Here is a 144,179-nt window from a genome sequence, read left to right as displayed (position 1 = left end):
CAAACATGTTGCTATCAAGCTTTTAGGGGGACTAGCTAATAAGGATAGCTAAACTAGCATTAGATTACAGATGAGTTATCAAGGTTAGCTACTGTAGCTATATACATGATGGGTGAACAGTAAATAGGCATTAAGAATTGGTGGCATCAACCAGTCTTCTAAAAGAAGGCATTTTGAATATTGCTGAGAACCTCCTGAATCCATGCCTCCAAATTCTTTAGTGTGATGGTTTGTCCTGTATACTCCTCCTTTGCGTAGCCCCACAGGAAAAAAAAATCACATGTCTGAGATCTTGGAAGCCATTCATAAAGCCAGGGTCATCCCAGCCAACGTCCTATAGAAACTGCAGGAAACTAGAATTTCACCCACCCTGCATAGCTGCTGGTCAATAGTCGATAAATAATATTAATACTACTGTTAATATTGTAGCGTTTTACCGCCGGAAGGATCTTGGAGAGACGAGTGAGCTTTAGTTGGTGCTCAATGCAATGGCTGGAAGTACTTTATTTTATACAGCATATAGCATAAGCAGCACATTCACACGAGACCTACGCAATTCAGCCTTAGCATGAACCGAAGCACATTCAACAGGTCACACACACTTAACACACACAAACATGGCCAAAGCCACTATCCCAAACAACCTTCCCCAACAGGGTGAACACATAAAGAACCCCCGCAAGGCATGACAGTCGCGGCCCCCCCACGCCACACTGCCCCCACCCCAGCTGTGACCATCCCCGGTCACCATGACTCTCTCAGTCTTGGAGGCGTGAAGGCGGTCGACGCTGGCGCTGTGAACGCCGGTGTCCTTTTGTGTCGGAGGGAGAGCCGGAAACCCCGGAGGACTGCACGGGGAGAATGTTCTGAGTTGAGGGTTCTACGTTGCAACCGCACACACGCTCTTCAACTCGCTCGCAGTACCGACAACGCGCTTTGCAGCACGGCCGTTGGGATAAAGCGTCGGCGTTAGCGTGTAGTTTCCCCGATCGGTCTGCTACCGGATGTATACATGGCGCGACTACCCGGGTGTGTGCTACTAACATGTCCGGCTGTGGTTTGGGTATTAACAACCTGGCTAACCCGAAGTTACCACGCAGAGTTCCCTTATCTAAATCTAGCACCAACCCCATTTCTCTAAAATGTCCAACCCCAAAATACAATCCTCCTCGATATTCCCCACAAAGAATTCATGTGAATGAATTCGCTCACCTATTTTTTACTCGTACCGTGCGACAAGCCCGTACCTTCACGTAGCTCCCAGAAATGGTGCAAATATTGAAGGCTGGATCAGGCAGTCTGCAAACGCGCTCGCTTTGTCTCAGTAGTCCACAGCGCAACAGCAAAACAGAGGAACCAGTGTCTAGTAGCGCCCGTAGTAAGATGTCATCCAGAACACAGTTCATATAAATTCTCACATGATTGCCTAAACGTCCCGACCAGAATTTGAATCCAGTAGTTGGGGGAACAAGAAGGGTTGCGGGAGGCTTCCCCTTAGCGCCCCGTGGAGCTAGTTTAACGGCTGCTGAGGTACACTGTTCCTCAGGCCTGAGAACGTTGCAACTGTAGTCCCGAGGTCCCGTGCCTCGGCGTCGCCGCGAAACCTCAGAGACTTGTTCGTTGTCTAACCGTGACGGGTAGCCCTGTCCCTGGCTAGATTCACCTACCGAGCGCCCTCGAGCTGCAGGAGGTTGCTTGGCTCTTTCGCCATGATGTTCCGCCATTATGGGTTCTGCGCGGTCCGCCTCGCGTAGTGCTTCAGAAACGGAAACTGGTGCCGCTAACCTGATGTGCTCGCTGAGCCGCGGCGGTCGGAGTTCTCGGAGAAATGCGCGACGAGCTAGCTCTTCCTGCTTATTGGGCTCAAATTCTGGATAGCCCCGGAAAACCAGCTTCTCGCACGCTGCCTCTTTACGGTCACCCGTGCCGAACCGGAAGTGGAGTGACTCTCGTAGCTTTGACCAGTCCTTCCGCTCATTGGCCCTGAGTGCTACTCTGACCGCGGTTTCCGTCTGGGACCAGCCCGCGAAGGTGACGGCAAGCTCTACCTGTGTGAAGTATGCATAGGGTTCGACAGTGCCATTTTAGGAGGGAACGCGCAGCTGCAGCTCGCCCCGCCGGCTGATGGCGCACGGGGCTGTAATTTGCTCCTGCGCTGGAACTCTCGATGAGTCCGTTCCAGGATCCGCTTCCGTCCCAAGATCCAGTGCCGGAATCTTCATCTCACTGCTCCGCTTTGCTGGCTTTGTCAGGAAGATGTTCTTTCTTCCTCCTTAGGTCCTCGATAGTGCGCTCAAACTCGTAATTCTCCATCCCACTTCTGACACCAATGTAGCGCTTTACCGCCGGAAGGATCTTGGAGAGACGATTGAGCTTTAATTGCTGCCCAATGCAATGGCTGGGAGTACTTTCTTTTATACAGCATATAGCATGAGCAGCACATTCTCACGAGACCTTCACAATTCAGCCTTAGCATGAATCGGAGCACATTCAACAGGTCACACACACTTAACACACACAAACATGGCCGAAGCCACTAGCCCAAACAACCTTCCCCAACAGGGTGAACAGAGAACCCCTGCAAGGCATGACGGTCGTCAGCCGCCGCCCCGTCCAGGCCACAATATTAATTATTTTACTCTGACACTGAATGCTTGCTTCCCCAATTTAAATGAATATTAAAAAAATATTTTCCAACACTAAAAAGGAATTGTTCTAAGAGTGCACAGGGACAGTTTGGACCTGAGATACTGTATTAGTAAAACAACATTAGAAACTTAAGAAAACACACAAGGGAAAGCTGAGCAGTCTGAACAATGAGATAAGCTAGCTATTCATTAAAACAATAAAGGAAAGCTGCAGCTATTAAAGGGAGAGAAAAAAGTAAAAGAACAGGAGATGCAAATATGAGAGAGACAGCTAGTGCAAGAAGCAACAGGTCAAATGGACAATAATCACAGAAAGATGTAATGTAGAAACAGAGTGGGTCAGAGAAGCAGATTTTTTTAGGAAAATAAGCCTTATTTCTGTTCCTTGGCTGCTTGCTTGAGGATCTCATCATAAATGAGATATAAATAAATGCAATAAACCACATGTTAGTATAACATTAATCAGAAAAGTAACATTAATCAGAAAAAGGCTTAATTTTGCTAGGGAGCGTAAAGATTGGACTTTAAAAAGATCATGTGGTCAGATGAGTTCAGAGCACTGAATAAAATTCAGTGTGTGATTTTTTTTTGCGGGGGGGCTCAGCGTAGCATCTAATCCTGTGGGTACATTGACGTGATTGCTCAAGGTAAGATCCCAATGGTAGATCACTGGAAGTGCCCTCTTAGTTACCAGGTGCTAATCCAAAATTTTTGTTGGTGCACATTTTTGAAGCAGGTTGGACATGCCCACCTCTGTCAATTCTTTAGTCTGATTCCTCCAAAGGAGGTCAAATGGTCAATTTGGACAAAGATGGAGAGACCCATCTATGAGCATAAAATTAGGATCTGGTCATGCTCTCCCACCTCCAAACATTTTCACAGCAAGCCCAGCATTCCTTGGTGGTGGACCATTGCCTTATGAAATTGTTTTTGGGGCAAATGTACATCGAAAGTGCTAGCCATCTGTAAACTTAAACTTAACTCCGTGTGGGGATATACAGCAGCCTGGCCTCTTTCTCTTTGGGGACATGCTGTAGGGATAGAACTGAATGATATCTTGTTCACAGCAGAAGACATAATTCCAAGGGCCTAAATGGGCAGCTTAACTGGAGTTGTGTTGGCTAGTTACAGCTTTTGGTTCTGCCAGAGCATTAACACACCAAGTCAACAACTATGACTGTGGAAGGTCACTTAATATGGTTTCGTGAGCCTTTACAGTATATGCATAATCTCACTGCTGCTTGACTGGAACTCAAGCACACCACAGAGACTGAGCCAAAGGGCATGACTGTCTTTTACCTACAATCCAGAGATGCCAGATGAGATTCAGGTAAAAAAGGTTTCCCTATTAATGCCATATGCCTTATACATGCAGGAAGAACACGCAGAAGCTCTTTCCTAGGACTTATGAGGTTGTCATCATATATCCCTATGTCAACTATTCTGTTTAGTATGATTTTGATGCAATCTAACTTTGGCGACCTGCTCAGGGATATCGAGCAAGATAGTGTAACAGTTGGCTTGCTGGTAGGATGTTTAAGTAGAAAGAATCGTGTCCTCATCATTTAGCCTGTCAGTCCAACTGATTGTACATATTTGAGTTGTGAGCATCCAGAGCTGCTGCACTGTCACAATATCAAATAAATCATGCTTATTCTCAAGCAAAGAAGGCAATGACAAAAAGAAAAAGCTTTTTCAGAATGTTTCAGGAATTACAAATTGTATTTTTTTCACTGTAAAAAGAGTACAGCAGGGAATCGGACAAGCTTCTTTGACCTCAGATGCAAGGGCTTTAGAGAGCACCATTCTAGAAGGAAACTCTCTAGGTGTGACAGACAGATGGGCAACTTTGTCAGCGTAATAAGGCTAGCGTATTATGTCAAACAAGTTGCAACTGGACGCTTCTCCTAAGATCCCTTCTACACATGGATTTTGTCTCTAAACATAAAATAGAAACAAGCCACCCAAAAACAAATTTTCCCCGAAGCAGTTAATCTTTCAGGTTTGACTCATACCTTCATGACACATCATCAGAATTAATGTTTTCTATTGTTCACACTACTGTAGAAAAGTTTGTTCTGTAAAAGGCAATTAGGTTTGTTTGAAATAGATGTATTGACCAGTGCATCACATTAAACAGTGTTTAGAAAGACAACATGTCTCAGAGGATATTATGAGAGTCGTACAGTTCCTTTCATTAGCCTTAAGCCCAGGGCAAATAGCGAGGGTCTTAACTCATACGGCTCAAAACGTGACCCCCAGAACTTCACAGCGATCTAAGCAGGCTGCAGGGCATGAAAACAACTGTGTGTTTTTGAGAGTAGGTTAGATGAGGGAAACGAGGTTGTTTTGTGAATTGCAGCATACAGTAAGAGAAATAGTCTGAATATTTCATCAGCCTCCTCTCTAAAAATACAGAGGAGGAGGAAAAAAAAGGGAATCCAAATTTTGACAGCGTTTAGCTTTACTTCACCTTCCATCTTCCGACCACCTCCATCCTGAAATATCATTCCATCACTCGTTCTTGTCATTTCTGTGACATTCCTTTACTCCATCAATCTTTCTCTGTCTGTCTCACTCTCTCTCTCACTTCTTGTCTGACTCACATGTCTTCAGCAGGCTTGCTTGTGATGCAGGAAAGGTCTCCCTGGAGGCAGTTGCTAAGCAACTGGCTGCTGTTGGATTATGGGTTAAGTTCGAGGCAAAGAAACGCGACCATGCTAGATGGTGTGTGTGTGTGTGTGTGTGTCTGATGGTGAAACATAAGGCATTGCTTGTATGTGCTGTGTCCGAGCAGCTGTATCGGCATGTATGTGTGTGTGTGTGTGTTTGTGTGTATGAGGCTATATAAGTAAAAAGAGTCAATACTGGTAACAGGTATTCCCATTGTCATTTGTCATGTACAGTGTTTGCTAATTTAAGGAAATTACTTGCCTGCATAAAGACTTTGTGCACTTAGCAACAGACCCCCTCCTTTCCTCTCTACCCCTTTTTGACTGTTTTGAAAATGCAGTGTGTATAGATATTATAGAATGAGAGACTTATTGCCACAAAAAAGTCATGGAGAGACACAGACCGATAAAAGGTTAAATTTACCTTTAAATCCTATCTGGTGAGTAGAAAAAGAACTATGTGCTGTGTCTGAGGGCAGGGAAGCATTTAGGCTCAGGCCAGCCTGGCATCTCAGGTTCTCCCATAGGAATGAATCGTGGCTAAAATGTATAAATCAATGAATCAAATCTGTTAATCAAAACATAATCTAAGGTAAAAATAAATTGCAGTAATACCTCTATAAAGAATATGTTGCATATTTTTGCAACATTTTTTTCAGTTATTTACAACTGCCTCTTATATTATTGCACATGAATTATTACTTCTTAATATGTGTCCATCCCGAACGTCTGTCTGTCTAGGTCTGAGTGTGTTCATGTGCGTAGTCTGATGCTTGTAATGTGAATGAATTCTGCTGTCACTCTTTAACTGCCTGCTGTTCTGGGAGCTTCCAAATGGAAAGGGAGGGAGGAAGTGAGGGAGAAGAATGGTGAGAGAAAGAGAGCAACACCGAGAAGGGAGGGAGACAGAGGAACAAGTGAGGAAGAGAGAAAGAGAAGAGCTTAAAGCTGTACTGAGATGGAAAGAAGAGACAGATCAAACAGGAAGTGAAATGAACAAAAAAAAAAGACTTTCTTAGGATCTTAAGGAAATATATGCTGGAAGTGCTCATCAGAATCTCTTTTTTTTCCAGAGGAAAGGAAATAAAGAGCAAATTGAACAACAAAAACAGGAAAGAATTTTTGCCTGGAACTGCCGTCATTCTCCTGCTTTGCTGCAACCTGTAATACTTGGATACATCTATTATTTATTTACTTGTGCTACCAAAAGTTCCAGCTCCCTAGAGGAAAATAACTGCGAAAGAAGCAGGAACTCTTTATTGATTCTGCGAACTTGACCCATTCTTAAGGTATGAAAAGTCTAGTTGTTTGTAACTGTAGCATTTTGAAGGATGTACGCAGGTTTGCTTAACAACGTCATAATCATAAAGAGAACAACAAGAAAATAAGATTTCACTTCAAGTGATTTAAAATGAAAGATTCGTGCAAATAGGCACGTTGGAAGACCATCACATGCTTACATATCACATAAAGAAGATGATATTTTAGCAAACTGACCATCCCAGAAGCTTTGGCTAAGTGCTGAAAACAATCTTACAATCCTATGGTAGTTTTAGGAACCAGTCAGAAGCCTGCTGTGTGGGAAAGCCTGTTCACTGCAAGCTTAGAACGAAAGAGACCTCAGAGGCATCGTGAAGAGGAAGAATAAGTAAAGAACCAGGAGAAAGAAACTGACAGCTAGAGCTGGCTGTGGCAGGAACAAGGGAGCAAGGGAAGAGGGTGAAGGAGAGATGGGACTTCAGGTGCTTTTGTGAAGGCTTGAAAGAATGGAAGCAGCTCCGAAATAAAAAACAGAACAGGGAGTCCCTGCAGTCCCCCTGGTACAATGTGTGGTAAGTAAAAATAAGGATACAAATTTAATTGGTATGATCGGAAAAGCGAATGTCTGTGATTGTGTGGGTGTTTGCATTTTTAAGGTACTTCTGACAGGTTCAGATTTCATGGTTTGGGAAAATATGGGGATATTTTCTGGCATAAATATATTATGGCAATATATTGGGAAATGAGTATAATCATTTCTCTTTACATGTTTTTGTTATGTTGATTAAATGTAACTGTTGAACAATGAATTAATAACAATTTAAGAAGTAGTTTTTTTTTTCCTTTACTTGTGACTTCAGACTTTAGTCAGTGTAAGGGGTCATGTAGTAGGCCCACAGGACATGGACTGACTTGGTACATAATGCACTACAGTGGGGCAAAAAAGTAATGTAAATGACCTGCAGAGAGCTGGGACCAAAGTAACAAAGGCTACCATCAGTAACACATGTGTCCCCTTGTTTACGCCAGTACATGTCCAGGCCCGTCTAAAGCTTGATAGGGAGCATTTGGATGATCCAGAAGAGGATTGGGAGAATGTCATATGGTCAGCTTAAACCAAAATAGAACTTTTTGGTAAAAACTCTACTTGTCATGTTTGGAGGAAAAAGAATGCTGGGTTGCATCCAAAGAACACCATACCTATTGTGAAGCATGGGGGTGGAAACATCATGCTTTGGGGCTGTTTTTCTGCAAAGGGACCAGGACAACTGATCCGTGTAAAGGAAATCAAATGAATGGGGACATGTATTGTGAGATTTGGGGTGAAAACCTTCTTCCGTTAGCAAGGGCATTAAATATAAAACCTTGCTGGGTCTCTCAGCGTGACAATAATCCCAAACACACCATCCGGGCAACAGAGAAGTGGCTTCATAAGAAGCATTTCTAGATCCTGGAGTGGTCTACCCACTCTCCAGTTCTTAACCCCATAAAAAATCTTTGGAGGGATGTGAAAGTCTGTGTTGCCCAGCAACAGCCCCAAAACATCACTGCTCTAGAGGAGATCCGTGTGGAGGAATGGGCCAAAATACCAGCAACAGTGTGTGAAAACCTTGTAAAGACTTATAGTACAAAAAAATGTTTTACCTCTTTCATTGCCAAAAAAGGGTATATAACAAAGAATTGAGATAAAACTTTGTTATTGACCAAATACTTATTTTCCACCATAATTTGCAAATAAATTCTTTAAAAATCATACAATGTGATTTTTTGGATTTTGTTTCTTATTTTGTCTCTCATAGTTGAGGTATACCTATGATGAAAATTACAGACCTCTCTCATCTTTTTAAGTGGGAGAACTTGCACAATTGGTGGCTGACTAAATACTTTTTTGCCCCACTGTATGTCTGGCTTCCTCCCTGACTGCATTGACAAAAAATGTCCTTATTTCCTGATTTTGTCACAGCATTACGCAAAAACTGGCTGGACAGAATTTATTAAAATTTTTCCAGTCCTTGTATTTGCCTGAAGTTAAGTCTGCGACATAAATGAAATCAAACTGTTAAGTAGAACTGAGGTTATGAGCAGTTATATGCCATATTATATCACAGGATCTATCGTTTTTTGGACAGCGCTTTTTCCCTCGAGGTGGGCAGATCAATCAATGCAATAGTTTTCTGGGTACACACAGAGTATGAGGAAATACAAGTGGTAATGCACCTAAAATCCTTTGAAAGCTGCCAAAATCCTCATGAAACATAAAGGAACGCATGACACATCTGGGCTTACTCCAAAAATAAGCAAGTAGACTATGAAAACTGAATTTTCAAAGATGCATGGACAGATCAATGTATGTTTATTTTTTTCTGCAGGAAGTTTAAAACCAGTTTGTCTCATATGTTCTAAATACCCTGGTGCTAATTAATTGCATCCACTGTAAGCTTATTTTTATTTATTTATTTATTTATTTATTTATTTATTATTTACAACCTTTTTTTCTGTCAATGATGGATACTTCCGTTACTTAGTTATAAGAGAAACTCATCCACTAAAGAATGTCTTACAGTATGTTAATGCAATAACTTATGTTTTCTTTTGAGAAGACATTGTACAATCGCATACATTTCAGGGTTCAAAGATTTTAGGCCCTGGTCTATTGATTTACCAAACCCTGATCAATGCTTGACCCACATTGATGAGCAACTTAATTTTTATTTATTGGTTGATTTGTTAAAAAAAAGTTGCTGTTTGAGGATCCCCCTACTTAATACAGTCAATGTAACTGACATGTCGATTAATATTGATGTACTATATTCTTCTGTTTCACCGACTCTCAGAAATCCTGCTGCCTCTGAGATTGAGGACCTAATCCATGATCAATATTTCTCTGTCCAACGTTATCGGATGTTTGTGTTCAAATATTAACACTAAACAAATGGTCACTTGGGAGCTAGAATTGGATCTGTTGAAGTGTTGCAGTATGTTAAAGATTGACATCAGTGTTTCAACACGTATACTGAGAATTCTTTGCAGCTTGTATGAAATCTGTTTGGATTTCTTTAGCTTTTGTTTGCTTTCCAGGGGCTAAGCAAAAAAAAAAAAAAAAAAGTTCTCTAACAGCAGAAAGGTATATGATTGGTCAAACTGTGGGGAAGAACATCGAATTAGAACAGCATTAGACAGAACTTGAAAAATGATTAATTTTCAGGAGTAAACAGTCCTGTTAGGAACAAATGTGATATGTTACTGTAATATATTACTTGTTTAATAATTAGTAATATAACACGTTACTTTTTGGCTTGATACAGTATGTGGTATTGTAGTCCTATTGTAGAATTTACCAGTTCTAATATTCATTTCTTTAAAATTTTATTATTTATATACTCTATATACTGTATGTATGTATATATATATATAAATGTTAAATCACAAAATATTATATATTTAATATTCTAAGCTACTGTTACAGATATTTCTTATATAACCCATTAAAACAATGATGATATAAGTATGCACACATACAGAGAGAGAGAGAGAGAGAGAGAGAGAGAGATAGATTTGCGAGACAGGAAATGTGTGTGCAATATGTGGCCTAGATTAGCTTCTAGTTGCACGTCAACAGCAGCTGGGACCTTCCTGCAATTTTAATAATTCCACATTCAACAAACTCACTTTGGTAACTGAAAACATCAGATTTTATGCAGAATTATAATTTTTTTTTTTAAATATTAGCTTGCAAAATTCTACAAGATAATAAAAAAACACTGAGTGAGAGAGTGGGCGAGAGAGAGAGAGAGAGAGAGAGAGCATGGAATTTTTCTATTATTATTGCTATTATTGTTATTGCTATCCCTTGTTTTTCTGTATATTTTAATAATTGCTTTAATCCCATCATCGTTATTACTGTGACTGGAAGTCATGCCAGTTCAGCTGCAGGATCCCCGGTTTGATCATGAGTTTACTGTCTGTGGGAAGCTTAGCTTGTTCTCACCATGCACACGTTTTCCTCTCACTTCCTTAAAACATGCTGGTAGGCTGATTGACTATGCTAAATTGCCCGTGTGTGAAAAGCTGTGATGTGTAATGGCCTGGAATGGACTGTTTACATTGTCCCTCTTACCTCATTCATTTACACAGTGACAATTTGGCTTAGTTGCTACAGACAGTCAATCAAGTTAAAGAAATTAATGACATCAAATGTCTTATTAAGGTATTGGGCCATGACTAGCTGCCAAAACAGCTTCAGCACACCTTGACGTTGATTTAACAATGACAGTTTCTGGCATTTAGAGTACAGTTAGAGTTCTGTCTAACATGTCAGCCTAAAATCTCCCATAGATGTGTAATTGGATTAGGATATAGTAACTGTAAAGGCCATACAATATAATTTACAGATCGATCCTGGATGAGACAACTCACATCAGGGTAGAAATTTTTCATCAGAAAAATGCTGGCCTTAAATGGTTGGCTGAAACAAAATATGCTAAAGGTTTGACCAAACCTGGTCTCAAACTTGCACATTTTGTAAAAATTTGCAAAAAAAAATCAAGGGGGGTGGTGGTGGTGTGGACAAGTATTTTTTTTTTGGTGGGGGAGGTGGAGTATGTCAAAATATGTCAATTTTTTTTATTTCTATTAACAAAATATAAGCTTCATTTAAACCTGAAGCCATCAAAACAAAACATGCATTTAAACATGCAATTGTCAAAATTATCATTCGATCCTTTCTGGAAGGATTATAAAAGTAGAATACAAATCTAAATAAACATTAATAATGAAATAAATAAATGCAATAGTATTGTAGTTTTGTATGACTACGCATTAGTCTCTCTCTCTCTTTCTCTCTCTCTCTCACACACACATGCACACACCCACACAAATCCTTTTTTTTTTTTCAACTTTTACTATTATAGCATTTAAAAATATATTGTTGATGTACCAGGCATGTACATGAAGCCACAAAATCTAATGGATAAACCAAACCTCTTCTTTAAATTAAGAATGGAATTACACAAATTGGGTAAAGAATGCATCTTTTATAAGCGTTAAAGCTGTCAGTCATTTCACAAACTCCCATGTTAAACTAAATCGTTCGTTTTCATCACATCTCTGCTGAGAGGATTTGTGTATATGTATCATATCTTCAGTTCTCTCTTTTTTTTTTTAAATATGTCAAAAGCTGTGCTTGAACTGTTCTCTTGGCCATTGAGAAAATGCGAACAGCGTAAAAAATAGCGCAGACTTTCATGAGCTAGTGAGCAGCGCTTTACAATATTTAATTCTGTTTGGCTACCATATTAGTTAAAAAATGATCATATATAGGGAGTTTTAATATTTGCTTTTCATGGCAAATGTTCATAATACACAGCACTATTAATCTGAATGGAATGGTAAGGGAGATAGTGTTTTTTGTAAAATTTTTTAAGAGGGGGGATGCCATCCCATCCACTGCTGAACTCAAACTTCTGACCACATTCTTGTTTTTGAAATGAAAGATTTATATTGGTACTGATCCAGGAACTGTTGATCATAAAGGCTTAAATGACTTTGGCTAGATGTAGTAGGTGAAACAGCTTCATCAATAGAGCAACACAGTGCAAAGACATATCCTGTAGAAGTCTGGCCAATTGTAACTAAGCCAGAGAGAGAGAACGACAGAGTACAAGCAAAAGAACAAGAATAAGAGATAAAGAGAAAGGAGGGAGAAGTGGACAGCCCTCCAAACCCATAAAAAGGTTGATAAAGAGTCTGCGCATGTCCTGGCATCATAAATCTCAACTCACTCCAGCATCACTATATGAGTCATCAGGCTCCGTGTGTGGAGGGGAAGCTGAAAAAATACATGTGTATGTTTTTGTGTAAACTAATGAATCTGTGGTATCATCTACTGTAGTTTGCTTTTTAAGGCTCAGACTGCAAAAAGCAATAATGCAATCACATGCAAGCATTTCTAATCCTGTCAATCTGAATGATATGATTATGAATTATATGAATGATAATGAATAATGAATTATCATTAGTGATAATGAAAGCAAAACACCTATTATAAAACACAGACTGTATTAAGGCTTGTTCATTTGGAGTGACACTATGAAGAGTGATACTTGCTCTTCTCACCTCCTCAGTCCCCATATCTCTTTCTCTGTCTCTGCTCAGCAGACCATATTAATGTCAGTACTTCCTTCGTTATGCGATAACCCCCAAACTCGTTATTATTTACATTAGGGGGTTTTCGCTTTGGTGCAGCGTTAGTGGCTAGCATGCTATCCTACTGTAGCCGACGGACACGATCCAGTAATTAGGTCACTGTTTAAGGTCCAATCCATCAAATCAGAATGAAACAAACAGTTCAATACTGTGCATTTTATAATTTTAAACCTTCTTTATTTTTGCAAACATTAAGCCTTAATATGCAGTACGCGTCTAAACATAAAAAAGTAATGTTATTATTATACTGAATACTTAAATAACTGAACATGTTCTACAACATATCAACATATCAAGTCTTTATCAATGTGACAAGTTGGTACACCATCTGTGACACATGTGAAGCCTGTACCGTAATCTTTTTTTGCACATCCAACCAGGTCTTGCAGTTCTGCTAATCTGTTCAGTGCATCTCTCAGGATGTGTGTGGCATTACAGGCGAGCAAACATCTCACTTTTTCTTATATGTCTACTAGCCTGGGGAAATGCTTTGGCTGGCACTGGAGATGGATTCTGGCAAACATACAAAGACAGTGTTTTTCTGTTTAAGATTTCTGAGGAGCGATAAATCACTAAAATGAAAATATTATTTACTTTCTAATCTTGCTTATAATTTCTTCAAATTTCCTGCTCTGTGAGGAAATAATTGTGGTAAAAAATAAGCAATTCTGTCATGATTTATGCCCGGTCTGCCTTGTGCTCCCTTTTTCCCACGCTGTCACTTTGTCCATGTGCTCATGTTTACCTTAGTCTGTCTGTGTCCTTTCCCACGCCCCCGTTTCCGCCCCGTCTGCACACCTGTCTCTAATCCCCGTCTGATTACTCCAGCATTTAAGCACGCGCTGCGCGCTGCTTAAATCGCTGGATTATCTTGTGTATTTTGCCTCGATTCTCTCGCGTTATTTTTTCCTGCTTTCACGTTGCCAAGTCCGCTTTGTTTCTCGTTTTTGCTTTCGGTTTCTCGTCTCGGTTTTGTTTGCCTCGCTCTTTGATCTCCCGGTTTTGACCTCGCGCTTTCCTGCTTTGACCACGGCTTTTGTTTCTCGTTTTTTGGATTGTCGCTTCGCTGATTGTATTCCCGGTTACCGACTAAACGCCTCCCCTTCTGACTACTGCTCTCGTTTTACGTTTTCACGTTGCTGCCACTCATCTGCGCCTGGATTCACCTCGTTCCGCTCTGCACCGTGACAGAATAATCCAGCCACGAAATGAATCCAGCAGATATCGACCGCCTGAAATCAGCGCTGGAGAGTCAAGGTGCACTTCTCGGAGCTCACCAGCAGGAGCTGCTCAACACCAAGCAAACCCTCACTGATGTCATGAATCAGCTCCAACGGCTCCATCTCTCTCCGGCACAAAATGGGGGGCCCCGCACGCAACGGGAGCCACGACTTCCCGCCCCTCCCACGTATGAAGGAGATCCAGGCACCTGTCGCTCCTTCCTCTCTCAGTGCACGCTGATATTTGAACTCCAGTCATCCACATTTCTCACTGAACGCTCCAAGGTCGCCTATGTGATAACTCTCCTCTCAGGACGGGCTAGGGAGTGGAGCACTGCACTCTGGGATGCTCATGACCCCTGCTGCTCCAACTACGAGCACTTTGCTAAGGAGATGAAGAGGGTGTTTGATCGCTCGTGTCACGGCAGGGAGGCAGGTCACAAGCTGTTAACACTCCACCAAGGTTCACGTTCAGCCTATGACTACGCCATAGAGTTCCAGACCCTAGCTCTCTCCAGCGGGTGGAATAGTCGGGCCCTAAGTGACGCCTTCTTCGAAGGTCTAACTGAGACGCTCCAGGATACCTTGATCTCCCAAGAACTTCCCTCGTCGCTCCAAGATCTCATGGATCTAGCCGGCCGAGTAGATTCGCACCTCCGCCTTCGAAAGCCAACTAGACTCTCGCCTCCCAAAGACCTCCCGCAACCTCGCTCCCCTCAAACTGATCCTCAGGAGAGACCCATGCGACTGGACAGGACCCGCGTCTCCCCTGAAGAACGACGACGACGCAGAGTAGATGGTGCGTGCTTCTACTGTGGGGGATCTTGTCATCAGCTCAGGAACTGTCCTGTAAAAAGGGAGCGTCTTCTAGTACAGCTGGGAGGATTGGAGGGTGTGACACCAGAAAAATTCTCAGATCAACGCCGCCTGTTTCCAGTCTTCCTCATCCACGAGCAACGGACCCATCTGGTGCAGGCACTGATTGATTCAGGTTCAGATCGCAACCTGATCAATGCGACTTCTGCCAAGACCCTAGGAATCCCCGCTCTACCCTTGGAGACCCATCTCAAAGTTCAGGCACTCGACGGTAGCCCGCTCCCACCTATCACGCACAGAACGCCTCTCATCGGGCTAAGGGTCTCAGGCAACCATTCTGAACAGACTTCATTATTTATCATGGAGGGATCACATGCTACTGTTGTCCTGGGCCTGCCCTGGCTAACCCGTCACAATCCTCAACTCGATTGGGTCAGAAACACAATCATAGCTTGGAGCCCGTCATGCGCCACTACCTGCCTGCGAGCTGCAGCCACGTCCTGCCTCAGTCCTGCATCTGTGAAGGAACCACTGGATCTCACAGCCGTCCCGTCAGAGTACCATGATCTCAAGGAGGTCTTCAGTAAATCTCGTGCTGTCTCCCTGCCCCCCCACCGACCATATGACTGCGCTATCGACCTGCTCCCAGGCACCACGCCCCCCAAGGGCCGCCTATATTCATTGTCACCCAGGGAACGTGAAGCTATGAACCATTACATCTCGGAGTCCCTCGCAGCAGGGATCATTCGCCCCTCCTCCTCCCCGGCGGGAGCCGGCTTCTTCTTCGTGGGCAAAAAAGATGGATCTCTTCGCCCATGCATCGATTATAGGGGCCTTAACCAGATCACAGTAAAGAACCGCTATCCCCTTCCATTAATGACAACCGCCTTTGAACTTCTCCAGGAAGCAAAGATCTTTTCCAAACTGGACCTTCGCAACGCATACCACCTCGTCCGAATCCGAGAGGGTGACGAATGGAAGACTGCTTTTAATACTCCAACAGGACACTATGAGTACCTGGTGGTCCCGTTTGGCCTGACCAACGCCCCGGCCGTCTTTCAGGCTCTCATCAACGATGTCCTCAGAGATTTTCTGAATTTATTTGTATTTGTGTATCTAGATGACATTTTAATCTTCTCCCGAGACCTAGGGGAGCACCAACACCATGTTCGACGGGTGCTACAAAGACTGTTAGAAAACAATCTCTTCGTCAAAGCAGAAAAGTGCGAATTTCACACAACAACCACCACCTTCCTGGGATTTGTTATTGGCCCCTCAGGCATCGAAATGGAGCCTGCCAAGCTCCATGCAGTCACAAACTGGCCCACGCCCACCACAAGACAGGAACTTCAAAGATTCTTGGGTTTTGCCAACTTTTATCGTCGGTTCATCCGAGGCTACAGCTCCATCGCTGCCCCTTTAACGGCCCTGACTTCTCCCAAGATGTGTTTCCGTTGGGACATGACCTCTGAAAAAGCCTTCTCTGAACTCAAGAAACGCTTCACGTCTGCCCCAATCCTGACTATTCCAGATCCGTCACGCCAATTTGTTGTGGAAGTCGACGCCTCCAGCACAGGGGTAGGAGGTGTCCTTTCCCAGAGAGCTGCACATGACAACAAGCTACACCCATGCTCTTTCTTCTCTCACCGCTTAACTCCTGCTGAGGTGAATTACGGCATCGGCGATCGAGAACTGCTGGCCATAAAGCTGGCCCTAGAAGAATGGAGACACTGGTTAGAGGGGACGGAGACCCCATTTTTGGTCTGGACCGACCACAAGAACCTCGAATATCTGCAGAACGCCAAGAGGCTAAACTCTCGCCAGGCTCGGTGGGCACTGTTCTTCGCCAGATTCAACTTCGTTCTCTCCTATCGTCCTGGGTCCAAGAATTCCAAGCCAGATGCACTCTCCAGGCAGTTTTCTCCTACTCACGACTCCGCTGCCAACGAAACCATTATTCCCCCGTCATGCTTGCTCGCAGCTGCTGAGCTTGATATCGAAACCAAGGTCCAGCAAGCCCTGTCTCATGAACCCGGGCCAAGTAACGTGCCTCCAAACCGCTTGTTTGTTCCACCTCCCCTACGTTCTCAGGTTCTGGAATGGGCACACAGCTCCAAGCTTTCCTGTCATCCTGGCTCAGCTCGAACTCTGTCTCTAATCCAACAACGTTTCTGGTGGTCCACGGTCAAGGAAGACACCTCCAGCTTTGTGGCAGCATGTGACACCTGTGCTAGATGCAAGCACACCAACACCGCACCGGCAGGCCTCCTCAGACCATTACCTATTCCATCTCGTCCATGGTCTAACATTGCCCTGGACTTTGTCACAGGGTTACCCTCCTCCAACGGCCACTCATGCATTATGACCGTGGTGGATCGGTTCTCTAAGGCCGCCCATTTCATTCCGCTACCCAAGCTTCCATCCGCCAAGGAAACCGCTGATCTCATGATAACGCACGTTTTCAGGCTGCACGGTCTCCCCAATGACATCGTCTCTGACCGTGGGCCCCAATTTACATCACAATTTTGGAAGGCATTCTGTAGACTCATTGGAGCCACCCCCAGTCTGTCCTCAGGCTTTCACCCCCAATCCAACGGACAGACGGAAAGAAAGAACCAGTCCCTTGAGGTAGCCTTAAGGTGCATGGCCTCCCGAGATGTCGCCTCCTGGAGCAAGTTCCTGCCTTGGGTGGAATACGCCCACAACTCCCAAGTATCGTCATCTACTGGTTTTTCTCCCTTCCAGTGCTGCCTGGGCTATCAACCACCCTTATTCCCGCATCAGGAGGAGGAGGTCAGTGTCCCATCAGCCCAAGCTTTTGTTAGGCGCTGCAGAAAGACCTGGCTGCAAGCGAGGAGAACACTGTTACGGGTCGGCAGAAGATATAAGACACAGGCTGACCGCAGACGCTCTCAGGCTCCCAAGTACAGAGTGGGGCAGAGAGTCATGCTCGCCGCCAGAGATATTCCCCTAAAGACCACCTGCCGCAAGCTTTCCCCTCGTTACCTCGGCCCCTTCACCATCACCAAGATAGTCAACCCCTGCGCTGTTAAACTCTTGCTCCCCTCAACCATGCGACGAATCAATCCTACGTTTCACGTGTCCCAGCTGCGCCGTCTCGCCTCATGTCCATTAAGTCCCCCCACCCACCCTCTACCTCCTCCCCGTATCATTGACGGCAGTGAAGCCTACACTGTCCGCCGACTCCTGAAAGCTCGCCGCCAAGGTAGGGGCATTCAGTTCCTGGTGGACTGGGAGGGCTATGGACCTGAGGAGAGAAGCTGGATCCCTGCCAAGTTTGTCCTAGACCCCAAGTTAATTTCTGACTTTTATAAACGCTACCCTGAGGCTCCGCGCTCTAACGCCCAGAGGCGTTCATAAAGGGGGGGGTACTGTCATGATTTATGCCCGGTCTGCCTTGTGCTCCCTTTTTCCCACGCTGTCACTTTGTCCATGTGCTCATGTTTACCTTAGTCTGTCTGTGTCCTTTCCCACGCCCCCGTTTCCGCCCCGTCTGCACACCTGTCTCTAATCCCCGTCTGATTACTCCAGCATTTAAGCACGCGCTGCGCGCTGCTTAAATCGCTGGATTATCTTGTGTATTTTGCCTCGATTCTCTCGCGTTATTTTTTCCTGCTTTCACGTTGCCAAGTCCGCTTTGTTTCTCGTTTTTGCTTTCGGTTTCTCGTCTCGGTTTTGTTTGCCTCGCTCTTTGATCTCCCGGTTTTGACCTCGCGCTTTCCTGCTTTGACCACGGCTTTTGTTTCTCGTTTTTTGGATTGTCGCTTCGCTGATTGTATTCCCGGTTACCGACTAAACGCCTCCCCTTCTGACTACTGCTCTCGTTTTACGTTTTCACGTTGCTGCCACTCATCTGCGCCTGGATTCACCTCGTTCCGCTCTGCACCGTGACACAATTCATCTAAAGATGTCTACTCAAGTTGTTGGATAGCTAGGTATGTGCTAAAACCAAATGCGCATATGCGTTATCCATTAATTTGTAACTGCCGAACTGCCTGCCAGAATTTGAGATGCTCCTGATGACGATAATACATCTTTAAAAAAAAGTACTTATACACTCCGTAAGAAAAGTTTTAAAATGTTTAAACAGAACATTACTCAGAAAATGAATTTGTAATTATCAGTGTAAGAGCAAACAGTGTTCACGCAAGTGCTGAAATGATGATCACAATCATTTTTTAATGCCAGAAGTGACTTTTACCTATTGTGATGCGACAGAGACTGATGTAAATGGTAATACTGTAATCAAAATTTTTACATTTTTCTTTCCGTACTTTTAATTATATATCAGTGATAGAATATCTATAACTTAGGCTCACGGTAATGCCAAATCACAGCTATGCCAATATTTAGTATAACTGCATTCATGCCTTTTCGATATTTCTTTTATACAACAAGTTTTATATCAAACTGCTATTTGTTAGCAGAAATAGACATCCAAGATGCAGCTGTCTCACAATTATTTGTATGTTCTTGTTAAAGTTGCTTTTCAAGAAATTGCATTGGATTGAAAATAATTGTTGTATAATAAATATATAATTTTAATTTAGGAATTTTTTTTGTCCTAAATTTACATTTTTTTTGTAAATATATATTAAGCATTATATTAAAGCCGGTAAGTCATTACACTTCATAGAACATGGAGATGACATAAAGTCATAAACAAATATGTAAATATAAATAATGGTTGCAATACAGGGAATAAATGAGGCTAGGATTTGCTAGTTTTTGTTTAATGACCACATAGAAAGCAATCAAATGAACAACAAAAGAGAACTATATACAAGAAAAGGAACTATGTATTGATTTCTTGCATGGACCAACATTATAATTAATGTGCCATTAATGTTAGCATAAGAGACAGAACAGAAAACAAGAACTAAAACGACAACAACAACAACAACAAAAATAACAAGACAAAACAAATCTAAACCCAACATACAAAGAAAAAAAAATGAACAGTAACAAATTAAGGGTGATACTATGATGTGATGTAATGTACAGTAAGTGTGAATGTGGCTGTGGTGCATCACCAGGCTGATCTCCAGCCATGTTTTTGGTTTATTCCTGCCAGATCCCAAGGCTGTAGTACAAGGGAACAGAGTTCTCAATGATATTTGTGGCTGTAGAGTCAGGAGAAAAAGCCAGGCAGGAGCTGAGCATGGGAACTATTCCAGAACTTGGCAACAAAGCCTAGCCAGGATTTGCCAGGGTAATCAGACAGGGGCTGGGCATGGGAGCTGAGCTGTTGCTTAGGATAAGTGCTGGGAAAAGGCTTGGAATGGGCACTAGGTGTAAGGGTCCGCCACTAGAGGTCACTGTTTTTCATTTTGTAGTTTTTTGTTGGCTGACTCAGTTTCCCAGCAGGCACCTCGGTCAGGTGATGCGAGTGCACACCTGAACCGAGGTAGCCATCAATCCATCTCTATAAATAGCTGTTTAGACTGGGAAACTGGGTCGAGCATTTTTGGTATCACCACTGTCACTTGTGTGGGCATTTTGTTTTAGTTTGTTTTTGTTCTTTGTTTAGTTTATTTTGATTTTAGTTGTGTTGACTTGGGCTCTCTTATTGGCAATGTTTCTGTGTATGTTTTGTGTGTCTGTGTTAGTGGAGCTGATTCAGTCCTGTCTTAAATGTATGTAAGTACTGTGGTTGGTGTCCTCCTGTGTTCTTGTGTGTTTAGCTAGAGTCAGGTAAGTAGTTAGGTGTGTGTTTGGCTAGGAGCGTGTTTAGCCAAAATCTATGTTGAGTTACAGTAACTAGCATGCTTCTAGCCATAGCTCCTTTGTGTCTCTAGCTGTCCTGTGTTTTCTCTCCCCCTAGTGTCCCAGTGCGCCTAGCTTTAGAGTGCTGCCCCTCCTAGCTTTGGAGTACCGACTAGCTTGTTAGTGCCGCCACGCTTAGTCTTGGAGGGCCGCCTCGCCTAGCCACTGGGTATCCTCTGTCTGGGTTTCTGTGCCCCCATTCCCTAGTGTGTGTTAAACTATTAGGTAAGTGTAGCTTAGTGCATGTTGGGGCTAAAGACATAGCTAGGTGTATGTGTAGCTAACTGCCATGCCTAGCTGATTGCCATGTCTTTAGCCCTCGTCCTGTCTCTCTCGTGGTCCCTCTAGTGTCTCCCTTCCCTCTAGTGTCTCCCTTCCCTCTAGTGTCTCCCTTCCCTCTAGTGTCCAGTTTCAGCTCCACGCATAGTTTGTGTGTCCTGTTATGTGTTTGTCCTCCTCCTGCCTGTGTCTCGCCACAGGGCGTGTTATGTGTCCCTCTGCCTGTGTCTTGCCAGAGAGCCCCTGTTAGCACAGAGTTAAATATTGTTTGAGTTTGTTTCTTTATTTATACTTTGTGTTTAACCATTAATAAAAGACTTTTTTTTTTTTTTTTTTTTTTTTACACACACAACCCCTCTGCCTCTATGCCTGCTCCTTCCGCCCACGGCGTTCAACACCTGCCACTACACCCCGTTCGTGACACTAGGCTTAAACCTGACATATAAGCCTGGTAAGGGCTTGGTATGGAAGCCAGGCATGACAACTTGACATGGGCTCATGGCTGCAGTTTGTCATGGAGGTCAGGCGGGAATATGGCATGGACTTATGACAAAAGAGGCTGAACTTTTCAGCCTCTGGCAGGTACATGAATAGAACAAGTCTACACTTTGCAACAGTAGTGGTTACTTCATGGGCCTTTGGTGTGAATCTGATTGGAGCAGTGCATGGACTTTGAAAGGGAGGGTCTAGAACAAGGCTAGCACTTCAGACAAAAGATGCCACCTTGCAAGCTTTTGGCAAGAGCCTGACCACAACGTGGCGTGGGCCTTTGGATAAATAACAATCTCAGAAGACTAGCAAGCTTTATTCATAAAGTAAGGGGGCAAAAAGATCATGATGTTCTCCAAACCATGCAGCAATGCAGGTATGGCATCAAGTCCAGGCAGCAGAGCAAGCAAGAAGTACTTGAAATGAATTGGCAGAGTAAGCATGATGACGTTCAGACAAGACAGTGGAGCAAGAATGATGTCAAAACCAGGTTGCTGAGCAATCACAATGTCCTTAAACAAGTCTTCCAAGTCAGGAAGCAGGGTTATGGATGCTGGTTGACCATGTTGAGGCTGATTGAACTTGGAGCAGAGTGCATCAAGGGCTCTGTGGTGTCAACATCCTCTAAAAGCCTAGCTTGGAGAGCTATCCTATCAGCCTTACTGTAAGGGCCATATTTCATTCTTGTAATTTGTTAAGACACGGAAGGATACAGAAAGGTGTGGAGAACACAAGCTTTAGACCGTGATATTGTGAGCTAAAGGATACAGTAAAGTTAGTTGTTGTAACCGTGATCTACCGACGCTACAGAACACAGCAAATGACTTGTCATGACTACAGTGGACTTATGCAAGAAACTGTAACAACCGTTGTACTTTGATGTTGAAAATAAAAGAGACAAAGAGATCAACGGACGTCTGGAATCGTGAGTGACTCTGTGTAACAAGAAAGACACGCGTTAGAACTTGTGAATAACATGCACGTACACTTACAGTTGTCATCCTTATATCTTTGCAATTCAGGTAACTCACTGACCGACACACTGGGTATAGCCAACCCCCAAATAAATTTATATAGGCAGCTCTTCCTGGATTATGGAAAACAATGGCTCACCAATCCTTCAAACTGTAAAATTCTCTAGGCTGTAGTGTAGAGTGGGCATAGAGGCTTTTCACCCACAGGCATACCAGATAGCGACAAATAATCCAGATTTATTCATTCTTACCTCTCTTTGTGCCTTCCATGCTGTCAATTATAAGAAATTGTCATTTATACATAGGCCGGCACGGTGGTATAGTGGTTAGCATTGTCGCCTTAAACCTCTACAGTCAGGGTTCAATTCCTGGCCAGACTCGATTCCTGTCTCTAAGTGCATGGAGTTTTCATGTTCTCCCTGTGCTTGGTGGGTTTCCTCTAGGTATTCCGGTTTCCTCCCACAGTCCAAAGATATGCAGGTTAGGCTTATTGGCATTCCCAAATTGCCCGGAGTGTGTGTGTGGCCTGCGATTGATTGGCACCCTGTCCAGGGTGTACCCTGCCTCGTGCCCTAAGCTTCCTGGGATAGGCTCCAGGTCCCCGCGGCCCAGAATACAGGATGAAGCGGTATAGAAGATGAGTGAGTGAGTGAGAATCTAGACATATTTTTTTAAAACTTATTTCCAAAATTCTTTGCTTCTATAAAGTCGCTTTGCAAAAATAACCATTGTTAATGCATTAATGTCAATGTATAAATAAAATTTTATTTTATTCAATAGAACTGAATTGCTGTGAAAAAATAAGGTACAGTTGTAGGAAGTCAGAATTTCTTTAAGGAAAAGCACCGAACACCAACAAACACAGTGTGGCATTTGCCTCCTTTCTGATAGAATGCTACATCCATTATTTCGTCATGAAATAAAGAAATCAAAGACATAACTGCAAGCATGATTTTATAAAAAATATTAAAACAATAGAATGAACAACAAACAGAACTGAACAGGAACAGGAATTATAATTTAAACTTTGTGCTATAACCAGCATTAGCATTAGTTTAACAATCTAGGGACAGAGCAAAAAATGTAACACTCTTACTCACTCAATCACTTACTTATTGTCTGTACCGATTTATACTGTATACAGGGTGCAGGGGGCCTGGAACCTATCCCAGGAGACTTAGGGCAAAAGGCGAGGTACACCCTTGACGGGGTGCCAATCCCCTGCAGGGTACACACATACACACACACTCATTCACACACTACGAGCAATTTGGGAAAGCCAATTGGCCTAATCTGCTTATCTTTGGACTGTGGAAAGAAAAACAGACAAATTGATTTACATTAACAAGCTACAGGTGATATAGTCAGTGTGACTGTACATGTGACTGTGGTGCATGTTGGTGCTAAAGTCTAGGGATCCTTCTGGTGCATACTTATCAGAGTTATGAGAGTTTCTATAAACATTTACATGTTGTTACAGTAGTCTTTTAATGTAAAATTAAATATTGTCAGACTATAGAGATAAATAAAGACTGGGATAGATGTAGTTTGCATGGAAAATTTTTGAAATCAGAAGAAATAAAGTAAAAGAGTATTTTATTTTAGATCATCAATTATTTGCTGTCTATTATCAATTATTAGTGGACCAAGAAAAAAATCTCACAATGCAGTGTTGATATTTTTTAAGTGAACAGGTCATATGATGCTAAAAAAATTTTTAGAGTTGAGATTAACGCAAAAGAGAAACATACAGTATTAAAACAGGGAAAACCTAAGATTTTCCACAACTATGGTACTGTATATATAGTAGAAGATGTTGAAATATAAAGGGTGTTTCCAGGCCATTACACATACGGGGGCACGGGATACTTTTATACCATGGTTTCAGCTGTGTCTTGTGATTTTTTTTTATTGGTCAAACTAAATTGTTTATGTCTTATAAAACTAGTACCTTGTAGGACATTGCTATCTCAGCTTCAGTGTTTCTTTATTGGGGTTGTGAACATGAAAACCCAGACATCCTTCTCCCCAAGCTAGAACACAGTGTGCTGTGTCCCTGGGCACTTTTCTACTCAGACAGCATAAACCTCTGATTCAGCAGCATTTTTCCATTCTATACAACATGACCTCGGAGAAAAAAAAAAAAAAAACTATGTCCATGTTGTGTGTAGTAGTGCAAATAAGCCCTTTATTACCATATATTTACAGAAGGGTATTCCAAAACAACTGTTCCATCAGGGGAAAAAACAACTGTTGTCAGGCTACTGTAACAATGTACATTGGAACCTCGGATTGTGAGTAACGTGGTTTGCAAGTGTTCTGCAAGATGAGCAAAGATTTTTAATAAATTTTTACTTGAAAAACGAGCAAGTCTTGGTTTACAAGTACCGAGTATCATGTATCACGCACGCGCTTATTGTTTTGACGTCCCAACTGAGCCAATGTTTTTTCTCTTTCTTGTGCTGCAGAATTGTGTGTAATTGTCTTCCCTGCTGGGTCTTAGTCTCTCACTTGTATAATTAATGCTATAACACTGTGACCACGTGTGTGTGTGTAAAACATATTTTATTTTGTGTTTGTAAACGCGTGTGTGCAGCGCATATGACCAGTTTCTTATAACAAACGTGTGCACATGTAAAGCAAAAGAAAGTCTCATTAGAGAGGTTAAAGATCCATTTTCTTTCTCCCTCTACACTAAAACACTGCTCTGTTGCGTTTCTTTTCAAAAGTAAAGTTCAGGTTTGTTTATTTGTTTTACTTTACAGCAGTGATTTCGTTAGTATGCACTTGTATGAGTGTCATTAGCAATGTACCTTGCTAATTTTTCCAACAAAACAGTCTTTCCATTAATGTGTGTGTGTGTGTGTGTGTGTGTGTTTGTTGAAATAAAAATAAGAGAGGAGAAAGTTTTGCTGTGTAAGATGAGAAGGGGGAAACGGGAGGGGCTGAAAGTAAAAGTCTCCTCTTACATTAGCTTCTCACACACACACACACACTTAAACACACACACATTGCGCCCGCACGCATAAACAGAAACACTTTTTTAAAAGATAAAGTGCATGTTAATTTGTTTTATTTTTATATGTTGTATTAATTATTTTTTATCTATTTATTTTTTGGGCTGTGGAATGAATAATTTGAGTTTCCATTACTTCTTATGGGAAAATTAGATTTATGAGTGTTTTGGAATACGAGCCCACTTCCGAAATAATTTAAAGTTCCACTGTATATTTAAACCACTTCCTTTACCATCTTCAATTAAATTTTAATTAAATTTTATTTCTATAGTGTAAGGGTCCGCCACTAGAGGTCACTGTTTTTATTTTGTAATAATGCGAGTGATGTGATGCGAGTGCACACCTGAACCGAGGTAGCCATCAATCAATCTATAAATAGCTGTTTAGACTGGGAAACTGGGTCGAGCATTTTTGGTAATACCACTGTCATTTGTGTGGGCATTTTGTTCTGTTCTGTTTTGTTTTGTTAAGTTTGTACTTTGATTTTATTTGTGTTGACTTGGGCTCTCTTATTGGCAATGTTTCTGTGTATCTTGTGTGTGTCTGTGTTAGTGGAGCTGATTCAGTCCTGTCATCCTGTGTTCTTGTGTTTAGCTAGAGCAGGTAAGTAGTTAGGTGTGTGTTTGGCTAGAAACGTGTTTAGCTAAGATCTATGTTGAGTTACAGTAACTAGCATGCTTCTAGCCATAGCCCCTCTGTGTCTCTAGCTGTCCTGTGTTTCCTTTCCCCCTAGTGTCCCAGTGCGCCTAGCTTCAGAGTGCTGCCCCTCCTAGCTTTGGAGTACCGACTAGCTTGTTAGTGCCGCCTCGCTTAGTCTTGGAGGGCTGCCTTGCCTGGCCACTGGGTATCCTCTGTCTATGTTTCTGTGCCCCCATTCCCTAGTGTGTGTTAAGCTATTAGGTAAGTGTAGCTTAGTGCATGTTGGGGCTAAAGACATGCTTAGCTAGGTGTATGTGTAGCTAACTGTCATGGTTAAGCACAGCTTAACCATGTTTAGCTAAAAGCCATGCCTAGCTGATTGCCATGTCTTTAGCCGTCGTCCCGTCCCTCTCTTGGTCTCTCGTCTCTAGTGTTTCCCTCTAGTGTCTCCCTTCTCTCTAGTGTCTCTCTCTAGTGTCCAGTCTCAGCTTCACGCATAGTCTGTGAGTCCTACAGTATTATGTTTGTCCTCCTCCTGCCTATGTCTCGCCACAGGGCGTGTTATGTGTCTCCCTCTGCCTGTGTCTCGCCACAGGGCGTGTTATGTGTCTTCCTCTGCCTGTGTCTCGCCACAGGGCGTGTTATGTGTCTCCCCCTGCCTGTGTCTCCCCCTGCCTGTGTCTCGCCACAGGGCGTGTGTTTGTCTCCCTCTGCCTGTGTCTCGCCACAGGGCGTGTGTTTGTCTCCCTCTGCCTGTGTCTTGCCAGAGAGCCCTTGTTAGCACGGAGTTAAGTATTGTTTGAGTTTGTTTGTTCCTTTGTTTGTGTCTTTATTTATACTTTGTGTTTCACCACCATTAAAAGACTCTTTTTGGTTACACCACCCCTCTGCCTCTATGCCTGCTCCTTCCGCCCACGGCGTTCAACACCTGCCACAACACCCCGTTCGTGACATATAGCACTTTTAACAATTGTCATTGTCGCGAAGGAGCTTTACACAATCATAAGATTTATGGTACAGTAGTTTGTATGGAATGTGAATGAATCAAAATGATAAGCAAGCTAAGGGCGACGGCGACAGTGGCAAGGAAAAACTACCTGAGATGGCATTAGGAAGAAACCTTGAGAGGAACCAAACTGAAAAGGGAACCTATCCTCATTTGGGTGATACTACCCATGGATAGCAGGGATTGATCTGTAGTCATACAGTACTTTGTGTTAGAAGGCCGAAAGTTCAGTATAACAGGGGATGTGTTTAATCTCCATCTTGCTCACAGTTTGTCTACTGCGCTGACTAGTTAACAGCTACTTGTTGACTCAATAATATTATTAAAACACTAAATTTATAACTATAGATTCTATAGGCAATAACATTGTTACATAACACATTTTAGCTGTATTTATTACATTTATTTAAGACATATATTGAATGAATGCTGGAAACAGAGTTCAACGTGCCCTGACTGAAGTGACATTGGAGGCAGACAGAACTGGGCTACAGACACTTTATCAGGAGAACCTGTTAGCTATTTTCAGTCTTTACAGGCTGAGAGGTCTGTCTGCTGGACTAATGGCTTTCACTGGGCCTCCGCAGAGAAATGCAATGCATGACAACCTGAAAAGGCAACATATTTATCTAATATGTATCCACTGAAAAAGATGTCCAATTATTAATACTTGACTGTTTTTAGGTTATCCTTGCTTGACCAGTGCAATCATAGGCTCCTGTGTTTTGCCCATTCTTCTCTAATTGAACACAATCACTTCAACTCATGAGCTAATTACTGAGCTTTCTATTTGCTGAGTCAGGCATATTGGAGCAGGGAAAGCCCAAAAAACCCTGAGATCATATTGACTTGCAAGATATTCCAAGAACCTATGAAGAATCGAGTTCATCTTTTATTCATTTCCAGCATGCCAAAGGCAAAGACAGAGTACTGCATCTTCACATTCATTTCCCTGACTTAATGTCTTTGCTGAGCTATTTTTGTTCTGTCAATGCAAACTGATACAATCTGCGGCTGCTGGACCTGATAATGACTCCGCATTAAGCGTGTGCAGAGCTGTAGGGATTAACTCGAGAATGAAGCTTAATCCCAGTAATTACTTTGATTGATTAATGTGCCAATTAGTGTCTCTGAGATCTCAGCACAGTTTCCTAAATCTTCTGAAGTGGACTGACTGTAATTTCACAGTAACCCTTTAGTACAGTAAATTTGACTAAGCTGGTGTTTATATTGCCTTATATATGGTGACACTTGTTGCATTCAATGAAATAATTCCATGCAAACATAGAGTTTATAAACATTTATTTAGTATTAAAGTCTATGTATGTATGGCACAAGCTATGTTACTGGGTTTAAGAAAAAAATTCCAAAAAGTCTAACGAGTTGGTTGTTAACACACTTTAGCTTATTTCTAAGAAAATACAAATTCTTCCCCTATCACAATCTCTTTCCATCACACACACACATATAAAAAGACTACAGACCAGCAGGCAGATATATGGAGGTGGTGTTGCCCTGGCTGGGAGCTTATTAACTCAGGTCAAGGTGAGTGGTGTAATAGCCAGACTCTTTATTACATCCACTGAACACTCATTGAAACGTTTGGCGCAAATCCAAAGCTACTCGACCTTCAAAGGTACTCATTTGTTTCCAAGCAATCCTACTTCTTTCTTGGAACAGACAGTGTGTGTAACTACAAGACAAGCATTCAGAATCATTGCAGACTTTAAGTTCTCATGAAATGGTTCAAGAGCCATTATTTGATTCTTTATTTTAACATATTTCATTTTGAAACAGAAAGTCAGGACAGCAAGTTGTTATTGCATGTTTGACTGATTAAATCGACAGCCATAACGCTAATCGAAATAACTCAACAGTAGTTTAGTGAACTAGCTTAACAATGCAGAATAGTAACAATTTTAATGTAAGCCTTTTATCAACTGTGAAGGACTTTGGAAGTCCACTGTAATAAGGACCAGAGCTTCTGAATTAATGTTATTAGGTCCAGTCAAAAAAAAAAAAAAGTCAAAATTTCATGTTTGTGTTAAGATTCAGGGCCCGTATTCACAAAGCTTCCTAGAATTCTTTTAGAGAGCTCCTATCTTAGCCTAAAATGTCCTAGCTGGGAGTTTTAGACTAAAAGTGATTTAGAAAACTTCTTAGGGCAACTTTGAGTAAGGAAAGTACAAAACCCTTTATCTCAGTGAGGGGGTGTGGTTGATTCCGTGGCTAGGGATGATGCAGCAATTCAAGGCCTGTGATTGGTTGATTAAAAAAATAACCGCTGACCTCTGCAAAGGTCTTGAAATACACTCTTTGTGAAAATAGAATACATGATATCATAATGTTTGTATATAGTGAAATTGTATAATCATGATTACAGGTTACTTTATGCAAATTGTTCGTTATAGACTAAATATCTTAAAGATAATTAAACAGCCAAATGTTGAAAATATGTCTTTAGAAGCAACCAATTTCCATACAGTAGTTACTATATTAAAGTTCTTACATTTATTTACCAAACTGATTTTATTATCATTTTATTATACCATTTCAGATTAATGGGAGCAAAATGGCTGACTTTTTGCCAATTTACATGATGGCAGGACAGTCTATTTAGGTTGCACTTTTGGATGGTATGTAGCGAACAATCCAAGAGAGATGTAAGGAAGTAAAACAACAAGAAAACTTGGACAGAAAAGCAGTGTTATCTTTTATCTTTATGTTCAGTTTTTGGAGAATATTTCTTTTTTCCACATTTTATTTTATTTTTCTATCTGCTATAGAAACTCTTAAGCCTATTAAAAGTCCTCCGCTCTAACAATTTTTACCTTAGGAGCTGTTTTTAGGGCTAAGATGTTTCGTGAATTATTTTTATCCTAACTAAGATTTAATCCTAAATTTAAGAGGAAATTCTAAGAAAATGTCATAATTCTAAGAATTTTCTTAGAATTCCGTCAGTAGGAGCAACTTTTAGGCTTAGGAGGGCCCTGATCTCTATAAATGCGGTCATTGTAAGTCTATAAAAAAAAAGCTATTTTAAATTTCTTTAGCATTTCAAAAATATTTATTGTAAATTTTCAATAACTGTGTAAAACGTCAATATTTCCTTGTATCTGTATGAAATATAAAAAATAATCTTTAATCAATCTTACGTGGATCATCATTTGCACCCTGCTGGGCTGTGAATGAATGTGAAAAGACTTTGGTTGCTCTGTCATACTGGGCTCACAGTTCGAGTATTTTACATGCCCTCACCTTTCATATGTTTGCTCAAACGAGCTGTGTTTTTTTTTTTCAATTAGCGCAAAACATTACAGTTTTTTTATTATTGCTGTAGTTCATAGGTCGGCAATTAGCGGCCCCCGGGCCACATGTGAGATTGTTTAAACTAGATAATGAAAATAAATAAATTATATATTTTTTTAAAAATCGGACTGACAGTCTCAAAAAAGCTCTTTGTTTGGAAACCTCATTCAGAACAGAAATATTGCAATCTATCTAAATTCTTATTTGTTATATCTGGATACGAGAGTGAATAAGCGCATCAGCGAGGTGCAGAGCGAACGCTCAACATGCAAAAACAAATGACGTCTTGTTGTGCTTTGCGAGCACCCAGGGGTCCGTTCTTCGTACGTCACTAACTCAGTTAGCTGGATTTGATTGTTGTGAATTTGTCCTGATCTTGGATTGTTTCGTTCTTCGATGCGCTTCTCGCATTTGCTGTCATAGCAACATATCCGTAAGCTTGAACCTGCTCAGAAGCAGGTTTATTTCATGTAAACAGGATTTAACCTGCGCTCCTGGTGGGTTATGATTGGTTAAAATGGCGAGGTCACATCTGATTGGTTAAAGAGCACGACTCACGCGGATTGACTCACGTGGGAAAAGAAAAGGATCTTGCATATATCCTTGCATCTTGCACATTTATTTTTCAGGGGTTTGTCATGAATATGCAAATGAATATTTTATAATGATAAATTATATAAACGAAACTAATTTTATAACAAACAAGATAAAAGTATACATGTATTTCAAAAATATTAATATTTCTATTTTTTCATATACAACATATTTATTTTCATATTGCTTATTTTATTTTATTGTCTCATGTAATTTGTAAACCATTAACCTCTAAATTTATGTTCTAATATAATATTTAATAGCGAATATATGGGGGGGCAGTCCATGGCAGGGGGCATTTCAGCTCATAACACGTGTTACAAAAAAAAAATGGAGCCGCTCTTTTTCCATTTCGTCAACCAATAGCAGGGCTTGTGATCAGTGAGTAGACAACTCAATCCAGCCATACTAATCATCAACAACAGGTGTGCTCGAAGAACCAACCTAGCCGGATCGTAATTAGCACGATGATCTCATCTTAGATGTGTTATCTCGGATCTCGGTTCTGTCATTTTACGAGCGCCTACCATTCATCCTCCCCTATTAATTCAATAAATTAGCCAATGTTTTGGTCGTGGCCCGCCATGTAATGGCTTGGAAAAAATCTGGCCCGAGGCCAAAATTTATTGCCGACCCCTGACTGTAGTTTTAGAACATATGAGACAAACTGGTTTTAAACTTCCTACAGGAATTATAAACATACAGTACATTAATCTGTCCATTTATCTTTGAAGGTACTTTCCATTTTTGTATTGTGCATTTGGTTCTATTTCTTCTACAAACTCTGTCTATACTGTACACAGTAAACTATCTAAAAAGTGAAACCAAAAAGTAAAGTGATAGATTACTATCATGGTCTGGATAGAACTGTCACTCAGTCCCCATCCAGACCATGATACACCATTTAGTGATGGCTGTCCTGACAATGAGATAGCATGAGTATGTCCTACATTTCTAAGCCTGAGGATCATTGCTAGTCAGCATTAGTGCATGTGAATAGCAAATAAAATTATATTAGATATGTTTACTACCCAGGCACTACCAGGTGGTGTAGTGGTTAGCACTGTCGCCTTGCACCTCCAGGGTCCGGGTTCGATTCCTGTCTCTGTGTGCATGGAGTTTGCATGTTCTCCGGGTACTCCGGTTTCCTCCCACATTCCAAAGACATGTAGGTAAGGTTAATTGACATTCCCAAATTGCCTGTAGTGTGTAAATAGGTGTATGTGTGCGTGCCCTGTGATGGACTGGCACCCAGTCCAGGGTGTACCCTTCCTTGTGCCCTAAGTCTCCTGGGAGAGGCTCAAGGTCCCTGTGACCATAAATACAGGATAAAGTGGTATAGAAGGTAAGTGAGTGTTTACTACCCATGCAAAAACCATGAGTGTACCATCAGAGATAGCAGAATTTAACATAGAACACCCAAAAAACAATGTTGGTAAAACATTTCTCCAAAAACGACCAACAACATACACAGTGTATACCAACAACCTTTTTTTTCCTTAACCATGCATTAGGTACAAATTGCAATAGTCTACAGAAAGATAATAATGCAACAAAAATAAGTTGCTGCTAGTAAGCTGATATTGTAGAGCAAGGCACACATCCATGAGTAGGATGTTCCAAAGATAATTTCGTATATAAGCATGAGACTAGTATGATGATTTATTATCATCATCATTGTTAAAAGTTTCTGCGCTTTTCCACCATGTCCACATGGGTGAATGCAGTGAGAAGTTGTACAACTTGTCAGGAACACAGAAACTCGTAAGGATATAGTATTGTCTACCGGTTTGTGCTATGACTACGGTATGGTAGGTCCATGCAACATTGAGGAAGACTGCATTAAGATATATTACATTCCTCTGGTGCTTACCACGACACTCAAAGAAAGAAAAGCACACTGTGCATGTTGCTGTATTTATACCAACCTGCAGGCCACAATGACAATGTAGTAAGCATGTGATAAGCACCTGGTCAGAGTGTGGTGCAATCTGATCAGACAGAGCAACAACTTGGTTTTATCTCACTGCACCCGGTGAGCGAGTAATCATGTGTGTGACAATGAATTAGTGACAACATGATAGCTGACAGGAACGAAGCTAGGAAGTTAGGAAGTGTGAATGTAATAAATGCACATTTCTCCATTTTGACCCCATTCTTGTCAGAGTGTGATGGGGCCATAACAATAAAAGCTCTTAAGTGATCATTTTAAAGTCTTTTTTAAAGGGACTAGATGGTGTAACTCATTAATACATTTTAAATGGTAAATCAATTATTTTAGCTTTTTGAGCAGTTGGAGTGATAGAAATTGTGAGGTGTGTTCCATTTATCTATATAACCGGATCATATTTTTAAACAAAGTTAACAAATCACAGACTTCACCTCCGCCACACAAGGAGTTTACATAACCTACAGTGCTATGATTCACACTCAAGCACGTCATGTCCGAATCACAAGTTTGTAAAAGATAAAAAAAGAAAGAAAAAAAAAAACGCTCAAGTCTTTACTGAACTTATAATTACTACTTGGAATTTTCTCAAAATTCTGATTGACATGCATTATATTATGACAGGCATTATAAGCAAACACAACCAAAAATCCGGCAGCAGCTTTTAACACTATATACTGTAAAGTGTGTGCGTCAGACTTATCTGTCTTTATTATTTCCTTTTTAATTTCTTAAAAACAATATGCATAGCGTAGTTTTTCTTTTCAATTTGTAGTCTTTAGCTTTCTATCATAACTCTGGAGATGCTGAAGCAAGGGGTGATGAGTTAAAGTTAAACTGATGTTAAAGGACAACAACCAACACTAATAATAAATATTAAAACGATTTAGAAGTTAAATGGTGCTCGAAGGGTCTGTTCACATGTCATGTCTAAAAATGCATGGATAACGCCCAGCCGTTATTTGAGGACAAGTTGGAAAATAAATAAATAGAATGTCTGGACAGGTGAACGGGCCCTAGGACAGTCAAAAATACACAGCAGCCGTGTCTGAGAAATGGCACTGTCTGCATTCAATTAGCACAAAAAGGTGTGGTCGCTAGACAAAGACACTGACCTTTTCTTCGCCCGCACTGTACAGTGGATGTGATGTCTCGCTTTTCCATGTCCGCAGGACAGTTTGTGAAATCCTGTTAGTCTTTAGATGACTTACTAATTTTGCATGGGAACCTGTTGATGAACCCTTAACCTCTGTGACAAGCTCAGACTCTGGCTTTCGGTGATGTTAAACACCATACGCTTGATGGCTGTGATTGTTGCCGTGACAGCGGTGTCCAAGAAAGAAACTATTACTTTTGTCCTTAATCTTGGTCCAGGATCACTAATACAGTACAATTCCCAAACAGACAACAAAAGTTATTGATAGGTATAACATATGGGTCTTTTTTTTTTCCAAAGTAGGAGACATACTTTATTACACTGAATTATTGCATTCCTAACATGAGGTGTGGGCTGGGTCTTGCCAGACTTTGAGAAGCCCTGACATAAATGCACTACTGGGTGTTTTTCATACAAGAGGCAACAAATTGCTGTCCACCTTTGGTATGAGAGATCAGAGTTTCTGCAAAGCACAGCTTTTCATACAGCAGGCAGAAAAAGAGCATGCATCTCTGTCAAAGTGAGCATACTACAGTAACATCAGTGCTTAAAATATGTTTTTTATGCTATATTTATACAAAGGAACATGAGTTTTGACATAAGTCTTTCATAAATTCTACAGACCTTTTTTTATCTCATGTGTAGATTTTTTTTTTGTATAATATTTGTAACCTTTACAACATTCTTACAATGGTACTTTGCCCAATTTTTCTTGGTCTTACTCATTGTCAGTGTTGGGTGAACTTGGATTACTTTTTTGATATAACGAGTAATCTAACGCGTTAGGTCTGCCATTTAGGTACTCAGTTATTTAGTTATATTTTTAAAAATGTAATCCGTAATCCAGACCGCAGTGATTATTAGTGAAAGTCGTTCTACAAGCCCCGCCCCACCCCCGATAACCCGCCTCCCTCTGTTATTCCTGTTGTTAGTACTTAAGAGATGGGCCAAACTTCGCTGAGTGATCATGGTAGAATCATTATAAAGTTTCGACAAAAACAACATGCATGAGAAATCACACAGGAGTTTTCATTTTCTGCAATGGAAAACAACTCTAACTAGTTACTTTTATCAAAATGTAACGCTGTAATGTAACCAATTACTTTTTAACGACAGTAATTTTGTAATGTAATTGGTTACTTTAAAAAGTAACGTCCCCACAACGTTAAAGTTATGTTCAGGAATGTTACATTACCAAGTTTTTAGGACATGTTCTGACGACCTAAAATAAAGCTAGGACTAGAACGTGCAACGGCCATTTATGCCATGTCTCTGTTAAAAGCTAAATTTAGCCCTAGTAAACATCTAGACATGTTTTTCATGCTTCTATCCCTTACGGTAATAATGTTGCAACGTGACCTCATGTAATATTGCTCATGTTGGAAGGCCATCTTTAATGCATGCTTTGGGGGCAGATTGGAATGCATCCGATTGGGCTTTCATCTAATATTAATTGTGTCCTCAGACTGCTCTACTTTGTCTGAATACATGGTTGATCTAAAAATTTTCTCATTAAACATTATTACACAAGGTGCAACAGGACTGTTGATTTCAAAATTACACTTGTGATCACTCCCAAAGCACTGATTCATTTTCAAAATTACCAGCTCCAAAAATAATAATACAAAACATGGAATTATATTAACGTACTTGTTTTAATAAGTTATCATCTCTTTTATAACATCATATGAGAGACCTGTAGAGATAAATTGTGCGAATTATACAGCATTGTCCTTTATGTTAGCATGTTGTTAGATTTGATGAATTCTCGCATAATAAAAGGAATAATACACTTAAGGGTGTGTATTTGTCAAAAAAGGGATTTCTTGGGAATTCTTCGTAGTACCGGGTATGTGCTGTCATGAAAATTACATTATTAAAGCTTTTCCCCCCATTTTTTAAAGAAACAATACTTTTTATGAAGATATTAGTAGTAGTAGTAGTTGTAGTATTCATGCTTAGAAATGGATAAGAATGCAAATCTTTCAAAGGTATAAGACAGTATATAGAAATAAATGTAACAGTGTTACATTTCCCTAAAATAATCTACTCTAAGTAGGTGTATTTTTTTGCTTGAATGATTCATAGGTCACTGTGTGGCTTAAACAAAGAACATTTCTCTGAAACTAGTCGAGTACCGGGACTGGATTGAAAATGAAAGTCAAAAAATTTCCTTAGGAAGCCTGAAGAACTATTCTTCAAGGTTTCTTTAAAATACAAAAAAGTCGTCTCGGGTTACTTTGCTGTAACCCTGTTCCCTAAAAAAGTGGGAACAAAATGCTGCATGCAAACGCTATGGGAATGTCTCTTTGTTCCCCGGTTGTGAAGCATGTGTGTCAAACACGCCAAAAACTTTGGCTTATTGTATATAACCTCGGTCAGGTAACGTCATCCAATGAGGTGCACCTGCAGGTTGTAAATAGGACTGAACCGAAACATCCTCAGATCAATTTTGTCTGAAAAGAAGTCCAGTCACGTCGCAGTGCGGCACTGGTGCGCAGCATTTCGTTCCCGCATTTTCAGGGAACGGGGTTACAGCAAAGTAACCTGAGACGTTCCCTTTCAAAAGCTACACTCGATGCTACGTGAAAACGCTATGAGAACGAGAATACGAACGCCGCCTCATTGCAAATGTCTGGACCACCAGGGTTGTGTATTGTGCGCACAGTCTCCTAAGGAGTCTGAGACATAATTCTGGGATGCTGACTCGAGGATCCGCGAGCCTGGAGTTGCATGGACATCCAACTATAAAATATGACAAATGTGTGCGGAAAGGACAACCTGCCGCATGACACACTTGCTGCAAGGGAACACCTCTTGCCAGAGCAATTGATGCGGCAAGCACCCTGGTCGAATGGGCCTTAATTACTAGAGGCGAAGTGTGCCACAAGCCTTATAGGCTAGGGCACTAACATCTCTCACCCAGTGTAGCGGCTCACGTCTAGTGGCAGCCGCCCTTCGGCTGCGGCCCCATAACATAAAACCCTGCTCTGATTTACCTCACTGGCTAGTGCGATGGATGTACTGTAAATTTGAAGAGCATGAGCTGGACACAGTAAATGAAGTCTTCCTGCTCCGGAGCTGAAATGGTGGAGGACAGAGGCTTCAAGAACAACTGTGGAAGATAGTTGGGTGAGGATGCAGAATAGCTTTGTTTAGCCAGTTAGATAGAGAGGCTGACGAAGCCTGCAAATCTCTACGAATAAGCTGGCAGCTATAGCGTTTTTTTTTTTTCACAAAAAGCCCATCAGTCAGGACATAAGCCAAAATAATGGCTATATACGTTCTGAGTGTACTAAGGCATAAGCCCGTGGTCAATTTTCTTGTAGAAACTCCAGCACTGAAACAATTTGCCAGTGGACTGGGTCTACATGTTTTACTATGCACCAATTTTCAAATACACTCCTTTTGAGGGCATAAGTTCTTCTAGTGAAGGAAATTCATAAATACGCAGCTTGTCTGGACAGCGAGTCTGCTCCCATATTCATATGCTCTGAAATGTTGATGATCCCCAGGGGGACAATTCAATTAAATTTTATTACAAAATTACAAATTTTTTACAAAAATTTATGAAATTGTTTAAAAAAGAAAAATTTTGCAAGTGTTTATGTAAGAAAAATGTGTCTGAATAATAATGAGATGAATGATGAATGAAATGTCTCTGATAAGCAAGCCAAGAGTGATGGCGACAGTGGCAAGGAAAAACTTCCTGAGATGGCAATAGGAAGAAACAGTGAGGGAAACGTCTGTCATTAGCAGCTTCCGCCTTTTCATCGCCCTTTCATCGATGACCCCTCCGGTGCTCAGGTCATTTAGCAGGTCAGCCTGATATGCCTGTAAGATAGCCATGGCGTGCAGAGCAGAACCAGCTTGACCCGCTGCCTGAAAAGCTTTCCCCACCAGCGAAGATGTCAGTCCACAGGCTTGGTGGCAAGCGTGGGCTTTTTCAGGGAGGCTGACGTCCCAGGAGAGAGCGTCTCTTTTATCTGGGGCATCATCATATAAGCCCATGCCTTTGCATCCACGACATTAGAATAAATTGATGTGGATGGCACAAAAACACGAGATGAATATAGCATCTTCAATGAACGGGTTAACTCGTCATGGAGATCACCAAAAGAGGGGAGAGATCGCCGGTGAGGCTCCTCTCTCTGACCACCTGACAGAAACCTGTCGTCTAATTTTGAGCGCTTTGGGGACTTCTGCTCCTGCGGCCATTCGAGGTGTAAGCGCTCAACCGCGTGTTACCACCTCTTATAACTCCTGATACTCCCGCTCATTGCTAGAGGAGCGCTAAGAAGCGATAGTTTCCATGTTCGCCGAAGCGAGAGAGAAAGTTTCTTCCGCCGCTTCACAAGAAGCGCCGGAGCGCGCTTGAGAAGTGGGCGGTAATGGCTCATGATCAGGCAAAAAAGCAAGAGAAAGGAAGGATTCCGTCTTCTGCACTTCCGCCAAATCAGCACGCAAACCCCAGGAATGCGCCGCGGCTCGCGGTTTTGTTTTAAAGAAGGTGAGCCGAGCGCAAAAGACTTTAATATGGAGGAGATCGCAATGCTCACATCCTCCCTCAAGCCCGAGGATAGCGTGCTCTTCCCCCAAACACTCAAAACAATAAGTATGGAGATCGCCCTCCGCAAGATTTCTCTCACACGGATGTACACATCTCCTGTTAAACTCTGCCATGTCTATGGTGAGTAATAACTTTCTATTTCGCTGAAAAATGCTTGCACACACGCACACACACAATGCGGATCTTTGAAGACAAAAAGACCTAAGGATGTTTCCGGTTCAGTCCTATTTATAACCTGCAGGTGCACCTCATCGGATGACGTCACCTGACCCAGGTTATATAAGCAAAAGTTTTTGGCGTGTTTAAAACACACATGCTTCACAACCGGGGAACAAAGAGACGTTCCCATAGCGTTTTCACGCAGCATCGAATATAGCTTTTGAAAGGGAACTTGCGTTGGAAGCAAAATGTGAAGAAATCAGTGGGGGAGCAAGACCTTTACACAGTACTGTTAATAATTATAGAAGATAACTTGGCAAGATAAATATTTAAAAGACAATAAAATTTTTAAGATGTTAAGGACATTTTTGACATTGTAAGATGTTTGAAATCTTTCACACAAAAGGATGTTAGGGTGTCGTGATGATGGTAATCATTTTCTCATGTGATGTTTATCTGCCTGACACTTGGTTGTAGGCTACAGGGTGATTCAGACCCCTTTTTCCTTATCCCAAATATCCCTTTACCTATTCTGGCTTACTCATAGAACACATCCTACTCTGCCCATTATTTTTTTCATTTGTGTGTGCAAATGTTTGTATATTCATTTTTTGCATTGATTCTCTCTACACCTCATTTGCTGTATGGTAGTGCTGTTGTAATACCCTCCAAACCGTATGAGTCATTTGGGATGTGTGTGAGCATTTTTCTGACTGGCTCCTCAAGCCCTCCCTAATTGGGTTGGAACTAATCAAGTTTTACTGCTGAATGGCTAAACCAAAGAGAGAGCAGGGACAATGACAGGAGCACCTCACTGGGTCTCATCAGTCCATATGCTACAACAACTGTTTACTTCTGCTGTGTTCCAGTGGGGTGATTGTGATGCTGTTCTGCGCACATGAGTAGTTTCCTAATAAAGAAGAAGCTTATGGAAGAGATTCAGGGCGACAGGTAAAATGTAGTGAAACAACTGATGGAGAAGCATTAAATAAATGCTTACAAAGATTTAGACAAATTCCTATTAAAATAAAAAAGCATATATAGTTTATGTTTTTTTCATAATATTAAAGCAGCAGTTTGAGAATCTATAATAATTTTCTACTTAGACTAGGTATAAAATAATAGCCAATCTGATGTCAAGCATTTGCATCTTTTTTTTTTCTATACCTAGAGCTATGACATTAATATAATCCATAACATTAAATTAGGTATTAGGTAAGATTTTGGGTGATTTAAGTTATGCATACTTTTATATTCCTGTTTCAATAGGCTCCAATTAATACCAAGTCTATTATGGTTCCTGGGATATGGCCAGTGCGGATTTTATTTAGGATGCAGAAAAAACATTGGACTCAAATTTTTAGAAAATGTATATGTAGATGCCATCATGTAATAAAGAAAAAACTCTCAGTCTCATTGTGACAATAAATTTGCCAGCAGTGTAGATTTATAGAAAAAAATGCATGTTTTTCTATTACATTATTATTATGTGTGTATGTCTATTAGTATTCAGCAACACAAATGTCTGTAGTGTTCATTAAAGTATTTTAAAAACTTTTTAGGATTGAATTTCCGTCAACAGAATTATTGATTAAAAACTGACCATTTTTGATTCATACAAATTCACATTTCATACAAACTTAAATAATTCTTTTGACTATGTAAAGCTGCTTTGCGGCAATGAAAATTGCTAAAAGCGCTATACAAATAAAATTGAATTGAATTGAATTGAATTAAACATTTGAAGATGTCATATATTTCAGCTATTGCATTCTATTGGCCATAGCACAAACCAAACCTGTGTGGCTAAATGCCTGTCTTGATACAGTATGATGGGTCACTAATGCACTATAGCTATTAATTAAAAAAAGCAAATAAAATATTTAACACACTGCCCAGACATATGTTTCCCGCACCCAATTACAGTAACTTGACATAAAGGTAGTAGCTTAGTTAACTCGAATTAGTTTATGCTAATGACCATTGCCAGGTTAATACATCAGGCAGCCACAGAATTGCAATATAAAACAACATGCCCTTGTTTCATATTGGAAAATAAAACAACAAGAATCCCTTTATGCCACCTGGGCATCCCTGGGGCATGTGGATTGGACTTGTTTGTCATGGGTGATCAATTGGCTTATGATCTGGGGAGTTTGTAGACTGAGTTGGTGGTAGCCCTGGGCTCTTTGCCTGCTAGGCCTGTGCTTAGCAGGTTGTGGTACAGTGGGTGTTCTGGTGTCTTTGTATTATGACCTAATGTATTATGACTTGAGTTGAGTTGTAAGTTGTGTTGCATTGGCTTCTTCACGGGATTGAAACTAAAAGGCTAGCATTTGGTCCTGGTGGGCTTGGGTGAGCCTTGGGTGCCCGTGATCCTGTCACCAGTTTAATGGTATATAATTAATAATAATTATTAATATGTTAGTTATGTGGTGTAGGTCAGCTATACGTTGTTTTTGAGATCCCAGAGGACTCTCAGGTAGAAACATGTTTTAAAGGGTTAACAATTTATGTACATTAGTAGGCATACTTAATATTATGTCCATACTTTGACAATGATTGCCAGACACAGACATAATAGTAAACAGTTGATGACAAAAAGCTAAAGGAAAAGCAGTGCATGAAATCTAAAATTGAATCAATACATAAATCAATACATTTCTGAAATACCAATACATGTGTGAATATTAAATATACAAGAGTAAATAAGACTAGACTATAGTGAGCTTAATCAGTAATCAGGAAGGCTTGGATAAATGGGATGCAAAGTCATTGTGGGCTGAAGATTCTGTTTCAGGAGGACGTGAACGTTGTGACAATTATTTTCTGAGAGAGGGTGCTTATTCTCATTTAGATGTTGCTGATCAGTAGTCTTTAACGATACTAAAACTTTAAGATAATTTTAACATTCTATGAGTCGCATTCAATGTCACACCAGGACTTTTTATTGTGCAGAATAACAGAACACAGTTCGGTTCGGTACAGAGTAAAAACTCCCTCTATGTCTCTATATAATCCCCAGCTACACTAATGCACTTATCCAAGCGTTTCAGTAGTCCTTTGATACCATCAAGGTAGAATGTTTTCTCACTATGTCAGAGCCATGATCGGACTGCTGCTTCATGTCTCAAATGCTGGCCTTGCAGGAACCTTAAATGGCCCAAACATGTGGAAAATGCTTGAAGCAAGGTCAGGACTGCATGAAGAATATTATCTCCCAGCAGAGTTCCTGTAATGTATAAGTGGTGTTCGTGAATGGTTCTGTATACTGTTCCCAGAGACAGATGCATCACTTCCACTAAGAGGTGACAAGTCATCCATCGATTTTCAAAGTTCCACTTTTTTTTAACAGCGGCAGTGGCTCCGGGCCACCTCAGCCAGGATCACTCACAGACATACAGCCATCTTTAAAACATTTGCACCATTTAGATATTTTACTGCAGCAAATCAGTCAACTTACAGTATCACTATTCTGTGCATGAAATCTTCTGTAATTTTTAAATAATTTTATGTCTTCATCAATGAGAAATTTGCCCACATACTGATGATTGATTTCTCATATTCCCAGAACTGCCATGTCCTGTTATGCACAATTCCCTTTTTTTCTTTTTTGTTGGGATTTTCCCTGATGTTCTCCCTAATTTAATCATTTCCAATTCCTCCCTGTCACCAGGGAGCTCCCACATTAAGGCTACTACTACCACTCAGTCGGGATGGCCGAAGACTATCACATGTTTCCTCTGAACCATGTGACGTCAGCCGACCGCATCTTTCCGAACTCCTCGCTCACACCCCATTGGGGGCAGCGTAACACACTCGGAGGACAGCGCTATCAGCTCCTTTCGCTTCCGTGAGCGCACAGACGCTCCTGATTGGCTGTGTGATTAATGTGGGAGTACCTCTCATCCCTCAACACTGAGAGGCTCGAGAGCTCGACCTCCGGCTGCAAGAGGTTACAACATCACCTGGGAATCAAGCTCACGCTCTCCAGATGATAGGTCAAGCACTTTACCACTGCGCCACTCTGAGTCCCCACAATTCACTATTTAGTAATTTTTAGACATTCAGATGTGTGTGTAAACAAAAACAAAGGGAGTGGCCCTTCATTTGTACTTTCTTGAATTGGCCCAGGCCTAAAAAAAAGCTGCCAGTTAGAATGTCTCCCTTATGTGACCTCATACAAGAAGATGCAGACCATATGCAGGCAGTAGCTCGTTTACACAGACACTGAAACAGCGCATTTGGAATAAAAGTGAAACAGACGCATAGAAAATGGGTTATTTCAGATCTCTCAGAACAATGTTACTTTGTTAAATAAGTAGTAAAATATGGAACTTTTATTTCAATATATTCCAATAATTAGATGTGCAATTTAATTTCTATATAAACATTTTTGCATAAAAAGATCTACTGTATACTTTGGCTGCATTGGAATGGGAACTGTGGATGAATATTAAGTTTGCCTGAAATAGTGTTTGGCGTGATGCTTTTTATATCACTAAATCTGGATCAACAGCTAATCCTTTTCAAGCTGATCCACAGGGTATACAGTATACTACCCTGTAGGACTATGCAATGAAACTTACTAATGATCCATGCTACCAGTTTTGCAGATTCGAACCAATTAGAAGAGTGATACATATGTTCTGGCGATGCTCTGCCAGCTCTAAGGTCAAGGTTGGCTGATGATATTGCATGATGATATTTCCTTATTGCAGCTCTCTGCTTCATGTTGTAATGCTCTCCTCACCATAGAAAGAAAACGTTCTCCATATGAGACTTACAGACACTGTGAACCATTTAACAACAGGATTGCTATTATGCTATCAAGCATACTAATAAGTTCCAATGAGGTTCTGGCTGAGACAAATGTGATTTTAAATACACATTGTTGCTAATTGGCTTCAATGTACTAAGCTCAAAATTTGGGAAACGGTTTTTTAACTCGTTTTTGAAATTAAAATTTTTTATTTCACCCCAGATGTCACCATTTCTGTACATTTCAGATATAAATCATAAATAACAACTTATACATATGACTTTTCTGGGATGTTTCTATCCTTAAATATTTATTCTAACATTTAGCCTAATATTTCAAAGTTTAATTAAGTTAATTAAATATTTCATAAACCAATAAGATTTTTTTACACTGAAATGGGTCCTTTCCTGCAAAAACCTTTTAAACTTGCTTACAAACCAAACCAAACCAAACCAAACCACTCCAATCTCTTTCCTGTTTGTTTCCAGCAGGTGTGGTGCCCCCTGGAGGTGGAAATCACTGATGATAAACATGCTCCCCCATGGCCTTGCTCACGCGTCCCAGGCTATCGAGGAGGAGCAGGACAACGACAGAGAGGAGAGGATCTTGGCTATCCTGGGAATAGTGGGCACCATTCTCAACCTGCTGGTGGTCATCTTTGTCTACATCTACACAACTATTTGACGTCTGGAGTAGGACAAGAAGAAAATCAAACTGGGAAGATTTGAGTTTGTGTACACATTCTGAGAGAACAGGAAGACGAATTCATGGACTATTTCATTTGCCAAAAAGTGAAGTGCTGTTACAATTCAAAATTATCATTTATGCAGTGTCCACCACTTTTACCATTCATTTCAAAAGATCCAAAGTTCAGACTATCGTCATTACCTTTTAAAGCTTTACCTACAAAGTTATGTTGTAAATACAGTATGTATTTGACTATGGCATGGCATCTTTGTATATTTCTCATGGCATGATCTTTTAATATATGTCTTATTCAATTGATTTAACATTTTAGTGACAGTTTAGTCTTTGCCAACTTTAACAACAACCATTTCAGCACAAAGCACTGCAGATAATGGAGGCATCTGCTCAAGAGGCAGCTGGTGGATGTCTTATTTTAGGCATATCTGGTGAAAGGAGAGACGTTTTCCCGAAATATGCAAAGAGGACGGTATCGATTGGTTCCTTCTACAATATGAGAGGAATAGATTTCAATGTATACTTTATATTTTATGAGCTTTTCTCAACTAACAAAGTTGATAAAACATGATTCCTGTATGGAACACATGCTAAGAGGTAAACCTAGCTTTGTGGGTTTTTTTTACGGGATACGGTTATTCTGATGCCTGAGCAGGATCTGTAGCAGTCTACTGTACATGCTTTGCATTATTCAATGGGCAGATGATGAAAAAATGATTATTTTTGATGTTCTGTTTCACATGGCTTTTTTATAGCTTTATCGAACTCTTTAAAAGATGGTAAGGTTTGCACAGTATTATAAAGGCAAAATGGAAAGGAATAAAATTACAAAGAGTTGCAAATATTTACAGGAATTCATTTTATGTTGGGATTATAATTAAGACAATGGCATGCTTTATTAAATCGCCTCAGCTTGCACAAGTCTTGAGAACATGTTGTTACGTAATTGCTGTTAAGGAATCATTCAGTCTTGTTTTCCTCCACTCAGACTTCTAAGTCAAGATTACCAGATTTTTTTTTTTTCGGCTAGACAAATGCACTACCTTAAGCTCACAAACAAAACATTACACAACACATAATGATGACTGAAAGAATGAGAGCAGACCAAATGTAATTTCCCTCTCTCCCTCAGAAAGGTGTGAGCACGGAGGGCTAAAAATGAGTGGTGTGGTGGAGAAAAACAAGAGGGTACTGGAGCAGGAGAGCCCGCAGCGAACACAGTGCCATCTGCTCTCCTCATGGACTACTGCATCAGCCCCTTCTACAACTCTAGCACACACACACATACAAACTCTAATCCACACTAAATTGCCAGTTTAGCAGTTACTAGATTGCTATACCAATTTAAAGTACAATCATTCTTAGTTTCCACACAATGTACAGTAATGTGGCAGTTTATCCCTCCATTTTATTTAAAGCAAAAAGAAATTTCTCTTTAATAATATATGTGCAAAAATTATTGAAAAATTATTGAAAACTATTGAGAAATATTTTTGAATAAAATTAAAGGAATGTGCATTTTTAACTCCGTTGTTGCTTTTAACTATGTTAAAACCACTCATCTAAAATGTCCAATACTATGGGAAAAAATATGATTTTTCAGCTGGTTGGTGATCTCAACAGTGGCTGGCAGAAGCTTTGTTAACTGACAAGTATTCTCATTAATAATTATGTTTAAGGTGTATTTTGGGGCCAAAACAGACAAACAAAACAAAATTAATTGTATAACCTGATGATTACCTACTGCATTAGCTGATGCCTTGTCACACAGACACAAGTCATCTAACTGGTAGCTTCTGTACTACTGATTTTTTTTTTCATATGCAGTATGATGTGAACTTTGTAAGTTACTCAAAAGAGAAACAAGTGTGTGAAAATGGATAGAGAACTTAATAATGCCTATAATTGTTATTATTATGCTTAAAAAAATAATGTGCTGGTAACATTAAGTAACACTTATATTACAAGTTCTAATTAATAGCTAACGAACTGTTACTTGGTTAAATCCCAAATATTGTAAACTAGAAATCTAGTATACATGTACTCTAGTGTACTTCTTTAATCCACACACCAAGTAATGCGCTTGAACAGGGGATTGAGAGGGATTTGGGATTCCGCATTGTGTTAAAATCTAGCTAAAAATGTAGTTCACATTAACTGTGAAACATAACACAGACGGTTCAGAGGCAATTCAGAATGGCTTAGAAGCAGTTAATAACAAGACACGCTGTTGTTTAATATGAAGTAACTACTATTAGATGTGTTTTCTTGCTAAAAGTCCCTCCAAGACTTGCTTTGTATGTGAGATTTGGCACTGATATCCAGGCAGGACCATGGCAGTCAGACATTATGACGTCAAGTGCAAAGAGGTTGAAGAAATAATACATCAGTAGTTAAAAATACCTTTTAGCATAATTAAGGCCATAAATTAAGTCCCGCCTAACTCCAACTGTGGGATATTTGCCGGGAAATAACACAATTCTACGCAGTAAGAAGAAAGGGGGAAAAAAAAGGTTTTTGTTGTCGTGTTCACAGTTTAGTTGATTTTTAATTGTTGTCAAGATTTAAAGTCAATCATGCAATCAACTTTCATAAAAACAAGCTCTTTAAAAATTGTACAAAAAATTCTCAAAAATGCAGCTTCTGAAATTCACCAAGTGTCAGTACAACTACTACAGGCGTTGCATGATGTCAACAAATGTTTGGCCATACACAGCATGATATTTGATACCAAAGGGAGAAAAGCACTGGGATCCTTGATACTATTGACATGTTTTATGGCAGGTTCCCTGAAGTTCTTGAAGGTGAAAATTTATGACTTCATGAATTCGTGAAAGTACCAGCCCAGAACCTGGTAAGTTCAGAAGGGTCATGCAAATATCTGTTTTTCAATTACTCCAGATTTGAACCTTGTTTATAATGTATAGTCTGAACTGAAAATAACAATTCATATGGATATGAAATGTCATGCAAGAAAAAGTGGAAAAAGCTTTTTCTACAAATGTCTCTAACTTTATTAGACATTAAAAGAAGAGAGGTACTGTGACATTGTTAACCTCTCCAAGATGACAGCTGAATTGCACACTACCTGGCCAAAACACACATTGCGTTTTGGAACGGTCAAATTACTGTCCTGCCTCAAACTAATTAAACATAATGCTGAACTGTCAACCTTTTGGAAGAAAAATCGTTGGGAAAAATTATAATTAACCGTGATCAAAGATCACTTAAATGCTTAATAATAAAAATAAAATAAAAATAAAAAAGTCAACAGTATAAATCATAGGTATGTTAAGTGGCAAACGTACTGTAAGACTATTTCCACAAACGCAATAAAGAAATCACTTATTAGTGAAATTATTTTTTAAAAGGCTTACACTTGCTAAAGAACATAAAGATTGTTTATGTGTAATTAATTGTTTGTCTTTCAATAGAATATCAGGTGCAGTTTCTCCTTGGTTTGACTGAAAGCCTGCACCCACATGGCCCTTCCTGGGTCCCATTTGACACACTGCTCTAGAGGGAATCAAGTTTTTACAAGCGGATTAGTCCATAAATTAAATTAGTCCATAAATTAAATACATTACAAATTTGTGTTATGATTTTAATTGTCTTATCATTATTATGTTAAAAAGGGGTGCGAAGGACCATCTCCCTTGTAAATCTCTTATTCAATTTAATTTATTCAATTTAATTAACCGTATTGTCATTAAAAAGTGAGACCATAGTGCAGCAGTGCTGCAGTGATGTGCAGGGTGATGCTGATCACGCAGGATGCTGTGCACTTGTCGAAGGCAGCATGTGGTGTAAATGGTGCTAATCTCTGGGAGACTAGTCCCGGTGATTTTCCCCACTGCTTTCATCACCCGCTGCAGTGCCTGCTGGAAAACCACAGCAAAAGTCCATATGTCAGCAAAGTCTCTATATCACAACGATAAAAGTTCACCAAATGCTGCTGAGAAAGTTTTTTTACTTTTTTATGGAAATTACATGGAAAGGACTCGTCATTGTTATTAATGAGGCCAAACACCTTGATGTCATCTGCAAACTTTATGATGTTGTAAGAAGGAAGGGATGTGCAACAGTCATGTGTGTATAGCATATAAAGTAAAGGACTTAGTACACATCCCTAGGGCACCGCTGGTGTTAATATGCACTGTGCATGAGTTGTGTTTGTCTACTCACACACACTGAGATGTGATTTGTTAAAACGTCCATAGTCCAGTTGCACAGTACAGTGCTTAATCCAAGCTCACAAAGCTTAGTTTAAAGCTTGTTTGTCAAAATGGTGTTAAACACTGAACTACAATTGACAAAGGGAAGCCTAGCATATGTATTTTTGTGTTCCAGATGTTCTAGCATAGATAGATATATGCACAATAGAGCATATATGCAAACTGTTAATTGTCTAGTGTGGGTGGTATGACATCCTTGATGAATTTATTTACCTACCTGTCCAAACATTCTGCACACATTTGGTGTGTGTGTGTGTGTGTGTGTGTGTGTGTGTGTGTGTGTGTGTGTGTGTGTGTGTGTGTGTGTGAAATGTTTACTTTTTTAGATATTTTAATTACAGCCAAGAATTGTTCTGCATTATAAGGATTTTTTTTTTTTTCATTTTTATTGCAGGTATATATGGGAAAGGATAAAAAAACAATTGCAACCACACAAAAGAACAGCAATATTCATATATAGCCATTCAAAGTTGTAAAGAATGATAAATTATACATAAAAAGAGTATTTTAAATGAAACATTTGAACTTTTATAGTAAATCAGAAACAAAATAAGTGTTATATATAATATTTTGTGTAATAGCAATTAAAATCTAAAATAAAAATATTGACATTTGTAAATATTTTGGTGGTTTTATTATTTCCATTGTTTTTTTGTTTTGTTTTTATTATTTATTGTTAAGTCATTCCCTTATTTTTTTTTCCGGTATCTGTATTTGCACTTTAACTGTTTCACTTTTTTATTGCAAATTAATTTATTATTATTATTATTATTATTATTATTATTATTATTATTTTCTCATTTCTCTCTCACACATGCAAAGACAGATAGACACAAATTAATACTCTACTTTAGATGTAAATGTAATGTAAAACATTTATAATATTCAACCTGTAATGTTCACTTTGTTACACCCCAATCCCCACCACACACAGATACACACACACACACACACACACACACTGAGTGCATACATGACACTTATTACTGCAGCAACACCACAACCCCTTCTTCATTATGGAAGCAGGAACTTCCCTGAAGCCAAAACAAAACCCTGCTTTCCCTCTGTAGCTGGCCTATAAAAAGCACATTGAGAAAAAAAAAACAGAGGAGATTGCAGGAGGAAGATGAAAGAGAGGAGAGTAAATAAATCATTCACTTGGAGCAGAAACTGTGCACAGTGCAAATATTTGCAGGAAGAATGTGTAGCTATGTCTACATGGCTCAGTAATGAGCACGGGCATGTGATGTGTTGTAATAATAAAATTCTATGCAATACAAATTGCATAATTTAAATTGATATCAATTAAATGTGTGTTTATGTATCTTTTTACATTTTTATATTGCGTAAAGTATAGGTGACCAAGAAAAATGGATAGTTTGTGAGTTATTAAAAAGTCTGTATGGTTGAATATTACACCATATAGACTTTTTAATAACTCACAAACTCATCAGTACTTTTAAATATATACTGTACTGTATATACATTACATTTTATATTTTATATACATACAAGCTGAACCACTGCAACAAAACTAACTAGGAATAAGGCTAGAGAGTTGCACTCCAATACCATGTAGTAGTGAGAACTTCATGCATTTTTCCATTAAAAAAAAAAAGTTTAACTTTCTGTCAAAAAAATTTGTCTGAACTAATCTCTTAAATCATTAACTTGTGTATTAGAAGGTGTACCTATATGTTTATTTCCAAGATCCTATAAAAGGTTAGTTATCTTTGCACATATCTGTATAAAAATTACATTTATGAAGTTTTAGGCCTCATCGTAGCACAGAGACAGCACTGATTAAAATGCTAAATGACCTCCTACTAGCCTCCAATAGGGGTCTAAGTGCAAGAGTCCCTGCTTGCACTTAGATGTTGACCGTATACATTATGTTACTGTCAGCTTACTAAACTGTTCTATTTCTTTCTCTGCAAGCCCTCATCCACACCCCTTTGCCCTCCTGAACTGTCTGTCTCATCCTGGTGCCCACTTCTGGTTGGAGGTTCAAGTTGAAATTCCCACATGCTTTGACCATCTGTGAGCAGGTTTTCATATTCCCTTAATAAAAAATGTTTAAAGCTGAGCTGGAAGCCACAAATGCACTGCAGTCTTCACTTCTTCATCAAAAGTGAATCTTCATCCTCATACGACTGGTTTTAGGGAACCAAACAGGTGAAAGTCCAATGAAGCAAAATCAGGACTATAGGAAGTATGCTTTAACTTCGACAGTGTCGACAGTGAGGGCAGAAATGTGTGGATGTGCATCATCATGTATGATCACAACGCCCTTGGATTGCAGTCATCTGTGTTTAAACTGAAGTTTAGGCTTCAGCTCTTTAATAAGCATCCCACTGTAATTAGCATTGTCGATCTTTTTCCTGATAGTGTTCCAATACAACCTTAAAAAATCTCATAAAACTGTCCAATTGTAAAATTTTGAATTTGGCACTCTAAGTCTCGTAATGATGTATCCAGGTCTTGTCACCAGTAATAATTCTCTTCAAGAAACTTTCACCTGCCTTAAAGAATTGGTGCAAAGTTTGTTTGCAGATAACCAAACGCTTCTGTTTATGCTCCTCTGTGTGTGTTTTCGGCATAAATAACTGCATGCTGCTCTTCTTTCGTGCAAATCACAGGTGGGGAATCCATTTTTGCTCGCACCACAGATACAAAATAAGTTGATGTAACACTGCGACACTAGCCTGGAATGGAAAATGCTGATAAGACAGTGCGACCAACAGAAGTTTTAATATAACTTGAAAAAATGGATAATTTTTAACCTCACACTTTCACTGTACATATTGGAAAATATACTAACTTTAAAAATGCATTGTTAATACTCTTGAGAATCTAAATGTTGCTCTTAAATATTTATGCATCAGTGATTACTCTCAGAGTAAAAACAAATTACGGAGACTGGTCATGTCCATCAATCCAGGATGTTTAAGCCATAGTCACCTGTCTTCCTGTTATAGGCCTCATGGGAATTCTGGGTAAAATCCTTAGTGTTCCCAGTGGATAAGACGGTCATGATGGTGTCAGCTGTATAAATTGAGTAAGATGTTTAATCAGACAATGCCATCCATCCATATGTGAATGTCAACGAGTGAAGCGGCGTTAATGCAAGCTTTGGTATTCTTAAATGAAGTTCAGCCGAAAAAAGCAATTTATCTTCCCCTTTCTCCCCCCTATCACCACACACACACACACACCTGAACACTTTAATAGGAACACTCCACTAATACTGGCCAGGGACTCATGGCACAGATACCACAAGATGTTGGAAACATTCTTTTGGAATTCATGGAGTGAATCTTCTGTTCTATCACATCCGAACAGTGCACTATTGGATTCAGATCAGAGCCTTATAAGAATTTTGAGCTTACGGTCATGTTCATGAAACCGCTTGAAGAGGACTTTTGTTCCATTGTGCATTATCATGCGAGAAGTATCTATTAAAGATGGGTAAATTGTTTCAATTGAGGGATACAAATGGTCACCAACAATAATCATTTGATACCCGGATAAGATTTTTTTTTTTTTCAGTGGTTAACCATTCAGTTTGGTGAGCCTATGCCCACTGCAGCATCAGTTTTATATTCCTGAAAGTCAGAAGTGTGAAGCCTGAAGTGATCGTCTGCTGTTGTAGCCTTAAGGTTCACCTTAAGGTCAAACCTGTTGTGCATTCTGAAATGCATCATGCATAGTATGTTTATAAAGAATGATTATTTCAATTACTGTATCAATTGCAATAGATGTTTCTAAAGTGTCCCCCGCCCAGTCCCCTGGGATAGGCTCCAGGCCAGCTGTGACCCAGTACAAGACACGTGGTATAGAGAATGAGTGAAAGAGTATCATGCAGTGGCAGAGCATGTTGCCTGTGAGTTGGATTTTTTTTTTTTTAATTTTAAACATTTTACATATTTAAAAAGATTTACAAAAATAAACAAAGCTTTTAAACGTATTATTCGTACACTAACTATTCTGGCCTTGTTGTCTGATCTGGGCTTTTTTCCCCCCATCTTTTTAATTTAGATTGCTTTTCTTTTTTTTTTTTTTTTTTACTTCATATGTCCCTGTATACTGTACAGTATGCCTCACAACAGCGTTTAAAGGCTGCAACTCCTGCGTCCACTGCTGCCACCTAGTGATCAAATTGAAACATTGAAAGACTTTAAATCATTAACGGCTAACGTAGCAAGAACAGAACAGACTTTGTAATCAACAGATTAACGGACCAGGGCGTAATTGCTTGAATAGTTATTAACTGCCTTTCATTCTTTCAGTGTTAAATCTATTTGAGCGAAAATAAGATGAACAAGTCTGTGAAGGCTGTCACCACCACCATGTTTTGTTGACTGGTTTGTGTTTGTGTATTTACACACCAGGGTGGAGAGCTACCACTATTCTCACACCATGAGGTGCTAACCACCTCCCTAGCCCCTGCCCTGTTTTTTTGACCTCCAGTACTACAAGCTATAATACAACTTCTGTTTAACATGTATTTTTCTTTTTATGTTTATCATCTTCAGCAACTACTCTATAATTCCAAGTAGTGAAAGTAAGTAGGAATTTTGCATTGCACCCAATCATCCTGGAACAGACTACTTAGAATTGCATGAATTAATCCTCTCACATGCCCCTAAATCTTCTATAGGGTCTAACAAATTAAACATTGCAATATAATTGTGTTTATTTAATATAATTGTGTATATTATACACAAGAAATATTTTATATTTATTAATATTATAATATTTTAATATTTTAATATAATTGTGTATATTATACACAAGAAATATTTTTTTATAGATGCTTCCACGCGTCTATAAATCAAACTGCAAGATAAAATTACACTAGGGCTAAGTGTAATTAATCATTCTCATTTTTCCTTTTTTTTTTAAATATAAAATCCAATTAACTCCAAAATTATATTTGTCTCTATTGCCAATCATAAAATAATCAATATGATCATATTCAGATCAATGACACCATATGAAACGCACACTTCATTGTGCAGTGTTATCAAGATGAAGTATCCACACTACATCAATTTTCTTATGAAGCCACGGCCTCTGTAGTGCTACTGTACTTCACAACAATGTCTATTGTTAAAGCATGACAGATAAGATCAATTCATTGACTTTAAACCAGCAATATGGACATGATGATATGTGGGTTAAGAGGATACCTTTTTAAGAAGCTAATTTTGATGATGACTGGGTCAAATGGCAGGTTTTGTGGGCTGTTCTCAGCATGTAGTGGTTAGTGCCTGCCAAAAGGACGACCAATGAAGCAGGCATAAGGTCATATGTACCCAAGTTCCAATAATGCATGTGAGAGCAATCCCCTAGAAGTTCTTTTGTCGCATAAAGTGCTGGTCATGATAAAAACACAAAGTGCAAAGTAGATTTCTGTATATGAGTTTGCATAACCACAGGATGCCTATGCTGATTCTTATTCATCACTGTAAGCACCTATACTGGGCACTAACAGTAAGCATCAGAAATGGCTTACGTGCATTATGTTTTATATGTTCTATTTTTTTCTTTTACATCATGTGTATGGCTGGGTGGAAGAAATGACATTAGGATATACTGTGTAAAGAAGACTTAATTACTCTACTTTATACAGTTTACAGTTTTCATGTACTGTATATGTACACAACTTGGGCAGTTTTATAGGTAGCTTTTGTTTTATTTTCCTCCACTACATTCTACAACAAAAACCTGTACTTTCTACTTCACTACATTTGTGTATGGCATTGTGTTAAATAACCACAGTGGTGTGAAGCATTTAAACCAGTAATATTGCCACCTGCTGACTGTTTTAATTGCATGCCTTTTCTCTGTTAAATGATGAAACATGTAGCTGGTGTTTGGCATCAAATGTGGATGTGGACCAGAAACAGACAGACAGACAGACAGACAGACAGACAGACAGACAGATAGATAGATAGATAGATAGATAGATAGATAGATAGATAGATAGATAGATAGAGGGGCATCCAGTAACCTAGTACTGAGGGGGGTCCAGTAAGCAGACCAACACCATTTCTTCATCGAATGGTCTTCTCTATTCGCAGTGGCCTCTTTTAGCAGGATAAAATATCCACAAATGTTCAGGAATGCTTTGAGGAATGTCATAAAAAAATCCAGGTGTTGACTTGACCTTCAGTTTCTCCAGATCTCAGTTCGATCAAGCATCTGTGGAATGTGCTGGATAAACGTATCCAATCCATGGTTACCCTACCTTCCAAAACTTAACGTCTTAGTGCCAGATACCACAGCACACCTCCAGAGGTCTTGTGGAGTCCAGGCCTCTATGGGAAGCTGTTTTAATAGTTCAAGGGGACGGGACCCTCACAAAGATTAAGCAGGTGGTAATAATTTAATAGATGAGAAGAAATTTAAATATACTAAAAAATTAAATAGTTTGGTATGGTACGCTTTGAGGAGCACACACACCGTAGAAATTTACGATAGGAACCGTATCATTTTAATATCATTAACTATAAGTTAATATAAGTTTAATCTAGCTACAAGTATTGAAAGCCATTCTAAGAAAATTAGGGATACTATTAGTTTTTGTATGTCTGATATGATTTTTGTTGTTGTTGGATTTTTTTTTTGTACATTTTTACATCGCATGTTTTCCTCCACCTTAGTTTTCTAGCCACTTTCATGTAATTTAGAACTTGTGAAACAGTGAGTTTTACTGCACTGTAAGGAAGGGCAAAAGGATAGGTGACGGATACTGGGCCTAATTTGTCATTTAGATGACATCATTGTATAGAAATGCAACCTGGTTATGGACAATTGATTTCCGTAAGGACTCAGAGTGAAGTCAGTTGTAAAGCAAATGATTACTAAATGAATCAATAAATAAAGCCAGGTGTAGTCACACCTTCTGAAGTCATCTGAATGTTTGTTTAATGAGAGCTAACTAGTGTTACAAGGCTAATGCTTACAACAGTACAGCCTACTGTTTACTTGGCGTGAGTGTTTTATCTGTTTGGATAGATGACTATCGTCCTTTTGAGTTCATGACTTATGGATGGGAATGAAAGATTTGTAAATGTTTTAGCTGCTGCAGCTACAGTATGTCTGATCTTCCGGAAGTTGCATATTATCACTATAATGATCCTCAGACCACAACATGAAATTCACACAGTTACTTGTTTACTAATCACACTCAGCAGTTTCCAATCAAACTATTCATTTTAAAAAACCTGGACTATATATATATATATATATATATATATATATATATATATATATATATATATATATATATATATATATATATGTGTGTGTGTGTGTGTGTGTGTGTGTGTGTTGCTGGCACAGATCTGTGGGCTTTTTAACTCAGTTATTTATGTACATTAAGTAAGGTAATTAATACAAGGTACTGGCAGTAATAAACATTTTTCATGAATGCTTATCTTACAGTCTAGTCAATGTGAAAAAATCAATAAGTGTATCAGTTCTAGCAGAGACTGAGTCGATGAATGATTGTACTCATTATAGGCACGCGAGGACCACTCCTTATGCATTATGCAACAAGATGGGAAGTGAATTTCATACTGAAGTTACTGTAAAGTTACATAGAAAAGAGGACCTGAAAACTGTAAAAGTATGTAACCAGAGCAACAGGTTAGTGCACATGCGGGATGATTTGAATGTATAATCAGACACCTTTAACAGCACACAAACTAACATGAAGTAAGCTAGAACAGTGTTTTGGGCCTTGCTTCTTCAGTGCATACTGGTATAAGGATCTCTTTTTATTAATTATGTAAATAATACAGGCCTGGGGTAATAGTTAATGTTCCGTTCAGATACTTCAAATATTAATGAATGTTTAGCTTGTGGTAATTAATTAATAGTTTTAAACAATGTTAAAGCATAAGCTTTAAGATATACTGTATAAATCATGTTTGGTCCATATAAATAAACAACTTAAAGAACTTTAAATGAATCCATCTATTGGAAGTAAATCAAATATAAACATTTACATGTATTATTATTTAAAACATAATCTTTCATAACCTGAATGTCTTTATATTTAAACGTAATTTTTCACCACATTAACATTTTTAAGATATACTTCATAAGAGTTAGGCTATCTTAATAAGAGGACTGTTAGGTCTAATTCTTTTGCGGAACTGGTTCCTGTTTAAAAACGTTGAATTAGTCCATAAATATTTGGTGATAATAAAGAGAAAAATGAGGAAAAATTGCAGTGCACAACATAAGTTCAAGTATCAGTTAAAAAAGTTTTGCAAAAGGCAAAAATGTCTGCCTCGGAGCAGATAACTCACAGATTTTTCGTGAGTGATCTTATACCAAGGAGCATGGAGGGAAATGACCGACAGCTAATTAACAACCAGATAAGGATTTATTCCTGATCTTTTAAACTAGCAGGATAATCACTCTAACAGTGTAAACTTGCAAAACATTTTATTTTTGAAAATGTCCTGATTAGGTAGAAATTTTTACTTCAAATATCATTACAGGTATTTGGTAAAAGAAAAAACTCATTAGATTTAAGTTTAGTAAAAAAATGCTTGGCAAGAAATATTTTTTTTTTTAATGAAGAGAATGTACAGTAGGCATAAGTGAACATAGGAACTTTTAGTTGTTTACTTTTATACAACTTAGATGTTAAAATATGACTTTTTTCTACACAAGTTAAGCCGTATGAATTGTCACTAGGTGATACGGGGGGTACTGGTCGTTACAGTGGCCTCGCACATCCATGGTTGAGCATTCGACCCCTACCTTTGGGTCTGTTTGTGGTGGTGGAGTTTGTTTGATCTCCCTGTGCTTGGTAGGTTTTCTCCAGGTTCTCCAGTTTTCTCCCACAATCCGAATACATGCAGATGAGGCTAAATGGTATTTTTAATATGCCTGAAGTGTGTGACATGTGCATGCCTATGCCCTACGATGGATAACCTGGACACCATCCAGTGTACACCCCGTCTAGTGCCCCAAGTCCCCTGGGATAGGCTTCAGGCCCCCATGACCCTGTACTGTACTGGATAATCAGGGTGAGTGAGAATGAGAGAAAAATGTTTTGTGATCAATTTTCAAAATGTGACCTGATTTATGATAAGAATAAAGAAAGATATCGGTTTAAATTCTTATTAAACTTTAATGAATGATAAACAGTTTGGCTATCATTGTTTTTTTATGTATATGATTAATTAAACTTACTTATCAACTAAACAAATCACATTATATCTGAGTAACTGGGACGAAGCTGTGACTCGAGCAAGACTGTGAAAAGAAAAGGGGCATTTATACAGAATTGACATGCGGAGCGTCCACGCACCAATCCGGCTGGGTGTCCCACCTGTGTGCAAACACCCCCACACACACACACATACACACACGCATACAGACACACAGACACTCAGGTTCCCACAGCATTCACGTGCACGGACACACCATGCTTTCCTATCAGCTCCTGTGGCCTGGGCTCAGAACAAGGCTGTCTTTCAGTCCATCATACAGCTGCACATGGCCGAGACACACTGGCTCAGTGTTAGAGTAGAACTGATAGATAAAGAGGCTTAAAAAGAGGTAAGGTGGAGTGAAAGGGAGCGAAGTCTAGCCTGTGAAATGTGAAATTCAGGAGAAATCCTAAACAAGCAGAGGCAAGCAGTGGTTTCCAAACAAGTTGATGTTAGTCTGGTCTACCTGTACCCTTAGGGCTAGGAAAAAAAAATTCTTCACATGACTCGTTCACGTAACACATCAGTCTGTACTGTATGTGTCAGATCTGCCAGCACTCATCACACGAGATCTGATTGCTTTCTCTTGTTTTCCCACCCTTTCCCCTTCACTACCCCCTTCTAATTGTCTTTTTCAATGATGTTTAATTCACATTGCTCACTCTGCCGTGTTTCACAAGAGCCCTCTAGCCACCCACTGGCTTTGTCTGATGCAGTCCTGCCCTCCCTCTTTCACACATACACACACACACACATACAAATGCAAACGAACAATCTCACACACACATACTCTCGCACATGAGAGTTTCCTTATCTCCTAGAGCCAGTGCCCGTCTATGAAATAATAACTTGTGTGTATTGACCAGTTTTGGCTTGCTGCTCATTACGGAAGATTCCCTTCTTGACACACTTTATTTCACCACTCTGAACTTGTCGTCACTCGAGTGGGAGTTTTTCTTCTTCTTTTTTTTTTTCTTCTTGTGGTCGGCTGGTTTGTTTTCGCTCTACTGTTTACTCAATTAGGTAGAGGTGTGGTAGAGAGAGAGAGAAAGAGAGAGAGAGAGAGAGATCTTGCAGCTGGTAGTGTACAGGTTTGTTGTTCTGGGTGTTGCTGAGCAGGACAGAGAAGATCCTCTCAGGCAGAGAGAGCGAAAGAGAGAGAGAGAACGAGAGAGAGAGAGAGAGAGAGAGAGAGAGGTTGGCCTCAACGTCTCTGTTGTGAGCATAAACACAGTGTGAGACGGCCAACAGATCGACAGCTCAGCCTCATGGGAAAGTAGGGCCCCAGGACTCGTGAACAGATGCCCTTACGCATCCAGAGAATCAGCGAAGGAGTTCAGAAGGGAGAAGATCATCCTTGCGCCATGATTCGAAAAGAAACCAAAAGGTAACAGGGGCCTTCCCTTACTTTCTCAGCTCTCACAGATGCTCCTTACAGGTTATGTGTCAGCGCAAATAGAAGTTCGGCTAGATTGGGTTGCTTTTTCTGTGCGGTGTGTTTGCGAGGTCCGTTAGAGCTGCCTTTGCAGCGCAGTGCAAGAAGCACGATAATTGTGGTTACCAGACAAGGCTGTGGCTTCCCCTTGCGTTCTTTAGAATTTGCAGCTCAGTTCTCGATTCTCTGTTAGACGAAACACAGCACCTATTTCTCAGACTAAACCAGCAGAAAAATCGCATGACTTTTTCAAATTAAAGTCAATTTTGTCCCTTTTAAGCACTTTTTTTTTTTTTTAAAGGGAAGATAAGTAGATTTACATTTCTGACACTTTTGTGTTGAATCATCAACTTTGTTATCTCTGATCTGTCGAGAGGGGATTTCACATCAGAGTCGCTTTTGAACTTAACATTTCGCTGCCGTCATCTGCTGCAGATAGAGACTCCTGCCGTAGGGCTCGGCTTTGAGGTCCAGGCGATGTCGTTTCGCGAAGACCTTCGCAAAGTGAGGAAGAAGGCATCGTTCTGCGTCACGCACTGGACACAGCAGAACGGCTCCAGCAACACCTCCTCGCAGTGAGTGGCGCAAGCCATCAGTGGCTGAAATTACTTGGAAATTGTTTTGATAGAGAAACGGCGCGAAAAAACATCAGAAACATCAGCGTCTGTTATGATAACGTTTCACAGTCATGATGTGTGTGTGTGTGTGTGTGTGTGTGTTTGTGTCTGTATGTGTATGTTTCACACAATCTCTGTGCTTTTATCTGATTGCTGGGAAATGACAGTCATTGCACTCTTAGAGACATGATACTATCAGCATCAGCCACTGAGAGCACTAATTAGGAAGTGCAGTCACATGCAATGCGATATAAACAAATAAGTCACGATCTATCATTTGCAAATTTGCACATTTTATAAGCTTTGTTTTAATTGCTACTATTTTGGCATCTGCACGTTCGCACACGAGCGTATTAGACATATTATTTCACGTTACCATTTTGTAAATCAGTGTCGTTTCAAACATTTTAATGTAGGGATTAACAATAATCACTTCGGTTGATTTATTAATTCGCAGAGTTGTTATAGAGGTTTTATTTTGGAACAGGTTTTTCGTGCTCGTCAGCGTATTGTTTTCGCAAAACAAGAAGTACGAAAGCGAATCGATAAGTAAGGAAGTACATTTTAGCTCTAAAGTACATCAAAACAAACAAAGCCACTCTTTAAAATCCGACTTAACGTTTATGACATCAATATATATGAAGAAAACCGGACAAAGTCAGGGCCATCATATTTTATAAGACACAAATACAAGAGTGACTTGCAGTAAAAACTGGAATAGAGGAAGTGTACCTCAATTTTTGTTTTGTAAAAGGTTTTGACAGTTTTTCCGCTAAAATCAACTTAAAGCCAAAGCAACTGAGCAAGCTTATACAATAAAGAAGAATATAAACAAGGTGTGTAGTTACAAGAGTGTGTCATGACTCGATAGTGGATTCTGGGAGTTTACAGGTTCAACAGGATCATGTACAATTGAAACAGCTACAGTACATCATTATAAATTTTAATGTTTGTGAATCTTCTATGTGTATGAAACATACACGAACTATTTTAAACGATCACAACCACATCATATGAAGGCTACACTGACATTGTAAAGTGACTCTTGCCATCAGATCTGTGGTCAAGAACAATGACAGAGACCCCTACTGTGTTTGTGACGTGTGGTTTCACATACTGGCAAGTTTATATTTTGTTGATATACATTACATAGATCACATTAAGATACATTAATTAAACTTAAAATCAAAGTTTAAATTCCTCGAATTTACAGTACCTGAGCTGACAGACTAGAATATGAATGACATTTGTTACCCGTCATATTAAGTCAGGTACGATTTATCGCTTTGGCTAACTTGGTACCAAAATTGAGCTTATTGAGTCAGGAATCAGAAGAATCCAATCCAATGTGACTTGATACTTGATTTGATATGATGGATCACATTTCATCTATTCATTGGGACTTTATTTCCCAGAACTTTCCAACAAACTGGTTGATGTTAATCATTTTTTATTAAGATTTTTTGCGGGTCGATTCAGACAGAATAATGGCGATACGATCTCAATAACACATGTAACATTGTTTTTTTTTTATTACAATGAGCATTCATAATGGAAAAAATGATTTGATAATTAAATGACCACACAGACAAATCACACAGATCGATGCTGTTATACGAATCGAGGCTGATTTTTTTGATTATTTCCCAATTTGGATATATTTTGCCCCAAATAAGATGCCCATTCTTTGTGTTTTTAAGCGAATTGTTTTGTTTTGCACTTAAACAAGAGGTTAAATAAAATATTTCATTACTGTCTTTACCGTCATCTAGTTTATAACACAGTCTGCACATCACATACATTTTTTGTAAGCAAGATGTAGACACTGAATTAGTTTTTGCATATGTAAGTGTGTATGTGTTTGTGTGTATCTGTTGTCTTACTTTAAATAGGTCTCAGTTCAAATGAATTTAACATCAATTAATCAATTACTGAGAGAAAAAGACTCCTGACTCCTATGTGTGTGTGTGTGTGAGTGCAGAGATGTTGCCAGAGCTGCAGCCAGGAACTGGGAGTAAAATACCGGCTTCTGTGTCAGGGAAGAGGAGAGGGGAGTGTTGAGGGGGGGATTTCCAAAGAAAAAAGGAGAAGTTGTTTTCTGAATGACCTGAATAGAGCTAGGGTGCTAAAGGAGAGGAAGAGAAAGTGTGTGAGAATGAGTAGGTGCTGTATAAAGTTAAAACACAATGCAAGTAAAAAAAAAAAAAAAACATATACACACCAAACATGGCAGCCTAACGAATCATGCATGGAACCCCGGGGCTATCTGTAAACGGCCAGTCTGCTTCTGAAGAAGCCATGCAGCATTCACTGGCAGGAAAAAGTGCTACAAACAAGTTTGCATATTCGGGGGACATTGTGCGAGTACAGTTTCTTACCTGTAAAGTGACTGTGTGTGTGTGTATGCACTGTTGGTTTATGCAAATAAGGGACAAAATATAAAATGGAGCATTTTGCATGGGACGCAACGTATCTGCTTTAGGATGTAGAAAGTAAAGGGGAAAGAATTATGGAAAGAGGTGTGCACCTCTTTTGAGTCAATACTGATAAATGAAAAGTAAATACCGGTGTGTAATCTCGTTCACTCTTAACAGTTGACGGATTCAAACGTAGCCTAGTATACGATGGGTGTTTGTGGTCTGTGTGCATATGTATGTGTATGTTCTGCTGAAGCTTTTAGGATGTGAGAGTCTAAGCAGTGACAAGAGGAGAATTGAAAATGAGCCATTGCTACTGGATGCAAGAGAGAGAGAGAGAGAGAGAGAGAGAGAGAGAGAGAGAGAAAGGGGTTGGTCATTCTAAGAACTTGTCCCCACTTCTCTTCACATGCAGCTAACTTCCTGTTTGTGTCGTCAATACAGCCATGAAGCCTGACCACACTTGTACATGCTACTCTTTTTAGAGAAGCCCTTATCTTTTCTACCTGCTGCAACACACACACACTCACATGCACACACACAGACACACACACGCAAGGCGTCAGAGTTGGAATACCCCATCAGAATTGAATTATTCACCAGAACACCTGTTGTTGGACCTCCTGTTGTCCTTGCACATGTAATAACCCAGTGTATTGAATATAGAGTTAAAAAAAAAAAAAAAACGATAGGCCTATAAGTTTAAAAACAGGTTGTTCATTTGTTTTCATGGACTTCAGGACCGGCTGGCATTTTCATTAGATCTGTGCTATGTAGTGAGCATACAGTATGTAGTGTATACTGTAGACAATGTGTTTGAGGGACTTATTGACTTAAAAGTTGGAATGCAACCTGTTTCATTTACCTATTTTTTTGTTATTACATGTCTAAAGAGATTGCGTTGTGTTTTATCCTATATAGTGAGCGTAATTAGCAAGTAAACTTAAAGGGAGTTAAATAAGTTGCACTGTTTTGCTGCTAGAGTTCAAAATTGTAATTTCGTGCATATGCATTTCGACATAAGCTTAAAAGTCGCACATGAACCTAACATGTTTACATCAGCTGTATTATAAAAACCCTGTTTTTGCTCCATGCAAATAAGTTGAAATGTATTAGCTATAACATTGGTGAAGATTCGAAATTTACACAGATTTAAGTCCAGAGTCACTGTAGGTCTTTAGAAATACCTCAGTGGGATATAAGATAAATATCAGACATGACAGGGAAATAATAATAATAATAATAATAATAGGAATAATAATAATAATAATAATAATAATAATAATAAAACACTGCTTGATCTAAAAAGACCTCTCTAATATTTCATTTGACTGCATTATTTTTAATTACAGCACAGTGGTCAGTGTAAAAATGATTTTTTATGCTCCCAAAACCACTCTTATATATTCAGAGTCCTGAAATATGCATGTTAGATGTGATGACCTGGTCATTCACTACATTCAGGTCATCAGCTGACTTTATTTTATTGCCACATAACGTTGCTAAGCCTAGACCTGACCGAGTGAAGCAACACCAGATCATAACACTGTCTACAGAGGCTTGTACAGTGGACACTATGCATGATGTGTGCATCGCTACATACGCTTCCCTTCTTACCCTGACCTGGGTCAATCTGGATTTAAAAGACCATATGATCAAAACTCCCATCATCCCAGTACTGTAGCATCCTAACCTCTTGTCTGATTAGTGGATTTTGCCAGACAGCAGTATAGTCCCAATCCTGTGTGTTTTTATCACATTGTACATGTGCATGTGCTCTTTCATTCACTGGTAAACGTAGCTGGGATTTCTTAAATAGATGTTATTTTTTACTATGCAACTTTATTAATTTTATTTCTTCTATGAAGCTGACAAGTCAACACTACCCTTTCAGTTTCTTTCTGTTTTTGTTATGATGCCGTGGGCAATTCTAAACCGACTTACAGGAATTTTGTCTTCTTAGTTGATTTCTTTGTCTGGTACCATTCTGAAATTATAACTTTTTTTTGGCCAGGCGGTGTTTATGATCCAACGATAATGATTCTATCATATCAAATATCACAAATTAATTATGCATGTTTCCTATCACCTGCAAGTTTTTTTCAACATAACACTAGTTAAATACATTCTATTGGCCTTTTAGTGCAAGTAGGTCTACAATGACCTTATATACGTACATTCTATCATGTGAGCCTATACTGTATAGTGAAAAGACTTTGTCTAAATGCAATAAAAGAAAACTACTAAGATGATAAGTATTAATGACTCTTAGATTGATGTGGCATGAATGCATAGTATTTTCAGTATTTAAGATTGAAACTTCTGTTTGTGAAAAATTCTGGAAAAAAAAAAAACTGTCACCATGGTGACACACACATAATGACAGTACACACAGGCGGCAATGAGGAACCTCAGAGGTCAAGTGTTGATGTAGAGCACCATAACATATTAACACAAAAGGCAAAAGTTGTAGACAGACTGCAAAAATGTGCAAAAAGTTGCAAAGTGTAGGCTTTTCAGAAAAGGGATGGATGAGGGTGTACAGCTGACATTGACAGCTTTGCAAAGTGACATTCACACATTGTAACTACACATTACTTGGTTGGTGTGTGTGTGGGGGGGGTGGGGGAGGGGGGGAGGGGTGAGAGCCGTGACACCAGGCAGGTGATGGGACACGAGCAGCAACAACAAACAGTGCAATGCTATGACCAAAAACAACAGTATGGATATGATCGGGGCAAACACAGTAGCCTTCTTTTGCTATAAACATCAGCACACATGTCATGCTGGTACACACACGCACTAATACATTAGTACAGATTCGTAGTGAACCTCAGTCTTTTTGTTTCATCTTGGCTACAATTTCAACCATGTTTCCGCAGTTTAACTGCCAATATCTGTCACATCATGAAGGTGGAACCGCAGTTGGAGTTGATCAAAAGGACACCAGCAAACATGAAGCCATTATTCATCTCAAGGCAGTTATATTTGTGTTGACCATAGAAACGCAGCTTAACAGAAATCTGGATGTAATTTATTTTATCAAATTCATCCCCCTTTAATGATCAAGCCAGGGATGATGTTGGCAAGGAAAAACTCCCTGAGATGAAATGAGAGGAATTTAAGGGTGATCTCATCTGGGTGACACCAGATTATATGATCATAAGTTCCACTTCTATGGCTGTATAGTACCGCAATTATACTGTATGTGAGTGAACTACAGTATGTATTGCCATTTTACAGTCACGCCTGTGCACACACTGCAGTGACCTTGACATTTGCAGGGAATAGGACAGCATTAAGAACACTGGGAATGTGTCCTAGCAAGTACTAACGCAATGCACTCATTGACCTTGTATCAACTTGTAGGTAGAAGGGACAGCTTGGAATGTCGCCCAGATTGGTGCAGATTCCTAGGCATTGCAAATTACAGGTATTTTCGGCTAAGGTGCCATGCACGGCTAAGCATGGTCTAAAACACTATGAATGCGCCCTTGCAATTTGTAGGTTCTAATAACTAGAGTGTTATTTAGACACTTATCTGGTGAAGAATTGCATTGATTGACCCCACCAGTTGTAGGATTGTTTGAGGCATTGGGAACGCTGCTAAAGGTAGAATGTCCAAAATGACCTTGCAAAGTAGGGACTTTGACACTATTTCAGAAACATTGACAGATATTAGAGGCATACACCTTGCAGACTTTTTTCCGTCAACACTCATGACATGTTCTCTTTATCAGGACACAAGTCATTTGTAGGGATTCCTTGTATTTCCATCCAGGCTTTCTTACATCGCCATGCAAACCTTGATCTAAAAACAAGTGATGGAAACTGAGTACGTGTGTACAGATGCACATACACCCTCTCTGAGCACAAGACGCAGATCAGAAGTTGAAGCCACAATAATCAGATAGCTGGGGCCCTGCAAGAGGGCTTGCATGTTTCAGTTGCACAGGTCAGCAGAGTTTACTTTGGTTGATTTGCATACGAGAAGCATGCTAGTGTTTTTAACCTCTTGTTCTGCTTGCTACTTAGAAATGAATCATATTTTGAATCATGACTTTCTGACAATGCGGCTGTAATGTTTATTAAAAACACACTTACACACCTCACCACCGCACCTATCTGTGGGTCCTTGTCAAACTGTTGCCACAAGGTTGGAAGCACACAATTTTATGTATTTGCATGCTGCAACATTGCAATTTTACTTTGCTAGACCCTAGACACACAAAGTTTACAAAGTTTAGAGTGGACAAAAACCTTCCAATCGAGCACATGTTTGATTCTGATAAATGACTTAAATGTGACAAACAAACCCTAAAAATAGTTCAAAAAATGGAGCACAGACTGAGTTCACACTTCACAACCATACACAATGTGCAGTGAGACATGAAAGTACACCCTTTGGCGTTTGCCATTCAATCGAGAAAATTTGCACTTGGTCTTCTCTATTAGTTGCCATGGATATATATATATATATATACACATATATATATATATATATATAGAGAGAGAGAGATAGAGATAGATAGATAGATAGATAGATAGATAGATAGATAGATAGATAGATAGATAGATAGATAGATAGATAGATAGATAGATAAAACACATTCCTCACAGGAGCTCTTCCTTATTCTTTTTTAATTCTGTACAGTCATTATAAACTATATAAAAAACTGATATGGTTAAAAATTGGACATAGTATTGAGGACAGGATGGGCTAGTGTTATTTTGTCATAGAATATAAGCACCAATCATGGTTCAATGTGTACATTTTTATAATATTTATTTATATATAAGTAATAAGTATTTATAATTTGGATATTCATCGAATCTAGATTTCTTGATGTTTGTTAGAAAAAGTCTAGACTTGTCCCTATAAATTTTTTTTCCTATATTGTTTGTAAAACCCTCATGCCAAGCAACGTATTATTCAATAAGGTAAATCTTATGGAATGAGTCTTGGATGACCTTCTTTAGGGAGTAAGTACAGTACTGCAATTCTAGTCAATTCTGTTCCTTACTCTCTTGGTTTCTCTTCTACCTTGGTGGAAATAACTGCATGGTGAAATAACGTAATTCCAAAGGGTGTCTTTCGAAATAAATAACATGAAAAAATCCTGTTGTCTCTTTCTTCAGCAGTAGGAAGTCACGTCAGGAAGGAGGAAGCATGAAGAAGACCAGGAGGCCAGTGCAGAGGAGGATGACCTGCCCGAGTCCTCAGGAGATCAGTCGGGCGCTGCAGAGCCCCACCATACCTGCAAGCGCCCGTGCTGCCAGTCTGGACGAGCTCATTCAGCGATGCCTGCATTGCTTTGGTCAGTGTGTCTACCTTTCTGTTTAACATTATGGCATTCACCGTTACAGTCTAACGGTCTGTCTATAATAATGACTTTCATTCTTAGTGTCTACGTGTCTGTTTAGCATAATGACTTTCAGTCTGACAGTCTAACTGTCTGTCTAGCATAAACAGCCTTTCTATTGTCTACCAGCATCATTTTGTTCTCTCTTGAAGGTAATAGGACAAAATGCAGCTTAGAATGTTACTACTATTAGTTTTGGAGACTTCCCTGTTCCAGAAACCTTTAAATATTACACAGGGCTAACACTGGAGACTCCTTCCAAAAATGTTTAATCTGTATACCAAACATTCCACACCTTCAATAGTTATACACAATAGATGGTTAAAGGAGCTAGACCATGAGGTATCTGTTAGTATAGAAACTATAACCTATTACAACACATGTATTGATGTAAAGCTTGCTGTTATAGAAAAAATAAATCACCTTCCGATGAATAAGATTCAAGTTTTCAGTAGTGCTCTGAAAAAAGGAAGTTATCACTGAGTTTTTGCCGTGCTCTCTGTATAAAGGCTTTTTACTACTGTATCTTGTCATCTATCATGGCACAATGTGTATCCCACAACACCACAATACTGATCAGTGTCTTCTGTACCCGCTTACACATGCGCCTCAAACCTGCCTCTGAACTATTCCACATGTTTTCATCGGGTCTTTCTTGTGTGAGTGATGGAGACATACAACAAAAGATTAATTAATTAATGCATACATGTTCTGGCATGTTATTAGTATATTATATTAGCTTGATATGGTGTTTATATAATTAATTTTAATGAAACTCATTTTTGTGTTTGAATTGAGAATGAAAGAAATCTCCAATGGCATCTGGCAGGCATAAATTTAAGAGTGATTAAAACTTATTGAATTACAGATTTGCGCAGTTTAAGGCTTTGCTCAAGTGCCCAACTACAGCATCCTTGGGGTTTGATCCCATGACCTTCCAATCAGTAGACTAACACATTAACTTCTTAGCAATCCCTTCTACTTTGCTGCATTTTAGATCCTGGGAATGTCTTCGTCCTGCATTGCTACTGACACAAAGTCTGTCTCGCTTCCTCTTCCCTTGTCAAATTATGATAATTTCTTTCTTTGTGTGTTGCAGACTCTGAAGGGAAGTTAATCCGAGGCATACAGCTTGTCAATATGACTCTGATGATGCACAACTGGGTTGTGCCCTCGCACACGTTCGCTCATAAACTACTCTCTCTATATCCTTTATTGACTTGGCTCTGTGTATTTGCTTTCAGGACAAAATTTTATAATAGTGCCCGAGGGGCTGAATTTGCCTAATCTTAATACTAATGACTAACGAGGTCATACTAATGAGGTGTATACAGGATTTAGCTCTGCAGGGCATCATATGGCATCTCACATTCAAAACAGAGGTAAGAAGAGCCTCCTTGTTTGGGCATTATTACAAATCTGTGTGCTGGTAGACTGGTTCATTACAGTGTGTGTAGCAATAAGGGTGTGTCCTGTTGTTATTCTAAGACTGTTCCTTAACTAGGCCTTACCTACAGAGACTGTCCTGTGGAGAAGAGACCCCAGCGGAGGCCTCAGATCTGCCAGTTCATCAGGTCAGTAATGTGAGACTTTAACACGGGTAATGAATTGAAATAAATTGATCAATTGTTCTTTGCAGTCTGTATATTTATACCTGACTTTTCTCTCAGGCACTGGATATCTCATTATCATCTGATGTTTGAGACGGACCCTCTGTTGGAGGAGGTTATGGGGGATATGTGTGCTCTGGTCAGGAATGATAAGGACTCCCACTTCCAGCTGATTGACACTCCATACCCGTGAGTGAGCACAAACTTTATCTAAACTGCATATAGAACATGTACAGTGCTGTTAGTTATATAGCAAGTTAGTTAGTTATGATATTACCGCAAGGATTTTGTTTAGGTCTTGTTTAAATCAATCTTTTGCAACATATATTTAAAAAATGCTTTTGCTTAAACTACAGAAGGTTTTGTTCATTATTTCATACAAAATTATATTTATATATATTATATTTATATAAATTATATTTATATTAATTATATAAATTATATAATAATATAACATATATATATATAGGCCTATATATATATATATATATATATATATATATATATATATATATATATATATATATATAAAAAATAATTTTTATGAAAATCATTTCAAGCTTTGGAAATATAAACGCTGACCATTAACTAGCTATGACTAAGTCTCACAACCTAAACCTAGCTAGCACTATGTTTTAAACCACATCTTATTTTTAAATATTAAAAAATATATATATACTTTCAAATACTTTCAATATACAAAAGACTTTCTTGTATTTTATTGTAGTCTTGAGGAATGTTTTTAGTTTGTAACTACGTATCATTCAAGCAATGTAATATATATATATATATATATATATATATATATATATATATATATATATATATATATATATATATATATATATATAATTTAAGGCATGAATCAGTGAGAAACAGGTGCAGATGATGGCAAATGATCAGGCCAGGCAGGTGATTACCTATTACTTATTAATCATTCAAGCATTAAAAAAACCCATCTAACTTGAGCCAGTGAGAAACAGGTGCAGATGATAGCAGATGATCAGACCAGTGATGAGTATACTGATGATGCTCAATGCTGAGTAGTTGGAAAAGACATGAGGGGAAATTAGGTTGTATCTTTTTTTTATTGTATCTTTAGAAGCTTTGAGCTTTTCACAGTAAAACATTTGCTTTAAAATTCTTTAACTCAATCGACATAATTTATTTGAAATAATTGGTTCGAGACTTTTGCACTGTACTGTAGTTGTTGATTTTTTTTTTTTTAGAGAAATGTGATAAAGAGAAAGTGACAGTAAAAATGAAACATCTAAAATAGTAACATTTCCTAGATTTTTCGAACGTGTTGAAAGATTACCAAGAAAATGTCCTTGTGTGACTACAATTACTCTGAAATTACATGTTGCAAGGACGACTAACGGAACTGACATAGGTTCTACTACACTTAAAAAGTATTCCTAAAACCAAACAATAAAAATAAAAGAATGGCAAAACTTAGCATTAGGTGATGTTTTACTTGGAATCTAACATTCTCAGAACATGTTAAATATATAAATCCACAGAATTATATTACTGAGCCTAGTCATAATGATGTATGTTAGCTGGATGTGCGATCTATTTTCTCTGAGAAAGATAAATAAGAAATAAATTATATATATAAAAAAAGAAATATAATAATTAATATAGTGGAGCATTCCAGAATAAGACTTTAATTTGACACTTGTTGAAGCTTTCATTGTCTGAGCTTTGTTCCAGTCAGAACGAGTATATGTAGCTTTCGTAATGTCAGTCATAACAGGAACTAGCGTATGTTATGGATGTTCTGCAACGTATTCATGAGCAACGTGTCGTGGTATGAGGTGAATAAAACACTTCAGGACATGCCTTAAGACTGGTTATAGTAACTTTGTTTCATATTGTAGTAGATCACACCTCATTGTTTTGTTTTTTTTCATTTTTTCCAAAATCAGCACAACCCATTGTGTTTTATTCCTTGTTTGTCCTTCAATCGCAGAATTATCCGTGTATTGTTAATCAGACTCACTTCAACATGCGAAAAAACAGCTTATAGTCTCTTTTTTTCCCTCCTCTTTTTCTGAAAGCAGTAATCCCCCAGCAGACTTCTGCCTGGCTCCCTCACCCTCAGTGAAGAAAAGAAAGGTGTCTCTGCTGTTTGACCACATGGAGGCTGATGAGATGGCGGAGCACCTCAGTTACCTGGAGTTCAAAAACTTCTGCAGCGTTTCAGTGCGTGGGCTGACCTTAAACACTCACCACACCTGCTCACACCTTGTGGATTTCCTCCAGACACAGACTGTTACACAGCACAGAATAAACATTTCTTCATAGTACAGTAGTTATGTCAATATTAATAATGCCCATTTAAATACTACCAAAAAACACTAGACAACAGTTTTTTTAAGATTTCCTTTACTTTAGAGAGGAAAGCTGCTAATTATTATGTATTTTTGTGTGATGGTTACTGTTTAGTTCCTGGATTACCGAAGCTATATTGTGCGTGGCTCGGTGAGGAATAACCCAGCCCTGGAGCGTTCTGTCATGATGTGTAACGGGGTCTCGCAATGGGTCCAGCTCATGATCCTCAACAGGCATACACCACAACAGAGGGCTGAAGTCTTCACAAAATTCATTCATGTAGCACAGGTAAGCACCAGCATAAAACACACCATTAGGACACACTGAAGTGTAGTGATGTGACATTTACAGCATCTGTTTGCTAACCCAAACTAGTTTAGACATTAACACCATACTTGGTCAAAATAATACTAGGTCAAAATTTAAAATAGTGGCAGACTGCTTATAGGTTAAAAGCTGTCTCCCTAAAATAGATTTCTGATCATATGGTAAATGACTAATGCTGACTGGGTAAAGATAGCTATCATGGTCATATAAAGGCACAGCGACAGTACAAATGAGAGAAAAACATCTGGTTCTAAGTTCTAAATTCTAAGGGGAAAAAAACAATATGACTGTAATTACATTGCAATTATACTTAGGTTTTGCCATTTGTTATAAAATTATGTATAAAAATGAAGTATAAAATTAGGACAATATTAGTTTGATATCTGCAAAAAATTATGTTGCATTCAATTCTTTTAACATAAACTTTCATGAATTAAAAAGTTTATTTTTGGCCCATTTTTCACTTATTTCAGTTAATATTTTTATGATTTATGTTTTAAATGACTTGACACAATTATACATACCATATATACACAATGATATAACGATTTGAAAGATTTCAGTTTTTTAATTCCATCCTGGGGATCAGATCGAAACTTGCAGGGCTTTTTTTGTTGTTTGTTTCAAAAGAAATACAAGAATACACACTGCACATTGAGTAACACACATGAAACAGGCACTTTTTACTGCCAGTCACCATTTCCACAGTCTACTGGAAGCCACGTGAACACATTGCGCAAAAAAAATGTCAGTTTCTTATTGTTTTTAAAGTCTCTTTGTTATACTTTTATTTAAATCCTTAAAGACAGTGTACATTGGAGCGCTTAACTTTGCCTTATGTCGAAAATGAATCTCCGTAAACATGCTTTTTGCACATTTTAATGTCAAGTTAACACAGTACTGTGGTGTGTCAAGTGACAAAATTTTTGTACATAATCTTGAGTTATGACGTTTCACAGGTTTGCCTGTATATGTATAAGCTATGACAATAGATGTATACTGTTGATGTGTCATGCAATGCTGAGGTGAAATGCTGAACGTCACATCAAGCTCACTCACTGTAATACTTAAAAATCATTTATAGCTATTAGATTGTCATTAATTGTCTTAAGCTCCAATAAAAGGTTAATATGGAGAAATACAAAAACCCAACTATTAGCCAAAAATGTCTGCCGATACAGTTCAATACTCATTAATAGTGATTGTCAGCGCCAAAACTTTCACTTTTTCGTTCCCTCCATTAGTTATTATAACAAGTGGTGTCATAACAACCTGTTGCAACAATCCTACTGAAATGATTAATTAGGTTTATAATATGAGTGTCCCCATACTGTAAAATGGAAATCTTGAGAAATATTAAAACAACATGATGCAATAAATGTTTGAGTTTTCTTAATTTAAAATCAAACTCACTGACCTAACTTACTTAAATTGGATTCAGCAAACTTGCTCAGCCAACAATACATGTTTTTCTAATGTGTAATAATCCACCAACTTATATAAAATAGTGAGTAATTATGCAGTTCTTGTTAAACGTAATGAGTAATAATACACATGCTCTTATATACAGTAATTAGTAATAAAAGTGTAATAAAAGTGTTTTTCTTTTTTATATATATAATCATATAAAGGAATAATTATAATAATGAGTAATAAAAAATGTGTTCTTACACACAATTGTAATTAATAATACAGCATGTAATTATGTATATTTAACAGTGAGCCCTTATGCTATTATATGCAATAATGAGTAATAATACTCCATGTCCATACCTTAATACGTAATGATATGATTGTTATTTTATACAATTATAAGGAATAATACACCCACTAAAAGAAGTAATAATACAAATATTTCTATATACGGTAATGATGAATAATGCGCCATTTTCTTATATTCATTGAGAAGTAATAATCAAGCACTCCCTCCGATATAAATGTTATGCTATAATTTATATGATATAAATTACATGATATAATAACCTATAATAATAAATGAGAGCCATCCGATATGATATTATTTCCTGTATGAATTGATATAATGCCATAGAATCATAAGTTGCAATACAGAGTACAGAATACATATATAATAATAACAACAACAACAATAATAATAATAATAATAATAATAATAATAATAATAATAATAATAATGAAACAAGCATTCTTATACAATATATAAGTAATTGTCGCAATGAACTTTGAGTGCATTTTTAGCTGGAGGTTGACTTAGAGGTGCTTTCCACCAAGACACCATGATGCTGAGTTAGCACATCCCTTAGAAATAACTGTGCCAATTCCAAAATGTCATTGTGTTGATTTTTAATATCATAGAAACAGAAATGACTCATGTAGTATTTAAAAATCAATGGCAAATTAATACATATATCATGATGTTGTTGACTACTGTACTAGTTGCTGTAACAAAGGAAGTGACGTCATTGTGAAATCCCTATGTTGTGCCCTTAAGCACTAGGTGTGCTTTACAGCACGAGTACAAGCACGCAGTCGAGGCTTGCTGAAAGGCAGGCTTGTGCAAACACATAGGAAGCTAGTGAGCTGATGATGTGTCATGATGTGAGTGGTTGTTCATTAAATAAGTATGTCATTCTGACACCATGTTCCTGTTAGGGAGATTTCTTACATAAACTTCCTGAATATTTCAAAAGCAAATGTACAGGAAGCTGTGTGAGCACTATAACACAAATTAACACACATAGCAAATCAATGTCCAATAAGGACTGTGAACCCACAGAACATTCTTCCCTTTTTTCTTTGTATGTGTGCACGTGTGAGCAGAAACTGAGGTCCCTGCAAAATTTCAACACTTTGATGGCAGTCATAGGCGGTCTGTGTCACAGCTCCATCTCTCGACTCAAAGACACGGCCAGTCTACTCTCCTCTGACATCACCAAGGTTTGTGCAATCCCAAAAATTTACCCACAAAAGACAATTTTGGAGCTTCCCATGGAAACAAATATTTTTGGAATTCCCATGGAAACACACACACACACACACACACACATATATATGTATGTAATATACTGTATATACTCTATATATATATATATATATATATATATATATATATATATATATATATATATATATAGTTTATACAGTTGCATCTCAATAAATTAGAATATCATCAAAAGTGGATTTTTTCAATAATTCAATTAAAATAGTCAATTTCATATATTATATTATTATATTCAATTCAATTGAATTTGTACAGTATAGAGATTTTAACAATTGTCATTGTCACACATTTGATTGTGTAAAGCAACTTTACACAATCAAAGGAATTATTTAAGTTTGTATGGATTGTGAATGTGTATGAATTAAAATGGTCAGACAGTCCCTGATGAGCAAGGCGAGGGTGACAGTGGCAAGGAAAAATTCCCTGAGATGGTAATAAAAGGAAACCTTGAGAGGAACCGGACTAAACAGGGAACCCATCCTCATCTGGGTGAAACAGAGAGATTCATTACACAGACTGATATATTTAAGTGTTTATTTCTTTTCATTTTTATGATTATGGCATACAGATAAAAATTTGAATATTTAAAAAAAAAGTTTAAGACTCATTGAGACTCATGTTGTCACACTCTAATCAGCAAATTAAATCAAAACACCTGTAAAGGTTTCCTGAGCTTTTACCTGGCCTCTCAGTCTGGGTCAGTAGGCTACACAATCATGAGGATGAGAAAAAGGTGGCCAAACAGCAGGGATAGCCGCAGCCTTGAGAGGATTGTGAAACGAGGCCCATTCAAGAATTCAGTAGGTGTGGACTGCAGCTAGAGTCTACATGCACAGTCGTTTCTAGGACATGGGCTACAACTGTTTCATTCGTTGTGTCAAGCCACTTTTGAACCAGAGACAACGTCAGAGGCATCTTTTCAAGGACAAAAAGGACTTGACTGTTCCTGTGGGTTACAAGTTCTCTTTTCAGATAAAAGTAAATTTTACATTTGATTTGGAAATCAAGGTCCCAGAGTCTGGAGGAATAAAGGAGAGGCACGGAATCCAAGTTGCTTGAGGTCCAGTGTAAAGTTTGCACAGACAGTGGCCATTTGGGGAGCCACATCATCTGCAGTTGTTGTTCCACTGTGTTTTATCAGGTCCAGGGTCAGCACAGCCATCTACCATGAAGTTTTAGAGCACTTTATGCTCCCCCCTGCTTCATGGAGATGCTGATTTCATTTTCCAGCAGGACTTGGCTCCTGCTCACACTGCCAAAAGTACTAATATCCAATTTAAGGACCATGGTATCCCTGTGCTTGATTGGCCAGCAAACTCGCCGAACCTAAACCCCATAGAGAATCTACTGTATGGAGTATTGTGAGAAAGTAGATGTAAAATACCAGACCCAGCAACAAGGAAGAGCTTAAGGCCACTACCAGAGCAAACTGGGCTTCAGACTGCCACACACTGATCGCCTCTATGCCACGCCGCATTGCTGCAGTAATTCATGCAGAGCGAGCCTTGACCAGGTATAGAGTGCTGTTCGTGTCCAAGCATTTCAGTAGTCAAACATTTCTGCATGTTTAGAGATCTATAGAGCTAAGCAACAAGCCAGAGAAGAGACTCTTCTTATGTGAGGTCAAAGGTGGGAAATATTAGGACAAAAATGAGCTTATTTGTTTTTACACATATACACACTGGAGACCCAACTGAATGTCTAAAACCACCAAAAGTGACTTTTGCATAATTCTCAGAAAATCAAGGGTCCTAAGTGATTAAACACCAAAGTACAGTATTTACCATATCATCAGAGGATGGTGGGAGGAATAATATCCTCTCTATGGCCTGTCAGTTACAACAACACTAGTAGATAATAAGTGCCTGTGAGCTTGTGTTTGTGGAAGATGGAAGAACGCACATGGAGCATGATCAGCATTTTGTTTTTTCGAAGATGGAGTCAGCTGAGATCATGTGTAGGTCCAATAGCCTTTGGTAGGTGTTGTATCATGTGAAGAGCTGGTGGGTGGGAACTGGCAGGTGACCAAATTGGTGGGGGGGGGATTCTAATTGGGGATTCTAATTCTAATCTCCTCAGTTAATTGCTATTAAAACCAAAAAAATATTACAAAAACTCCAGGTTTAAAAAATAAGTGCAATTTTAACCAAGAAAAATCTCACTCTATTTGCAGGCGCTGAGCGAGTTCACGGAGTTGCTCTCCTCCTACAGTAACTACACTAACTACAGACGAGTGTACAACGAGTGCACCGGCTTTAAAGTGCCCATCCTGGGTGTACATCTTAAAGACCTTATCTCTCTAAACGAGGCATTGCCTGACTACCTGGATGGTGACAAGATCAACCTGGGAAAGCTACAACACCTGTTTTGCAACATCAGCGACCTGCTGGCCATCCACAAATGCAAGCCACCTTTTGAGGCCAACAAAGACCTGCTTCACCTGCTAACGGTGAGGGAGTAAGACTTTTGAAGCAGTCCAACTTGAAATATCCCTTCACAGAAGTGTTTCTATCAGTCACACCATCAGCCATGGTGTTAGTATAAATACAGTTTCAGCTTGGTGGCGCTATGCCCGAAATAGCAATAGAAAAAACACAAACATTTTGATGCGTGTACACCTGGTTGCTTTGTTGACCCAACAGCAGCTGGGTTTATTTTTAACCTGCGGTGGTATTTTTACCACCATCTCTACTTGTCTTGCTGTTTTGCCTCACTCTGTTGCTCATGCATGATTCTTAGAGGGATTAATATAAGACAGAAAAAGATATGCCTGAAACATAGTAACATAGGGATATAAATAAAAAGAATTTTAGTTATTTTAGTTATTTCGCAGTTGCGTCCCCCCATTAGTTTGCTTAAACAGGCATTAAATTAGCCAAGGTACATTTTTGTTTACATGAAAACATATCACACTATACAGGAGGTGTTAATCTGTTCAGTTGTGCCGATGATTCCGTCAATGCCACCAAACTGGCATCCTAAGTACATGCTTTTACTTTTATTACAGATAATTATTGATAATTCTCCTAATAGCACTGTCGCCTAACACCTCTAGGGCCCTGGGTTTTATTCCCGCGTCGGGTCTAAATCTCCTCGGATAGGCTCCAGCGGTATAGACAGTGATGATGATGATGAGATAGCATTTTCTACAACATCGGTTGCTGCCATAAGTTTAAGGTTTAAGATGTTATGTTGCTTGACACAGTTTGCGGTCTTGTGTTCTTTGATCGCTATGATTAACTGTAAAATAGAGATCCAGATCACAATCACTTCATGGCATTTGAGCAGCAATGTACATTTGACTTACGTCACTGCAGCATCACATTGTTATCAGAGGGGTTTTTTAGGAGTATGGCAATGAGCCAAGAGCACGGTATAAGATGCATAACAGAGATCAGTATCACTACTGAGGTTTCCCTAGTTTTGACTATAGTTTTTGCCCACGTCCGTGAACTGAATACTGCCTTTGGATTAGAGCTGTAATCGGGCCTTAAAAGTTAGGCCCGACAGGGCCCGAGCCAGACAGATTTTGGCCCGAGCCCGACAAGTACATTTTGATTGACAACCTTTTAAAAGCCCGAACCCGTTTACAGCCCGACATTATTCAAATGTGCGCAAGCACACAGCTCTTTTGCTCTTTTTAGTCAAGAATCATTTATACATGTTTTAACATAATTAATTTATGACCAACATACAGTATAAGCTACTGGAAACTTGTTTGTTGGAACAAAAATAAAAAACCTCCTCAGCATCCATTTTCGTATTTCTCTCGCGCTAATCAAAACGCATCACATGACCACTCATTTAAGCCCGAACCCGTCGGGTCCTGTCGGGTTTCGTCGGGTTTGGGCAAGGATCTTCAGCTCTACTTTGGATGGAGTTTAGTATACCTATGATGCATAGTGTTCCATCACAAACACAATCTATCATCAATCAAAACTAATGAAAATACAGTATATGATAGAATCCAACACTGTGCCTCCTTGTTTTTTGAACAACTCTTTAGCTAATTAGTCTTCCATGAGTTAGTCTCTGGAGCTAAAAAAGAGCTCTGTCTAAAAAGAAAAAAATATGCTGACATTCAGTTTCATTTCAACAAATGCTTTTAACAACAGACTTTCACCCAATGCAGCCATTATAGAGATCCACATGTAGATCCTTATTGAAAAACAAAAAAAAGTAAAATAAACAGACGCGACAGTGGTGAAGGAAAATCTCCCTGAGACAAAATGAGGAAGAAACATTGAGAGGAACCAGATTCAAAAGGGAACCCATCCTATTCTAAGTGACACCAGATAATGGGGCTAAAAATCCTTACTTCCTAAATCTAACAGTGGATCACTACTCAAGCATGTTGAAATTAAGGTAAGAAGGTCTCAGTCCCTAATCATTGTTTAAACAACGCAAACCAATAGATTTATTTAATTTGCCTGTGAAATTTTAAGTGGGCACAACTCATAGCTCAGGAAATAAATGAGAGTTTTATTGACCTTTAAACCAAAACTAAAGTTAATGTTCAATGTACAGTGAAATTTTAATTTTGTTAGTTAAAAAAGAGTGAACAGTAGTTTGTTTTTTAAAAATCCCTTTTTAGGCTTTATAATTAAAGTAATTTTATAATTACCTTATAAAAATATGGTTATGTACAGTACAGTGCAAAAGACTTCATGGTAAATTAAATTAAATTCTCGCGTCCATTCTGTGTGCATGGAGATTGCATGTTTTCCCTGTGCTTGGTGGGTTTCCTCCGGGCTTCCTCCCACAGTCCAAAAAACATGCAGATTAGGTTAATTGGCGTTTCCAAATTGCTTGTCGTGCATGTGAATGTTGACCAGAGGTCCTACCATGGTTGTAAAATGAGATTTTAAAAAATGGTAATCACCATTTGCCTCCAGAGAGAGGTTCATGGATGGATGGATGGAGGGAGGGAGAGATGGAGGGAGGGAAGGATGGAGGGAAATGGATTAAATAAAAGAAATGAAAACAAATTTATTGCAATGGCCTGCAAAGAGACTAAAGATACAATTAAGAAATAGATTGTTCCTGTAACAACTTTATGATTTCCCCAATGATTTTTCCTCTTATCATTCAGAATTAACACCACGCCAATCGCTGGCCTGATCATCTGTCAACATTTACAGCACCAGTCAAAAGTTTGGAAATATTCTGGATTTTTTCAAAACGATAAAATAACATATATGGAATTAGGTAATTTAATAGCAAAAGCGACGATTAGCCATTCTGAAATATCAAGTGCATTTGAAAAACCTTTCAAGCACCATGATTAAACTGTCTCTCATGAAGACCAACCCAGGAAAACATGACCAAAACTTACCTCCCCAATTAACAGCACTTCAGATTAGAGCCATTATGACGGCTTTACAGAGCATACATACTGTAGCAGGGATTATGGCATATTTTTGATGTCTTCAGCATTTTTTTGTAGAAAGAAAAAAAATCAGGAAATAGCATGCAATTAGAAAGTATGTCCAAACCTTTGACTGGTACTGGATTATGCAATAGGATTATGAAATATATGTATGTGAGTAAGAAGCAGAAAATGGTGAATGCTTGAGGCTGTGCTAAATTCATTGATGTGTATGTCAGTGTGTCATCCCACTTCCTCTGTATGCAGCTTTCCCTGGACCTGTACTACACCGAGGATGAGATCTACGAGCTCTCGTACGCCAAGGAACCCAAGAATCCCAAAATACAGGTAAAATCATGCATGCGAAGCCCAAACAAAAAGCCTATAATAAGAGAAAGGGATGTATTATGGATTTATTTCATATTCACAAAAGAACTTATATGCACTTCATTGTAAACATTTTTGATCAACGTTAAATTACATACACCACAAATCCTCTTTTTCCCCCAATAGACTCATATTGCGTACGACTTAACTGTGTAGAGCTTTGAAACATGCTCAGTTGAAGGATTGTTAAAGGATACTTCATCTAATTTTGAAATATTATTTATCGTTGCTTTTACGTATACATTTATAAATGAAATATCAGTGACCAAAATGTCTCCATGATCGTTAAATCACCACTCGTACTGAAACCATATGCCAAACTTTGACTCATTTGGTTCTCTGAGGCTTCATATACGTGTTCATTTGCACCATGTGGATATTGCATTACACGGTAAATGTCTTGACCTCGTGTGCAAACCGCTTTGAGTCAGGGAGTATCCCTCAGTGCACTACGGGTACAGTACGCATCGTTTCTTCTTTCTGCATACACACTTCAAAGAAAACCACAAGAAAAGAGCTGGAGTGCTTACAGGCGACTGATCGTTATCTCTTTCACTTTGAGTAAGGGCCTTATTATGTACAAAGGTTCTTCTAACACCTAACACGCATAGCACAGCACGTTTTTTTTTTTCCACCAACGTTCAAGTAACTGTTCTCAAAACGAAACTCGGTTAAGATGATCTTTAACTTAACCGTCTCCATATCTTTGTCTGTCTCTTCCTAGCCTGTAACCCCAGTGAAGCCCCCTGTGGTCGCTGAGTGGGGGTCAGGCGTGACTCCCCGCCTTGATCCAGACACCATTTCTAAACACGTCAAACAGATGGTGGACGTAAGTAAAAAGCACTCATGCAGTGATAGCAGTTCCTGGGTGCTCGCTTTCACTTCCTTATTAGACAATGTATAAGAGGTTCAGAACTGAAATAGAAAGCTTTCTCGGCTCACGCGGATTCTGTCTCCCTCCGCAGTCGATCATGAAGAATTACGATCTGAACATGGACGGCTACATCTCTCTGGAAGACTTTGAGAAGATAGCTGCTAATTTTCCTTTCTCCTTCTGCACTCATGACAGTGACAGGTACAAAGGGCACTTTACTGTAATTAGGATTTATTGGAATTTTGTTGAATATTTCATGTTTGTCTCAGCATTGACACAGGATTTACAATTTTGTTTGGTGTTTTGTTTGTTGCCACTAAATTTTGTAATTAGCCAAAAAAAGAAAAAAAAAAAACGCATCAAAAGAATTCTTTGATTTTGGCACAAAATGATGTGGGGCGTTCAAGTCAAACCAGGACTTTTTAAATATTCTGGCGAAAACTGCAGGCATTTACATAAGAGATAAGCACAGGAGGGTGATAAAACTTTTAGCTGCAGGAGAAGTTTGGATGCTGCAAACATTTAAAAGAAGGCTGTATGTCCTGTATGTATGGTGATATCAATCACGGGGGATTGGAGCACAGTGCAGTCGTTCCCGTGAACACTTAGTGAGCGGAACACCTGATCTTTAAAAACTTATGGGGAACTTATCAGCAACTTGTAAAAGAGACAGATCTGCTTGTGGGAACGTACACACCATCATTCATGAACACCACTTGCACATTATTATGTGGAGTTATTGCCACATGCCCAGTACAGTCCTGACCTCGCTCCAAGCCATTTTCAAAATGTTGGGCGATTAAAGGAGTTCCTGGCAGGCCAGCATTACAGACTTGAAGCAGGCAGTCTGATCATGGCTCCAGCACACTGAGAAAACCTTCTACTCTGATGTCATCCAAGCACTAGTGAAACGCTGGGATGAGTGCACTAGTGTAGCAGGGGATTATAGAAAGAAATAAGGGGAGTTTTTACTCTCATAATTGTCTCCTGTTATTCTGAACAATCAAAAGTCCCAGTTTGAATGAAACGCATCTCTTTATTGTTTCATATTTCCTATTGTCTCTTCGCAGGGAAGGAGAGATTAGCAGAGAGGAGATCACATCATATTTTATGCGAGGGATGTCGGTATGCGCTAAGCTGGGCTACAACCTGCACAACCTGCACAACTTCCATGAGATGACGTACAAGAGACCCACCTTCTGCGACTCCTGCCGTGGATTTGTGAGGATTTTTTTATTTATTATTTTACATTTTGCCATTTATTATGTTTTTATTTAGTGCAGCAAAAAAAATAAAATTATATATATATATTTTTTTTCACCACATCCCTCAAAGCTGCATATGGTGTCAAATAAAAATGTTAACTTTTTTTCCTTTTTCTTGCACCAGCTATGGGGAGTCATAAAGCAAGGCTACCACTGCAAAGGTAAGCTTTGATGCATTTATGCCTTTTAATAATAATACATCTTATCCAAAAATAAAAAGAATTAAACAGAACCATACCTCTAAGTCATTTCTTCTTTTTTTTTTTTCTCTCTAGACTGCGGGGTAAACTGTCATAAGCACTGTAAAGACCTAGTTTCAATGGAATGTATGAAGTTCCAGGTTTCTGGTGGTTCCTGTCCCTGTACACCAGGACCAGGATCGGGCATAAGATTGAAGGGAAACAGCTGGGGTAAGATCGTACATTAAACATGTACCTCTGTAAAGATGGTAGTGATTATATTATTATGATGATGGTTATTCTTATTATTACGGATATGTGTGGCGATCTGGAATAACCCATTGGAAGTCTCTGTAGCTTTTACTTATATCGATCCCACCACAATAATGTCGGGAAGTTTGTATTATCTTGCAAAGTGTGGAATAGTGTGGGCAACAACACATATTCAGTAAACAAAAATAAATAAATTAATTAATTAATTAATAAAATGTATTTTATATATATATATATATATATATATATATATATATACAGTGGTGTGAAAAACTATTTGCCCCTTTCCTGATTTCTTATTCTTTTGCATGTTTGTCACACAAAATGTTTCTGATCATCAAACACATTTAACTATTAGTCAAAGATAACACAAGTAAACACAAAATGCAGTTTTTAAATGATGGTTTTTATTATTTAGGGAGAAAAAAAAAATCCAAACCTACATGGCCCTGTGTGAAAAAGTAATTGCCCCCTGAACCTAATAACTGGTTGGGCCACCCTTAGCAGCAATAAATGCAATCAAGCGTTTGCGATAACTTGCAACGAGTCTTTTACAGCGCTCTGGAGGAATTTTGGCCCACTCATCTTTGCAGAATTGTTGTAATTCAGCTTTATTTGAGGGTTTTTTAGCATGAACCGCCTTTTTAAGGTCATGCCACAACATCTCAATAGGATTCAGGTCAGGACTTTGACTAGGCCACTCCAAAGTCTTCATTTTGTTTTTCTTCAGCCATTCAGAGGTAAATTTGCTGGTGTGTTATGGGTCATTGTCCTGCTGCAGCACCCAAGATCGCTTCAGCTTGAGTTGACGAACAGATGGCCGGACATTCTCCTTCAGGATTTTTTGTTAGACAGTAGAATTCATGGTTCCATCTATCACGGCAAGCCTTCCAGGTCCTGAAGCAGCAAAACAACCCCAGACCATCACACTACCACCACCATATTTTACTGTTGGTATGATGTTCTTTTTCTGAAATGCTGTGTTACTTTTACGCCAGATGTAACGGGACACGCTTCTTCCAAAAAGTTAAACTTTTGTCTCGTCGGTCCACAAGGTATTTTCTCAAAAGTCTTGGCAATCATTAAGATGTTTTTTAGCAAAATTGATACAAGCCTTAATGTTCTTTTTGCTTAAGTGGTTTGCGCCTTGGAAATCTGCCATGCAGGCCGTTTTTGCCCAGTCTCTTTCTTATGGTGGAGTCGTGAACACTGACCTTAATTGAGGCAAGTGAGGCCTGCAGTTCTTTAGATGTTGTCCTGGGGTCTTTTGTGGCCTCTCGGATGAGTTGTCTCTGCGCTCTTGGGGTAATTTTGGTCGGCCGGCCACTCCTGGGAAGGTTCACCACTGTTCCATGTTTTTGCCATTTGTGGATAATGGCTCTCACTGTGGTTCGCTGGAGTCCCAAAGCTTTAGAAATGGCTTTATAACCTTTACCAGACTGATAGATCTCAATTACTTTTGTTCTCATTTGTTCCTGAATTTCTTTGGATCTTGGCATGATGTCTAGCTTTTGAGGTGCTTTTGGTCTACTTCTCTGTGTCAGGTAGCTCCTATTTAAGTGATTTCTTGATTGAAACAGGTGTGGCAGTAATCAGGCCTGGGGGTGACTACAGAAATTAAACTCAGGTATGATAAACCACAGTTAAGTTATTTTTTAACAAGGGGGGCAATCACTTTTTCACACAGGGCCATGTAGGTTTGGATTTTTTTTCTCCCAAAGTAATAAAAACCATCATTTAAAAACTGCATTTTTTGTTCAATTATATTATCTTTGACTAATAGTTAACGGTTTTTGATGAGCAGAAACATTTAAGTGTGACAAACATGCAAAAGAATAAGAAATCAGGAAGGGGGCAAATAGTTTTTCACACCACTGTATATATATATCATACAACTAAATAATCAGCATGTTCATCTCAATCCAATTCATGTCAATCCAACTGCTTTGTTTCTGTTTTACCCTATAAGGTTCTGAGGAAGAAGCATTTGTCTTTCCTCATGGAAATGCAACTGAACACTCCAAGAGTCAGAACACTCCGCAGAACATCGCCGAGAACTCCTCACTGTTGGACCGCTCCACTCAGACAGACCCGGGAGTATGGACACCAGTGGGGAACCGCAAAGACCCGCACCATTCCAAAAGTCTCTCGCCTACTGAGAAGGTACGAAAAAGACGTCCACAGTGGGAAATGTGGATTTCAGCTTTACTGATGTTTGGAGGGGCTGAAACTTGTTCTACTGGTGAGCTACAAAGTGTAAAGGGAAACATGATGTCATAATGGTGCAAGGCTGTGACACTATCTTTATCTTAAACCAGAAATGCGCATGGTGTCTAATGTGAGGTTTTTAAAATTTTTTTCTACCAGTGGGAAACACAGGAAAGTTTAAAATGAGTGGAAACTAGACATTCATGTAGGTTTGTTACCTGCCGGTCATATTCCTGATTCAGTATTTCCTAAAATATAGACAAATTTGCAGCCGTATGTAAACCCCTGCAACCCTGACCAGGCAGTAACTCCCATTGGAATCGATGGATGCTGTCTTTCTTGTCTTATGAGCTTTATATATCTGACTGCTCACTCATGTTCGCAAGCTGACCACTCAAGCTCACAAAAAAAGATCATGTGATCTGTTTATTCTGAAATATGTATTTCTATTCATATTATGAATGTAGGAATAAGATGACTTAGATTACTTTGGTTTAAAGATCTTAAGGTCTTTTAAAAGTTTAAAAAAAGTTATTTTTTTATTTGTGTACTTTTTTTATTTATACCATCCTGTGTGTGTTTGTGTTTATGTGTGTATAGCTCTTTGTATACACTGCACTATTTTTGTGTACAGTAGAGAGTGCATTTGTTATTTTTGTATTTTGTGCTTTATTGCCCTTGTCAATGTTGCACACTATTAAAATATTGCTAAATATTTAATGTAGATTTTTAACATTTGTTTTAAAGATTTATCTAACGTTCAAATGTGTCCCATTCTGGTCATATAAAGAAGTTAAATCAAAGACATGACATATAAAAAGTGATTGGATTTGTCTGCTTACTTCATTTAAAGCTTCCACTCAGTTTTCTGGCCCTGAAATTATCGCCTCACCAGATAAGAGTGTGTGCTACTAGTCTAAACTGACCTGTTTAAGGTTTCTTTTTTTTTCAGAGATCTCTATAAATGACAAACTTTAATCTTCCTTAAACTCACGTCTCTTGTCCTGTATGTTTCCAGAGTGCCACTTTGCCAAGTAGAATGAGAGGCTCGTCTGCACCCAGCTCTTTCCTCCAGGAGAAAATGACAGAACTTCAGCTAAACAAAGACAAATGCAAGGAACCAGACTGAATCCTGCTACATGGCCAAGACAGAAAAAAAAAAAACTGGGTCTCCACTTAGTATTTGGGAATGGACTGTTTAAATACATGAAACATTTATTTCATTAAATTTAACAAACGGAAAAAAAATGTGCACACACCTTCTAGAGATGCATTAAATGTAAAGAATACTTGAGCAAGATCATCGTGATTTCAGCTACACCTTTAAAGCCACAGGGACAAGAAAAGAACAGAGATAATCACCAGCATCCACTGCCAAGATGTGTGAATATTAATGAACACTTCTAACACAAGCATCCAAAGGTGGACTACCAGAGCTCAGCTTTCAGCACTACTGCCTACTTAGGTGTAAGACTTGTGCACCTCTAAACCATCTGAATGATTAATTATACCGTAAAGGAAAAAAAAAAAAAGGTGCTTACTGCAACAGCTGTGCTCGTGTGTACCAAAAAAGTTAGACATTTAGCCTTTTGTGTTCACACTGACGCATGTGTTTTGTACTGTGAATTTCATCAAGGTGTGTGGAGGATGCCGTCTGTGCCTCATATTACTGGAATGTAAACCGCTCCGTCTTGCCGAAAGGCCAATGTCGGCTGGTGCTCTACTCTCATAATGCATCACTGTGCCTTACGCAATGGCCACTTTCAGTCAGAGTATGGATGAAGGGTACTAAATACACTGATCGAGCCAATGGGGAATACTGGAAATGTGGAGTTAATGTGATTTTATTTTTCCATTAATTGTTCCTCTAACAACGTTCCATCGAATGTATGTTTCCGACTTGAATGTCTGTCTTACTAAATCCTGAACTTAGGCTGTAGATGTTTATTTATTGAAAATTTATTAATATGAATCTACAGTATTTTTCACATTATAGCACTGCCGGGTTACTGCCATGACTGTTAAAAAAAAAAAAAAAAAAAAGAGCAAGAGAGAGAAAAAGACAGGCATTTGTTTTACTGTGTGGTTGCATTAAAATGCTGAAAGAGAACAAGAGCCATTATTCTTCTTGAGCAATGAAAACCGATGTGTTTCGGTTATACAGTATTTACAACTTAAAAGGTAAATTTATTTTCAAAACGCACAATGAGAAACAATAAAAAAAAAATCACTCAGGATCACTCGGATTCAAGAACATTCTTAAAATTGTTCCAATTACTAATTTTTTTTAATGAACTGTACAAGGGGAAAAAAAATCATTTTAAACAAAAACCTAAAATACAGTAACAAAAATCAAGTCACAAACCACATGCTTTCAGCCACGCTGTTATCAATCGTAATCATTTACAGAGTATGTAGCTGTGCTTAATCATCATCATTACCTTAAAGGAAAACTCCATCCTGAAGTACGTTTATCTTAACAGATTTGTGATTCTTGTACTGATATGTTGGTCGGTCCTGTACATTTTTTGTGTTGTTCCAGTGAAAAGCTGGTGGTTGCACGAAATATTGGTTTGACAAATTTCAGTGAGCTCAAGTGTAAATGAGATCAAATTTTACTCCCAGCTTCTAAAAAAGATCAATACGCAGGACGTTCAGGCTGGATTTTTCCCTTGACATTAATCCATATTTATTTACATTAACATAAACAATGCATGATGCAAAGTGATGACATGATTAGCCAAACATAAATTAAAAGATCTTATCTTATATTCATAATGTACAATCCAAACTAATTACACAAAGCACGCTTCTTAAACGAGGGCAGTAGTCGCTCAGTGATTAGGGCTGCATGATATAGTATTTACTCATCATCACATTAATACTGTAAGCTTACCATTAAGCACACAAACCGTAATGCACTCGAGTTCTGTGATTTAATTACACCTTGGGTAATCTTTTAAGCTGATTAAGAGGATCCAAAAAAACAGGACTGCTTCTAATAACCCTTATTAGTAAAGGTTATTGCCACTTTAGGTTACAATTTGACCTGCTCAACTGTATTGATAATTTGAATTCTGCTTCATTTATAAGGCAATTATGAGCTAAATTACAAGGTGAAGGTTCTCTGACTGGACCTGATCATCAGCATTTCTGAAACCAACTACAAATTAATCCTAAATGCAGCTGCTAGGACAGCAAGAATGACTGGATATAAAAAGATAAAGGTCATGAAAAAATAGGGTGTGTGATAATGCGTGTAAGTGAAAGAAACATTATATGAATTAAAAGGATGATCTGGATGATAAACACACACACACACGCACAAACACTTCACTGGCCCTGGCTGTTGCCTTGTTGCCCAGAGTAGTTGCCATACTGACTGTAGTACTGGTTCCACTGGCTCTGGTTCTGGTAGTACTGTTGCCACTGCTGGGCATACTGGCCAAAGAGAAAAAAAAGAAAGAATCAAAGAGATCAGTGAGCTATAAAGCATAAGGTGTTGTATGGATATTATATATAAAATGCATACAATATATAAAATTTCTTCTAATAGTGTGGTTGTAATACTACCCAGGCAGGATAAAATTTTCAGAAATATGTCTCAAGTAATGGAATTAAGTAACATTGATGAGGTCTGTATTAATTTTCATTCATATGTGAAAATCAATCCTTATATAATTGAACATATTAGACACACACACAGTATATATATATATATATATATATATATATATATATATATATATATATATATATATATATATATATATAATATGTGTGTGTGTGTTATATGCGTGGTTATGCTTTATGAGAATCACTGGTCATGACAATAACAAAGGGAAATGAAAGGGTTAAAATAAATGAGGTTTGCGAATATGGGACAGACACATGGATGCACTTGCAATGCTAATAACTGAAATGAAGTTGGTCTTACCTGCTGGTACTGCTGGTTGTAGCTCTGCTGCTGGTTGTACCCAGAGGTTTGATTATCACTGTAGCCTTGTCCGTATCCAGGATACTGGCTGTAATTACCATAGTTGTAGCTTCCTTGGTTGTAGCTGCCTTGGTTATAATTGCTCTGGTTGTAGTCTTGGTTATAGCTTTGATTGTAGCTCTGCATGGATCATAATTCTTTAATCATGTCAAAATTTTAACATGGCATAAAAGCAACAGTAGAAAACCAGTGCATCACTGATGGGTGGATCGTACCTGACTGTAGGCGTCCTTATTATAGGAACCTTGGTGGTTGCTGTTGTAGCTTCCTCCATAGCTCTGGTTACGGTTGTAGCCACCTCTCGAGCTGTTGTCTCTGTAATTTCCACCCCAGCCGTTCTGGTTGTAGCCTCCACGTTTAAAACCTGGAAACAATACATGCAATACACTTCATTAAGCATCGACACTTACAGGATGAACAATAGATGGGTGTTGCAGTGAGACATATGACTAAATACTGTACACTCACAAACTATTATGACACAAAGACATTTCCATGATACATAATATGCATGAGAGTTAGGTATCTAAGCAAAACAGTAACAAAGTGTTTTGTATTTCTATGTCAGGGAGACCGTGGAATTAGAAATTAATAGTACTGTAAAAATAAACCTAATTATACAGTATACACTATATTGCCCAAACCATTTGCTCATCTGCATTCACATCCCTATGAAGTCGAGTAACATCCAGTTCTTAATCCATAGGGTTTAATATGATGTTAGTCCACCCATTGCAGCTATAACAGCTTCAACTCTTCTGGGAAGGCTTAGGGGTGTGTTTATAAGAATGTTTGACCATTCTTCCAAAAGTGCATTTGTGAGGTCAGACACTGATGTTGGATAAGAAGGTCTGGCTCACAGTCTGTGCCCTAATTCATCCCAAAGGTTTTCTATCGGGTTTAGATCAGTCAAGTTCTTCCACACCAAACTCTCACTGGTTGTGCACTGGTGCGCAGTCATGTTGGAAAATGAAGGGGTCATATCCAAACTGTTTCCACAAAGTTGACCAAAATGTCTTGGTATGCTGAAGCATTAAGAGTTTATTTACAGGACCATAAAAAAACAAACAAAAAAACAAAACAGCACCATATTATAACCCCCCGCAACAAAACAAGTACCAGACTCGTCCATCATATTGCCAGACAGAGAAGCGTGATTCATCACTCCGGAGAACACGTCTCTACTGCTCTAGAGCCAAGAGCATTGCACTTGGAGATTTAAGGCTTTGATGAAGCTGCTTGGCCATGAAAACCGATTCCATGAAGCTCTCTACGCACTGTTCTTGAGCTAATTTGAAGGCAAGAAAGTTTGGAGATCTGTAGCTATTGACTCTACAAAAGGTTGTGAAGGAATGGGTCGCTGTCAGTGCACTATGCGTCTACTGACCCCGCTCTGTGGTTTTATGTGGTCTACCACTTCGTGGCTGAGTTGCAGTCGTTCTCACTAGCTTTCAGTTTGTTATAATACCACTAACTGTTGACTGTGGAATATTTAGTTGCGAGGAAATTTTTACGACTGGACTTATTCCATCCTATCACAGTACCATGCTGGAATTCACTAAGCTCCTTAGAAAAACCTATTCTTTCACAAATGTTTGTAGGTGCTTGATTTTATACACCTGTAACCATGGATGGATGAGTGAATATTTTTGGTAATATAGTGTAAAACAACATAGGGTCACTAAAATGAATAAATACCTGGTCTGTATCCTCCTCCAGAGCTGGCACGGTTCTGATAGCCTCCTCGCGGACCTCCACGGTTGTCATAGCGCTGGAAGCTGCTGCTTTGACCGCGATAACCCATCTGCCGGTTGTCGTAGCGTTTTTCAGGTGGAGGTGCAGCCCGCCGACCCTCCTCGTTGTACTGCTTCACCAACTTCTCTGCCTCGTCTTTCTGTAGCTCAACAAAGATCACCTCATCCAAGAAATCTCCAGACTCCGGCAGCACAAAGTTGGCTTCGAAACGGACGTAAGGCCAGGAAAAAAGTGGGACGACACAGGGGAGGGTGGGGGGGGGGGGGGGGACGTAGATGGGTGTTTGGGGAAACAGAAAGGAAAAACAAAAGTAGCAAAGAAGGGAAAAGAAATGGTGGGGACAGGTTGAATCACACCACCAGGAGACAGAAAGATCTTGATTAATATCACGTAACATTAACAAGACCTAAAGAACAAATTAAAAAAATAAATAAAACAAACAAAACTGTGTGAAGATGAAACATAAAAAAATAAGCCGTGGAGCGAACATGGCCTCCCAGAAAGGATGGGACTCAATACTTGCTCTAGTTTACATAGACATGAAGAAGTGAAAACATCAATGGCAAAGGTTTTAGATTTAAATGATGGCAGAAAACAATACTGCTGCTGCAAACCAAGAGTTAACTCAATGTCACGCTGAATATAGAGAAGTCAGGAAGATAACAACTTGGATATTCTGGTCAAATTGAGGACATACTGTGTAATGGTACTGATTAAGCCGTTTTGAACATCTGCTCAGTTTGCAGTGTTTCAGCAGGAAGGGAGGATGAGGTTTAAGAGGTGGGCAATATAACCAATATTTTAAACCCAATATTATAGACAGCATTCCTGGATGACTGTATATAACGTTTTTTGGAACTGTATAATCATATATAATGAATAAATGATCTGAGTTAAGTCAGTTAAGGCAACACACGTGAAAAATATTTAAGGATTTCTATACAGAAAACAAAACATTTGCAAAAACAGTGAAAGTTCTTATAATCTTTCTGAATGATTTATATAAATGTCTCTTAAGTTTCTTTAGGCAGCTGTTTTTAAAATACAAAACAAAAAGAGGAATCACAGTTAGGTAGAAGCACGCTTTTTGACATTTTGCTCAGTGTCCAAAGCAAAAGAAGTCTGTTTTTAATAGAGCTGTGCATTGTAGGTAGATTGCTGGATCGATCTGATTGTGGGCCATTGCGGTTTCCAATACAACGAGTCAATAGCATTGGTTGATTGAATTGCCTCAAGCAGATATACTTCTTACGTTTTCTATATTTATTTAATTATAAAGTAAAAATTAAAATACTGCATAACTTAACCGGCATGCTTATACACCATTAAGCGTTATACAAAGTTATTTTTCTGCCAATCACCTGCTTCCCACTCCTGTCCAATAGGTGGCAGTATTGCATCAACTGTACAAAAACCCAAAAGATGAAGCAGCAATACCTTTGCAAAATACGAATATTTGGAGAACATGCACGCGTTTTATTTTCTGCTAAAACTCTGTTATGTTCGTCATGGCATTTGACAATTTTCACACATTTCATATGTGGACGTTTACCTTAACAATTTAAAAAGTGTGAACCAAATTTTGGATTAGAACTCACCTTTGATTCGTTTAATTGAATCAACCAACAAAAGATCATTTAAATTGCATATTTTATTAAATCGCATAACCGTAGTTTTGAACTGTTTATAGCTGAATTTAATGTAGATTGCTTGCAAAACAAGTCACCATCTCCATCACTTACATTAACAGCAGCTACAAATACTATTACAGTACTTGACATTTTTAATATTTAAATTACAAAAAATTTAAGTTTAAAAACAAACACAAATACTGCACTACTTTACCAACACCCAATGAACAAATGCCTATCAGGATACAATATTATAACCAGTGCATCTATATAAACTTACTACTTGAATTACAGTCGAACTACTATCGAAGTAAAAAAATACTCAACTCCTTTAGATTCACAAAAAATTTTAAGCGATATATGGACCTGCCAAATATGGAATTTATGTAGTTTGCCAATAATTTTAAAATATTGGCAAACATCCTACTAATGAGATCCAATTATTTGGTAGATAAATACATTAGAATACAAAATGGTACATTTGATAGTTAAATATTGAAATTTAAATTGCAAAATGTGTCAAAATATTCACAATTTTATATTTATATTTTTTTTTATTAAATCGTGCTGCCCTAGCGTTGTGGTACAAAATGTTTAAAGGAGGGCTTTAAATATATGAAATGTAGTTTTTGTCAAGTGCAACAGAAACATACTGGTATACCACCCACCACTAAATAGGAAAGGTGAAGGGGGGAAAACAAACAAATAATAATAATAATAATAATAAATTAATGAAAAAAAAACTAAGGCCAAGGGCCTAACAGACAGGGTTCTTAGTTCAATGATGAAAGGGGTAGGGGGGCATCGTCCAAGTTTGACCACAAACAAAAAAAATATATATACATACACAAATAGTTGAGCAGAGATCTTGAATCTGATTTATGAGTGGTTTGCTTTTGTCCACTGCATTCCTACCTTTCATTTCTAAAACAGCATGATCGGGCACATCCTTCCCTTCCACATCAGTTTGCTTTAATGTTCGCTCTTTTAAGTCCTCGTCCGTGGGACAAATTACAATAGCCTTGCGTTGAAACCCTTCAAAGGGACGCATTTTTCGTCTCTGGGCTGATCCATATACATTTGTCTAGCAATGGTGACAAGAAAGAAGTAAAAGCTGTTCATTATTGTTACTTTGTGTTCTGGTTTGGGCAACGCGAAGCCTGCAATGATGAATTGAAAGAGTTTCTTTTTTTTTTCTCTTTTCTTCCCCCTGACGAGCTACTCTCAGCCTCTCACTACTCCGCCTACTTACCTTACTAATCTGCTCATCTGCACCTAGACCAAAGCTCTAAACAGGGACCCTTTCACAGCTCCAGGCAAATCTGAAATGACTATATGAACAACCTGAAGAAGTGATGAATGCGGCTTTAAACTCTATATTTAAACTCCACTTAGAGAATCTTAAGAGCGTGATCTTAGGTAGTGTAACGTTTACTGACTTAGTTCAGTTTAAAATGCAACATAAACATTTAAAATAAAATTGGTTGAAAATGCCTCATTTTAAGCCTGAATTACATTTCTATGACGTCTACCCGAGAGCAGATGATATTCACCTAAGTGTCTGATAAAGTATTTCCGTGTAATGACATGAACTATGTCGCAGTGCCACTAACCACTAGAGATCAAATATAGAAAAAGTCAATGCAAAGCTGCATATGTTTAACTTTTTGAATTGAGTAGGCCGTCTGAAATAAGAGATCCAGTACAAAATGGAACTAACAGATTCTTCGAAAACACAGATGGCCTATCAGCTCACAATTCTAAGAATAACTTTTGTTTTTAATCTAGATTAGGTGATGAAAGGAAACAAGAATTACATGAAAGACATGAATTAGATCATTTTGCAATACTGCATCCTTCCTTGTCTTAATCAGATTTTTCTTTAGCCAGAACATTATTGGCCTTTACGCTAAGATTTTAAAAATCTGCTTTTTAAAAAGCAAACTAATTCATTTATTTCTTGTGTTTACTGATTTGTAAACATAAATAAATTGTAAACACGTGCCCTAAAATCTAAATCTGTGTTTTTGCAGTTATATGGGAGATTTGGAGAAATTTGGCTTTAATTTGGAATCCTTGTTACGTTGTCTACCCTGGCCATTGACACTATAGAGTGATATTAATCCAACGTCAAAGAACAAACCCTAAAGTGTTCTGTTATATTTTTTCAAAACAATAATACATAATGGTGCTATAATTTCCTGAAAGGGTCCTGTAACTCACCTTTACTTACCCATCCAGCATTGGTGCTTCTGTTCCATAGACATACACACACATAGACTACTTACCTGACCATACTTACAGTTTCCAAAGTCAAGCCAATGCACATCCATCTGACCTTACTTACCTCACAATTCCCACGGGAAGCTTCTACAAATCTAAAAAACGTTAGTTCTCACTTACCTTAGTGCTTTACCAAAACATTAACACTTAACAGTTACTTCTGGTAATTACCAAAGCAACAAAAGTTGTTTTTCTTACTCACCAGGCAGAGCTTACTTGTCTTTCAACATCTTAACACTGTAATGGATCTACTTGTACGGTATTGAAAAGGCTCACAAGACAATATGCAAAGTATGACAAATAAAATATACCCAAAAATACTGCAGCAATAACAGCAATGACTTTCCCTCTCATGTTAGAAAATAGCATTTCTTTACAATACAGTGCAACAAGCCTAAGAAAAGAGAGGCTGATGCTTCTTCTACTCTATCATATTTTGGCTCCCTGAAAGATAAATAAATAACGCATTAGAAAGATGGCAGTAAAGGTCATCTACATTTGTCTCAGAGGATTATGATGGGGCTGGGGGCAGTACCTGGTCCAGAATGTAGTTGCGTTTCTTGCGGGCGGCGATCTGGATCAGTCGGTTCAGACACTGCGTGGCTTGCTGAATGAGAACATCCCAGCGACCAGCGTAGTTCCTCTGACGCCTCAGACCCATCACCTACAAACAACATACACACTTTAACAGTCAGTTGTCATATTTTAGGGCTTGTTAACATGATAAAGACATGATAAATATACATGTATATTTATATATATATATTTAAAATTATATATATACATGGATGTATTATTTTATTTCTATTTTCTTCACTATTGGAAGTCTGTAGTGCGTTTTATTTGGAAAAATGATCAGATCATCTTCCATTCTCCTCCATCTGTACCCTTCTTTGATACCCGTTAAAATGTATTCTTTGAAAAAAGAAAAATACACAATAATGAGACAGCAGATGAAACTCCAAGAGTGCTAACAAAAAGAAAACTGTTTGTTTGAAACTACTTTAATTCTGATAACGTTCTGACCATATTCCGCCTTGATTTTAATCCAGATCACCACAAAGCACTGAAAACCCAGCTTCCATTTCCAATAACCCATCTTTGTAAAATGGGCTTGCAGTGGCTCCAACAAAAACTAAATTATGGAGCAGACTGGACATAAGAAATATATTTCGGGATATGGAAGGATGGAACTGACTTGACGGAGGGGAAACATGCTCTGGGGCTCACAATGATTATGCGTTCTCTTTATTATGCACTTTATCATGCTTTGTTATGGGCACGTGATAGCCGGTATGTGGAAAACTGGACTACATAAAACTGTCTGTGGTGCAAAAAAGGTTGGAGAGTACTGTCTTAATAGACTCTTTAGTCACATTAGCATTAGGTTGACATGCCACCCACACACATCAAGTTATCCCTATAACAGCGAAAGTCATACCTTCATCTTCTCCATAATGGCGTTGGTGCCGAGTATGCTGTATTTCTTCTGAGGGTTCAGTTCAGCATGCTTGGCTGCCCAAGTCGTTTTGCCACACGCAGGCAGACCAACCATCATCAAGATCTAAAACAAAGACACAATAATGAAAATCGGCATGTACTAACTATATGGTGAGTCTGTTCAAGCAAAAATATAATATTCTGTCACAAAATTGGCTTACTGGCCCAACTGTACCAACCTCACAGTCTGCCTTGGTTGCAGGAGCCACGGTACCTCTAATCCTGTTCTCCATCGCAGTATCGTGGATGAACACATATCCTTCTGGTGCAGAAAAGAAAGGCTCCTCCTTCTGACCAAAATTAAACTCCACAGCGCAGTTCTTCACCAGGACATGAGGGAAAAGAGCCCGACCAGCCAGCTCCTCCTTTCTCACCCGGAACGCTACATCCAACCACTTTCCATTTTTAGAGAAAAAAATCTCAACCTCAGGACTAGTGTCAAAGTCCTGAAACATAAGCACACAGATACATATATAAAATCACAGCCAATTATTACAAAGAAATGTTAGAATTGTGTTATCAGAAATACTCTGGAGAACTCACAACATAACATCCTATGATGTCATTTTCACCAAATTTTTGCCCGTAATCTTCGAATTTGCAGTTGAAGGATTTTTTTCCTGTTCCACCATATCCGTAAGAGAAGGGCTCTTCTCCTAAAGTATAAAAAAATGTTAAGGCAAATACTTTTATTTTATTAAAGTCTCCAGTGTTGGGTGTTTTGTGCATTTTCCACTCACCGAGCTGTGTGCTGCAGGAATCCAGGGACCAGCCCACTCTCACTACATGTGGATCAGGCTCACTGCTGGGAAGATGTTTGACTGAGATTTCTTCTGTTATCTGCCACAACACATCCAGACCAACATTTCACCTCACACCAGTCCATTTTTAGCTGGTCCTGTACTGTTTAACAACGATGAACAGAAAAGCAGCCAAGAATGCACAGCCTTTAGATGTTTGTCCCCTGTAGTCTCAGATTCCTGTTCCTGGCTGACAGGAGTGAAATCTGATATGGTCTTCTGCTGCCGTACCCCATATACCTCACAGTTCAGACATGTTGTGCATCCTGCGGTGCTTTTCTGATCACTATGCATGTGGTTATGCAGAATAAAATAATTACCCTCATCTCATAGCAGACACGACCCTTGTTCACGCCGTATGTGGCACGTGCGCCGGACCACAGGTAAGCAAATCCTTCGATGGTGAGCGGGTAGCCACTGTAGTGGTCTCGGGCGACTTTGAAATGCAGGTCGCAGTTATCTACAGGAGTAAGAAGATTGTATTTGTATATAATGTGTGCAAAGACAAGACCAAAAAAGGGACACAAAATGACACTCACAGGTATCAATGGCCACCAGTGTGTCATCATAGTCTTCTTCATCTTCCTCAGCTGGAGGCTGAGGTGAGCGGGACCTTTCATAAAAAGCATTGAACATAATCATGGTCTAAAACTGCTCCTTTAAAACATACAGTTTAGACCTACACATGTTTTGGAAACAACAATATATCACCTTTTGTCCTCTCGATGCTCGTAATAATTATATCCATGGGCGTCGTCATGGTGTCTTTTGCGTCCATAGGGTGCCTGGTTGTCCTGGTGGGATGTGGACCGTGAAGCGTGTTGGTCTTCTTCCCACTTACTGGCAGTTTCAGGGTCCTGCTGCTGGTCTGGCTTTACGTCATCCTCCTCCTTCACCTCACTTTGTGGTACATTTTGGTCTGTAGACACAATGCGAGTTCAAAACAAAACTGTTAAATAAAAATTATGTTTTCGTCACTTTTAGACATTCAGAAAGATCTCTGTTGTGAGTGTACAAACAACAACAAAAAACATTGTTTTCTTAGTCTTTTTGTATTGGCCAGGTCTTTAACAAGCCAATTTATTGTTCTCCTATTATAACCTTATGTAGGAAGATACTCCTCTCCTGGCTTGTTGCTCAGCTCTGCAGATCTCTATTGGGGTGTAGCTCAGATGGAGCTCATTTACATATATAGTAAAACCTTGGATTACGACTAACACGGTTTGCGAGTGTTCCGCAAGACGAGCAAAGATTTTTTTATAAAATTTTGACTTGGAAAACGCATTTTGGAAGGAATGCATTGTCTTGGTTTACGAGCACGGATTCCTAATTTGAAGCCGAGTGTCACGTGAGTGTCATGGTATAATCAACATCCCTCGTCTTTAGTGTGTGTCAGTGTTTAAGTGTGTGTTATGTGTGTATTATGTGTGTATGTTTCCTTATGGGAAAATTTGCTTTGGTTTACGAGTGTTTTGGAATACGAGCCTGCTTCCGGAACTAATTATGCGCATAATCCAAGGTTCCACTGTGCAGTGAAACAGCACATTTGGAGAAGAATTTAAATGAAGGAAGTTGTTGAAGTACCATATGGGGCCTTGAAGTCTGATGCTTGCATTGAGTGATCATAAAAGATAAAAGTGATTCCAGATCTATGATGGCTGCTACCTGAAACCTACCTGGCCCTATGTGAAAAAAAGGAATTGACATGTATCAGTCTAAAAAGTTACAAAGCCATTTCTAAGGCTTTGGGCATCCAGCCAACCATGGTGAGGGACATTATTCACAAATGAAGAAAACTCAGAACAGTGGTAAACATTCTTAGGAGTGGCCGGATTACTCCAAGAGCACAAGGACGACTTATCCAGGAGCTCATATTGCCTCACATGGCTTCACTTGCCTCAGTTAGGGTCAGTCGTCAAGAGACTGGGCAAATATGGCATCCACGCTAGAGTTCCATGGTAAAAGCTGATCAAAAATACCACAAAGGCTGGTCTCACATTTGACAAAGAACATCTTGATTATCCCCAAGGCCTTTTGGGCAAATATTTTGTGGACTATGAGAAAAAAGTTAAACTTTTTGGAAGGTTTACATCCTGTCGCATCTAAAACTAACACAGCATTTCATAAAAAATGTCAAACATGATGTTGGAAGTGTCATGGTCTGGGGCTGCTTCGCATAATTGATGGAACGACGAATTCTGCAATCTATCAGAAAATCCTGAAGGAGAATCAGTTCATGACTTTAAGCTCAAGCACACTTGGGTTATGCAGCAGCACAATGATATACAGTATAACACACCAGCAAGTGGTCTAGTCAAAGTCGGGACTAAATGCCATGCCATGACCTTAATCAGGCCGTCCAATGTGCCAGAATTAAAACAATTCTTAAAAAAAGATTGGGCCAAAATTCCTCCACAGCCATGTAAAAGACTCATTGCCAGTTACTAGGTTTAGGGGCAATTACTGTTTAACATAGTTTCACATCAGATTTGGACAGCTGTTTTCCCTTGATAAATGGAAATCATTTAAAATTTGCACTTTAAAAACTGATGATACTCTACAGACTGACCTTCCGTGTAGACAGGAAGCATCTCTGTTTCACGCTTGACTTCAGGCTGCTCCGATCTGTTCAGAACATCTGCCGCGATGTCTGGATCTACATCAGGGATGACTTTTGTCTCGTCTTTGATCAGAGCGTCTTCGTCTTCTTCTTCCTCATGTGCCTGCTGAGACATGTCTTCTGCAACTGCACATGTATTCACCTTACATAAGTATTCACCCCCACTACATATCATGTACTGTACAAATGAAAAGTATCATGGCATTATTATTTTTTTTCCGCTGTTGTTGTTACCTGCTTCAGTTTGCTGTCCATTATCAGGTGGGAATTCCTGTGCATTCTGTGCTGCTTCACTCTCTAAAGAAGCCTTCAATCTGTCCACCAGGTCTGCCTTCAGGCCGCGGGTGTCTAATCCCCTCTTCTGCAGCTCCTCCTTCAACTCGTTCACTTTTAGTTTCTTCACATCGACATCCATTGCAAATTTAGGTAGAACTGTCCTCCAAATCTGCACCAGCAAAGAAGTAGGTTTAACAAGAAGTCATGTAACCTGTCAATCAGGTTAACAATATAACCAGCCTAGCTCAGCTTAGTCTCTTAAATCAGGTAAAATAGCACAGACTCTATCCCCCGTATCATAAAAGCTTGCTTCTGCCTACCTACAGTAGTACAGTATTACCTACATATATTTAAATAATGAACTCACACCAATCTACAAGGGTGAGTAAAAAGAAAACATCTGCATCTGGCTGTAGATTTCTTTTATATCACTTTTGGTAAGACAAATACATAATTATTTGATTTTCAATACACTTTTTTTTCATCTGTCAACAAGCTTTTATTTCTTCATTTAAAAAAATGTTTCAGGCTGAACTGCGAGCCACGAATGCAATGTTGTCTCCATTTCATCATTAGGCCTGCTTTCAGGGGACCAAACAGGTAAAAGTCAGATGGAGCAAGATCAGGAATATAGGAAGGATGCTTTAATTCCAAGTTTTACAGAGTGTCGACAGTGTGCAGGCGTGCGATGCCCTTGGATAGCAGTCCTCTGTGCTTAGGCTTCAGCTCCTTAATAAGTATCTCACTGTAGCAAGCACTGGTAATTGTTGAACCTGAAAATGTTTCAATACTGGCCTTTAAGAAACACAGAAAACTCTGAGCATTTATGAACTGTCCAGCTGATGGTTGAGTCTTTAACTTTTTCTTGGTCAACGATTGAGGATGTTCCTCTCGACTCATAGTGATGAGTCCATGTCTCGTCACCAATAACAATTCTTACAAAAATTTTACAGAGTATCGATCCACTTTTCACTGCACGCTGGTCTCCGTTCATGCTGATCACAAGTGGGGCATCCATTTTTGCTCGCACGACGTTCCAAATGTACTAATTTAACACACTCACACCTGCACAGCAGTGACTGTGTAGACAGTAGCCTTGAACGGAAAACGCTCATAAGACAGCCAGTGCGGCCACTTTTACCCTCCCCCTCATCGTCTATACTACCTTATCCTGTATTCAGAGTCGTTTGGAGCCTATCCCAGGAGTCTTAGGCCACAAGGCGAGGTACACCCGAGTGCCAATCCATCGCAGTGCACACACACATACACACTCACTTACACACTACAGGCAATTTGGGAAAGCCAATTAGCCTAATAAGTATGTCTTTGAACTGTGGGAGAAAACCAGAGTACCCGGAGAAAACCCACAAAGCACGGGGCGAACATGCAAACTCCATGCACACAGAGACTGGAATCAAGCCTGGCAGGGAATTGAACCTGGTCCCTAGTGGTGCAAGGCAACATTGCTAACCACTACACCACCGTGCCACAGTACTTTATTTTGTATTATTCAAGTGGACCCCTCAATGCTAGTGTACATTTAGAATTTTATAATGCAATGCAACATGCGTGTGTGCTACTCTTGCACCCTGGGAGGGGAACTAATTTACACCCTGAATGTGTTTTGCAAATTTCAGGGCATATGGAGAAATGTATAATTTAGGACACCCAGTCATATAAGCATCCACTTAATAAAACAGTGTCAACTAACATATATTAGCTTCATATTTAAGGCATACTGTGAAAAATATATATATATATTTATTATTTTAGCAATAAAACTATATCCTTGTAAGATTAGCCAACTGTCAAAAGCAGGTTTCATCACTGTTTTTTAAATAACTGGCACCTTCGTCTTGTTTACCGTTACATCATAAGGCCGAGCTACAAATAGATACACACTCCCTATAAATGTACGCTAAATACGCTACATAGGGCATAACGGTTTTTCTCTAGCCTACATAGTGTACTACATATACAAAACACCTAAATTGGAACACAGCCACAAAACACCGATAGCAAACGCCACCAATTAGTGCGAAGATATTATTCGTATTGTTCATGCAGGCCAGTTGCATTAAATGAAAAATAAAATGCATGAAGAGCAGATTATTACCTTTTTTTCAAACAGTCAAGTTAAACACTCTAACCTCCAAAAACTAGTGAAACGTCAGCTATTATTGAACAGACACCGCCTGAAGAACACCTAGCTAGCTTGCTAACAGGCTAATGTAATTACATCATCAGGCTGCGCAGTCGTTCATACTTGCGTTCTAAAGAGAGCAGAAAACTAAAACGCCCGTTAAAGTGTAGGCAAAAATCCCCGGATGTGGCCTTTGCACACTTTACAGTAAGGTAGAACTTAAGTGTGCATTTTAAATTGTGACTCTATGCTGACACCTAATGGTTTTTAAATGCATTGTTTTTAAGCTTTTTTTTTTTTTTTTTTTTAATAAATGAAATGTACAGTACATTATATAGACAAAAGTATGTGTCTAAATCTGTTAAGTATATAATTAGATCATTAAATTCAGGCCCCTTATCCCAACTTAAGGGCAATCTTAATGCTTCAGCACACAAAGACATCTTAGACAATGCTATGCTTCTGACTTTGTGGCAACAGTTTGGGGAACATAAGGATTCCAAAATAAGGACTATAATGACATGGGTTAATGAGTTTGGTGTGGAATAACTACACGCTTCTGCCCAGAGTGGAATTTAATACTACGTAAAGACTTCTCCAGTCACCTTAATGGGGTTACGATCTGTGGTGACCAAACAATGTGTGAAAATGCAGTCTCATGCTCCAAGAATCATTCTTTTACCACTTAAAACCTGGCATTGTCATCTTGAAAGTTCCAATGCTCCACTGTCCACTCTTTACAGTCCTATGCCAAAGTTTGGTCATTTTTGAAAAGATGTTCTTTGGTCGTCTTGCATGCACAGCTCTTTAAGATCTACCCACAAATTGTCAATGATGTTTAAATCAGGGGACAGTGATGGCCATTCCAAAACCTTCAGCTTGCATCTCTTGAGGTCTTCCATAGTGGATTTCAAGGTACGGTTAGGATCATTGTCCTGTTGTAGAAGCCATCCTCTTTTATAGTTTTTTTTTTTTTTTTTTTTACAGATGATATAATGTTTGCTTCCAGAATTTGCTGGTATTTATTGTTGCTGAAAATATTGTGCATTTCTTCTATTTCAAAAAGAAACTTTAACATCTTTTCAATTAAAAAAAAACACCAAAATCTGTTATTTAGCAAGGGGTGCCTAAACTTTTGCACAAGACTGTATGCTTTTTAAGCAAATTGAAGGCGTTTTTTGGATTAGTCTGACAAAAGGTTTTCTTAAGGATACACAGCTGTTAAGTCCCAATCCCTCTTCACATTGTGCATGTGGAAATGCTCTTATTTTCATTAATAAACATATTTTGGACATTATTAAACATGATTTCACTAAACGTTTACATGATCTCCCATCACCAACATTATTTTTTTCCCTCAAAGATGATGATTTAGCACTATCCTTCCAGGTTTTAATGATGTGATTTTATGTCTTAATTCAATTTCTTAGTTCTTTTCCTATGCAAAACAATAATTTGACCCTAATAATAATTTTCAGTCACATCTTTGCCATGAACACAGGATATGTCTTCTGACATGATTGTTACAGAACTCACTGTCAGTTAGGGTTAAATAAAAAGTTGCCAGAACCATATTTATTACTGCAGTGATTACCTAAATGGAAAGCTCTTAACTATTTGCTTAATTAAATCATGTCACGGTGCTGTAAGGTGCATGTGACAAATAAATGAGTCTTAATTGCTAGTAAAACTTACATGATGGATCTTTCAAGATTTAAAACAATCTATTTCCACACAATATGTTCGAACACTTTTTATGTGATCACAAGAACGATACAAAAACAAGGTTAAAGCTATTATTTGTTGTTGTATTTTACAATAATTCATATACATCTCTATGCCCACATCATTTCAGATATCTTTCAAGACAGAACACAATGAGTGCACAGGCATGGGGCTTGAAATCACAAAGCTGGTGAGTTTGATCTATCAAAATTATAATGAATTCAATTAACCAAGGTCTGCTGGTAGCTCTGTTTTGCATTTCTTAAACACAACCAGTAGTGAAATGAGTGAAAATCTGTGTTTTAGAGCTTGAAACTGAAGCAAATGCACAAAACATTTAAAATAACCACATGCAATGTGGAAATTTCTGTTCTCTCAATGTTCTGAGGTACAGGTGATAAATCTTGAAAAAACGAACAAAAAGAAAGTAAGCAAACAAATCCTGATTTATAGAAATCCAGTCATTCCTTGTGACAGAGCTTACCCAAGCTACAGGCATCGGAGCAAACTATTTTCATGTTAAATTGGGTTTTAAATTAAGCTGCAAAATTTTACATGGAAATATGAAATGGTCCTACAGGTTGTGATTAGATAACAGTTTAAACTGTGACAATAAATAAAAATGTTGCTCCCCACATATGCATCATCGAAGCAAGCTGCAAAACAAGCACAAGTACTTAACCAAAATCTGTGTTTTTAGAAGTGTCATTATATATATATATATATATATATATATATATATACACACACACATAGTGGTGCCTCATTGCATTGCAGTATTTTATACGCATATTTCAATGCAGGTTTAGTCCAGTTGTTCCACTCAGCACCACGCATTCATATGTCTTGTTATTTGCTGCTAGGCACAGACAAGGACTGGAGAAGCCTGTTGTTCTCACGGAACTGAGCGTCTAGAGTTTCTGTGACTAAGACCAGTTCTCCAAGTTGTGTCTGCAGATTGTTGATAGTGAGGGTCAGTTCCTCCTCCTTTCTCCTGCTGTTCGCTGCCTGTCTGCTGTACTCAAGTACAAGACAGCCACCGCCGACAAGGAAAACGATGGCCTCGCCGAGCAGCTCGGCTCCCAGTTCTGCAGCCGCGTCCTCGTTAAGGGGTTTGATAGCAGCGCCACGGAAGCCCATTATCCTCATCTTCGTTTTCATCTCAATCCAGTGGTACACTTTAGAGAGAAAGTGAGAGAAACAAACCATTCTCTGTTGCTTAATGTTCAAATTCATTAATTTGCATAAAAGAAAAGCAGCATGCAGTGATTATTGTGAGTATTGGATCATTATGCGGAAAAAAGATTCAACAATCAATAGTGCTCATTGAAGATCTGAAGCCTAAACTTAAGAATAAACGCAGAGGACTGTTATCCAAGAGCGTTGCGATCTTGGATGACGATGCACATCTGTCGATACTCTGCACAACCTTTATTTTGAGGTGTTAAAACTTCTTCCCTAAAGACATGATCTTGCTCGATCTGACCTTCTCTCGTTTGGTCAAATAAAAGCAGCCCTTCAAGAATGAAGATTACTGCTGATGTAGAAGTGAAGACCGCGGTGCTTTCGTGGCTCGCAGCTAAACCTAAAACATGTTTTGATAAGAAAATACGAAAGCTTGTTGACAGATGGACAAAGTGTATTGAAAAGCAAGGAGGATATATCAAAAAAAAAAATGTAATTGTCTTTTCTAAAAGTTAATTAAATTAAAATCTAAACACATAATGTGGATAATTTTTACTCACCCATGATTACTACGCAAATAAAGAAACTATTTAGGGATTGATGTTAGAGTAAAATAATCAATGACACACACAGACAAAGGTATGAAACAGACAAATGTATAATAATGCTTGACTAAAAATACCACACCTACTACACATATACTATTTAAGTTTCAATTAGAATTCATTCACATATGATATTGAGATGGTAAAAAGATTTTTGCAAGGTTTATGCATTATATTTTTCCATATATTTAGTATCTGACTCGATCAGAAATGATACAAGTACAAAAACATATTCTATTTCAGTAAAAGGCACTTTCAAATGTTCACTGAACACTCAATGACGGCCCGGCTCCGCCCCTAAAAAAAACAAACAATCCTCACTGGCTGTTGTCAAAATTACACTACCCGCCTTTTAGCTTTCTATTGGTTCACTGATTTATCGATCATTCCGAATATTCAATCGCAAGCGTTTGTTGACCCGCCCACGCTCCTGATTGGATAAAATATATTTCCCGAGAAAGCCTATTGGCTGTGAACCGTGCCCTTCTGTTTCCGTCTATTACGTCAACCCGCTGTCATGGTCTCAACAGAGTTTAAGATATAACTCAGTAACCGCGCTTACTCTGTGCGGGAGGAAGACATATGTAATTCTTAAAGAATTCACTTCTCCGCGCTCCTGCTTTAATCCTGTTGGCCACCGGTTTGCTGAGCTGACGGACGCCCAGATAGAGCAGCTTTGCGATGGGAAAAGCGCCGACGACCATCTTGGCGGAAGCGCGTCACTGAGGGAAGGCGGGACTACATAGGGAAGAAAGGGTCAAATTAGAGAGCACTTGCGTGCATACAGGCTGCGTTAGTGTTGCGCATAATTAGTTTTATACTGCTTGACCAATGTTGTTCTTTCAAAGTAATCTTCCCACAAAATGTGTGTGGATGTTTAGAATTTTACATAATATATATATATCAAAGCCTCGACAACATCTGTGATGTTTTGAGACACCACAAACTTTTTTTTTGTTTTGTGAACGATAAGTAATCGTTCTCGGAAAATCTAGTCCGTTTTTGTGCTGCAAATCTCTCAAGTATGCGCAGCGATTGCGCTGCTTTTTTTTTTTTAATACGGTGTTGAATATAATGGTCATTACAAATACTGTAAATGATAACTTGAACATAACAAAAATGACCAAATAATAAAGAGCTAGATTATTTTAAAAAACATGACAAATAAAAATGGGTAATAAAATAATGGCAGGAATTATCCATTTTCAAACTACAAAGGAGTAGCGGCTCTACTCTGAGTTTCTTACGGATGACTGAGCTTCTCATCTTATCTCTAAGCGAAATCCAGCTATTCTTTTGAGAACACCCACTTCGCCCATTTGTATTCGCGATCTTGTCCTTCCGGTCATGACCCAACCCTCATGACCATAGGTAAGGGTTGGAACTAAGATTGACTGGTAGATTGAGAACTTTTCCTCAATTTGAGGCTCAACTCTCTTATCGTCACAACAGTGCAGTAAAGCGACTGCAATACCGCCCCTGCTACTCCGATTCTCTGGCCAACCTCACGTTCTAATGTTCCATCACTCATAAACAAGACCCAGAGATACTTAAACTTCTTCACTTGGGGTAAAAACCCTCTCCCTACCTGGAGTTTCCTGTGGAGAACCATGGCCACAGATTTCAAAGTGCTGATCCTCATCTCAGCTGTTTTCCAATCAGCTGCAAACTGATCCAGCAAGCGCATCAGGACCATATCATCTGCAAAAAGCAGCGATACTATCCATAGCCCACCAAACTGAATACCCTTTTCTCCATGGCTGCGCCTTGATATACTGTCCATGAAAATTACAAACAGGACTGGTGAGAGGGCACAGCGCTGGCGGAGGCCAACCACCACCGGAAACTAGTCTGACTTACTGCCAGGAATCCCAACACAGCTCTCACTTTGGGCGTAAAGGGATTGGATGGCCCTGAGAAGTGACCCTCTTACCCCATACTCCTGCAGTACCTCCCACAGAAAATCCGATCATATGCCTTCTTCAAATTTACAAAACACATGTAGACTGGATGGGCATATTCCCAAGAACCCTCCAGGATACCTGCAAGAGTAAAAAGCTGGTCTGCTGGGTGAATTAGTCAGGTTCAGGCGTTCCTCAAAGTGCTCCTTCCACCGTCTGATTACCTCCTCAGTCGAGGTCAGCAGTGTCCCATCCTAGCTGTACACAGCTTGGGTGGTTCCCCGTTTCCTCCTCCTAAGGTGTCGGATAGTTTTCCAGAAGCACTTTGGTGCCGCCCAAAAGTCCTTCTCCATGGATTCTCCGAGCTCCTCCCACACCCACTGCTTTGCCTCTGCTACCGCTGCGGCTGCTGTCCTTCGAGCCCGCCAGTACCTTGCAACTGCTTCCACAGGTGTCTACCATGCTGTTGGAGAGTTACCGCATCTAGAGACAACCAGAATCTTAAGACCACAGCTCACAGCTGTAGCTTCAGTAATAGAAGCTTTGAGCATTGACCACTCTTATTCAATGTCCCCCAGCTCCTACAGTGATGCTGGAAAAGCTCCGCTGGAGGTGGGAGTTGAAGGCCTCCTGGACAGGGGCCTCCCCTAAACAGGCCCAATTCACCAGCACTACCCGTTTAGGCTTACTAGGTCTATGCAGTGGCCTCATCTGCCACCTGACACAAGTCACCACCAGGTGGTGATCAGTTGGCAGCTCTCCCCCCCACTTTACCCGAGTGTCCAAGACATAAGGCCTCAGGTCAGATGATACGATCACAAAATCAATAAATAACCTTCGGCCTAAGGTGCTCTGGTAGCAAGTACACTTGTTATGGACAATCTATGACTAGCACAGAAATCCAATAACAAAACATCGCTCGGGTTTAGACCAGGGAGGCCGTTCCTCCCATTCACGCCCCTGCAGGTATGTCTGACATTGCCCACATGTGCGTTGAAGTCTTCCAGCAAGACTATGGAATCCCCTACTGGAACACATCCCCCCCCAATATTACTACTACTACTAATTTCTATAATAATAATAAATATTATTATTATTATTATTACTGTGATGATATTTTATACATATTATATATAATGTACAATAATAATAAAACTATTATTGTTATTATTACTTATAAAATGAAGCGAAAGAAAGAATCTGGTAATTTCTAGAATTCATGCAGTATTATAATCATTATTAATACTTTTTATTATTATTAACATTACTATGATGATGTAACAAAATGTTGTTGTTAATCTTTTGGCTGCTCCCGTCAAGGAGTCGCCACAGTGGACCAACTGATTAGCACATCAACTTGGCACAGGTTTTACGCTGGATGCCCTTCTTGACAAAACCTTCCCATTTTATCCGGGCTTGGGACTGGAACTGCATCCAATGGCTGGGGTTAGGCCAGGCCTTCCGATAATGTAACAAAATAATATTTTTATAATAATTATAAATAATTATAAAAAATAATATTTTATTCATATAAATAATAGATAGTATACATTATCATCATCATCATTATTATTATTGTTACTAATAATATTTTTCCTGGAGAAAATAATTGTTAATCTGCAACTACATTATTAATATGATGATGATGGTGATAATGTGATAAAAATATATATTTATTTTCATAATTGTTTTATTACTATACAGAATGTGGACTTTGTGCAATATATTGTATCATTTATATATAATTACATTATTTTTATCTATATAGATTATATATAGTACACAAAACAATACATAATCATAATAATAATAATAATAATAATTCTTCTTATTATTATTATTATTATAAAAGAAGGTCCTGGAGCAGTTTAGAGCAGTACAGAGTGTATTGTACGTGTTTCGGCTAAGGCCTGTAGGTAGGTACACACACACACACCTTACCTGGGTGGAGTTTGAGAAGAGTGCAGCAGTGGGCAGGTCTCAGTCTCACACCAGCTCTTGACAATCTCTTCGGTGTAGAGGAATGCTCTGCTGTTTTTCCCGCAAACGGAAGACATGCAACATGTCATTTTGATCTTCAGGAAACAGACTACAGCAATTAACAAACCATAGGAGATCTGTTTTCATCCGCAGGATAAAAAGTTGTTTGTTGGGGTAAGTAAAGTGGCGTGATTTTCTTTCTGGGGCTTTTCAAACAGCGCATGCGCAGACGGCATGTTGAACGGGAATATCGGCGACTAAGAAACAACATCTGAGTGGAAAGTGTTTAAAATGTAATAGATTAAACCAAATGACGAGGGTTGTTTTTTTATACAGCACACGCGAGAGACGGAGTGTGTGTGAGTGGGTGTGTGTGTTTAGAAAAGTTACAGGCTATTTCTTACTTAACAACATAAACACTAGAGGCTAAAACAGTTTTCCTGAAAAACGTGAAGCTGCAGCTTCCAGTCCAGAAAATAGGAACGCTTCAACATTCCAGTGACTTTCTGTCTCTCTTCTTTATTGTTTGAAGTGTGTGTGTGTGTGAGAGAGAGAGAGAGAGACCTTAATGAGAATCAGATGTTGGCAGATCTTAAGCATCCAAAAATGGACATTGTGTATGCTGTAAAAGTAGTTTTGTGTGTATGTGTGTGTGTTCTAAATAATAATAATAATATGTCTAAGGTTATCCTACCTGGCTGCACAAATACTAGTTCAGCGCCTTCCTCTCTTAAAACAAGTAAGAACTTGTAAAGTCCTCAAACAATTTCAGAATCTCAGCATAGTCTGGGAATTATTCAAGGTTGTTATAATCAGGTATAACTAGTGTTTTTTTTTTTTGTTTTTTTTTTGCCTCCACATCTGATGATTTGTTGTGAGCATTTGTGTTGAACTAGATCATTTTGATTTTTGTGAACCAGCAATGGTTGTGTAGGAAAACGTCAGAGTATGGAATGAAAAAGAAAGCCTGGGGCTAATTGTGTTCTAGCCCAGACCGTAGCTGTGTGTAACTGTGTATCAGTGACGATTAAATCAGGCGAGCAAGATTTCGGTTTCAACTTTCAACACAATCTCGGATTTGTGTTGATATTTCCAAAATTAGCACTGATTGAGAAAGAATGTGTGAGATACAGGTGGAATAAACGTCAGTGAGGTGGATTTACTCGTTTCTTTTCTTCAACCCAAAATAAATACTTTACGTGCACACCAGGACAGTCGAAGTCCTTATTACGGAAGTGGACAGTTGACAGATCTGTTTGAATAAAAAGGTAAAGCTGTTCTGTTCAGTGTTTGACCCCTATAATGCCCTAAAAGTTAGAAATCATGAATGCAGCTTCCTTTCTACGATCTAATGCACTGCTTAACTCTAATAGTTTTTCTGTCAAGCTTTTAACCACTCATTTACTCACTCATTCACTCGCTCATTGCCTATATATATATTCTCAGGGGGCCTGGAGCCTATCCAAGAAGACATAGGGCACGAGGCATACACACTCATATGCTCATTCACACACTGCAGGCAATTTTGGAATGCCAATTAGCCTAATCTGCATGTCTTCGGAATGTGGGAGGAAACTGGAGCACCAGGAGGAAACCCATCAGGCACAGGAGGTGCAAGGCAACAGTGAGAATCACAAAGCAATCATGCCGCCTATCTGTTAATTAATATTAGAAGTTAACCTTCCAAATAGCATTAAAGCTAAAATTTAAAGCTTAATATTTATAAATAAAGTTAATCCTTTATTTTGTCACATATATATTACTGCACAGGGTTAAGGGCCTTGCTCAAGGCTCAACAGTGGCAACCTGAGGGACCTTGTCCTTATACCGCTGACCTTCTGATTAGTAACTCAGTGCCTTAGCCCTCTGAGCCACCACTGCCACTTCAGATTATCACTGGGTCTTGTTGTCACATTTACAGTATAATGAAATACTGTCTCTGTGCGTGACAGACACGTCCATGATCATAGCAACATAATGCTTTTATTTTGTAGGGTTTCAAAAGCATCATGTCAATATTGCCAACATCAACACAATGTACTTCACTTACAAAGAAAAAAAAACATGACAGGGCTTGCTGTTGTAAAAAATAAAAAGCACAGGAGACTCTTTTCAAGTTTTTTTTTTTTTATTTCTTCTTCATCATACCAGTGTTTAAATGTAGGCCTTGATTATGTAGAGCATCTGCCATGCAAGTCGCTGTATAAAGCTGTAAAAGCTTAAAAAAAACAACAGATTAACACATGTGTTAATACTAACTTGGGATTTGTCACTGTTCTAAGAGCTTCTGATCAATCAACACCTCTTAGCCAACATATGGTAGTATGTAAAAGTCTGGAGCCACCTTTTATTTCTTCTTATTAAATGAAATTAAATAATGTAGATCAAATGAAAGGAACTGAAAAAATGTTGCAAAGTGCCTACAAAATTGCTTGTTTATGTAACAAGCTTAGCAGCAACCTCATTTTTCCTCTCGTCTGTTCCGACCACTCAGCATTCAGCATCACCAGTATACTCATCTATCATCATCATCTGCATCGGTTTCTCACCGGTTCATACCTTATGTTTTTGTTATGCTTTAGTGATACATGGGTCACTGTGTGGCCTAACAAACAAAAAGAGATTTCTCTGAAACTATTCAAAAAGTAAATATTAATAAATGGAGGCTGTCTTGAGACAATTTTACAGAGCATTGTATATAATTCTATTATTGCTGTTGTACAGATATTTCATCAGTGTGCAGTGATTTGCTTTTGTATTACACTTTTAAATAAGCTAGTTTGTAATTATTTACATACCTATTTTTAGTTAGCCAAGCCTCCAGGCTTCTCCAGGAGAATTTAAATTGCAGAGGTAGATGCTATCTTTTTAGTGTTTGTGCCAGTAGTGTTTAATCTGTGCTGTTTTATAGTTTTCTGCTTTCCCTTTGCTTGACCTAGTGTCTTCTATCATGCCTAGTGTCCATATTTCCCGGTGGGGAACAGTGGCTTAATGGTTAGCATTGTTACCTTGCAGCTCCAGGGTTGACATTTTGAATTTCTCCTCATTCAAACTGTCTGTCTGTGTGCATGGAGTTTGCATGATCTTCCTGCATGTTGTCGGATGTATTTTGGTGTACCTTTGGTTTTGTCATCGTGTCTTTGTGTCCATGTGCCTGTGCGGCTCATTGGGTTGGTACCCAATCCAGAGAGTCCCCTGCTATAGGTCTTGAACCTGCTGAGGTAGACTACAGACACCTGTCATCCTATAAAAGAAAAGGGGTATTATGCAAAATGTATGTTTCCTTGTTTTCAATTTCTAATCCGCCAGCAACCTTGTTTTTTGTGACTTCTGGTTTTCCCAGCCTCAGCCATAATCTCTCTACACGAGAGAAACATGTTTAGACACTTTCTCTCTCTCTCTCTCTCACACACACACACACACACACACACACACAAAAAATAAATAAATTATTGCTGTTTTTTTAACCAAGCTTCTCTAAAATCTGGTTTATCCGGCTTTCAATGTCCTTTATCTAGGATGATCAAGCTGCGTATCCACTAAGAACTTGGCCTAGAACAGCGGTATTAGGTACAGTCTTAATGGCTTTGGCACTGCAATTTACCAATCTTCCTCAGTTAACATAATTGATTTAGCCCATGCATCAATTACCCGTTCCAGCACTGGAAAGTGATTGTTTGCCCATTGGGATTATGTGTGGTGTCTTTAAAAATGTGATCAGAATTTTGAATTTTTTAATTTATTGCTAGTATATACTGTACACTTATTGTCCATTTTAACTGGAATGCCTGTACATCTGCTTATTTATGCAGTTATCCACTGAGCCAATCATGTGGCAGATATACAGTACTATCCAGAAGTCTTAAGCCACATTTCTTAATATTTTGCTTCTACAGAGTCAGACTTTTGTGTATTTTTAATGTAGACTTGATGAATAGTTTTCCAGGCTTCTTGAAAGCAAGTTTTTGCCTCTCATTTTCAGTCCAGCTCCTGTTTCTGAGCAGTATTAGAGAATTTTTTTTGTTTGTTTGTTAAGCCACACAGTATTTGGGAATCATTCAAGTTAAAAAAAAAAAAAAATCTAACTTAAGGCATAAGTTCAAACGATGACATGTAATCAAGACGGGGATAAGTATATCGGCGATGCTGAATACTAAGCTGTTGAGAGGAGAAATCAGGTTACTGTTGAAGTTGTTACACACACAACCAATTTTAAAATCGTATCTTTTGGCATTTTGCAGTCTGTTGCAGTAAAAAAAATTCCCCCATTTCTTAATTTAACCTACCTTATTTCATTCAACATATATGAAATGCGCGGTGGCTCCAGACTTTTGCAGAGGACCCTGGAATAAATTTAACCATGCAGATACAGTATAAGAGCTTCATCTACGATTAACCTGAAGCTCCGGAATGGGGGGAAAAAGAATGTTGGTCCTTATGACTTTTTAACAGTGGCGTGGTTGTTGGAGACAGATAAGCTGGCTTGAGGATGACTGATGTTTTAGGGTTTTCAACCACAACAATCTCTTAGACAGAGGTTACACAGACTGAGACAAAACAATTATTGCCTGAGTGACAGCTCTGTGGGTGGAACCACATTGTTGACACGAGAGGTGAGAGGAAAACATCCAGATAGTTTCAATGGATATACTATTTCAAGTAATTACTTTTTACAACCATGGTAAGCTGGAACGCATCTTGGCGTGTACAAGACATTGAAATTTGATGTTGAAATTAAACAATTAAATGAAATATAGTAATTGGAAGCCAAAACTGTATAGCAGTACAGTCAATGTGATCTGTGTGCTAAATCCTCAAAATATATTCAGGGAAATCAAGAGCTCAGATCACCATAATCTTTTTTTTTTTTTTTGTCCGTTTTTTTTCCTAACACATGATAAGGATTAGAAATATTCTGTCAACAAAGATATTTGAAAGTTGCTCCATGTAAACACTGACTTGAAGCCTAAAGCTTTGAGATCCAGCCGAGCAACATTGTTGTGTGGTTATGTTTGCCTGCTCAGACATGCTTCCAATGTTGATCTTTGATATCCAAAATTTATTTTGTGATTATGCACACACATACACCCACACAAACACATGCATATTGTGTGTGTGTATATATATATATATATACATATAACCTTTCCGTCAAGTTGATGGCAAATTTTAAGGTTAAAAGTTGGTATAAGTTTGTTGTCAAAATTCTCACTGGAAAACCAGAGTAATTAACTGCATCATAAAACATGCAAATGAATGAAGAATAATTGACTGCAAATAAATGAAGAATAATTGAATTCATAAAGAGGAACTATTATGCAAAATTCACTTTTTTGTCTTTTTTAGTCTTAAAGATGCATCGCCAAAAAACTAACCAACAAAAAAAAAAAAAATCGGTTTGTCTTTTTCTGATTTTTGTTTCACTTGGGGCATAAAGAAGCCAATCAGATTTTTCCCCTCCACCAGCTCACGCTCAGCTTAGCCCAGCTCTGTTCAACGGTTTTCTGGGCGCATCAGGGCCCAAACCAGGCACCTCCTGAACCTCAGTCCAACACCTTAATCATCGAGCTAGCCTTGATCCTTTATAGTTGATATAAAAAAGCTGATGATAACTAACTTGGTAATTAAACTATGATCAATCTTAAATGACCCAAAAAGTTATTTACCACAAAATCACAGTGGTAAAAGAGGAATAAATCATGGATATGATGACAGAAAACTAATTCAGGGCAGTATCAGTGTTGTATATAGCTGGGAGGTGCTTATTTTCTTTACAGCCATCGTTTCCTTGCATTCTCTAAGGGAGGAGTTAAGAACAAGCAAAGGAAGCAAAGAAAGGAAATGTGAGACACCCATAGAATTTGAATATTTAAAAATGTAGGTATTTTGATGACTAACAGACACTTTTTAAAGAGGGAGGGCATGAAGCAATTATTACTCACCATAGAAAAATCCTTAAGATAAGACTTTCACAACCTGTCAGTTTCCCAAGAAGTACTCAGTCCCTGTTTGGTAACTCGAAACAATGTAAGTGGGTGTGCCGAGTTCTTTGGATGAGATATTTTGCTCAAACGTCTTGCTTGCAGCACTGTGTGTCAGAACAGCAAAAGTGTTGAAAGACACGGTGTTTGCCCTGCAGCACTTCTGATAACAAAGAAAAAAGTCTTTTTTAAGTAATTATAAGCCACATCCACTAACTGCTTTCAGTTAGTCGTATATGCTAATTTGTATACAGACCTATGAAAAAATCTCCACAAATTGCAGACAGTGGATAAACTATGACTTATCAGGTTCTAGCTGGTAAACAGTTTAATATTCACATCAATATTAAATGCTGAGGAGGTCAAGGTTTAAAAAGAATTGCACTAGACAATTGGTATCCTAACATGCTGTGATTACTCATGGGTTAAGTTACAGAGTAGGGAGGTTTGGTCAAGGCTTCCTGGGCAAAGAACCAGGACTTTTTCTTGATCAAAACTTACAAACAGGTTTAGCTAAGAACTGTAAGGTTCAGATTCTTATCAGTAAGAATACCCAAGTGTGTACAACTCTTGTTCTTAGTCTTTTTTTATGATTATTATTGTTCCCTTTGGGCTTGTAACATGCTCAAACATTTTTTCTTCCAAAGTTGACATCAGGTTGCTTGTAGTATCATGTAGCACTCAGCAAAACAGGTAAGAAAGCAGATTGCTTTAAACAGAGAGTGTACATACTGTATGTTTACATATGTGGTGTTTTTTTTTTTTTTTTTTTTTTTTGGGGGGGGCTTCATTTTAAATAATGGCATTAAATAAATAATGGCATGTTGAAAAAAGCTGCTGTTTGGCCGAGGTTGTATTTGGGTAATACTAAGACCCACTTATGTTTTTACACATAAAAAAATAAATAAAACTAATAATAACAATAATACTAATAATTTAACATTCTTATCAGTATTATGTAGCTGAAAGGTGAGAATAAACCATAACGATTTACTTTATATTTCCACTTATTCTTTTTTTTTAGAATATCAGCTAATGTCTGGGTTTTGAGGTTTAATCCCAAATAGCTTAAAATGAAAAGCTAGTATGTTATGTGTCCTTTGTTTCGTACGCTAAGTAGTGCCCTTGATCAGGAAATAGAGGTGTATTTGGGATTCATCAATGCTGGTGACTGACATTTAGTGTAATTAATGATTGTTAAAGCACCGGTGCTGTCGTGCTCTATATCACTACTCGTGGTTATGTCTCTCGTCCAATCACATTACTCAGTCAAAACTAACTGATATAAAACAACCAATAATAAATTAATCGTAAATAATCTATTGCAAGAAAACAAGTTTAGGTTTCAGTTATACAGTTTCAGAGAGACCACGCCCGCCCCTTAAAAATGTTTTATGTAAGACATATTAATGAATCCGTAATAGTTTAAACCAATATAAAAAGCACAGTTAAAGCTGTTGAAAGTGTGCTCCTCTGTTATCATTCGAAAATATTTCTGTTAAAAATTCAATGTTAAAAACTGTGCATTGCCTGAACTCTGAGTGCGCCCCCTTCTGTCGTACAGGTTTAACGATACGTGAGCTAACGGAGAAATATGATGCAGAACAAACATTAGTGATTAATAAGAATTTAACTGACTGATTAATGGCTGTTAAATTTTAGGTAATGATTATAGATGTAACGCATTACCATCCCTAATAGGCACAGGTGCTGTATGATTTGGAAACTGCTTAAGAATTTGTTTTTTACATGATTTTTCTGTTGTAAATTTGCTCTCTGTATACTAAAGAATTTGTTTGGGATTTTGGAGTTAAGAGTTTGGTTTATATGGAAGATTGAGTACATGTGCTATTTTGGTTTGTGAGCTTAGTTGCAGTCTGTGTGTCAGTTTGGCATGAGGTTTGTAATTTTGGAATTGTGTTCATGTTTATGACTTTGGGTCTGCATGGGTCAGCAGTAGCAGTAGTACTAACACTAGTAATTCATCCTCAAAATATAACGTTTGTGAGTACACACACACAGTGTTTCAAAAAGGCCTGCATTAAACAAAGAAAAACAGCGATTTAGGTTTGCTGAAATGACTGCAATTACAGTAGGTAAAGAACTGTTTAATGCATCATTAAAATCTGGAAGAAGAGTGTTAAACTGTCACATTTATGAGTTTCAACTTGTGTTTGAATGTTAAAAATGACAGCTATATTTTATAATGTAAGGCTTGGGACTAAACAACTGTGTGGCCACTTGTTAGTGAGGATAATTGGAAAATATGCTTCGATTTGTAAGAAAGCATAAGGATTGGATCATGATCAAAAGATTATGTTGTCTGATGTGTCCTGACTGACCCTATTTTAAGGAGATAAGGTGCATCAGGGTAAGGAGGGAAGTGCATGAAGTTGTTCAGGTCTAGGCTCAAAAATGTTTAGTCAATGACTAGGTTATCACATCAATGCAGTTTTTCTTCCATAATGGATCAGGAATATTTTACAACTGTGGAAGAGTGGTTCTGGAAGCATTGCAAGCCATAATCAACACTAAAGGTGGTTATTTAGTGGTTATTTATTACCAAATATTACAGTGTGCAAGGTGTAGTGAGGGGATATTATTATTCAGAGTGGCACTTCAGTTTTTGTAATGTAATATACATAATGAAACATTACATACTTAAAGTCTACATACAGTAATGTGTTTTTACTTCGAACTTGAAATAAACCATGAAATAAACCATGGAATAGGTGAAAGGGATAACTCTTTTTCATCGCACTCATACAAGTCAGAAAAAACATCAAATCTATAGGAAAGGCTTTAAACATTCCTGCCAGTACATTTGGTTCGATAATATTCAGTTGGAAAGATCATAGAAACACAACCAACTGTCCTTGGATGGGTTGCACCGTTTAAGATTACACAACATGCTCTTGGATGAATGATAAGGAAGTTAAGAGAGAGGCCAACAGTCACTTGAAAAGAGCTGCAGGATGGCCAGCAGCAACAAAGGTTCTACACGTCAGGGAAGGAAACTCGAATGGAGCAGTATGCGGATATCTCAGAACAAAAGAGAATACAATCTCATAAGCCAAGAAAATAAATTGAATATGAAGAAGGTTCAAGTGCTTGCATGGCCTTACTTTTTTTTATGAAGGATTTTGAGTCAATCAGAGACAACCTTTTAAAACTGCTGTCTGAGAGCAGTGGGCCAAATTTGAACCAAACACTTGATACATGCACTGGAAAAATATAAAACAACAATAACCTTCCTGTACGTGTTTACTTTAAAAGTGCCTTATTAGTAAGTGGTTTTGGGTGGATACTCGGTATGACTGCTGAGGAATGTCTGGCACTCGACTCTGTGAAGTACTGACAGATTCCTGAATCACACCAGAGCTTGGAGTGGACATATCACAGAAGCACCACTTATTAGCTGGAATACCACCAGCTACAGAAATACATGTGGTTATCTCCTGTCTGAATATTAATGCTATTGATTTAGATGTACTTTAATATTTGTCAACAGTATTTGGATTAATAGATGGTGGGAACTTTTTCATAGTAAGCGACGGCATCTGCGAACCAAGTTCATTTCCTGTGTGTGTTTGTATGAATGCATGCAGTCGGTCACTGTGTTGAGGGTTAAAGCAGTGCTGTGTCTATAAATAAAAGTTATGTTGTAATATTAAAGTTCAAATTAGGCCCAGGGTATGTTCACATTACCGGCCTGAAGTGACTCAGTTCAGGTTATTTTTTATTTTTTTACCCCAACTTATTGTAACCCAGATGGTGCGAGCAAAGACGTGTCCATGTGCACATGACTGCTGTTTCAGGGACGGACCCGTCCCGAGTCGAAGTCACGTGTAATTATGAACGTGAACTGTAATGACGGGATGGTCCGATCTGAGCAAAAAATTTTAATTGAGCAATGTGGCTAATGTAAATGTAACTTGGTTATCACACCAAAAGAAACCAAGGGTTAGGGGTTTAAAGCATGTTTTTATTGTGGTGGTGTTGGTCGTTTAATCAATCGATTATTAAAAATGAATAATCAACCATTTAGATTAAAAATTGCGCAGTTATGTATTGGCTGTTATTAAGCTTTGATGTTTTGTTTTTAGCTATTAAAATTTGCTTTAAACTGTTTGTTAATTTCCTGCTGATTCGAAAGATAAGGATACAGTAAGCAAAGTAGCAGCCATGAATTATAACACTTACAGAAGGAACATATTTAAAGATGAAGTCGAAGTTAAGTTGATAAACTGAGATGAAGACTCATGGCAGCCACTAGGTCACGTGCTGCTCTGTAAAAGGTGCGGGAGTAACGTAAATGAAAAAGGATGCATACATGAGAAGAGCATGGTTAATTAATGTCTCTGTGTTGCTGTAGGCTAAGATGAGAGCGCTTGTGTGAGAGAGATAGAGAGAGCTCAAAAAACAGCAAAACTATACATGTTCGCTTGACATAAAAAAAATCACCTAGGAGAACTGGTAGTATAAAATTTCCAATTTAAATGACCCTTTGTGCGCTTGACCATAACGCCGCCACCAACAACACAAAGTCTGTTTTTTTCCCCCCTTACTATAGTGTTTTTTTTTGTTGTTGTTGCTCTAGTTAAAAGTAAAGTCCACCCACACTTTGGAGGTTTTTGGTCAGGATGGTTTCGCGACTCCAGGAAGCAGTAATGTCTACATGTCAGAGCATTCAGAACTGGTACAGAGCTCGCACACAATAACGTCACCGACTACTCAATAGCAGCTACTGTTAATCGATAGCAACTAAATTGATCCATGTTTCAACTATCTTTGGTGTTCACATTGTACAAAAAAAATCTATCGTTTAGTTCTGCCTAGCATCTTTATTTCCTCTGGAAATGATCAGTTAATTAAGAAGAAGAGTTGCACCAGATGTTATTTTGGGGAAGTATCATAATGATCAAAACATCTCTATATAAATAAATCTAAAAAATATATTGCATTACAGTTAGAGCATCGAGATGAATCATGGTTGATATATTTCTGATATGGTAGCTTCCTGGTAATCTGTCTGGGGAAGGATATTTTCAAATGTGGGCACTTTTTTTTTTTTTTAGGACCTGTTTGGATTTGTTTTTGTACAGTTAAGAATCTAAATGTTTATTTTACAGATAAAGGAACCACAGAAAGGTCGGGGTTTGGAAAAATCTAATGTAAGGCGTGATATACTGTACAGTACATGACTAAGTGGTGATGTAAGAAGGCCAAACCTATAGTGATTTTCCACTGTTAGTGAAATGTAAATGTTTGCTATAAAAGTTAACTAGAATGTTCACTTTCAAACATCAATAGAAGAAAAAGTAAATGCACACCTCAGCCAGTCCCACTCTTACTAATGCTGACTCATATGTTAATCATATATCTTCTGTCTTGAATTGCATGCCTCCCCTTTCACTCGCCCTTTTTTTCCTATCTTGCTGTTGTCTCTCACCTAGTGATGAGTAAAGTTCCTGCCCAAATATGACCCTCGGCACAGATACTGAACCTCTTATCTCATGTCTGGATTCAGTCACTGTGCTTGGGCCATTGTTTTTCACATACACCTGTTATAAGAGTGATGATACTGTTGTTTGCCTTGTGTCTTTTCTTATTTTACTACATTGCCCGGCCAAAGAAAAACGAGATGCATGGTAAGAAAATTAAGAAAATTAAATAAAAATAGAAATCAGAGCTAGTGAAAGTAACAGCATGTCCAACTAAACAGCTATGTGTCCATGACACAACTATTTATTAATGAGACAAAAAAAAACACTTAAATGTGCTCAAGCGTGTAAAGAATGGACTTTTAAAAAAGGTCATGTTGTCTTATGAATCTAGATTGTCCCTATTGGGCCGGGTGCATCAGGTTAAGAATGAAAATGCATGAAGTGATGCATCCATTATACATATTAGTCACTGGACAGGCCTCTGGGGACAATATTGTGATTTAAGGGTGCTTCAGAAGGTCCGGTCATGGCTCAACAACAATATGTGGCAAAAAATTAATTTAGTTGATACCTTAATGGACTAGAGATGACCAGGTTATCACAACTTTGGAGCTTTTATTTCCCTGATGGAACAGGCATATTCCAGGATTTAGATTGAGAATCTGTTGTTTTGGAAACATGAGGAATCATTTTCACACATGAGTTTGCCACCACACTGTGCGCAATCATCGAAGCTAAAGACGGTCAAGGAAGTCTTGGCCAGGTAGTGTACTTCTTTAACAAGTTAACACAAGTCTTAGAGCTCCCCTTAAGTGTGTCTGTTGATGTTCCAGCTGAAATACAATACAAACATGGAAAAAGGAAACAAAAGCAGAGAATGATTCATTCACATATTTTTTGAAAGTTCTTTAATATTAAAGAAATACTAAAGAAAGATTACAATAGTGTATTCATTATTCAAGGATTAATTTTGGAATGTCATCGTATCACACTCCCGTCTGGCAGTATATCCCTTTTCTATTTGTCACTTACAATTCTAAGGTACAGATTGGCTTCCCACTTCCCACATGTGACACAAACAAACCACAGCCAGGATCTTGTACAGGATTTGGAATTCTGCCACCGTTCCAGGATCCTGGAAGATCATGTACACTTCATTTGTTCAAAATTTTTTGTCTAAGATAAAGCGGGACACAAATTGAGCAGGGTAAGTACCCGAGTATCTGTCCTGGCATCTGAACTCTGGACACTAACGCAAAACTTAAAACATGGCACTCAGGTTTTGTTCAATTGTTTGACTGAGATCATTTAGCCTTGAAGCAATTCAGTTCTCAGATGTCTCTTGATGTCTAGGAGACTGAGATAGGATACTACTGTGGTGTTATTTATTATATTTTCTAGTTAAGATTTCACTGGAAAGTATTTCATGGCGATAAAATACCATAATTTAAAAAGCTTGTCAAATCTTTTAAAAAAATTTAATTTAAGCAAACAATAATAAGCTAATTGGCATCATGAATTCATTATTGTGCGATTTAAAAAGTGCATTTTAATTGTTTATGCAGTTTAATCACTGTTTGTTGGTAATGTTCAATTGAATTGATTGAATTATGAATTAGCGAACTGGTCAGTTTTTAATTCATAATAATCTTTTAATTATTTAGGTAAGCTTTGAATTGTAAATTGACAAATTCCTTAAAACTATACCTCAGCTTTTGGAGAAAATACAAACATCTTCCTGCAAATACTCATATTTTGCAAAAGCATTGCGCCGCCTTCTTTGGAGTTTATGAGCAATTTGTGCAATTCCGTCACATACTGGACTGTAGTCCAGTTCTGGGCACAGAAGCCTGGGAAGTTAAATCAACATGGATTAGTCAACATTGATTAACAGTGATTAGATCATTTAAACAATCAAAGACACAAGTTACACAGTTTTAATGCTTTAATGTTCAAAATCTCTATGAAATATAGCTGCTTGAAACAAATAAGACCGAACACTTTGGTGCCATTGAATCCAGTCAAAATCCACAGCTCTAGCGAATCGTCGAAACATAGTTCCATCAATATATCTAGCTTGAGTATCATTTACCATCAAATTGCTATGATATGTTAAAATGTTTAATAATCAATGATCCCTGGTTTAGTATATCACTTAATACAATACTTTATACCACAATTTTGTTGAATTCTTGATTCTGATTGGTTAGAAGCTAGAACTTAGCTTCTAGACGAGAAGCTAAGTTCAAGACAAATTTGGCTGCAAGCTCTGGCTGTTTTGAAAATAACAACTCGTTTGCATAAATGCACAAAATAAAAGAGTTCAAAATGAAGGTGTAATTGTTGTCATGTAAAACTGTAAACCTACCAAGACATGGCCTGACAGGCCAAGCAAGGAAAGCTTTAATCAGAGAAGCAGCCATGGAGACCCAGAGGTTCACAGCTCTGGTGGGAGAATCTGTCTACAGGACAACTATTAGTCATGCACTTCATAAATCTGGCCTTTATGGAAGAGTAACATGAAAAAAGCCATTGTTGAAAGAAAGCCATCCCGTTTGCAGTTCCACATGGCTCCAGCTCCTCCAGAGTTACCCTGGGCCTCTTGGCTGCTTTTGATTAATGCGTGTCAGTTTAGGTGGACGACCATGTCCTGGCAGGTTTGCAGTTGTGCCACTCTCTTTCCATTATTAGATGATGGATTGAACAGTGCTCTGTGAGATGTTGAAAGCTTGGGATTTATTTTTTTATTCTTTAATCTTCTACACAACTTCCTGCCTCGTGTGTTTCAGTGGCTACATGATGCTGTTTTTTCACGAATGTACTCTAACAATCCTCAGAGGGTTCCACAGAACAGCTATATTTATACTGAGATTAAATTACTCACAGCTGGACTCTATTTACTAATTAGGTGACTTCTGAAGACAATTGGTTCCACTGGGATTCAGTGAGGCGTATCAGAGTTGTATTCAGAGCTGAATACAATTGCACGCCACAATTTTCACATTTTTATTAGTGAAAATTTTAAAAACATATATTATGTACAAAAGTACAGTACTGTAGAAAAGGAGGGGCTTGCAGTGAGGTTGTAGAAAAGTTATCAGTTTCATGGGTGTAGCAGTAACTGCTCTTGTTGCATCACACATGCTATCATCATTTATTGCTTACTTATAACATGTGAGTCTCACATAAGAGCTCCAATATATGCAGTCCCAAGCATTGCAGGGTGTGTAGTGGATTTTTTTTTTAATGACTCACTCTAAAATGGCATAAGAAGCAGAGCCAGAGTGTGACATTCTACATAAAATCTAAATGAGGGAGCTGATTCGGAAAACAGAAACTTGGGAGGGCCAAGCACAGAGCCTAAAATTAAAGATTTGGATAACAAAAAAAGCTTTCCAGACTTTCCAGCTGCTGTGTTCCTAAACCGGGTGGAAAAGTGAGAGAGAGAGACAGGGACTGAGTATATTTCTGGGTATGGGAACTATTGGAGGAAGAGTTTGATTGATTTAGAGTTGCATTATAATCCTAATCCATTAATCCTCTCCGGCCTCCCACGTTAAAATTGTGATGAACCTGCCCGTCTTATCACTTCCCTCTTGGAGCTCAATATGAATTGTAATGGCGCTGAATTATTAGTCTTGTGGCTAAGCTAGAGCTTTCAAATAACGAATAACTTCAGTATAAAGAATGAGAGAAATACACTGACAGGTGCAGAGTTGAATTCAAAAACGAGCACTGTGTAATCTGAGCTAAGATCAGACACATTGTGAAAGACAGGAAATAACAATTTACATTATAATCATGCAGAGGGTGTTGACTCTTAATACCGGTCTGACAGAATGGTTGGATGACTGCGTGTGTGTGGCTGTGTGGGTGTGGAAGGGAGAAAATATTGTTGATGTGTACGCTTGACAAACACTGATAAGAGTTAGACATTGCTTGGATGGAATGACCTGGATATACCCTCCTGGGCACACATAAGTTAATCGTCAATGCCACGCGTACAGTAGCTATATTATATGCATACAGATATATTTTAGACAGTTGTGTCTTTTGACTTTATAGTGTATATGAGCTATTTTTATGTATAATAAACGTTTTATAGGTAAATGCCCTGTGACATACTGCCACTCTGTCCAGGGTGTGTCCCGCCTTGTGTACCAAGTCCCCTGGAATAGGCTCCAGGCCTTGGCAACCTTCGAAAATGATCGAGTGAGTGAGTGGTGCAACAAAACGTCCAGTGAGAACTGAGGTCAAAATGTCTCAGAAGCATCTCAGAATGTACTATCCTTCGATGTGCTACAGTTGAAAACCCCAGTGGGTTCCACTCCTGTCAACAACGAAAAGGAATCTGACACTAGAGTGAGAACAGACTGCAAAATAGATGGCTAAAGATTCACAAAACACTTGAGTGGTGGCAAAAAAAACCTTCTGAGGTGAAAATAGGAAGAAACCTTGTAAGGAGCCGAACTCGAACACCAAATGCATTCTCATTTACTGTATCAGATACTATGACCCTAAATCAGCCCCTGGTATAACTGTGTGCTATGAGGTTGAATGTGCCATATAATGGGACAGGTGTTCAAATTAATATAAATTTCACTTTCGTGTTAAAGCTTTGGTTAAAAAAAAAAAAGGTGTTCATGGGAAGCTCAGGCTTAAACTATTAAATGACTGCAGTCACAAGCCGTCAGAGAAAAACTGGCCGAAAAAAATCTGCATGGTCATCGATTAGACCTGTCCTCAGTCACCACATGTATCCCAAGCAGACCATATGAGACCATCCTCTGCAGCAACCCAAAGGCACCAGGATGCGTTAGACAGGTTCAGAGGGATCACTGGTAACTCAGGAGTGCCATGTGTGGCGAGAGAAAGAGCGAGAATAGTTAGGTATGCTAACAGTCACATACTTATACATTATACATTACTTATTATTTTGCAAAACTGTGCAAAAGTCACCATATTATATGCTGTACCAATTTTGTTATATATGTTTATCATGCCTGCATAATTATGTATAAAATCCTTCAGTATTTCCATAAATAACATTACAGGAGAATATATGCATTGCTGTAAAGAAAAAAAATTTATTTAGTACAAGACAGATCAGTTTTCAGATGAAAACAAAAAACCTAATGTACACTCCTGGGATTTGCATAAAAATAGAAAAGAGCGAGTGTGACAAAGTTACCAGAAGAACTCATATCCTCCAGCATGCTCAGTAAAACCTAACAGCTGTTTTCTTATAGTACTGTGCAAAAGTCTTGGGCACATACAGTACAAAAATATGGCATAAGCAAAATATGCTTTTGAAAACATTTCTGCATAAAAGAAACTTTTATAAAGAGCAATAAAGAGTAATAAAATAAACAGTCGATATTTGAAATGAAAACTCATTGCTTAAAATCAGGAGTTTTAGGCACAGATTTGTGCAGTTTTATAAGAAAACAGTTGTTAGGTTTTACTAAGCTTGCTGGAGAATATGAGTTCTTCTGGTAACGTTGTTACACTTGTCACACTCCTTTCTATTTGTATGCAAATTCCAGAAGCGTTCATTAAGTTTTTTGTTCCATTTGAAAACTGGTCTGTCTTGTACTATATTTATTTCTTTGCAGCCATGCATATATTCTCCTGTAATGTTATTTATTTATGCATTTTTAAGTTATATATCTGTTCAATATTTTTAGCACAGAGTGCAAACAGGGACTCCAGCAGAACTAACTATGACAGCATAACTAAAGGAAACAGATGAGGGCTCCCTAAAAAGCAAGGCAACCAGTTACTTTACTCTCAACAAACTTGTGATAAATGAAAAAGTGGGAAAACAGCAATTAAACATACCAGTTAATCATAAAGCTCTATGTCCATTAGTCTCCCAGATCTGCAGACAAATCTGTTCACAAAATGCATTGCTAAATAAATAGGTTTTCAGCATAGACTTCAACACAGAGTCAGTGTCTGAGTTTTAAATGTTAATTGGAAGGCTATTCCATAACTTTGGGACTTTGGAAGAAAAAGCTCTGTTCCTTCTATACTTTTTATTATACGAGGTACCATTAAGCAGCCTGCGTTCTATGATCAATGTAGATGTTGTGGCAGATCATAAACCACTAGTAGTTCACTCTGCTACCATGGCGTGAGACCATTTAGTGCCTTGTAGGTCAAAAGTAGAAGTAGATTGGCAATTCTGTGTGGGGTGATGTGCTCATATCTTGTGGTTCTAGTAACAGCAGAATGGCTGCTGTGTTCTGCACTGACTAGAGCATATGTTGCATATCTTAGGCAATATTTCTGCGATAAAATAAGGCTATCTCGAAGATAGAATATTTTCTACATGAGCTGTAAATGAAAGATCAATAATCACGTCGAGGTCTTTTGCTTCAGCAGAAAAGTCATCCAGGATTAATGTGTGAACAGACAGCTTACTTCTAGCTGCATGTGGTCCAAGTACCAGTACTTCTGTCTGATCAGATTTAAGTATAAGGAAGTTTATAAGCATCCCGTGACTAATTTCCTTAACACATTACTCAGCTTTATTAAGAAGGTGTCTCTCATCTACATAACATACTTTAAATATAACTGCTTAAGGTTCTGTCAACTAGGACCTGAGCCAGCAGCGGGTCATTCTCTTACAGTAACTCCTACGTTTTCTATTGATGTCATGTCATGTTAACATTCATATGAACACCTGGTTCATCCCATGAATTGCATGACATTTTAGCTGGTCTCAATCCAACAGATGGTGTCCTGTGATACAGGTGGAGGTAGGAGTGTACATCAGCTGCTACAGGTGTTTCAGGTTTTGGTTAAATTTGTCTAGACATGCAGGTCATTTACCCAGGGTAAGAACAGGCGCCAGGGATTAAAGGGAATTGATGGATTTGATGATGAGTAGTGTGATCACGCAAACACATCAAGTTGTAACAGGTAACAAGAGCATCATAATTTACATATGTACTTCTGGCAATTAGGATTCTAATGGGTATATTGTGATTTGAGTTCACTTTTGTATGGCTCAGGTTTGTATAAGTGTCTGTGTGCATGCAAGAAAGAAAAACAGACTTAAGCTCAGGGACTGAAATGGAGACCTGTTTGAACTTGATCTGGTTTCGATTTCTGAGGCCACAAAATGAACGGGTGCCTGAGACGGCTTTGAGCATGCAATCAGTCACAGGGTGAGGTTGGAGAGCAAGTGAGTAAGAGAGAGAGAGAGGGAGGAGTTTTATGCCACACTGATTTCACACAGAAAGGCAGGCTCACAGAGTTATGGGATACTAAAGAAGGTTGGTGAACACAGTCCTGAATACAAAGCAACTTAAACAAAGCTGAAAGTTCAGGGGTAATAAAACAGTTAAAAAAAATTCCTTTTGCAGCCTAGAACAGACTTTTTTTGGTACTTGCACTTTTCTAAGAGTATCCTCTGTGATCTAAGATACGGTACATGGTATGGTTTTGTTGTGTATAGTTGAAATCGTTCAGTTTACATGGAGACTTACGACATCCCTGAATCAGCTTTAAACAGGTAACACTCACTTGCATACAGTAGTTTCTTTCTGAATTGTTCAGTGCTTTGTATTATAGCTGATTGTAGCTGAGTTATGGTTTTCCGGCTAGATTTTGATATTTTTGCCCATTCTTCCTGGGTAAAAAAATCCCTTGCATTATGAAATTAAATTGCAAGTCTTGACACAGGTTCTTGATTACATTGAGGTTTTGGCGATGACTGGGCTGTTTTTCAGGTTCTTGCATGTAAACCAGTTTGTTTTATTTATTTATTTATTTTTTTTTTTTGGCTCTATTCATCACCGTCCCTGTTGATCTGCTAAACTAAACAACTAAACTCAACTTCCCAGTTTTCGCTGATGAAAAGCAGCCCTTGTCAGTGTAGAGATGGTATCCTTGGGGCTATGAACAGTGTTGGGTTTCCAACAAATGTTCCAGTGCTTTAATGGCCAAAAGTACATTTTGGTCTCATCAGATAAGGGAGCATTATTCCATATTTGCTGAGTCTGCAGTGTGCCTTTTGGCAAATCTTTCTTCAGTAGTGGCTTTCTGGACTAGGGTTTGCTTTTCCGGTGTACTGCATCTCCCATCTGATCTTGGTCACTTCACATAACCCAATCACAATTATGTGCCATATTCTTTTAACGTTTAATAAATTGTTGACCTCTGATTTCAAGACACAAAACTCTGTCGTCTATATAACATTCTGTACATGTCCACAAATAAACAAAGTCATAAGCATCTAGTGTCCTTAATGTCTCAGGTGTCTATGTGCCAGCATTGTTAAGTAACCGGGCCACTTACTAACGTCTTTTACCAATTCAGTAATAGGACACGGATCTGGAAGTCGATTGTGATTTGCCAAAGTCAACTTATTTATTTGTACTCATCAGTGGATAATGTCCTTGCATGGCATGACAAGCTGTTGTGATCCTAGATAATTCCGTTGCCAAAGTGTGCGAACAGCTCGGTTAAATCATCACTGTGTACAACCTGTAAACAGATCTATTATGTCTAATTGTGAAAAGTTTCAAGGGAAAACGTACTTATGCCATATACATGCTAGTGTGCTTCTATGTTTTGTGCTTCTATGTTTTGGATAAGGCTGTCTGAATTGAAGTGTTTTAACATGTCTCCTGTAATTCCCCAGGAAGTGTGTTGAATTAGTCAGAAGTTGGAGTTGGAACATCCAAAAAGAACTTGAAATCATGTCCTCCAACAACATGTTTGGGAACAGCATACTGTGTAAGAAACTGACTTTCTTTTCTTTTCTTCTTTATTTCCCATTTAGTAATCATAGGATCATGGTTTCATTACCAAAACAGTGAACACATGTTCCAGCAAGTGAAATGATAGTAGTTGAATGCCAGAGAATTTCATGACGTTTGATCAAGAACAATTTGTCTTATTTTAGGGATTTTTTCCCCCACTATTTCCTTCTCAGCTGTTAAAAATGTTGGTTCAGTTTATTTGATTATTAGATATAGTTCTAGTTAAGAGGTTAATAATATTAATTCCAGTAACTTTCATGCATACATTTTATTTGTTCACATATTTATTATTCTGATCTATTATGTCGATTATGTCCAAATAACTATTTTATATTGTTATTGTTTGTGAGGCTAAAAATCAATGCTTGAAATAATTTGTTAAAAAGAAATCTTATAATGTCATATTATGTTTTTTTGTATAAAATATTAAGTGTTAAAGAAACATATTTAAGAAACTATTATTTCTGTACATAAACAACCTACGCAGTTTAGAGCTACTGCATTAATCAATCAATTAGTTAGTAAATAAATAAATAATTATTATAATAATAATAATAATTATTATTATTATTATTATTATTATTATTATTATTATAAAGTTTAATTTATACTTATGCTCTCAAGTGATTTGAAGATAATTTTAAAGCTTATTTCTTTATGCAAAAAAAATGTTTCTTAAAGTTTATACCTTTTTTTGAGATCCACATGGACGTGACTAATGAGCTATAAAGTGATGGACCACATGCTTTTGATTAATGGTCAGCTATAATAAATAGCTCATAATTACTTTACCAGTTAGGGAGTAAATAGTTTAATTTTGTTGTTTTGTTTAAATAAACATATTCCAGATTCCAGATTCACTGTTCCTTTATTCCTAAAACTAAAACATCTGAAGTCAGAGAAATGTATTTATTTTGCCAGCAGTTCTGATTTTGCCTGTCTTCTTTCAACTTTGTGTATTCCAAATGTTGAAACCATAAATGCGGGGCTTCAATAAGGAAGGAAACAGGAAGCAGTGATAACATCCATTGTTTAATTTTTCTTTTTTTTTTTTTTGCTGACTTCAAAATTGTGTAGTTTGAACATTTCTTTATGTAACTTTGTGTTTTTTTTGTACATGTAGTCCAGTCAATCACAGAAGACCTGAATGCCTCTTTGGCGACGGCGGATGAGTTGTCCCGTGAGTTTAATTCACTTCTGCAGGATTTCTCATCTAGCGGCCCTGAAAGCTCTACATCACAGGTAACTACTGTAATTATGCGGATTTACAACCAACTGTTCTGCTAACTTTTATTCCAATTCTAAATTAACCTTGGCATTGTTGTTTAGCTCAGGAGCCTGTTTTATATGAGTGTTCCACTAAAAACGTATATGGATTTGTATTTAGACACAGAGGCAGACATACAGACAGATATGCAGACAAACAGACAGGCAGGGAGACAGGTGGACAGATAGATAAATAGGCAAGAAGACAGACAAATAGGCAAGCAGACAGACACCTTTATTAATCAGTCAGGTGGGTGCACATTAGGGTGGTAAAGATGGAAAAAATCATAAAAAAGATATAAATATATACTGTTACTATGTACGATCACATGATAATTGTATATACTATATATATATATATATATATATATATATATATATATATATATAGAGGCGGGAAATTAAGTTCATATCAGTGCAATGAAAACAGATTGCACAGTATATCATTATATTAGCCTATTTATAGTGATGTCAGAGAAGGAGATCCCTCTCCTGACATAGCAGTGTTTATTGTTAAGGCTAATTGCAGTTGGCAAAAAAAGACTTCCTGTACTGTTCTTTGTCACAGCAGAGCTAAATTATTCTCATGCTGAAAGTGCTCCGCTGTTCAGCCAGTAGGCTGTGGAGGGATGTGAGGTGTTTAGCAGCATAATTCCTGGCTGTCTCAAATCCTACTAGGATTCTGAATGAGCGCTTTGTTAAAGTATGTTGAAAGTGTGTTGACATGGGCTTGTCTTTTTGGCCTTGTGTTGGATTTGGATTTGTGAACCAAAATAAACTTCAAAGCATAACATAAAAGTAGAACAGAATAGGAAGTGTATGAACTTAAAAAAAGTTAAATAAATAAAAGCATAAAAAAATTATTATAAGAGTTATAACAACCTCAGTCTGAACTAAAAGGAAATGAAAAAGGGTCTTTTATTCTTTGTAAGTAGAAGAACTCACTCTTTCAATTATGTCCTTCCATTAGAGGACCCGAAACAAGTCTCAGAAAAAATTCTGTCTCTATGTCTGTCTGTCTGTATGACTGTCCAACCTCAAAGTGGGCGTGGCTATAGGCGCCACGCAACAGAGCCAATCAATGCGATAGTTTACAGAGTATGCAGAAAACACAAAAACGATCGTAATGCTCCTACAAAGTGCCCAAATCCTCACCAAACACAAACAAATGCGCAACAGATAAGGTTATTTTTAGCTTTAACCTTTTAACTTTTTCCCCTGGGGGCAAGATTGTGGGGAGAATTTGTGTAGGAGAAGATCTGGAGGTAGAAAATGGTGAGATAAAAAAAAAAAAAGTAAAATTTTACAATAAATTCTGCATTTAATTGGTAAAAAAAAAAAACTATGCCTGCTGTATTTTTAACTAATTGGTGTCTAGCTGAGGTTGATTAAAGCTGTGTAAAGGGAGTTACAGTAATTGAGCCTAGAAGAGATGAAAGCATGGGTAACTGTTTCAGGCCTTTGTAGATAAAAATTTACAGGCTTTAACTTGGATATTGCCCGTAGCTGATAAATGCTATCCCTCGCAACACTCCTGACTTGATAAAGTGGTAAGTACGATGATCGGAAACCCCTTCGAGACTGTTAGCAGCATAGACCAGATAAATAGAATGTTGAGCTAGTTAGATGTTATTTCTGTGTGTATATTCTGTGAATATGGGGAAATATGGTTTAATAAGCAAATTAAAAATTCAAATTTTATTTGTCACATACACAGTCATACACAGTACGATATGCAATGCAATATGTTGAAGCTGTTTTATATCTTATATTTGTAATACATCTTCAGTTTTGTTATTATTAAGATAAAAAGCAGCCTATTTTTTTAAAGGAAGGAACGTAGGCTTGATTATGTGTAAATATTTTCATAATTTAAGCATCATTAATAAGGAATAGCCTACTATATTATGCAATTTTTTTAAATGTTTTGATCAGTTTCCACCCACAATGTTCTGTTAATTTTATTATTATTCTCGTATCCACTATTATGACAGAGCTCCAGCACACGACCAATGAACACCACCAACTCCACTTTCCAGACTGTCAACAATACCACACCGACGAGCGCCAGTGGCAGTTTTTCCACAGCCAATACCAGCAGTGATGCAGGTGGAAGTGCCATGAATAGAGGCACCATATCTTTCCCCCCAAGCACACCGTCCATCAGAGTTTCAGAGCCCAGCACTCGTTCATCAGACTCTTTCTTTACCAGCGGTAGAAACCTCCCGTCTGCTCCAAACACCCAGGTCTATCAGTATGCACCTACTCAAGCTCGGAGCACTCGCGTCGAGCCTGTCTACTCTCACGGAAGCCTGACACCCCCAAATCAGTCCCCGCGTACTCAACGTCGGGCTTCGCCAAACCCTGCCAGGTCACATGAGCGGAACTTGAGCGGCTCATTCACCTTCCCAGAGCTCTCACCTAGTTTCAAGTATGAGCAACCGTCTATGTCTTTGTCCAGCATGAGGCAAATCCCAAATAGTCCATTGGTCATGCACGATTCACCCACAACTGGTCGTAGATCACCCAGGCTGGACAGAGCTCCTTCTCCCGGACCTTTCGGCCAACCGATGTCAAACACGTTGCCACGCAATTTCACTCCATTTAAAACAGGTATGACAAAAGGCAAATTCAGAGAAGATGATTAAATGTATATATCATTAATATTTTTTGATCATTTAGGCATTTGGCAGACGCTCTTATCCAGAGCGACTTACATTTTTATCTCATTATACATCTGAGCAGTTGAGGGTTAAGGGCCTTGCTCAAGGGCCCAACAGTGGCAACTTGGTGGTTGGGGGGTTTGAACCTGGGATCTTCCGAACCGTAGTCCAATGCCTTAACCACTGAGCTACCCCTGGCCCGATATTTAGCATGAAGAAAAGAACATTTAGCATGAAGAGAAGAACAAAGTAAACAAAGTTCTTTGTAAGCCTGTATAATAACAGAGGATATCATAGAACGTATGCATTATGTTGCAATAACATTTCAGCCCTAACTTGGACCTGTTATAAGACTTTTCAGCTACCATTGCTTAAAGCTAAAAAATTCTTTAAAAAGTCAATTAATTCTACCAGTTTATGTTGACCTTTAAAGACCGCAGAATAAAATTCAAGAAATGAATTTTAGATGAGAGATTATGAGAATTTTAGAATGAGAGATTATGGCGAAACAATAACAAAAGTTGTATTAGATATCTTTCTTTACTGTTTATTGCACCCATAGTGCAACTCCACCTAGGTCAAATGTGAAGAACAGGTTTTCTCTCAGAATTTTAGTCCAATGTTTAAAGCTCTTTCATTCGTTGACTCTGTGTGTGTGTGTGTATGTACAGTATGTGTACTGTATGTATTAGTGTGTGTGTGTGTGTGTGTGTGTGTGTAGTATGAGTCATCTTTGTCTTAAGGCAGCATTATCTAAAAGTGTCAAGTTGTCAGTATATTTGTGTTCTCACTCTCTCTTTAAAATTCCTCTTTAAATTCACTCTCACTGTTGTTTTCACTCAGATGAGGGATTAGCGAGAGTTCAGAGCAGCCCGTCAAAGTGGAACGAGACAGACCTGGATGTTTCGTATGAAAGGAAACCGCACCACACGTATGACAGTGAGTTTAAACCGCAGATAAGAACCAAATCTTTCCTCAGTGTACCGGAACATAGATAAACCGAATCTGCAATAAGTTCCAGGCATGAAGAAGCACAATGTTCACTTATTTTGACTTTCTTACATTCCAGAGAATGAGTGGATCAGGCAAACTGTTTCCAACAGCAATTGGAGAGAATCAAACCTGGACTCGCCCTCTGCACCTCGAAAGGTGTGTACAACGACTGTTTAATGCCTGGTACAATAGCAATTACCAAATTAGTTACATGATGTCTTGCCCTATAATTAATCTATAAGTGGATATTATTTATTTATTTATTATTGGATATTATATTTTAATCTCTTTCTTTTAATACTGCGATTACAGGACTTAGGAACAATATGGCTACGTTCACATTGCAAACCACTTTGTTTAATTCGGGTTTTTTGGTCAAAACGGATTTGCATGTCATGACGGTTCACATTGATAATCACAAGTGACGTTTATCTCACTTTAATGTGGATGCGGCTGTCATCCGGGTTAAAACACACCATATTTGTGCAAGCACTCATTAAATTTCAAACGATGGATTTTAGCAAAAGTATGCTTGGAATTTTGCTTTGGAGAAGAAGAAAAAAGCCAGATGCCCTGCTTAGCAGCTTTTGCTAGCACTGATATGAAATCTCAGCACTTGCGGTGATGACGTGATGTCAGCACACTCCTCATGCACAGAGGCAAAAAGTCACAATGTATTCCAATCTGACGGTTTTTAAAACAGCCGCATGACCGTTTGTTGGATATGGATCCAAACTAGGATACGGATAAGTGATTCAGGTCTGATCTAAAAATCTAAAAAAAAAAAATCAGGTCTGTGTCCCATTAGTGTAAAAATTTGGATATAAGTGGTAATGTGAACGCAGCCTTTAGCACAAACAAAGATTGTGGAAAAGTAAATTAAATGAGTTTGTGTTAGTTTCTATATTATTTTATTAATGCTCATGGTTTTTCAGTAAAGCAACTGTTTAACCCCCATCCACATTCTTCTAAACATTCTGTTTGCAGGACACTCTGCCTCGTCATCTCCCATCAGCCAACGGCTCCTTGCCCAGAAACCTTACCCGTGTCTCTGTGCCCCCTGATCGTGCTACAGCTACACAATCATCTTTAAACGCTCAACCAATCATCTCCCGCGTCTCAGTTCCTCCTGCATCACCTGGGCTCCGCCCACATAGGCCCATCCCCCTGTCTGTCATCATGAGACTCCAGAACCCATACTATGCAGCAGCTACCAGATATCCACGTGGCACAGAGGGCGAACAAAATATCAGCATGCCACGCCAGCCTATGACTCTTCCTCGAGAGTTACTTTACCACTTTCAGCCTGTCCCTCAAGAGCAGAGACCTCCGGCCTATTACGCAGAAGGTACTCCTAGAGTTCTCAGCTATTTTGTGAAGAAGTACCATAAGTCAGGAGTGGGATTTCGATGTGCTCTCCTAGAAAGTGTGAATTTGCACATTACTTTGTTAGTGATGTAAAACATTCCAGTAAATACCCCAAATGTGGCTTGGCTGAGGTGCAGACGTTAATCTAGGTTAATGTAGTAAATTATTGCTCTAATTGTCTCTGTCTTTCTTTGCCAGTCCCAAAGACAACCTACGTGGAGCAGGTAAAAATCAACTCACAAAATAAGCAGTCTGTGTCCTCAGAAAGCCCGGCGGCCTCAATCGAGGAAAACAAAGAGCCCAAAGTAGAGGTGAACACTGACGATCCTGAGCCGGAAGTGCCCCCTAGGCCCCTGAGCCCCACTCGCTTGCAGCCAGTGGTGGCCCCGGAGGCTCCCGTGGTCCCTGATATGGACGTGTTGCTTCAGATCCGTGCTGAGATTCCACGTGCTCTGAAGAAACGTGGCTCTATCGACCATTCACAGAGCATGAAGACTATGTCCCTGCTTCAGCCCAACCAGTACAAGCAGATGATTAAAAAAATGTTCCGCAGGAAAGGGCCTCAAACAAAGGGCGAGACGGGGAGCGAGAGCAGCTCCTCAGATGGAGAGGAGAGCGCACCGTCAACACCGAGCCCAACGTCACCCATCACAAACCCGGCTTTGTCAATCCAGCAGAAGGTGAGGGGAGAAGCAAAATTTTACCTTAATATGCAAATTATTATTAATTGGTCAGTTTAACAAGTAATGATAGACTAGTGTAGTATAAATTAACAAAAACTGTTATCACAAGGAAATGTCTGAATCTGAAGTAATTTTGTGTATGTATGTGTGTGTGTAGCAGGGTCTACACTCGATTCTGCGGAAGCCTAAGGGCAGTACTTTAAAGAGGTCCCGTGCACGTCTCAGTCCTCTGGTGCTGTTGCTAGACGGCTCTCTTGTTGGAGAGCTGGACACGGTGCAGAGAGCAGTGCAGGAGGTCAGCAATTATGGGCACCCAGCACTCCACCTATCACACCACATGAAACCTGTCTCACATGTCACCTAAACATACGTTTATAATAAGTGCATGTTTCTTCACCAGATGAGTGACCCGAGCCAGCCAAACGACGAGGGCATCACAGCCCTTCATAATGCTATCTGTGGTGGGCATTACGCTGTAGTGGAGTTCCTCGTACGCATTGGTGCCAACGTCAGTGCCCCAGACAGCCACGGCTGGTAAGTATCACACCTTCACTCATTTGTGTATGTGTGGTTTATGTGTCTCAAACGTTTGAATGTAGAGTGAATGTGCACGAAAGGTTTTGTACTTTTATTCAGGCAAATACAAAGCTTATGAAACAAAGAAATAGCTTTACAGCATTTGTTTGTTTATCCTTCATAACTGTTTAAGCAGGGTTAAAAAAAGTTTTGTGCACATCTATGGTTGAGAGTATTTCTGAACTGGAGTGTCATAGCTAAGGTTGAGGAACTGTCAAAGCCGTAGTCAGTTGCTTTTGTAGTTGCTCTTGTAGTTTTCAGGATTAATAAAAAAAAAAAAAAAAAAAAAGAAAATTCCCTTCCACACCCACTTCCTAGTACAGATTGTTGCCAACCGTAATGGATTTCTGACCTCTAAATTTGTGCGTATGTAGGACGCCCCTGCACTGCGCTGCCTCCTGTAACGATCGGGCCCTGTGTGAGTTTCTGGTTCGTAACGGTGCAGCCGTCATGGCAGTGACTGAGAGTGACGGAGCCACGGCGGCGCAAAAGTGTGACCCATATGCTGTGGGTTATGAAGAGTGTGAGAGCTTTCTCAGGGGTAAGGGGGACTTCATCAGATATGTGACTCATAACTTTCACGTACATATCAAAGACGCCAAATGCAGAAGAAACGTTAAACCTAAAAAGCTTTCAGATCCCCATTGTGGATCTACACAAGGATGATAAAGACTTTAGTGCAGATTCTTCCAATTACATTTTAGCTTTTTTATTTATTTATTACTTAAAAATTAAAGAATTATTTAATAATTCTCATTATTACTCTTTAAAAATGAAATTGCTTGACATGTAGCCAGAATTTATTACAAATTAAACAACTGTCTGTGTATGCACAATTCACTGCAAATAGTAATATAGGTGTACATACGTGTGTGTGTGTGTGTGTGTGTGTTTGTATGACGTTAGGAGTGGAAGAGGCAATGGGTGTGGAGAACAGTGGTGTGCTCTATGCCCTGTGGTCTTACCCAGCCCAGTCGCAAGATGAGCTGAGCTTCAAGGAAGGAGACATGGTAACCATCCTGCAGAAACCTGAGGGTCTGGACTGGTGGTGGGCTTCACTCTGTGGACGAGAGGGCTTCGTCCCAAATAACTACTTTGGGGTAAGAGAAAATAGAGTTAATATTAGCAGTAGGATGGTACATACTGTTCAAACATGGATCATAAGTTAAATCATATTAATCTGCTAATTAGATGGTTATTAATTATTTAAAAATAAGCTATAATAGAATAGAATGGCCAAATATGCATGATATAGGTAAGTAGTTATAAGGTTAGATCTATCATGAGCAGTATCATTTGTTAGAAAATCTGTTATGCATCTACAGTGGATTCGTTGATTGCAAGTAACTTAGTCTGCAAGTGTTTTGCATGTGTTTTACTTAATAAGCGAGTGAGGTCTTGATATATGAATACTGCATTATGCATGGGCTTTGTCTGCCGAGAGTCACATGATCACAACTGAGACAATGGTGGTTCTCTCCTTCATGAGAAAATAGCACAGTAACCCCCCCCCTCCCCTCCGCCTGCATCTTTTTCTGTCTAACATCAGTCACGATTCTTTTTATTTTGTATTAATTATTTTTATATGACTATTTTTAGGTCGTGGAATAAATCTTCGGAGCTTTCATTATTTCTTATAGGGAAATTTGCTTTGATATACAAGCATGCTTCCAGAGCGAATTGTACTTGCATTGCAAGGTTAAACTTTATACGTATATAATGCAGCTACTTAGTATTAATGCTATAGTTTCTACAGCGTGTATAAAGTATAAAGTGAATTTGTAACGTTACTGCTTCTAATGTGTTAACTTATACAGTATTAAGATAAGTAATACCATGAGAAGCGTTCAAGTCACAACGGAACTTGTGATCAACTTAGTTTATGTTATTGTTAGGGTGAAAAAGGTATAAAACTGATTTACAGAAAACTTCAAGCACAGTTCAGTGATGAGACTCTTAGCCACCATAAACCATTCGAAGTGTGCAAATGTTTTATACAAGGCCATACATCTGTAAATTACGATCTCGGGCCAAGGTAGCTTGGAGCCCACTGCAGTCGTTCCTGTGAACTTTCCCCAGCGAACTTTCCTGATCCTTGAAAATTAATGGATAACTTAAAGGAAATCGACAGAAAGTTATTGCCACATCCCCAAACAGTCCTGACCTCTATCCAAGCCATTTCCAATGTTTGGGCCATTAAAGGAGTTCCTGGAAGGCCTGTGTTTCAGATACGAAAACTATCTTTTTTTGGTATCTAAGAACTGGTGAAACTCTGGGATAAGTGCATTAGTGTAACATGGATCATGTAGAGAAATAATGTAGGAATAAATTGGAGTGTTCCGTTATTGTGCACAATTAAAACTTTCAGTTTGACTTGAACGCACCTCATATTTTACAACAATAGATAATCTGAATAGTCATACAGATTACAGAGTTTACATCCTCCACCAATGCAAAAATCTCTTATGTAACTGACAAATTTACCGGGAATGTGTACCTAATTTGCAGTGAAAGGGTGGCGATTATATGAACTTGTACAGTATTCATGCCAAAAAAAAGAAAGCAAATATTTCATATTCATATAATTTCAGGTCTATTACAGTAAATTATAGCGCTATTAGCTTTAACACTGTTTTCTGGCAGGTCTCTATCTGGCCTCCAGTGAAATGGCTATCGGCGGTGTTTTGATTTCATGTTAGGACTCAGAGTTTTGTCGTTTGGTTGTATAGGGATGCATCAGTAAAAATGTTTTAGACCGATACCGATCCTAAAATGAGGAAAGAACATTTACTCGTAAATTTTAGGACAAGCATTTTATTTGGTTCACTTTGTGTCAGTTCCTGGTATCTTTGCTTTCGTTGGACTACTTCTTTAACAAGTACAAAGTGGTCCTTCCAAACTGTGCTTCAACTGAAATACCACTCAAATAATGTATTTCTTCTTAAATATCTAATTAGCATAATGTTGCATGTTGTTGGATGCATCCATATCTTTAGGTGTGTAGTTATTTTCTCCTTATCATTTTTATTTAGAATTTTGTGCCTAATGTCCAATCTGTTTCTTCCCCTTACAGCTTTTCCCAAAGGTGCGTCCGAAATCCCTGTGCTAGAGGTCAATCTACAGTCCAAACTTCCCTCCTACAACTCAGTCACCATTATTTTTGTTTTTCTTTTTTTTTTGTAATTAGTTCATATTTTTGATTATGCAAGATATAAAGGGCTTGGAAGTAAGAAGTCATTTTTTAAAACACAATCTAGAATCAAATCTAGCTTGAATACGTTTTCACATTGTAGTTAAAGGTTGCTTTTGACGTTTGGCAAATACTTCCAAGCCCTGATCATGTCAGGCCATAAAATTCTACTTATGAATTAATGATAAAGATTTAGAATGCAGGGATATTCTAATCAAGAATGCTGACTTGTTCATTTTGTGGTGTTTAGAGCTATTATACCTTCCTTGTACGTTGTAAATAAGTGTGATCTCACAAGTCATTGTGGTTTACTTATTATTATTATAACGGTTAACATACCAGTTACAAATACTGATTGGTCTGACAGTCTTGATATCGGTTTGCATTACTTTTACTCCTAAATGCCTGTGCAGGCTCGGGAAAACACTTTACATGGTTATATTTTGACGTTATTTTTTTGTATGTAGTTCTAAAAACTACAGGGAATGTATCTAATTCCATTTAAGTGCCTCGTTAAGCCAAAAATTGTATTTCAGCTCCATGTCCACATATATATTGTATAACCAAATATACTTATTAAAAACTGACATTATTCCTGGTGGCACGGTGGTTAGCACGGTCACCTTGCAACTCCAGGGGCCGGGTTTGATTCCCGCCTCTGTATGCATGGAGTTTGCATGTTCTCCCAGTGCTTGATGGGTTTCCTCCAGGTGCTCTGGTTTTCCTCCAGAGTCTAAATTTGTGCAGGTTAGGCTAATTGGCATTCCTACATTGCCCATAGTGTGTGTGAATAGCTTCCCATAACCCTGTATACAGGATAAAGTGGTATGCCACATTGGTGGCAAATCATCACTGATTAATTCAGTCACATGTTTTCTTGGGTAGGTTTCTTCTTGTTAATGTCATATTTGGTGTCAGGGGCTCAGTGGTTAAGGCATTGGACATGGTTCGGAAGGTCCCAGGTTCAAATCCCATGCCCACCAAGTTGTCCCTGTTGGGCCCTTGAGCAAGGTTCTCAACCCTCAAATGTATAATGAGATAAAAATGTTGCTCTGGATAAGGGCGTCTATCAGATGTGTAATGTACTGGTGAAGTTGCATCGGCAGGAGAAATCACAGCTATGTTTGGTCATTTGTGAAAAGCCTGACTATGAATGACCACCACTGCCTTTGTAAACCCCAATGTGACCTTTTTAAAAACTAGACCAAACAATAATAATGAAATAAAAATAGCAACAAAAAAATAACATTCCCACATTGTTTTGGTGTAAATACATGTAAAATATTTTTATTTAGGCTACTTACTTCTCTTTGATCGTCTTTTGTGAATGTTTGACAAAAGCACCGTCTGACAGGTTTTCACACACCGCCACACGAACAAAGGTTGAAATGATTATTAATGTGAAGGGTTCCTTAATGAAAGGCTCAGTGGCTGAAATGCTAGATACCTAAAAGTTTTGTGTTCAAAACTCAGGTTTATGAAAGAGTCCTTAACTAAAACCTTTAAACTTTAGCTGCTGTCTTTGGATTGAATGAATGGGTACATGATCAAAATGAGATCACAGCCAAGTAAATGCACGTCAGTGCTCAGTTTGGCTAGGAATTGGTTTATTTATCATCTCAGTATTGATTATTGATGGGTGTGTGTGCATGTGTGAGTGAGAGAGTGATATCAGTTGTGCATTGGCGTCATATAAATGATCTGATTTGTACGAATTTGAGATTTTGGTTTGTTAGATTAACCACTCTTGTGACTAAAAACTTTTCTTTGTTATCTCTTATGTTAGTCATTGTGAAATGTTTAACACTTTAAGTGAATATCAATCCTGTTACTTAGAATGCTATTTGAATGTCAGCATTTATGCATAGAAATGCTTTATCACATTAAATGCCAACACGCTCTGTGTGTAAGAATGAACGTTGATTTCCTTTGTTTAACCTTTTAGTTCTGGTTTAGTGTGACCCTGATATAGTATTTAGTGCGGCATGTCTGTTTTAGTGTTTGAGGAATGTGTGTGTGTGTGCGTGCGTGTGTGCATGTGTGTGTGTGTGTCTGTGTCTAGCTGGCACTGACTGTTACAGAATAAAAGTATACATTTTGTATTTTCTGTGATACCGTAAAAACTTAAATAAAAAAAGTAAATATTGGGTCTGTTTTTCATTTTATACAGTGCACCCGGAAAGTATTCACAGTGCTTCACTTTTTTCACATATTGCTATGTTACAGCCTTATTTCAAAATGGATACAATTGTATTATTTTTCTCAAAAATTCTACAAACAATACCCCATAATGACAATGTGAAAGAAGTTTGTTTGAAATCTTTGTTAAATTTATATTTTTTTAAAAATTGAGCTCAGGTGCATACTCTTTCCGCTGATCATCCTTGAGATGTTTCTCCAATGAATGGAACCCAGCCTTGGTAAATTCAGTTGATAGCACATGATTTGGAATGGCACACAACTCTCTATATAAGATCCCACAGTTAACATCCCATGTCAGAGCCCAAACCAAGCCATAAAGTCCTAGGGATTGTTTGTAGACCTCCAAGACAGGATTGTATCAAGGCACAGATCTGGGGACGGGTACAGAAAAGTTGAAGCATTAAAGGTCCAAATGAGCACTGCAAATGAGTCTCTCCTCAGAGAAACACTGGAGCTCTTTCAGAGTAACCATCGGGTTCTTGGTCACCTCCCTGACTCAGGCACTTCTCCCCAGTCACTCACTTTGTCCAGGCGGCCCGTTCTAGGAAGTGTCCTAGTGGTTCAAAACCTCTTCCATTTATGGGTAATGGAGGCCACTGGCTCATCTGGACCTTCAATGCTTCAATTTCTCTTCTCAATAGGCCCTTCTCCATAAAAGGCCCATGACAGGCACCTGGAGTTTGCTAAAAATATCCTGAAGAACTCTCAGGCCATGTGAAACATTTTTTTTTGTTGTTGTCGAAGCATGTTTGGCACCAATTACAGCCTCAAGTCTTTTTGAGTATGAGGCTACAAGATGTTTTTTCTTTTGGTAGATTTTCTCTCCACAGATGTGACATTATCTTTTTTATCTAACGTCCAGTGCCTGAAACATGGCTCACCAGCAGGGAGCATTGTAACTGCAGAAATCGGTGAAGTCTTATCTTATTGTAAATAAATAAATAAAATAAAATGTGACTATTTGACAGCAAATTAAAAAAATGTGTATGGAATATTGTTATTCCTTTGAGCTGTATTTTACATAGTTTTAACAGTTTTCGGCTATTTTGATTCATTTTTAGTTACCTCATTATCTTTATCAAGGATCATGAACCTACTGTGTACCAAGAACATGAATGGTCTAAAAGTGATACTAAGCAACTTAAAACAAATAATGGCATTTATATACCTATTTTACTTTTTGCTTTCTTTTTTCTTCCCTTCATGGTCTCCTCTCACCTGCCAAAAGCACTAGTAGGTGAATTGGATATGCTGAAGTTGTCCTAAACGTGTTAGTGGTTTCCTGTAGTGGAATGATTTTCCATCCAGCG

General features: G+C 38.6%; 4 protein-coding genes across 11 annotated transcripts; 2 read left to right on the top strand and 2 right to left on the bottom strand.

Moving 5' to 3' along the window:
- Positions 1–58,510: 58,510 nt before the first annotated feature.
- rasgrp4 (RAS guanyl releasing protein 4) lies at positions 58,511–87,258 on the top strand. 3 transcript variants are annotated; one of them, XM_053500760.1, is made up of 18 exons: positions 58,511–59,072; positions 59,556–59,695; positions 67,297–67,472; positions 68,617–68,722; positions 69,029–69,091; positions 69,188–69,316; positions 71,194–71,335; positions 71,579–71,752; positions 74,591–74,707; positions 76,945–77,220; positions 80,407–80,487; positions 81,251–81,355; positions 81,492–81,601; positions 82,471–82,621; positions 82,790–82,826; positions 82,941–83,075; positions 85,087–85,280; positions 86,344–87,258. In XM_053500760.1, the coding sequence occupies exons 2-18, from the start codon at positions 59,598–59,600 to the stop codon at positions 86,452–86,454; spliced, it is 2,205 nt and encodes a 734-aa protein (XP_053356735.1). In that variant the 5' UTR covers positions 58,511–59,072; positions 59,556–59,597; the 3' UTR covers positions 86,455–87,258. The 3 variants fall into 3 exon arrangements, with proteins under 3 accessions (XP_053356735.1, XP_053356736.1, XP_053356734.1); XM_053500759.1 differs by having other exon boundaries at positions 58,515–59,072; positions 67,294–67,472; XM_053500761.1 differs by lacking the exon at positions 59,556–59,695 and having other exon boundaries at positions 58,512–59,072; positions 67,294–67,472.
- A 332-nt stretch (positions 87,259–87,590) lies between these two features.
- Positions 87,591–102,534, bottom strand: hnrnpul1 (heterogeneous nuclear ribonucleoprotein U-like 1). 2 transcript variants are annotated; one of them, XM_053500757.1, is made up of 16 exons: positions 102,304–102,534; positions 100,146–100,356; positions 99,861–100,037; positions 98,003–98,210; positions 97,831–97,904; positions 97,612–97,751; positions 97,232–97,331; positions 97,035–97,147; positions 96,671–96,937; positions 96,433–96,555; positions 95,527–95,655; positions 93,624–93,792; positions 91,021–91,278; positions 89,538–89,686; positions 89,263–89,459; positions 87,591–88,766 (listed from the first exon to the last, which is right to left on the bottom strand). In XM_053500757.1, exons 2-16 carry the CDS (start codon positions 100,324–100,326, stop codon positions 88,610–88,612), a joined length of 2,442 nt encoding a protein of 813 aa, XP_053356732.1. In that variant the 5' UTR covers positions 100,327–100,356; positions 102,304–102,534; the 3' UTR covers positions 87,591–88,609. The 2 variants fall into 2 exon arrangements, with proteins under 2 accessions (XP_053356732.1, XP_053356733.1); XM_053500758.1 differs by having other exon boundaries at positions 89,263–89,442; positions 102,304–102,531.
- Positions 102,535–104,070: 1,536 nt separating this feature from the next.
- opa3 (outer mitochondrial membrane lipid metabolism regulator OPA3) lies at positions 104,071–106,580 on the bottom strand. The gene is made up of 2 exons (XM_053500564.1): positions 106,408–106,580; positions 104,071–105,233 (listed from the first exon to the last, which is right to left on the bottom strand). Exons 1-2 carry the CDS (start codon positions 106,547–106,549, stop codon positions 104,905–104,907), a joined length of 471 nt encoding a protein of 156 aa, XP_053356539.1. The 5' UTR covers positions 106,550–106,580; the 3' UTR covers positions 104,071–104,904.
- A 3,151-nt stretch (positions 106,581–109,731) lies between these two features.
- On the top strand, positions 109,732–142,778 carry ppp1r13l (protein phosphatase 1, regulatory subunit 13 like). 5 transcript variants are annotated; one of them, XM_053500562.1, is made up of 13 exons: positions 109,732–109,900; positions 129,812–129,902; positions 131,052–131,170; positions 133,189–133,807; positions 134,701–134,796; positions 134,927–135,006; positions 135,838–136,198; positions 136,417–136,898; positions 137,059–137,196; positions 137,302–137,435; positions 137,852–138,018; positions 138,384–138,577; positions 140,551–142,778. In XM_053500562.1, the coding sequence occupies exons 2-13, from the start codon at positions 129,866–129,868 to the stop codon at positions 140,584–140,586; spliced, it is 2,463 nt and encodes an 820-aa protein (XP_053356537.1). In that variant the 5' UTR covers positions 109,732–109,900; positions 129,812–129,865; the 3' UTR covers positions 140,587–142,778. The 5 variants fall into 5 exon arrangements, with proteins under 5 accessions (XP_053356537.1, XP_053356536.1, XP_053356535.1 ...); XM_053500561.1 differs by having other exon boundaries at positions 129,808–129,902; XM_053500560.1 differs by lacking the exon at positions 109,732–109,900 and adding an exon at positions 128,492–128,676 and having other exon boundaries at positions 129,808–129,902; positions 137,062–137,196.
- The last annotated feature ends 1,401 nt before the right edge of the window (positions 142,779–144,179 follow it).

Source organism: Clarias gariepinus, chromosome 7 (assembly GCF_024256425.1).
Source record: "Clarias gariepinus isolate MV-2021 ecotype Netherlands chromosome 7, CGAR_prim_01v2, whole genome shotgun sequence".
Taxonomy (NCBI): domain Eukaryota; kingdom Metazoa; phylum Chordata; class Actinopteri; order Siluriformes; family Clariidae; genus Clarias; species Clarias gariepinus.
Note: the sequence above shows the minus strand (reverse complement) of the source record. Positions and strands in the feature narration are given on the sequence as shown.

Coding starts and splice junctions, on each gene's coding strand:
- rasgrp4 (XM_053500759.1), top strand. CDS start 59,598: ATGTCGTTTCGCGAAGACCTTCGCAAAGTGAGGAAGAAGGCATCGTTC. Junction 69,317..71,193: donor CTGATTGACACTCCATACCC/GTGAGTGAGCAC, acceptor TTCTGAAAGCAG/TAATCCCCCAGCAGACTTCT. Junction 83,076..85,086: donor ATTGAAGGGAAACAGCTGGG/GTAAGATCGTAC, acceptor TTACCCTATAAG/GTTCTGAGGAAGAAGCATTT.
- hnrnpul1 (XM_053500757.1), bottom strand. CDS start 100,326: ATGGATGTCGATGTGAAGAAACTAAAAGTGAACGAGTTGAAGGAGGAG. Junction 100,038..100,145: donor TGGACAGCAAACTGAAGCAG/GTAACAACAACA, acceptor ATACATGTGCAG/TTGCAGAAGACATGTCTCAG. Junction 91,279..93,623: donor TGCTGTTTTAGAAATGAAAG/GTAGGAATGCAG, acceptor TCCGTTTCGAAG/CCAACTTTGTGCTGCCGGAG.
- opa3 (XM_053500564.1), bottom strand. CDS start 106,549: ATGGTCGTCGGCGCTTTTCCCATCGCAAAGCTGCTCTATCTGGGCGTC. Junction 105,234..106,407: donor ATGTCTTCCTCCCGCACAGA/GTAAGCGCGGTT, acceptor TTCTCTCTAAAG/TGTACCACTGGATTGAGATG.
- ppp1r13l (XM_053500559.1), top strand. CDS start 128,639: ATGGAGACTTACGACATCCCTGAATCAGCTTTAAACAG. Junction 133,808..134,700: donor TTTCACTCCATTTAAAACAG/GTATGACAAAAG, acceptor GTTTTCACTCAG/ATGAGGGATTAGCGAGAGTT. Junction 136,199..136,416: donor TCCGGCCTATTACGCAGAAG/GTACTCCTAGAG, acceptor TTTCTTTGCCAG/TCCCAAAGACAACCTACGTG.